The sequence below is a fragment of the Andrena cerasifolii genome, chromosome 1 (genome assembly GCF_050908995.1).
Source record: "Andrena cerasifolii isolate SP2316 chromosome 1, iyAndCera1_principal, whole genome shotgun sequence".
Lineage (NCBI taxonomy): Eukaryota > Metazoa > Arthropoda > Insecta > Hymenoptera > Andrenidae > Andrena > Andrena cerasifolii.
In genome coordinates, this window is record NC_135118.1 from 1,979,924 (window position 1) to 2,083,497 (window position 103,574).

The 103,574-nt window shown below is 37.5% G+C and overlaps 1 protein-coding gene and 1 long non-coding RNA gene across 3 annotated transcripts; one reads left to right on the forward strand and one right to left on the reverse strand.

The window, feature by feature from the left end:
• Positions 1–3,689: 3,689 nt before the first annotated feature.
• On the forward strand, positions 3,690–96,356 carry Mnb (minibrain). 2 transcript variants are annotated; one of them, XR_013085379.1, is made up of 9 exons: positions 3,690–3,864; positions 59,651–59,916; positions 86,442–86,610; positions 87,613–87,780; positions 87,872–88,158; positions 88,231–88,377; positions 88,893–89,325; positions 94,023–94,568; positions 95,100–96,356. XR_013085379.1 is itself a non-coding variant. In XM_076813055.1 (8 exons), the coding sequence occupies exons 1-8, from the start codon at positions 3,705–3,707 to the stop codon at positions 94,478–94,480; spliced, it is 2,088 nt and encodes a 695-aa protein (XP_076669170.1). In that variant the 5' UTR covers positions 3,690–3,704; the 3' UTR covers positions 94,481–96,356. The 2 variants fall into 2 exon arrangements, 1 of the variants encoding a protein (XP_076669170.1); XM_076813055.1 differs by having other exon boundaries at positions 94,023–96,356.
• LOC143374826 (uncharacterized) lies at positions 96,273–97,231 on the reverse strand. The gene is made up of 2 exons (XR_013086760.1): positions 96,543–97,231; positions 96,273–96,502 (listed from the first exon to the last, which is right to left on the reverse strand). It is a non-coding gene; the product is annotated as an uncharacterized LOC143374826 (long non-coding RNA).
• Positions 97,232–103,574: the final 6,343 nt, after the last annotated feature.

A 103,574-nucleotide genomic window follows, 5' to 3' on the forward strand; every position in this document is an offset into this window, starting at 1 on the left:
AAATTTAATATTAACTATGAAATAAAAGTTTACCTTAAATTTACAAAAATTATGTTCTAAATAAACTGTATAGCTGATTTAAATCTTATATTTATAAATTACGTTGTAAAATTAGTTACCATAAAATATTCGATTCTAATTATACCGAATTACAATTATTATAAAGTTATTTTTAAATTTATATATTAAAAATAAAATCAAAACTGATAAAATTGAAATATAATTTAAAAGTATAATATTCAAATCAGCTATGCAGTTTATTTAAAACATAAATTTTGTAAATGTAAAGTAAATTTTTTATTTTACAGCTAATATTAAATTTGTAAAAAAATAATTTTTAATATCTTTAATTTGTATAATTTATGTTTTTATGTTATGTTGCGCTAAATAGTGTTCTCTATAAATCAGACCAACAGATATGGGTTTTATTGCAGTGCTCCGTTATTGCTGAATCCTTTACGAGTATTTAAAAAAAAAATTATTGAAATCGGTCAAGATTTGCACTGTCGAGCGACTTTTGTCCAAAATCTCACACCATCTAGACTGTGCGGGTTTAGGACCCGGTTGTTCGGTGCTTCGGTAGTACCTGCCGCACGGACGAGACCGACTGTCGACCAGATGACCAGACTTTTACCCATTGTCTAACGCTTAGGTGTCGAAAATATTCGAATGCTAGAAAATGGAAGCTATAAGGCGAAACGCGTACACGGCTGTAGAAGATAAAATCACAAAAAATAGAAGATAATAATAATTATAAAATAAAAAAAGATGTGAAATCAAAATGAGCTGCCCGTACATAAAGGTAATGATAAATACAAATAAATATTTTAATACGAATAAACATTTTATTCAAAATACTTGGCGCTGCGAAATAGAAAAAATGTTAATTGTCCTCGTATTAATAATTTGCAATAACTCCCTTACAATCTAAAATACATAAACATATACTTATACATATACATATTAGAAACGCAGTCAGATTTATTCTACATATATTTAATTCTAATGTCATACGTACCAATTCGGGATGCAGGCGCCAAGTATTTTGGAGAAAATGTTTGTTCGTATTAAAATATTTATTTGTATTTATCATAACCTTTTGTACGTGCAGCTCACTTTGATTTCACATCTTTTTTTATTTTATAATTATTATTATCTTCTATTTTTGTGATTTATTTGCTTTCATGTACTTGGCGTAATTTTTTTACTTTTCTCAAGTTTTTTATGGAGATCTCACTTCTTTTTACAAAGATAATTTACATAGAGAATGACTTCAGATAATTTTCAATTTTATAAATTATTATTATATTATGAATAGATGACTGGATAATTTTTTCATCCTCTCGGGTTTTTTTTTTAAAATATATTGTATTGTCATCCAAACTACGCACGCCTGCAAAGCTTCAAGACAATTGGATTGGTGGAATTGGTTTAAATTGGTTTTTATCATTTAAATTAAAAAGAAATTCATTTATGCATATATTTGTAAAAACACGTTTATAACTTGACGGTAAGCTGTGAAAATTTGGAGTAGATTGCATAGCGAAGATAGCGATTGACGAACGAAACGTGTGATAGTTCCGTTTTAGCTGAAGGTGTGCGTGTGACGCGTATACGTATTATGTCGACAAAATATCTCGGTTATCCGCGGACCGATTTTATTGAAATTGGTCTTATTCGAAAGCTTATATGCGGTTTACATAAGAAAAATGCCTTTAAAATTTAGAAAATATTGCAGGCATGATGAGATATTAAGGAAATAAGTTTCAGGTTAGGTTGGAATAGCCCGGCGACGAGTAAATGATAGCTGTAGCGACAGTCGACATATACAGGGTGTCTTTCCTGTACTTGGCGTCGTGACGCTTCCGCGTCTCTAGATTGATGCTAACAGGTATTGGTGTTGAGTAATTCTTGAAGTTTAAGAAATAAAGTATAAATTCCGTTTCTAACAACCCTCTAAAATTAATCAAACCTGCATGGATTATATACTCGTATATTTTAAACATTGTGTATTCATTTGATCTGAATTTGTATTGCCTGTAGATTCACATATCACTGACTTGCCGTAAATGACTGTCTAGTCCAGGCTAGACTGTCTTATTCTACTAGTAACCCGCTCGTAGCGGGTTAACCCGGTTACTTCGGTTCTTTCTAGAATTTAAGAACCGTTCCCTCGCGGTTAGTATGGGTTACAGAAACCTTCCTTGATTAACCAGGTAAGGGTTAGGGTTACGAATCGGTTCGGATCCCTGCTTCCAGGGATTAAACAGACCGTTTGCCATTAAAAACCTAACAGAAATAATTTTAATCGCCGTCCGAGTACAATCTCTCTTATTACAGTTTTTTGGTCTTCTCTTGAAGTTTAAAGAAATCAGTATTTCGTTTGGTTTTAGAAGATAGGTTTGCAGGACAAATGCCATACAGGTAGAAGTAAGAATGATTAGTAATAGCAATGTTGGGATCATATGAGAAATGTGTATTTCTGTTGTTTTGATTGCAGACACCAGTGTCGAGGATCATGGATGTTGAGTGTGAAATCGAATGAGAGATCCTTCTTTTGAGAAGAGGAATTCGCAAAAGTTGGAAGAGCAGCGAACTTTCGTAGGTATAGAAACAGAGGAGGGGGAAAGGGAGTCGGACGCATCGCCGTCGCGGAAGCTAGTAAAGTTACGCGAACGGGCGAGAAGGAACATACGAGCGAGAGGAATCGGACGGGGGAGGAATAGCCAGGAGCGACCGCACGCATCCGTGGATTGCGTAATAAGAGGGGAGAGAGAGAGAGTGAAAAAGAAAAATACTCGGCAAAGTGTCTGTAAATAAGAGTTATTTTTCGTATGAAAGAAAAGGAGATACATCCACGTCGGAACGAGGGAAAACGAGCAGGAAGACATTTAGAAGTCCTTGAACGGAAGAAGGTTCTGAGGGCTTTCTCTCTCTCTCCCTCTTTCCCTCTCTCCCTCCCTCCCTCTCCCCCCTCTTTCTTTCTCTCTCTCTCTCTCCCTTAGATGGACATACGGAGAGGGTAGAAGATCGGTGACAGAAGAAGAGAAAGAAGCGAAAGAAGCGAGAGGAGCGAAAGAAGAAGGAGGAGATACGGTATCGCAATTAACGAGTCTCGTTTCTACGTTCTTTATCCAAAATCGATTTGTGTTTCTTCCGCTTGTAGTGCAATCTCATTCGCGGTGTGCGATTAGCTTAGATTCGACGGGGCAAAAATCTTCGCGGAAAGAGAGCGTGTGGGTGAGCGAATGAGTGAGTGAATGAGCGAGTGAGTGAGTGTGAGAGAGAGAGAGCGGGGGTGACAAACACCCCCGTGCATATATATATACATACACATATATATTGTATATGCATATATATATGTATAGATATTTATATAAAAGAGGGGGAATTGGTGGAAGAAGCTAAAGAAACGAGGGTGTTTTGATTGAGAGAAGAAAGGGGGAAGAAAGAGACCGTGAAAAAGAACACCTGGGAAAGACGGACCGAAGAGGAAGAACGAAGGGAAAAAAAGGAAGAGGAAAAGAGGAAGTGTGCGGCGAAGAAGGGGAAGAAGGAAAAAGAGAAGGAGGGAGAGGGAGCGAGGGTGCGCGCTGTGAAGCGGTATTGAGAGGGCTGGCGTGCCCCATGTTGTGAGTGTCTGAAGCCTGCCGGGGGCAGAAGTGAAAGGGTGGGAGGGAGGGAAGGGTAAGGGTGCCGCTGGTATGGAGTATGGAAGCGGCGGGGGCGGAGGCGGTGGGGGCCGTGGGGGTGTCCAACCACCCTCCGCAGCTGCGAGAGGTATGACGGGGACAGATACTACGGATGCTGCATGGCACAAACACGAACAAATGATCCTTATGGAATCCAGGCATAAGCAACAATGTGAGTATACCACCCCACAATCATGCTTTTCGGCTTCGATTTACTGCGATGCACTTACCTTACGACCCAACCCAGGCCACCTTACGTCCTCCTCCCCCACCCTCCAACCCCTTATTTTTGGTTCAACTGGTAATTTCACCCTCCCCCTGCGTTCCCTTCCATTTCGTTTATTCCTTGAATAGGTATCTCTCTACATTTCGCCAAGCAGTCGTAAAAACGCAATTGAATCGCCTTTTTAAAAGTCACTTCGAGCACACATAAGCGCCGCGGCCAGGCAGGAGTCAAAGCAGTACCAAAGTCACATCTTCCGGTCTTGAGGAGTTTCTCACTCCCTGTAACTAGGGAATCCACTAGGTTCTCCATAGCCGGTACTTCGTGCTACGACGATTGCATTAAACATATTGAGTCTAGCAATGCATAGGTGCTAATGCTTATAAGTAGATGAACATGTTATTACCTACTTCTCAATAACGGGCCTCAGCTATAAGTATCGTCGTGAACCTCCTTTTAAGGCTTGTAAGATTCGGTTACTAAAAACTCCCCGATAACGACACTGGAGGAAACGGTATGCGAATGGAATTAGGGGAAAGCGGGGTAATTCCGGCCACATAAGCAGTAAATGCTATAAAATTTGAACAAGTCACGCATTTGTTAGTTTTTTATATTAATTGATAGTTCGAAGTGTCTAAGGTCAAAACCAGATGTATTAGCCGGTGAGTTTCGTGAGGGGAATTCTCCCACCACACCGTTTGCCTGCCTCGGTGCTCCTTTTCTCAACGTTTTCTCACTCGCTCTCGCGGAACAAGAGTGAGCCGGAAGTGGTGGGGATAGTGCCAAGCTTCTGGCGTGTAGGTCAAACCGAGCTGTTAGCGTAGAGATACACGCATCAGAATAGGTGTGCGTTAGCTCCGAAAAAATTCAGGAGCTTTATCGGTCAGAACATTGATTCCTTCTCGATAGCTTCATCTCGTATTGGTCTATGCATAGCTTCGTAACGCACGCAACTATTACGCTAAGAATAAATAACAACCAAACGGCTAGATTCAGGCGGGGCCGAGCAGCGTTCCCGTTATCCCACCATACCCTGCGAGAGCCACGCCACTCCAACTGACAAATCCAGGATCGTCAGGTGGTGGTGGTTGATTTCTCCTCGATTGCTGCTCGCGAAAACGAATTCACCGGCCAATATATCTGGCTTCCACCTTAGTTTGTATTACTATGACCTAGAAAGCATAAATTTACGTTGTAACAAAATTGGGAGCAATAACACAAAAACAGTCGATTACCCCACTAGTGGGGTAATTCCGGCCATGATTTTTATTTATAAAAGAGATAGGAACACTGTTAAATTAATAAAATATTGTATTATTTTTTATTTTAAAATTAATTGGTACATATATCACAAGTGTATTCTTCGGGGGTATCCCATCCTGAACATTCTTCATGTGCCCATTGACCACGTACTGTGCACCGGAACCACATTTCACCACCTTTTCCGAATTCTTTGCAAAAGGAGCAAATATCGTGCTCTACTTTTTCGTCACAAATATCTGAATTGTCCGATTGAAAATTCAGTTTCTTTTTCCTCAGGTTTAGTTTACCTCCCCAACAATTACGCTGCCTTACGTATGGACATTTTATTCTTACTAATTACCTCCACGGCCTTCGATAAATTTTCCTGGTTCCATTCTGCCTTCTTCGAAATTCTTTTATATGTACGTGGCATCCACGCCAAAAAAAAGCAATGTTAAAAGCTGGCTGGAATTACCTCTTACTTTTGGCCGGTATTACCCCACACCTCATGTTCAGATATTTGAAGGTAATACACTGAATTGAGTTTACATATCACCAAAAACCAAATGTTAGTTTGAAACTAGAAACATTCCTCTATTTAATGAGATTAATATTAATAATTCGTATCTATTCCATGTACTAACTTACCTTGCTTAAAAATAGACCACTGTTATAAGCTTACGTTGCGAAATGAACATTTACGGATTTGTTTACAAGAAAAGACTGCTATAGTCATGGAAACGACGAATATTAGCTAGCCAGATTATTAACAAGTGTTACCATACAGTGTTAAGTTACGCGTTTTTGGTTTTTTCAGAAATAAAAATGAACAGAATTACCCACTGGACGAAATTGCCTCGCTTTCCCCTATGTAGCGTCTTGTTCTAGTGCAGGAGTGTCGAACTTCCCCACTCCGAGAGCCGCGCGAGTCGGGCCCCCGGTCTGCCGGGTCCCCCACTTATTTTTCTCCAGGCGTTGCACGAGCCCCGGCAGGGGGGGAATGCGGCACCCGGAGGAGAAATTCGTCAGAGCGAAGTAGGTGTGGAGGGGGCCGTTCTCCTACGGCTCTACGGAGCAGGCGAAGAGGAGAGGGAGCCACTGCGGCTCGCGAGCCGCTAGTTCGACACCCCTGTTCTAGTGCTTCCTCAAGTCGTTTTTCTAGATCATACTGTTGTCAAGCAACGTTACCCTTTTTGTAAATTTTTTTAATGAATCAATAATTCGATCACAAAAAGCATTCAGGGAAGTGGAGTTAAAATTTGTAAGCAGTTCACACTACACTTTCCCGCTTCGATGACATTATACATAAGCATGAATAGTATTTATCTGTTTCGATAATAAAGGACATAGGTGGAATAGAAGGAAATGAAGAGTCATTTGTGGAGTGCTTGCAAATTTAAATGAATGGCACATTCAGTTTTCTCTACAACTAAGGGTGGTATTTTACATGTCAGTTGCATCTAACAAGGGAAGATCCCGAATCCAAAAATTCAAAAAATTCTAAAACTTTGTGAATACGTAGGGGATTTCCTTCTGATTACAACGCAATTTTTGTTTGCTGCCCAAATTCACTCGAAGGGGGTGAAATTAGCCCCTCACCATTCGGCTATTTTGTGTTATAACTCGGGAACTGTAAGAGATAGAAAAAAAGTTTCAAGACAAAAGTTACTTCTTTTAATTAGATCTATCATTTGGTAAAAAAATTATTTTACAGTTCACGAGTTATAACACAAAATCGGGAAATAACCGCATTTTCAGGGGTCAATTACACCCCCTTAGAGTGAATTTGGGCAGCAAACAAAAATTCCCTTGTAATCAGGAGGAAATTCCCTACATATTCACAAAGTTTCAGAATTTTGGGATGTTTCCTTGCAAGCCACAAAAAAGCACTGTGAAAAGTTGGCTGGAATTACCCCTGAATTTTGGCCGGTCTTATCCCACAACACATGTTCAGGTAATTGAGGTACTAGGTACACTGAATTGAATTTACATATCACCAAAAACCAAATGTGAGTTTGAAAGTAGAAACATTTCCCTATTTAATGAGATTAATATTAATAATTTATATCTATTCCAAGCAATAAATTGTCTCGCTTAAAGATAGACCACTGTTATAAGATTGCGGCGCGAAATGAACACTCCCGGATTTGTTTGAAACAAAAGACTGCTATCCTCATGGAAAGCATGAATATTAGCTCGCCGCATCATTAACAGGTGGCAGTACCATACAGAGTCAAGCTACGCGGTTTTTATTTAAAGAAATAAAAGTGGCGGGAATTACCCCGCTTTCCCCTACACGGTTCCAAAGATATCGTACGTTCAAGGAATTCAAAATTCTCCCGTTAGAAGAAGTATATTTTGCGCATTAATTTCCAGTGGAGAAGGGTTGTTAAATTCATATGTTGTGGCGCGCGATACTGTATTCATTGTACGTATGAAATACGATATGGGCCATGGTTTAGATGTGCATTTATTAATTAAATTCTTCCATAATTTCTGCTAGTGGGATAATTTTACTTTACGCTTGAATCCACGCCAACGCAATGCGTATAGGTAACTGGAATATGACGAAAGTTGTGTAAGTCTCAAGAGTTATTGAAAGATTTACGCTCGCATATCCAACACATACACATTGGCGTAACTAGTTAGGGGGCCGCCTGGGCCTTACCCCCCCCCTCCAAAACGCGGAATGGCCCATCCCTAGAAACTATCGAAATAAGTAAAAAACATTCGTCTGTTCGTAAAAGCCTATCTTAAATAAAACAAATATTTGGGCCGAAATGATATATGCAGTGAAAATAAATAAAAAAATACAATAATGTTTTTATTAGGTTAAATTATGAATTAAAACTGTTGGAATTTAGCTGCTAAATGTAGGTATATGTAGGTAAATCTATCTGTATAAAAAAGACAGAACGAGAGAGAGAGACGTGGGGGGTGGGATCTAACCCCCCCCCCCACAAAATTCCTAGTTACGCCAATGAACATACATCATGAATCATGTATTATAGTGCATAATTTTTCGGAATGCATGTCGTCACCGTTTGCATTTAAATATTTATCTAGTCTTGACTGGCATTGCGCGAACGAGAAAAGAGCACAGTTGAACAATATTAATTCCCTTGCTATTAAAATTGATTAGGATCGTTTCGTGCTTCGTCGACGTTTTATAATCTACCTAACGTCTGCCATGCAAGACGCATGCATTTGGAGTCACTGTAATAACTCAATTAGATTACTTCAATAAATGTTTGTTTATTAAGAACGTCAAGATTAAATAAGAATTTCGGCGGAAACTAATAACCACACGGTAAAATTCGTGGACCTAACTTTTTCAGTAATCGAATGATCATAATTTATCTTAAACGTTAATAATTTATTTAAAAAATTTTGTAGCTATATAGGTAGGCGTGTGCGTATGCCAATACATGGCACACCCTTCGTCATTGTTAGGGTAATAATCATGTCAATTGTCATGAAGTATTCCATACGTATTACGAATTTTGCAATCCACAATATTTACACCGAATGTGTATTCGTTTGAATTTAAAATCGACGAAACTCATGGCAAGAAAAAATGAATCATAATGACTTGTTTGATATTGATAATCGCTGTTTCCTGTGTCGCTTATTTGCCCAAGCAAAATAATCTTGGAGTGCGTTAGGTAAGATCAAACGGTTCGCGTGACTCTTATCGAGCAAGACTTTCTACTGATAATACTACCTCGTTGTAATTGTGCTTCTAAAATTGAAGGTTTTCGGAAATCTTGAATGACTAGGGTGAACCAACCAGTAATTGACCATTAGGCAAGGAAATGTCAATTATAAATTTAAACATAATTATATGTTTATAAATGGAGTGTAGTTGCACATTTAATATCCTATATTTTTAGTTACGCGTATTAAGCAAACATTAATAAGTACAATTCTTATTAAAAGTATGTGGTCATTTACTGGGCTTCTAAAGGTTTTGCATTTTATAATTATTTTTTTTTAAATTACGATAAGAATGAGTAATTATTTTTATAGAAATTTCAAGAAAAATAAATTTAAATGCAATTTCAACAGTTGTTTTGTTGTTACACATAAATATATTCAAGTATTAATCTCAAAGATCCATAGATTCAACAATTCGGTCATTCACTGGTTGGTTTACCCTATGCGCTTTTTCTATTATTATTATTGGGAGGGATGACTTAAACGTGTATGTTTTCTTTTAGTGATTTTATCAAATTTTCGCAATACGTACGTTGAAAGGAGATCAGTAAATAAATGTAAACAGCACACTCACAAGGAAACATATCGAACCCGAAAATTCGGAGTATGTAAGAAACGATTTTTTTTTCTGCGGAAAAACACTCTGGAGGGGGTGAAATCAGCCCCCATATTTTCAGCGATTTTTCGTTTTTCGAGTATAACTTTGTAACGGTGCGAGTTAGAAGAAAACGTTCAGTGTTTGATGCCGTATAACGCGCTGCAAAAGAAATGTTTGTATGTCCAACAATTTATAAATAAAAAAGAATCCTCGATTGTCAAGTGGCAGATGGTAGTAATATGGACAAAGGCGGAAAATTTTTGTAAACAAATAAACAAATGAACCAAAATTTTTTCCTTTTACATTTTAGTAAACCATTGCGAATTATAACTTTTACACGGAAAAAGATCGTCCCCAACCCTCGCGGTTAGAAATTATATGTAAAATAAGGAAAATTTTAATTTATTTATAAATTGTTGGACGTACAAAGATTTCTTTCGCAGCGCGTTATACGGCATCAAACACTGAACATTTTGTCCATTTACGGTTTTCTTCTACCTCGCACCGTTACAAAGTTATACTCGAAAAACGAAAAATCGCTGAAAATTTGGGGGCTGATTTCACCCCCTCGGAGTGTTTTTCCGCAGAAAAAAATCGTTTCTTACATACTCCGATATGTTCTACAATCGTACGGAGTTTCATTGCGATCAGAATTTTCGGGTTCGATATGTTTCCTTGTCAGTCTCAGAAGCACATAAATATGTTATAATTAAATAAAGCTTATGTTCCTGTCACCAGCTTCTTATGCATGTTATTTGATAATAACAATGCATTTTTCGTGATTACAGGCTAATAATACAGTTTAGCGATTGCTTAACGGTTTCTTTATTCTATAACAGTGACCATTGAAAGACTGACAAGGGAACCCAAAAATTTCAAAAAATTCTGAAACTTTGTGAATACGTAGGGGATTTCCTCCTGATTACAACGCAATTTTTGTTTGCTGCCCAAATTCATTGGAGGGGGGTGAAATCAACCCCTGAAAATTCGGCTATTTTCCCATTGTTGTGTTATAACTTGAGAACTGTAAGAGATAGAAAAAAAGTTTCAAGACAAAAGTTACTTCTTTTAATTAGATCCATCATTTGGTAAACAAATTATTTTACAGCTCACGGGTTATAACACAAAATCGGAAAATAGCCGAATTTTCAGGGGTCAATTACACCCCCCTATAGTGAATTTGGGCAGCAAACAAAAATTGCGTTGTAATTAAGCGGAAATTCCTTTCATATTCGCAGTTTCAGAATTTTTTGAATTTCCGGGTTCGAGATGTTCCCTTGTGAGTTTGCACCATGCTTTCAGTAAAGTGATTTTAGTCGTTCGATAATGTATTAATATTTTGTCTATAAACCTTTCGATTTTAAAACATTGTTAACACATCTTGGTTTATGTTTTCTTACAATTAATGATAGTCTTGAAGAATTCCATCCTATTGTTCTTGCACTCCGCTGTATAATTTAGCAATGGAGAATGGTAGAGAGCTATGCGAACCATACATTCATCTCTTCAGCAATCCCCATAGACCTTCGATGGGGGTGGAGATTCTTTCTTTACGCTGGCCACACCAGAACAGAAAACTTAAGTACTCCACCTACTTTGCACGCTTTTGACTGTGCATTTAGGATACCTTACTCATCTTAAAAAAATAACCATTATAACTTTTATACTAAATATTTTTATCACCAACTAACAAATCTTTGTGGAATACAGTTATACAAGTAGGGGAGACCACCGGGGCTAGTTGACTAATTTTTAACATTTCGAATTTTGATAAACAGACCATTGGTATTTTGTTGACTTGTTGCACACCAAAAGTTTACAAATTTCATTAGGTATTCAGGCTTAATTTTTAAGATTGTTTTAATTAAGTCTAGGTCGTAGTTTTTATTATATTTAGAGTAGTGAGACGAATTAGTCAACAAACCCTAGCTGTGGGGTTAGTTGACAAATATGATGGGGTTAGATGACGTGACATTTACTTTTCAGTTTTAACCCTTTGCCTGCGATATATACGAAAGGCGTATATATACGCAGTCAATTCCATCAATATAGTATACGAAAGGCGTGCATACATATCCTACGACCAAAAAAATTTTTTTTTTTCATTCGTTAACACTGTTATTTTTTTTATTAATCATCGTGGTTTTAGATACTGTAATTATTTTCTACTTGTTTGTTATGGGCTATTTGGAAGGCCTGAGAGTTTGAAGGGAGGATAGGGTGTAAAACTGGTAGGGATGAGTTTGGAGGGATTTGTGGTGGGGGAAGTGGATTTGAGCACCTAAACCAGGGGTGTCGAACTAGCGGCTCCTGAGCCGCAGTGGCTCCTTCTCCTCTTCGCCTGCTCCGTAGAGCCGTAGGGGAACGGTCCCCTCCACACCTACTTCGCTCTGATGAATTTCTCCTCCGGGTGCCGCACTCTCTCCCTGCCGGGTCTCGTGCAACGCCTGGGGAAAAATAAATGGGGGAACCGGCTGACCCGGGGCCCGATTCGTGCGGCTCTCGGAGTGGGGAAGTTCGACACTCCTGACCTAAACTCTTTGCCTCGACTGCATCTTGAGGATAAAAAGCGCAATTTTTAGTGGTTTTCCTATGCTTAGTCAAGTAACCCCGTCCGACATTGTCAACATGTTAAGGGTCGTACGTTCAAAACCTCCGCGCACCGGATAAAATAAAATACCCTAAATTATAGTCAATGTTTCCACAAAATATTCATGAAAAAACATTAAGAAATACTTAGTGGATAAAAATTCATAAATAGTCGAAACAAAAATATTTACTTCCCGCCGACCTTCTTAGATTTTTCAATCTCACTGATAGAACACCCAAGTTTTTGTCACGGTGACACATTAAATGGCAAGCTGGTCATTCATATGCTTCAATATCGCGAACCGCAGCATAATTTATAACATAATACAACAATTGAAGGGAATTAGTCAACTAACCATGCCAGTCAACTATCCCCGGTCTCTCCCCTAATGATTCATCGTTGCTTTCATTTGATGTAACGAACCGACACCAAACGCAATAATTATGCACATCTATACCTGATATTCTTATACAGGATTCTCGAAAATGGTAAGTATTTGAAAAAAACTGAAGGAGGAAAACTCTTACTGTTTTTCATATCCAACATAATACGGTATCTGAATTTTTGGTGTGCGCAATATTTTCCTTGAAACGAAGGTGACCTTTTGTTTTTTAAATGGAATATTATATATTTGATTACCCAGGCCACACAAGGTTAGGAATGAAGTACATATATTGAACTATCTATCTAGTAGATAGGGTTTCTTTCTTTCATTCCTAACCTTGTGTGGCCTTCAAGGTCATAGTATACCATATGGTTGAATTTGTCTTGACAGTCGCTTTCATATTGGGTAATCAAATATATAACACTCTATTTAAAAAATTAAAGGTCACCCTCGTTTCAAGGAAAATATTGCGAACACCAAAAATTCAGATACCCTATTATGTTGGATATGAAAAACAGTAAGAGTTTTTCTCCTTCAGTTTTTTTTTCAAATACTTACCATTTTCGAGAATGCTGTATAAGAATATCAGGTATAGCCACTTGGCCGCTGCGAGTACCGCGGTGCTGGGCGACGCAGAGTCGACTTTCGACAATTTTTACAAGGCCAATTTTAAAATGCCCATATTTTTGACAATTAGACCATGAAGGGGAAGGATAGAACTATATTCTGTTTTTTTCCAGATTTTTAAAATTGCGCCCGTTAAAAAACTGCATTTGTTTAAAATAATTGCACAAAAGTGGTAAAAAAAATTTGTTCCTGAAACTGAAATAATTTTTTCTTAAAACTTCAATGTCTTTTCTATAAATCGCCGTAAAGCTAATCTCCATCCGTTTATTACTTCCATAGCTATAATCTATTGAAAAAAAGTTAGCACTTAACTTCAAACACCTGTAAAATCGACATTTTTCAAAATTTTGAAAAATCCTTTGAGGTACGTTTAAATATTACTAAAGGCTACAAAATATTCAAAATTCAGCAATCTACGACAACTTACTCCGAAATCTGTCCGAGTTCGCATGGAATGTCCCTATACATACTTACATACTACAGGGTCAGCATTTTATCTTGCAACCCGCGCTCGCGCGAACATGTAAAATGGCAACAGCGCCTCACGGACGCATTCCACTACAACCATGCACCGGCCCGGCGTTCGGAGAACTGCTAGCGACCACTGGACAGCAGTGATGCCCGAGCTTCGCGAATTTTAGGATGGTCTTTTTCAAATTAACGTCAGAAAGAGCTATTGGGAATTTGCCGGCCCAGGTAACCGAGCCGCGCGTTCCGCTTTTATGATCGGTTTACCACTAGCACCCCAGATCACTGTAATGAGGTTTGAAAACAATGTCGACTGGTCTCGTACCCGGCTCAATTTCAAAATTTTTACCTACGACAGGGTTGACCACGGCGATGTACCACTGTACGGAGAGATTTTTCGCCACCTGCGTGTAAAAGCCACAATAATGGCCCATCGTTCCAAAAAATGACATTAACTGAAGCCGGTATAGGCGTGGCGTTGAGTAGCTAAAACATTCAGACACAAAAATTCTAGAAAAAAATTCAAACACTGCTACAATCAAAGACACGTCCCATTAGTTACCCCTTAAATTAAATTTAAATAGATTAAATCACAAAAAAGAAAACCAGAACAATAGATTCTGAGGTCTGCAGAACTAACACATAATTGTATAAAAATTTAATTTCTCAATTTATGAAAGTAATGATACAGAAACAACTAGCCTATTGTATATCAACACCATGAATTTTAAAAAGAGCATTAAATACAGTATCAAATAAATGGTTTGCAAAAGCTTTTCGCAACAATTATGGTTAAAAAATTGGTAAAACAAAAATTAAGTAAACGTAAAATATGTTAAATTATCTATCCTTAAGAGAGAGTAATTTCTCCTCATTTTTCGGCGCAAATTGCATTCCGATATCTTTTATAGTTCAAAACTTATACGAAAAGGGCCCCAAATTCTTCAACCCTGGCCGGGAAATTCCCAATAGCTCTTTGCGACGTTGCACAGTGGGGAAATTTTGCGATTTTATGGCCAAAACTACGGAAATGAAATTTTTGAATTTTACAAATTTAATACAAATATCAATTGAGGAACTATATCCATTTTCGTGGCCGAAACCTCAAAACTTATTTTTAAAATATAAAATTCGACACATTTACGTTCTAATATATGAGAAACTAAATTATCCGAAAAACAGCACTTACAAAAATTACGAACGATAAAGATTTTTTTTTTAATATATTTTTACACTTTTTTCTTTGTTAGAGCATGTCTCTGCTACAGTGCAGCAGGGCATAGCAGGAGGGTTATCGCTTCTGACGACAAACAAACATACATAATACAAACAATCAAACAGAGGATCGAAGCTGAATAAAATCGTTTAAAAACAAATAAAAAGGTTCGTAATGTGTAACATGTGAACCAGTCTGGGTCACAGTTATTTCGTATGTTAGACAAGACACACTGCATAGTGTTTAAAAAAATGCATATAATTACAAGATTAGCAACTATTAGCAATTAATAATTGCATTTATAGAATCAAAATAGTCCAACGTAAAATAGGAATGAAAATCATTGCAGGATATTATGGAATTGATAACTATTTTATGTATTGAAAATTGATTCTTATATGAAAAGGTTATTTCTAAAACACTACTTTATAAATTATATAAATTACTTATTAAAAACCGAAACACAATTATTTTAAGGACAAAAAGATATCTTACGCACCACCAGGAATTCAATCCATGCCTTGAAATTATTTTCAGATCTTTGGATAACACAATATAATTGTTTGAAGCAACTTGAAAATCTGGATTAATTCTTTGCGATCGGTCTAACCTCACACGAGCACAAACATTCGCGAGTCTATACTCCCTGTCATTTAAGAAGGAACCCGTTTCGCGCATGTAGAATGAGCTCATTGGCTCCGAAAAAGCGTTGGTGGGGGTACAGCCAATAGTGGCTCCTCCCGGCACCAATGAGCGTCGACCTGCGCAGAACCGGTCTAAACTCGTCGGTCGGCAGGTTCCTTCTTAACTGACATGGAGTATATACGAGCTTTGTATTAAAACATTTAACAGTAAAATTGATGGCATTTGATACTCCTATTAGTTCCTCAATCGACATTTGCATTTATTTTGTCGAATTAAAAAATTTATTTTTCTAGTTTTGGCCATAAAATCGCGAAATTTCCCCACTGTGCGTTAATTTCAAAGAGACTATCCTAAAATTTTCGAAGCTCAGGCATCATTACTGTCCAGTGGTTGCTGGCAGCTCTCCGAGCGCCAGGCCGGTGGATGGTTGTAGTGGAATGCGTCCGTGAAGCGCTGTTGCCATTTTACCTGTTCGCGCGAGCGCGAGTTGCAAGGTAAAAGCTGACCCTGTATATAGGTACATTTGCATGCGTTGGTTCAGCGCTTAGAGCGAGTGCCCCTCCCATAAACGGTCAGCAACTACTTAGAAGAGTCCCGCACGTGGCGTACGCTGAGCGTTCGAATTGTTAGCACCTAAAGGGTTCATCTTGGTATCGTCACACTAAATAATTTCTTTTCATTTAGAAACTGAACACTTCGGACACTTTTGAAGAAGTGCTGAACAAAGTTTAGCATTTGAGGATAGCATTGTTTTCTTTCGTCCCAGGAGTTTTAAAGTTAGCGTTTTTAATACCAGTCTCACCGACCCTTGAAACCTTCAACTTTCTCGTCGAATGCTTGTAATAAATAAATCCTTGGGTCTGCAAGCTTCTGCATAATATTATCGATATTAGGAATATTTTAGTGAACGCTAGCGGATGCAACACATGGGAGAACAGCAAAGCAGTCAACGTATTAAGAGTTCCTCGAGCCGTCCGTTTATGTATTTGTTTGTGTGAATGTTACATTTCTGTATAACGTATTAATAGTTCTGCAGCCATGCTTGCAGACGCTGCTTCATCAGTTCTATTGTAACACGCCACTATTCGTTTGTCCTGTAACGATCTTTTTGGTGCTACTCCTACTGCAGGTAACAGGTCTCTGCAATACATTCCTCGTAAACGTTAAATCGTCATTTGCCTTACAAAATGTGTTTAAGAAATTTACCAGTAATCTCATACTTCTGAAGTATTATCAAATACGAATGATTCATTTAATAGTATTGTCGGATATTAATTCCGCTCTAAATTTCTATTACTCTTGCGCTGTCTGACTTGAATAGCAATAATAAAACTAAATACTAACACGATTGATTTTCCTACATAAACAATCAAAGTTACTACGTGTAAATGTTTCGCCGTAACTGCCTCTGCTATTCTATTAGTAAAAGTAACTAAAAAACAGTTAATATATTATAGAACATCTCTGGTATACAGTGGAAATCAGAAATATTTTAGTCACGTTCATTTCCTAAACAATAGTTTTTATAACGTTTGTCGTTAATGCTTCAGTTTCGTTTCTCAATGCGTAAAACACGATATTATTGAGTAGGTATATAATATTGGCCATGCCTACATAAAAATGCCGCATCTGTGGTATGTAAAGCTATACTTTCATCTCTGTTCAACAAAGAGGCGGTAAAAGTTCAAGGTCAGTGGTTGGAATTGTAGGGAGGAAGGAATCGGGATGTTTTTTAGAAACACCCGGTACTCAGTTGCGGTCATCCCTCGGGGAGCCTTTAGAGGTCCCATGAGTGAACATTGCGGAGTTAGAGGCTTGGGAGGCTTCAGAAACGACTGTGCAGTGAAAAAGTACTGGTGGTGCCTGGGGGCACCCTCAACAAACCTCGGCACTATGCGGGCGCAAATTTGCGATGCATACGTCTAACTGTTAATCATTTAGAAAGACGATAAGCAACATTCGCATAAGCAAGTATATAGAAAATCAGTTTAAATCTTACAAGCATCACACCGTTCACGTTTTGCTTATTTTCAATAATAAATTTTCGAAATAAATATGTGTAGGACATCATCAGCGGTCTGACATAAAAAAATGTATTACTTCCGACAAACAGAGCACAAATACACGTTTGGCATTTTATTAACTCCTAGATCAATATTTTTCTTTTTGGCTTAATTACACAGTTCGACAAAATTTGACTTTTTCTTGGACTTGTCACATTCAATAGCCGTATCTTATAAGCTTTCGTGCGCTGAAAACGAAACCGCAAACTGTTTGTCGCCATCGCCCTCGCCATATTTTTCAATTTATTTTCAAAACTAAGGGTCTAGGAGAAAATCTGACTACACCACGCGATGCAGCAGACATTTTTCCTTCGGAAAGCGTCAACAGAAGTGGTAAGTCACGTTTTGTTTTCGATACAGAAGCGAAATAGTTTGGCAAAACGTGCGGCGCCCAACAGTGGTAGTCAACGGCGGCGCGCGATGCACTGCCGCTCAGCGTAACACAATCGCTTAACGCGCGTGACTACCACTGTCGGCGCCGCACGTTTTGCCAAACTATTTCGCTTCTGTATTGAAAACAAAACGTGACTTACCACTTCTGTTGACGCTTTCCGAAGGAAAAATGTCCGCTGCATCGCGTGGGATGGTCAGATTTTCTCCTAGACCCTTAGTTTTGGAAATAAATTGAAATATCTGCAAAAATTGGTGCATTTTGGGTGTTATTTTCCCTCCGATCGTTGCTTAAACATATTTAAATGTTCATAATCCAATAATAACTTATATCGTTGTATTCGGAAGGGTTTATAGAATAATTGTTGTGGCCACTTTTAGGTATTTTACCAGTTTTGGCCACTTCTTAAAAAGTATAATATTTTTTCGTGCAAGCAATAAATATAACCTTATATTTCTGGCGGTATACAAAACAAAATATTTATCACGCGAAATTCTCCACATAACAATGATCTGCAAGCAGTTTAAAAATAAGATAATTATGCGCATGGCCAAAAACAGTGCAATGGCCACAAACGGTACACCCACCCTATTACTGTTTCGACACAAAAGATGTTCACAGTTGAAAATTTGCAGTTTTCTTTCAAAATCGAATTTCTCAAAAACGGAGGGTGATGGCGACAAACGGTTTGCGGATTCGTTTTCAGCGCACGAAAACCTATAAGCAGCGGCTATTGAATGTTGCAAGTCCAGATGGTTGTCGAACTGTGTTATGATGCAACATACTTATTAATTTATATTGTATTAAATTATATTATATTAAAGATAATATTCAAGGGAAATTAGTGGTTTGTCCCATTATTTTAAACGTTTAAAGACGTACATAAAAATTTCAAAAGTTAGTTTCGTTTGAGGTCTTCGACAGAAGTGGTCTGTTATTGTGTCTGTTTTATGCTTAATAAAGATGTTCAGTTAGTAGGTTCGTATAACCAAGCAACGATAAAAGGGCAATGTTTCACATAAAAATAAATATATCACGAGCGAGAGGTGAGGATGCCGGATTTATAAGCAGCGAATCAACGTTGGCAATAGCATAGACTGGGATCCATTTTTGGACTGATGCCTGATCGGCGACTCTCGAAAAATTTAAAGACTTTAGGCTAGACCGTTCGGTCGGCTACTGACTGATATGTATTTTCGACTTGGCAGTGTGTTCTTCTACCATCATCTCTTTGTCTTTCCCGTCTTACCAACTTCATTATATATCACTCTGTTAAAGAACCGACCCGGGCCGGCGTTGAACTTGTAAGCAGGAGAAACAATTGTATTCCCCCTCGAGTGGCAGTTTCAGGGATGATATTGATTTCATTTACAGAATAAATACAATTAAAATAGGTAGTTTAAATAACGGCAGGGATATTTTTTATACAGAAAGACGACGTTCGAGAATATTTCTAACCAACTCTATGGTTAATGTAAAGTGTTTGAATTTTTTATGTCAGTTTTATGATTTTAATTAGCAGAGTTGTTTTTGCAATACATTACTTACCGTTTTAATCTCGTTTTCTTTATTGAAATCGTATTTTTAACCTTTTATCAGTTTCATTTATTTGTAAATCGTAAGAATTTACATTACTTTTACTTTAGTAGCTACTTCATCACTTTTAATCCTCTATTGGGGGTTAATCGGTCGACGATATTTATGCTATGGTAATGAGATCTGCGTTCTTGCATTTCTAAGCTCGCAAGAAATGCATAAATTTTATTAAATATCGATCAGGAAAGTTTTTGGTAAAAAGATTTTTTCACAAGAAATGCAGGGAGTTGTGTATGTTACTGAATAACGCTTCAGTGTGCATCAGAAATACAGAGAGATTTACAAAATTTATTTTATTTGTGCTTGGTACGCGCTACTGTACAAGTTTTATTATCATTATTCATTGGAACTCTAAGATTAGAGCTAAAAGTTGTTATAATGGATACAGCAGATATTACTAACGTTCCTTTCGTAATAATCTAATGTAGGCTATCGTAAACTGGGGGAACATTGTCAGTACGGAGTGGTGTTCCCGATTTCTCTATTTTTTTTGTTTCTCGAGAAATCGGAAATGAGATAATATTTCTTGAGAATTCTCGAGAAATTGAAAAAAATATTGCAGAAATTATATTTTTGGAATAATGTTGATAATATTTATCAAAAACGCAAGAAAACTTTAACTAAATGATTAGTCCTGTCTAATTTATACAAAACTTGTGTAAATGAAAAAATTAATATTAAATATAATTGGTAAATTTATTTATTTAATACAAAATTTTTACAAAGCGAAACATTACTTTTTGGTTTTAAAATTTATTTTTAAATAGCACAATGCATCTAATGTAACGTCAGCGAATCTATTTCTTTTTTGTGGCAAAATCTGTTACTGTTATATTTTCACGTTTTATATATATGTTTAGCTGACCCTTTTGGAAGAAATTCTGGATCATGCAAAAATTTTATACGGGATAAAATAGTCTTATCTCCTCTTTTCTATGTTTCTTCTTTAATAGTCACAAGAAACTCATTAGGTACTTAATTCAGTACACAATTTTTCTAAATTTTTAAATAAGAATTTAAGAGCACCATCAGCAGTTAATAATATCTAATTTTCTGTACTGTGATTTTCTATTGGAATTCATGTAGGTTCTAATGTTATTAATAAGATGTATTATAAATTGTAGATGTGCTTATACGTTCGCGATTAACTAGCAATACATTCATTTACATAAATAAATGAGATTTATAATATTTTTCCTAGACTTAAGTTTCTCGAGTAATAAGAAATAAGCAATTATAAAATTTCTCGAGAAGGAACACTAGTACGGAGCAACATTGGCATGCTCGCACTTGTAGTACAATAACCAAAGATGCAATGTTATAATAAGGATACTTAAAGCAAATGCAAAAATGTTATTTTACTATATTACAAATGGTAAAAAATTTTATTTTATTATATTACAAATGCAAAAATGTTATTTTATTATATTACAATTGCAAAAATTTTATTTTATTATATTACAAATGCAAAAATGTTATTTTATTATATTACAAATGCAAAAATGTTATTTTATTATATTACAAATGCAAAAATGTTATTTTATTATATTACAAATGCAAAAATGTTATTTTACTATATTACAAATGGTAAAAAATGTTATTTTATTATATTACAAATGCAAAAATGTTATTTTATTATATTACAAAATGCAAAAATGTTATTTTATTATATTACAAATGCAAAAATGTTATTTTATTATATTACAAATTGCAAAAATGTTATTTTATTATATTACAAATGCAAAAATCTTATTTTATTATATTACATAACAGAATGTTCCAAAAGCATGCCGATGTCCCCCCAGTTTACGGTACTATTATATCGAATAATGATTAATCCTAAAGGAATGAGTTAGTTTGTGCCGCATGGTAGTGGAGTCTTGAACAATTACTTTATTCTGGCTAGTAGTACCCACCAAAGTGACTGGTTTAACATAGTCAACGTTCAGCTTGTAAAATAATTCCGTTGTATCGAATTGAGCAACGCGCAGCTGAGTCATTTCAGGATCACTGCTCGAGTTTCACCTGAATAACTGTCCTGAATAGAATTATTAGGGGGGAAAATCGCTCCAAACGTGTTGCAATCGAGCTCAATCCGTGGCGTTGCGTTCGTTCTCTACATAGAAATAGATTAAATGTAGAATTCCATTATGCAAGCTTATCATTTGTCTTGGTTTTCTTCTCTGAGAAATATTCTCCATCATTGTTACGCGTTCTGAAAGGCATGATTCTCATTTTGCACTACTTAGTCGGAGGGAGCAAAATAAACGGTAACTTGTAAAAGTTGTGCATTTGACAGAGGGCTCAAAGGACGGAATACTCTCGTTACAGAAACAGTTCCTTTCTCTGTCTTGAGGCGTACTCTAGATTGTTCTTTAAAGAAAAAAAAAATGCAACTACCCAAGTGCTTATTCTCTTTAGGCGACTGAAATTCCCAAAGTTGCACCGCGAATTATTTATAACGAGCCTTTTAGGTGCAGAATCATCGTTCTTTCGTGGAGAAACTGTTGTTATTGACAATTGAAAGTCCAACGGAACTGTACGGTACATATCCTAACAAAAACGTGCCTGTAAAAAAGGCCAAGTTCGAGTGACTGCTTGGCCGTCAAAAGCAGTGAGATGAGATCTAATGTGCGGCCAAGTTCAAGATCCCACGTTATAACGTGCCACAGCTAGGCACGGAAAATGACTTCGTCTAACTTGTTTATGATGCATTCTAACCCTGGATCAACTCCTTCAGTATTCCTATACGAATAGTGGTTATGCGCGTTAAAACATGCAAGTGCGAAGTGCAAATGTTCATATTTGTGTACGAATATTTGGCATTTGTACATGTTGACGAATATTGTCCCGACTCAAGTCGGTAGGGGCATTATGGCCAAGTTGCGCGAAGCCATTTTCTGTGCCTAGCTGTGGCACGTTATAGTGGGATATTGAACTTGGCCGCACATTAGATCTCATCTCACTGCTTTTGACGGCCAAGCAGTCACTCGAACTTGGCCTTTTACACAGGCATGTTTTTTTGGGGGGATTTCACTTCTTTTACCTATTTTTTTTTAGAGTTTGCCCCTGCTGCCATCAGTTCACAGCTTGACCCGTATGTAACCACCTTCAGCATAGCATGTGAATAGGCCTCTCTACTCAAGTAAGGCAAACCATGCTCATCGCAAGTGGAAACTTGCATTTTATCGCAATGGTCAACCACATAGGCAACAATTTCAGACTTGACATTGTACGTATCACTTAAGAAGGAACCCGTTTCGCGCATGTAGAATGAGCTCATTGGCTCCGAAAACGCGTTGGTGGGGGTACAGCCAATAGTGGCTTCTCCCGGCACCAATGAGCGTCGACCTGCGCAGAACCGGTCTAAACTCGTCGATCGGCAGGTTCCTTCTTAAGGGGAGGTTCTGATCTAAATGTCGATTTTTTTTTATTTCATTTTTCGAATGTTCATCCTTTTAGGAAAACGTATTTAAAAGGATTTGTTGAAATTCGTAAAATTCCCGAAGTTATAGGCATTTGAGTCGCGGCAAATGCATGGGTCACAACCGGCCACTCGGCGCTCACGTAAAACTTTAAACGCGTTTTTCTCGAAACAGTGTTCTCAAAACGGTGGGACCTGTATCTCCAAAAGTTATTATCCGATTCGACTGAAACTTTTTTTATTTTGAAGAATATAATTCTGGCTAGGGGGAATACCAGAAAAAATACAAAAATTGAAAATTTGTAATTTTCAAAGGCGATGAAAAGACGAAAAATACAGGGAAAAGTGATTTCAAACTTGAAGTGTCGTTATTTTCTAAAAAAAAATGTAATTTTTGTAATTTTTTTTTAGTTCCCCCCCCCCCTAGAAAAAAGAATAATCTTCAAAATAAAAAAGGTTTCAGTCGAATCGGATAATAACTTTTAGAGATACAGGTCCCACCGATTTGGATCAATTTTTTGACGCCTTAACTTTAACGACTCCCCAGGGCTGTTTGCACTGATTAATTATAAAACAAAAAATATATTTCTATAACATAAGACATCCTTAATACAATGCAACAAGTCCCATTAAATTATATATAGTAGTTTTCCTTTAATTAATTCCTAAATATCACCTATTTTTTTGGGCTCTAGACCAGAACCTCCCCTTAAATGACAGGGAGTATAGACTCCGTGGTCCCATACACAACAAACATGAACCGTCACCAGGCATGCGAACTATGCTTTGGCGCCAGGACATACCATCACTTAAGTGTGAAGACTCCGTTTGCGAATCGTCGCTAATTAAATTAGCCATTTTAACATATACTGCGTTCCACATTAGAGCGTACTCGTTTCGCGCAGGGATACACTGTTGATTGGTAGTAAACCGGCAGGGAAAGTGCTACGACCAATCGCGTGTCAGATCCGTGAGAGCTGCGCAGATCGGCCGCAAATCGGCAGGGGCGTTGGTACCTGTGATGCCAGATCGGGGACGGGTTCCCTCGAGAATTTCCCCCACCTCGCGCACACTACGCCGGAGCTGCGTGTCCGTGAGTTGGACTCCGAAGCGCCGAGCTCATGGACACGCTGCTCCGGCGTGGTATGCGCGAGGTGGGGGAAATTCTCGAGGGAACCCGTCCCCGATCTGGCATCACAGGTTGGTATGCTCTTATATGGAACGCAGCGTGCACATGTTATTTGGCCGCTTTTTTGTAACGCAACGATGTCACGAAATCATGCAACGCGTACCACTTCAAACCATACCGCTTGCAGCAAACTTCACGCTCGTCAAAATCGCTTTCGGAAATTGAGTTTGCGTGTCAAAAATAAAAAAATTTATGTTAAACGATTTTATTAAAAATCTAGTAAAAACTAAATTAAAAGCACTAAAAACTAAAGAATAATTCTTTTCTTGTACTTCAATTTTGATGGTGTTAATATCACTTTAAATAAAATCGTGGGGCACGATATTTCATAACAGGAGATGAATCACTTTAATACTTCAACTTCTGGTTGCACATGGCGCCTCACGATTTTATTTAAAGTGATATTAACACCATTAAAATTGAAGTACAAGAAAAGAATTATTTTTTAATTTTTAGTGCACTTTAATTTAGTTTTTACTATATTTTTAATAAAATCGTTTAACATAAATTTTGTTTTATATATTTTCGCGAGTGGCTGACTTCAACTCGTTTGGATTTGTGGTTATAGGTTATACCTATTTATTAATGACTGGGTAATTTTTTCACCCGCTCGGAGTTAATTTTTTTTTTTAATATTGTATCGTCATCCAAACTACGCAGGCCTGCAAAGTTTCAAGACAATTGGATAGTTGGAAGCGGGTTAAATTTGAGTTGCCAGATTTGAACCATACAAACAGAGGATCGAAGCTGAATAAAATCGTTTAATTAAAAACAACCATTTTCATGCAGGGGTTGAAAAAGATATCGACGAGCGTGAAGTTTCATCACACGAGAAGACTGCCAATACGTACAGGTTACAAAATGTTTCCCCCGACTTTAAGGGTTGAAAGAGGGAAAATGTTAGTTTTCAGATTTTTTCCTTTGTTTGTGTCTCTAACCCTACCACCGTGCCAAGTTTCAGCATTCTAGGACACCCAGAAGTACCTTAGAATTTTTATGATCAGTGAGCGAGTGAGTGAGTGAGTGAGTCAGTGACAAAATCAGCGATTTTTGGAATCGCGCAAGAGATAGAAGCGTGTAATTGTGAGGTCAGTTTTAGCTTGCAAACTTCTAACACAGAAAATAAATTGAGCCATCTAACTTTCTTCAGTGCAAAGTTATGAGGAGGTCAAAAGTACGCTGAGTTGTTTCCAGTAAAGGGTGCTATGGCTGTTGGCTTGGCTCGAACTTGACGGTGATATTTATTTTGGTCGCTTCCGTATGTTTCTACTGCATTCAAACTAATTATGCAATTAATGGACGCATTGCTCGTAATATAATCAGCCACTTCTTCGTTCATGCAACTATTCTGGTATTGGTGTTAGGACGCAGAATATAAAAGTATATATTTTACTATTCATGACATTCCACGCGAAATCGGACACTTTTTGGAGTAACATTTCGGATGTGGCTGAAATTTGAATATGTTGTAGTATATAGGGATATATAAACATATCTCGAAGGATTTTTGACAATTTTGAAAAATGTCGATTTTACAGCTGTTTGAAGGTAAGTGCTAACTTTTTTTCAATAAATTATAACTATGGAAGTAGTAAACGGATGGAGATGAGGTTTACGGCGATTTGTAGAAAAGACATTGAAGTTTTAAGAAAAAATTATTTCAGTTTCAGGAACAAATTTTTTTAACCATTTTTGTGCAATTATTTTAAACAAATGCAGGTTTTTAACAATGGGCGCGATTTTAAAAATCTGAAAAAAAAACAGAATATAGGTCTATCGCTTCCCTTCATGGCCTAATTGTCAAAATATGGGCATTTTAAAATTGGCCTTGTAAAAATTGTCGAAAGTTGACGCTGCGTCGCCCAGCACCGGTGGTACTCGCAGCGGCCAAGTGGCTATTTCTGATATTCTTATACAGGATTCTCGAAATTGGTAAGTATTTGGAAAAAACTGAAGGAGGAAAACTCTTACTGTTTTTTATATCCAACATAATACGGTATCTGAATTTTTGGTGTTCGCGATATTTTCCTTGAAACGAGGGTGACTTTCAGTTTTTGAAATGGAATGCTATATATTTGATTACCCAATATGAAAGCGACTGTCAAGACAAATTCAACCACATGGTATACTATGACCTTCAAGGTCACACAAGGTTGGAAATGAAAGAAAGAAACCCTATCTGCTAGATAGATCCTTACTAATATATAAAAGTGAAACGTTGTGTGTTTGTTTGTCCTGCTTTCACGCCTAAATGGTTGAACGAATTTCAATTAAATTTTGAATAAGCATTAAATACGCCCGAGATTAGATTATAGGCTATTTATAAATATGCTATGTAAAATAATAAATAATAATAATAATAATATTACCCGGGTGAAACTGGATAACGGGTCAGCTAATAGTTCAATATATGTACTTCATTGCTAACCTTGTGTGGCCTTCAAGGTCATAGTATACCATATGGTTGAATTTGTCTTGACAGTCGCTTTCATATTGGGTAATCAAATATATAACATTCCATTTAAAAAACTAAAAGTCGCCCTGGTTTCAAGAAAAATATTGCGAACACCAAAAATTCAGATACCGTATTATGTTGGATATAAAAAACAGTAAGAGTTTTCCTCCACCAGTTTTTTTTCAAATAGTTACCAATTTCGAGAATCCTGTATAGCCGCTTTGCCGCTGCGAGTACCGCGGTGCTGGGTGACGCATTGTCAACTTTCGACATTTTTTACAAGGCCAATTTTAAAATGCCCATATTTTTTACAATTAGACCATGAAGGGGAAGGATAGAACTATATTCTGTTTTTTTTTAGATTTTTAAAATCGCGCCCGCTGTCAAAAAACTGCATTTGTTTAAAATAATTACACAACAATGGTTCAAATTCTTTTTTTTAAACTGAAATAATTTTTTCTAAAAAATTTAATCTCTTCTCTATAAGCATGGCAAAGCTCATCTCTATCCGTTTACTACTTCCATAGTTATAATTCATTGAAAAAAAGTTAGCACTTACCTTCGAACAGCTGTAAAATCGACATTTTTCAAAATTTTGAAAAATCCTTCGAGATATATTTATACATCCCTAAAGACTACAACATATTCAAATTTCAGCCACATCCGAAATGTTACTCCAAAAAGTGTCCGACCTCGCGTGGAATGTCCCAGGGGGTGATACACTTCTGAAGTTCGAAACGCAATGCCAGTTTTGTTAGTGCTATGTTAGTAGTGAGGGATATGGCGGTCGCATCGATGTTGCACCATCTCTTTAATGTTTATAACAATTACAACTCACGAAACTACATAAAATATACAGTAACGACTTCACATTCGAAGGGTGCATGATATATTTTAATTATATTCAATAGCAATTTGGGGCAGACTTGTAGACTTTATATGAAACAGGATAGTAATGGGTCTTGTACGTTTCACTTATAGCCGAAGTCTGTTTTCAAGTGGTGCTTAAGTCTTTTGTGATCGCGAATTACATAATATATTTGAGTTATAATTTGATGTACGTAAAAAACTGACAAGGGGAGGACACCATGTGGTAGACACCGATTTTGATGAGCTTTGGCACGATGGATCTATGTCGAAAATAATTAAATGGGTGTCCGAGCGTTTCAGCCAATAGGTCTTAATAACAGAGATATTTACATGTAAATTATTAAAAATTTCATAGTGGCCGTGAGGTTTTAGTGGGTAAAAATCCCACACTACCCTGGCGCCCGCGGGAGATTCCCTTCCGGAGGCGTCAGGGTGCCTTTTGATAATGTCTCCACGTTAAAAAAAACTTTATAAATTTTTTTTTATGAATTATTTTTTTTATAATTTTTTTTTTATTTTGGGAAATCTTCAAAAGGCACCCCGACTCCTTCAGAGGGGAATCCCCCGAGGGTGCCAGGGTAGTGTAGTATTTTTACCCATTAAAACCCCACGGCCACTATGAAATTTTTAATAATTTACATTAAATGTCTCTAGTATTAAGGCGCATTGGCTGAAACGCTCGGACACCTATTTACTTATTTTCGACATAAATCCAACGTGCCAAGGCTCATCAAAATCGGTGTCTACCACGTGGTGTCCTCCCCTTGTGAGTATTGTACATTCAGGATAGCCTTTACCTAGATACATAGTGAATAAAAAAGGAGTAATTTGGTGTACGAAAGAATCATGTATTAAAGTAATCTGTCCACCGGCGCGCCGTGAAAAATATGAGTTCAGTGGAACGTTTTCGGTATAATACAAATTACAACTGAAAAACCATCGTATGATATTATGGAATAATAAAATTGAAAGTAAATATGAAATTGTGCGAAGGGAAAAATCAAATCTCTATTGGTATCTTTTATAAGAAACATGGGGGAAATGTAGAATGGATCGATTCCAAATTAATCGAATCACACTGTACTAACTCCATACGTAGAATGGAATCCTACGATTTACAATAATTGGAAATTTAACTAAAATTGGTGTTGAACGAATCTTCTATTCTGCTTAGATCCCATCATATCGTTTGAGCCTCGGATGGCGGATGCAGGGTCCATTTTGACTCGTCCTAAATATCAAAATCCACACGAGTCACTTATTATTAGCAATATCCCTTGAAGGTAGGAATTTTAAATCAGGACCAGATCAGAATCTGTAGAGATAGCTTATTCCGCGGTGTGCGTCCAAAATAAAGTTTTGGAGTAAAATGGACCCTGAATCCGACCACCAGAAAACTATCCGCCGTGCAAGGGTTAAAACCAGTGATTATGGTTAATACTTAATTATTCAAAATACATTACTATATATAACCGCAATAATAGGAAATTTCAGAAAAATTTAAAGCTGTGATACAATTTTTATAATGATACTGTACATTAAATTATTCTAATTTCTTTCAGTTATATTAATTCTAAACATTATGAAATTGTACATTAGACAATTGCAAATCGATTAATATTAAACCATGTATAGTAATATTCATGTAGGTACAGTAATAATAATGAAGGCGGTGATTGCAGTCATAGGAATAATATTTTAAGAAGGACGCTGTTGTTATTATTATTGTTATTTATATTATTGTTATTGTTTTCACTATTATTATCACTGTTATTTTTGTTATTGCTATTATTATTATCATCATCATCATTATCATATATCAGTGTAATAATTCAGTAATTATGATACGCTGAACATATTAATATTATTATATCTATATTCTCGCGTAGTTTGGGAATATTGTAGGACAACTGAGGTGTATACTTCAGCATCGCTCACCTACCAACTTGGAATTCTTCAATTTACGTATAAACTTAATACTACATTCTGAGTGATCATTCTAAAATTCAACTTCAAATAAACGTCAAATAATATACACGAATGATATGTCCTAATGAGACCGCAAATATAACTCTAAGACCACCTTACGATTGACCTTGCATTATGGAAAAGTGGTTGGTACCCAGCAACTACCTGTGTAGTTGGTACTTATGTAGTACTACAAAAGGAAACTTTCCTTGGAGAATTTCAGAGTTGACATTGCGTACGGGCAAGGAACAGTATACTCTAACTAAATAGAAAAATACGGAAATGTATAAGTCCTTAAGATAAATTAGTTGGTAGAAATTTTTTGGTTCCAAGGGAATGCTGCGAAATAAGGATTATTTAACGCAAGATTTGTTTGGCAATACTCGGTACAGTGCTTTGAACTTATTCTTTCAACACAGAAATAACAAAACATTTAAGGTACTTTTTGTTCCAATTTTTCATCAAAATCCGATTTTTCATATTTCAGAAAGATCCGTTGCGAAGTTGCGACGCGATTGAGTAGCAAACATCCAAACACACTTTCGTATTTATTATATTAGTAGGATGTAAATATTTACGTATAGGACCAGGAATAAGATTTAAGCTACTTTTTATTCCGATTTTTCATAAAATCTGGACATCCCACCCCTCCCCCCTTGTTTCTCCCGCCAGACACTCCGTGATAATCGTAGTTTTACCCGGGCAACGGCGGGTACTTTAACCTTCAGAGGGCCGGGCTGGCCACTGTAGTGGCCACCTAAGAATTTGGATACTTTGCAGGCCATTTTAGTGGTATATATGCAGAAATTTTAAGTAAATAAAATTTACAATTTCAATGAAAAATTCCCGGCCCTCTAACGGTTAAGCTGGTGTGCGATAAAATTGTCTTCGGTACACACAGGTATACCTTTTTTAAGGCATACAACGATGGTAAGAATTGTGAAAAGTGAAAGTAAGTTTGTTCATGATTGGTGTTTTTAAAAGTATAGATATTAATTCATTTGTACTACGCTTCCTTAAGGAGTCATTCTGGTTAGACGTTTTGAAAAAATCGATTTTTAAAAACATTTTTCGAAAGTACATATCCTCAAGAGTGTACTGTTAAAGTTTCATTGAAAAATTCAACAAAAAAAAGCGCAAAGACTGGGCCTCTATTGATGAAAACTTTAAACGCGTTTTTCTCGAAACGTCATTTTTTCACACGTTGCCGCTAAAATCTGAAAATCTATCGAACCGATTGCTTTATAAATTGAACTGCTTATTCCACACACCTATGCCTCTGGCCGGTGCTACAACCAAGTATTTCTGTTGAGTCTAACCTACTTTTAAAATCGAAAACAGCACAGAAAGCACAGCCGAAATACATTGATTCTTATACTTTGCCCCTCATTTTGTTAATTTTAAGGATAAATCATTTATTCTAGTTCGGGCCATAGCGACAGTCATAACGATCAAGAATCTGTTTGTATCTTTGGATTCAGATAAGTCCAACTGCTGAAATCAGCTGCACGAGCGAGGCATGAGTTTTTAAACATCTCGTCAAAATCGCCTGCAAAACCATTTTAAAAACCATACTTTTATTACTTTTATATTTTTTATTTATCGTAGAAACGTAGTTGAATCGATAGAAAAAAGTTTTATTCCATTACCGTAATTCCTGTCTTGGCAATAAATTCTTGAAAATCGCCGAATGTTTCGGCGCGCTAACCAGAACGATCCCTTAAGGGGGTATACCCGTTTGAACCATCGGAAAATGTATACATTTTGTGGATTTTTTTACAAGTCAACGGTTTGATGCAGATTTCCCGTTTTTTAACTATGTTTACATAGTATTATGAACTACTTATAAAAAAAGTTTCAGTTAAAAAACTATTGTTTTTCGGAAGTTACGGATACATGTCCGAAAGTCTCTCGATTTTAGACAGCTAAACGGTGGCCCTAAAAACTCGCGCTACGTTCAACCAATTTACTTCAAATTTTGCACGCAGAATCATAATAAGATTCCACATCGTCCAACGAAGGCGATTTTGAAAATTTTGAAAAATAAAGAAATGGTGAGAGATCAAAGGTAAAGTTAAATTTTTCTAAGAGAAAAATCCACCTTTTTCCTTTATAAATAATAAACGGGGAATCGAAATAAAAAAAGCCTTCGTTGGACGATGCGGAATCTTATTATGATTCTGCATGCAAAATTTGAAGTAAATTGGTTGAACGTAGCGCGAGTTTTTAGGGCCACCGTTTAGCCGTCTAAAATCGAGAGACTTTCGGACATGTATCCGTAACTTCCGAAAAACAATAGTTTTTTAACTGAAACTTTTTTTATAAGTAGTTCATAATACTATGTAAACATAGTTAAAAAACGGGAAATCTGCATCAAACCGTTGACTTGTAAAAAAATCCACAAAATGTATACATTTTCCGAGGGTTCAAACGGGTATACCCCCTTAAGAGACTATTACGATAGGGAATTCCCGTTCGACTTTGCCGTTCTCTAAAACAGACAATTACCGCTAAGGAATTGTTTAACTAAATCGAACAAAAGCATCTGCTTTTATTACTGCACCTTACGGATTATAACGAACGATATCTAAAATAGACAAATGTTGGGAAAGAAGAAGGCGCAAACCTACCAGCTTGCAGCGTTGTCTCTCAACACTGTAAGCAACGTTGCTCTTCCCTTGATCAGGACCCAGCAGCATCGTGCGCTAAAACAGCTTCCCTTACTCCAAAAATATTAACGACTTTCCGCTTGGTGACGAATCACGATTGAGAACATAATCCTCAATTACCACGCATTAATTGCGCGTAAATTCAAACAAATAAAGCTCGAAGAAAGCTACGAGCACCTGGGAAGCGTGCAAGCCTGACCAAGCGACGTCAAGGTGAGAGGCGTAACGTCCATACAAATTTCCTGAAAGTTGAGTCGAAGAAGCATCGAACTTCCCGAGGTTGATGATCCAACCAAAGTCGTTCTCCTCCGCGTAAGGGTTGTCGATTCAAAGAAAGGGCCGAGGGGGGTGTTTGGTGGGAGAGCCTTTTGATATTTCGATGTGTACTCGAATAATCGCTTCTGTTCTCGCTTGTTCTGACTAGAAAAAAGCTAAGAGACTATACCGTGACTGGTCTAAGTCGCGGTCAGCCGATTTCAAGGCAAACGCACCGTCTTCCCGCGGTCGTCCTCGATACTTTCTATTACACGTAGCCTATGGTGTTGATATACAGGCCCTGTCCTCGAAGGGCTACTCTCTCCTTTCGTATTTCCCCTCTCATTCTCTCGACGCAGCTCGCGCCGGTATAGAAGACGGGACCAGCCAGTCGGTCGGCGGTTGCTCCACCCCCGTGCGACACGATCAATACGCGACTCTCCTCTTTTGCTATCACGCTCACCCCCTATCTCATTCACATGCCCACACACACACACACACACATTTCTCCCTCTCTCTCTATGTACGCACGCACGCACTGTGTTTATATATACACAGATGCGTACACACATTTAAAAGTATGGGCGGACGCGTGCGCGCACATCCAACTTTCTCGTTTCCCTCGCCCACTCCTTTCCTCTTCCCATGCACGTCGTACAGAGCCGGGGCCCCCGTAGTCAGTAACGGTAACAGCAAGAGCGAGCAACACCACCGGCAACAGCACCAGAAGCGCTCAACTGTTCGTTTTGAAGCTGTCTTTCTGTTGCTATGCTGGCTCATGGCTGCCCTTATCCTCTTTTCTGTTTCCCCCGCTCTCCCATCTCCGTGTCTTCCTCTTCTGTCGGCCTCGTTCTCGTGCGGTACTGTCGTCCTGCGGGATAGATCCTGCGTCGCTTCGCTTCGCGTTATTTTTTTCCTTCCCCTCCTCGCCTCCCACCCCCCACGCACACACCCACCGGTCGCTCGTTACCAAACGATTAACCGAAATCATTTCTTTTCCCCTCTCCCCCCCCCCGTTGCACATGCTTATCTTCCCTCGCGCGCTTTCGTTTCTCTGTGTCGTCTTGCCCTCTTCTTTTTCCAACCCCCTTTTCCCCCCGTTAGATATTACGTTGTTAAGCGGAGACCTGCCTCTTGATTGCCGCCTTTGAGGAGCCTTCGAGAATCGGCAAACTTTGCCCAACTTCCTTTCGCTTGTGTATCCTCCTTGCTCTGCCTCTGCACCCACCCTCGCTTGCCTGTGTCGTTTATTTGCTAATACGGAAGCCACCCTTTTTTCGTAGTTCCTGTAGTTTTTACACCGCATCCAGTTCGTCCTCCATCCCCCTCCGGCTTATGGTTGTATTAGGCGTGTCGGTCTTCATGCTGGTAATCTGTCGAAATATATACACAGTGTCCCAGAAGAAAGACAATGGCGGTCAGTGGCGGTGGGAGTATTTCACTCTCGCGGTTTATGTTTAAGCGGTAAATATACTTCCGTGGGAACTGACTAGTTTTATTGTGCAGAGTGAACTTATAACTTAGATTCAAACGCACTGTATGACGTATCGTTGGGGTAGGTCAGCTTGCTCGCAAATTTTTGTTCCTCGCAGCACTAAGATTATAGTAGTTTCTCTGCATTTCACGTACACTTAAGCTTAAATGTTACTTCCGGGTGGACGACAATCGATGGTTATCCATTGGGGTGGAGCGATAAAAATTCGCAATGCGAAAATTATTTTTTGCATTTTTAATAGGAAGAGGAACCTGCAGACATGAATATTTTTCCAAAATTTTTTTACACTTGTGTTCGGTTAATCAAAAGAAAACTACCCCTCACCCAGGCCAACTGAAAATTTAAATTTAAATTTTCGCCAACATAGTAGCGCTCTGCCCTATTATCCATTTTCATTCAAATATTACCTTTAGCATATATATTCTTCTATTTATTATTTCCACTGTGCTTACAAGGGATGATCCCGAACCCGAAAATTCAAAAAATTATAACACCTTGCGTATATGCAGGGGATTTCCTCCTGATTACAATGCAATTTTTTTGCTGCCCGAATTCGTTCGAAGCGGGTGAAACTAACCCCTGAAAATTTAGGTGTTTTCCGATTTTCCGTTATAACTCGCCAACTGTAAGACATAGAAAAAAAGTTTCAAGACAAAAGTTACTTCTTTTAATTAGATCTAGCATTTGGCGAAAAAAAATATTTGACAAGTTATAACACAAAATTGGAAACTAACCGAATTTTCAAGGGTTAATTTCACCCCCTTCGAGTGAATTTGGGCATCGAACAAAAATTGCGTTGTAATTAAGACAAAATTTCCTACATAATCACAAAATTTCAGAATTTTTTTTAAATCCCTAATTCAGGATCTTCCCTTGTTAGTTACGAACCATTTTTTTTATGAAAGCCGAAAATCAAAACACTTAAACGGTTACATGAAGGTTAAGGATGAACTTCAGTGACAATCTTAGCCAGAAGTTAATCCATTTCTATGATATTAATAAGGCTTTTTCCTGCGATGAAAACCAGTCAGAAATGGCAATGGTGTATTTTTATCGCAAGTTCAGTTGAATTCGCTCTTATTTTTTTATCTTATTTTGCCAATTTATTGAATATTCGATGATTTATCATTAACTTGTTTGATTGGAATGTAATAATTTTCCTTTTTACTTATATGAAAAGCAGTGAAAACTGTGCCAGTGTGTTGTATTTGGTGAGTGTTGATCCTATATATCTTAATTATATTAATAAAACTCTTATAATCTTCATGAGTCGAAAATTCCTTGCGATCGTGGCAACGCTGCTCAATGAGAAAATATTCTCGTGCAGCAGTTGGTAGCACTCGCATAACCTACAATTTTTGTTGGCATTTTACGCGATACACAATGTTCAAAGCACAATCAGCTAAATAAATATAAATATAAATAAAATACTATTAATGAAAATATTGTTATATCGATTTTTTTAATTTCTCCCACAGGAATTTGCCCGTTTCATAATATTATCTTTACTCCTTTTTTTATTATCATATAAAATTCATAATTCATAAATTTGTTGAAGTTTGTTTAACTCTCTAAGGCCTAGACCCTGGAACCCTTATTTCAAAAGTTAAAGATAAACAGGTGATCAAATTTTACGCACTTTTAAAATGAGCATTTTCTAGCGCAACTCTGGGAGTTAGAAGGTTAAAAATAAATTGTGCTTCATTTTTTCCCACGAATACACTGTTGCCATTTCATCTGGATTATATATATTGCAAGAAAATTTTCTACTTTTCGACAAAAGATCATTATGAAAATTATATTCACATGACTATATACTGATAATTACGCATTTTCATTAAAAATCGTAGACACTGCCACGAATATGGAACAAAACGCAGTAATGTGTTTCAAATATTCCCGCCTCTAGAGCTGATGGCGGCGTTGCCGTACTTTCACAGTAACTCAGCTGACAATACAAGAGAAACAAGTTTTCCGTGTCATTTTCTTTCATTTATTCGAAAACCATCGAATCAATTTTCCGGAATTTTTGTGACAATTTTGTTCAGTGTTCGATCTTTCCGTACACAAGATTTAAAAAACTTGGGCCTATTATTTCACTCTTAATTTTGTTGTTATATTCTCAATATTGCATTTTCCCATAAGAATACATGTTAAATTGAAAGTTAAATAATTTGAAAACTACCGAATCAATTTTTCTTAAATTTTGCGGAGGGTTTTACTATTGCATAAAGATTGATGCCTCCAATTTTCAAAGATATTTAGATCGCTTATTTTGAATGTTACTGAAGTTCATCCTTAACCCTTAATATCACAAATAATGAAGTTGGAATTACGACTGTGAAATTATTTAAAAAATTAAAACATATGATTTCGGCGCACAGTTTCGGTGAATTAAAAGAATGAAAGCTAATTTGCAAATATAAGAAGTATCATCTTCCGACGTTTCGGTCAATATTCAGACCTTTATCAAGGAAAGTTTGAATAACTAAATACTGCGTATGCTTATATGTATATGGTTGAACAATGACTGACCTTAGTATCACAGTGTAACACCCGTGTTACACGAATTGATAAAATCGTGCGCGCTATTTGGGGGCTTTTTCGTGAACTTTAAAGCGATACTTTACTATTACCACACGCAACAACTGTCCTTAGGGCAGAAATACACCCGTAGAAATTCTACCGTGATACACCGCCTCGTATCGTTGATTACAAATTTTCGTTTCGCCAGGACCGCTGGAAATACCAGGGAAATGCTAATTTTCTCTCTCAATTATTTCGGATTCACTTTGTGAATAAATTTGATGTCGGACATTATAATGTACGTAACGCTAGTATAACATTCGAGCATTCGCTTAACATTATAATACACAGGTAGCTTTATGCATGGTTTAACACTGGCTTATATCCATGTTTTTTCATTTAACTAAAAAATTGTTAAACCAGGAATTTTTTGCTTATTTTTCCGATGAAATGTGGGGAGAAATGGACCGAAGAGAATTTTTCTGAATAAAATAAAAAAATCATAATACTAAGGGTTGAACCTGAGAAAATGCGGTTCGAATAGTTCAAAGTTCTACACGTGTGCGCAATGTTTAACCGTATAATGTCAGCTAGAGTTGCTGTTGATTCGCAACCTGCGCAAATTCAACTGTTTATAGAAAAATGTGTCCTTCCTTGAAGGCTGCGCGTGGGGAAACGGTGCGCTAATGATGCAATTATCTGTGCAGCAGCACCGTTTCTTCGATACGTTCCGATACAGGAAACTTATTTGTTGCTTGCGATAGTACTACAGTATGATTTATAACTACTGCGCTGACTGTAATACTACGCACTGCGATTCAATACCCTGCGACCGTACATACTGTGCCAATCACGTTACGTCGATATTACTTGGATATTGATGGATTATTGAAATCATAAACAACTTGGCGAGGCATCGGCAATATTTCCTCGGAACATTTAACCCAAATAAATAAGCTATTAAAGTCGTACTGCGATTATAAAATGCACTACATTAAGCACGCTTTTACGCGTTCCTCTTTAGTTTTCACCATTCGTAACACTAATAATACGTTATTTTTTAAATGAAAAATTAACCCGATCGTAGGGCAATGCATATGCAACATCTTTTGTCCAAGAATTTTCGTATAAATGGCCTTATAAACTTTACTTTTACGATATTATAGACGCAGGTGTATTTTTCGTATCGACGTTCTCTTAACACCACTTTGTTAATAATAATTAACTAGATATGTTCTCGATTAAAATTTCCATAAACGTATAAGAAACTGCGCCTTGTCTGGTGAAATATTTTTTACTGCAAACTTATCAGAAATTGATGGTGAAGGAAATTCGTTATCAAATAATAGTTACTGTAGTAACGTTGATTAGTCAGCAAAAACGTGTTTAACTCAATATACAATGTCTTGGAATTAAATTTCTCTGGACTTCCTAAATACAATGTACTGTAACTTGACACAGAAATTTACCAGATTATAAGATCAGCGCTTCTGGCTTAAGGGGAAACACCACTGTGACGGCCAGAAAAGTAAGCTATTTTTAAGAATTTTTTTTTCAGGAATAATTTACAGTTTTCATAGAAAATTTTTATTACCTACTTTTAGTACGTTGTCTTAAGAGACTATATAAAAAAAAATAAATAGAAAAACATCCATAAATTTTAATATATTAATTAATCTTCCAAACCCCCCCCACGCGAGCTGATCGAAGGTGTAACTATCGACCAGCAGGTCCGAAATCAAATTTAATTTTTTTTTTATAAACTATATGAGTGTAGTTCCTGTTGTACGTACGGATTCTTTGATTGAGAGCAAATTTTTTGAAATACACTCGAAAAACTGTCCATCTTATTCGCGGATTTTCGAAACTTTTCTTCTAAAGCGCACCATTTTTACAAAATAATTTGTTTAAGAAATCGGTACGTACAACGGAAACTACACTCATATAGTTTATAAAAAAAAAATCAAATTTGATTTCGGACCTGCTGTTCCATAGTTACACCTTCCACCAGCTAGCGTGGGGAGGCGTAGAAGATTAATTAATATATTATAATTTATGGGTGTTTTCCTATTTATTTTTTTATATAGTCTCTTAAGACAACGTACTAAAAGTAGGTAATAAAAATTTTCTTTGAAAACTGTAAATTATTTCTGAAAAAAATTCTTAAAAATGGCTTACTTTTCCGGCCGCCACAGTGGTTTCCCCTTAAGGATGTACAATGTTAGACAAAAATAAATGAAATTTGAAATGCTTGAATATCTACGTCTTACGCATAGTAAATCTAGATGTAAGGAACTCTTGGAGTCTTATTTTTCCTCCTATAAAGGTATTTCTCCCTTAACAAATGCAAATTTGTCGAACTTTTGGCAGTGGAAATTCCTTGAATTCAATTCTCTCAAGTTATAATTTATTTCTTTAAAACGGTGTAGTGAAAACAATTGAAACTCAGCAGATATTTTAATCTATCCACACGCTACATGTACAAAAAAATTAAAAACCTTGCTACCATTTCTTCAACATTTTTTCAGCTGTTTTATCCGTCAAGATCGTCTTTTTCCATAAGAGCACGTGTAAAATCAGTGAAAATTAAAATCGTTATAACTCAGCAACCCTTTAGCGAATTCGTTTGCAATTTTCGGAGCACATCAGGAAGATTAGAAAGAACAATCTCACAAATTTTCATCAACTTGGTACCATTTTGAAGATAGTTCCGATACGTCCTTAAAATTTGTATATTTATTATTACCGTAAGCGCAAGCAGTCGTTAAAGAACAGATATCATTCGCCAAACGTCGACAGCCGATTCATTTTTATGACTCACTTTGCATACCGGGCTTAGAAGATCAATTTTAAGCGGTTCAATTCTAGGACAGTTGAAAACAGTTGAAGTGTCTGAGTTAGGAAAACAAGTTAAATGTATGCATAGAAATTAAATAAGTAAGTAGATATAGTACACGTGCAAGTTTCAATGCATTTAACCCCGCGGGAGGCGCACCCCGTATTGTCAAAAACACCCAAATTGGAAAACGTAAAAAACCACGGTTTCAGAATATTTATTTTAACTTTCTAATTTTTATATTAAAGTACAGTGTTTTAAGAACCAAACAAAATTTATGAAATACCTTAAAATCTTTATTAAAGTTCTTTAAAAAATTGTAACAAAAACTCGGTCTTCATATTTTCGCAACTGGCGCCTCTGGTAAATTTTACCAAGGGAAGATCCCAAACCCTAAAATTCAAAAAATTCTGAAACTTTGTGAATACGTAGGGGATTTCCTCCTGGTTACAACGCAACTTTAGTTTGCTGCCCAAATTCATTCTAAGAGGATAAAATTAACCCCCGAAAATTCGGCTATTTTCTGATTTTATTTTGTAACTCGCAATCTGTAAGAGATAAAAAAAAAGTTTCAAGACAAAAGTAACTTCTTTCAGTTAGGACTATCATTTGGTAACTTGCAGATCTTAAAGTTCGCCAGTTATAACAGAAAAATAGCCAGGGTCAATTTCACCCCCTTAGAGTGAATTTGGGCGGCAAACAAAAATCGCGTTGTAATCAGGAGGAAATTCCCTACATACTCACAAAGTCTCAGAATTTTTTGAATATCCAGGTTCGGGATCTTCCCTTGCCAGTGGCGCCTCCCGCCGAGTTAACAGGTACCTAAACTTCGTATAGTGCCTCTACGAGCTATAGTGACTTAGGTGTGAGGTACCCAGCGGGGTCTTACCCGATATCCTGTTGGGTATGGGCCGCTAAACGTGGCCCCCTACTACCTCTTGCAGGTCTGTGTTTAGGGAGGACAAAACCGGGGCCCTATAGGTTAAGTGTTACAACTTCAATTTTAATAAAATAAAACAGAAATTGAAGGTACTGTTTATCATTATTAAAAGACACCAATTAAGCTTTGCTACTGGCCATTAAAAATTGTCTCATTGTCAGCACATATTAAGTACAAATCCATTTCAGTAAGGTATTGTTGAATTAATTACTTTCTATAGAGTCGTGGAAATGGAATAAAAGGGTGCACTGTACTTATATAACAAATATATTATGAAATAAATGTATGTAAGATATAATGTAAGGTTCTATACGTCTACTATTCATGGCTGTGTCTCTTCAACTACTTTCTTGGCCTGTTACCACTAGCGCCCTCACTTTTGCTATGTGCAAGATTGCAGTATTTAGTGATATTCTAACAGGTATATGTACCTACTGCATTAGAACAGTTGCAATATAAATTATTTTATATCAATAACTTATTTTACCCTTTAGGGCCCAGGTTTTGTCCTGGTCTTCCCTAAACACAGTCCTGCAAAAGGTAGTAGTGGGGGCGGGTTTAGCGGCCCGTACCCAGCAGGGTATCGGTTAAGACCCCGCTGGGTACCTGACACCTAAGTCACTATAGCTCGTAGAGGCACTATACCTCCCACATTTGCCACAGACTGAAACGGGAAGCTTCTTTTGACGACCTGGAGTATTGATAAAACTATAGCTTGCACCTATTAACTTATCACACTAGACCGTCCACCTGCAATAAGTCCCGCATTCAGATACAGTGACCGAATAAACAGGCGATGCCTGCTCGACACACAAGTGTCACGTCCACGAAAACGCGCACGTTAACCGAATGGGCGTCCAATGAACACGGATTCTTATAGTCTCTCGACAACACTACTGTGTACGTAATATCGAATAGCTTGTACGTACATACGACGTCAGGTAATAACTTCAAACGCAAAGGACGTTGCCTGGAACATCGTTGGAAATTTCGATCTCGGGAATTAATTCCACTCGAAATTTGCCGGGACGTAGAATCAGAAAAAGAAATAGAAACGATGCAACAAGTGCGAAGAAAATGGGGCAGGGAACGGAGAGGAATATTTTCAGCCGCATTAAATTGTCGCTATGCCTTTCAAGATGATCTTTGGGAAATTGGCAATCACGTGCGCGTAGAATGCTTGCGTCTTGAACAGAAATTGTTGGAGAATTAGGGAGGAGATAATCTAGCAGCTTTGTTGTTATACAGCGGCAGAATTGGTCCCCATCACGATTGCGCTTCGAACGTATATTTTATTAATATTTGAGCACGTTCGAAGGAGAGGATCGAGTTTGAAATCGAGCCGCTTCCAGGACGATAATAGTGTAAGAAGTTCAATGTTTTGAAAACGTCACGATGATATTAGAATCGAAGTAGATTAAAGGTAGCACGTGCTCTCTTGACACTGGTATAAGTATGCTCTAACCGCCGGTAACACAACCTTGGTTCGACCCTCGCCCAGAGGTTCTCAACCTGTGGAACCGTGGTAGAGTTCCATGGTTCGATTCAGATCAATTAACAATTCCCCGGATAATTATATCGATTACTTCTTCGCTCTTTATACTGTTCCAAATTGAACATGTAAGATTAAGTGACAAGTTTAACCAGTGAATATTAGTAAGTATCTAACCCACTTGCAGAAAAATTCACTTAAGGGGTTATACCTACCCTAGTCGGGCGGCCGAAAAGAGGCGAATGTTTGTGAATTTTTTTTGAAGAAACGGAAGCGTATATTCTTACAGAACATTTTGCGCTTAAAAGAGCAATATTTAAAGAACATTTGGTAATTTTTTCGTGGAAAAATATTTACGTTTATAATAAAGTTACACCGGGCATCCAAGAAGCATTTTTAACAATTTGCTTTTGTGGTGAGCACTGCTATTCGGAACCAGATTATCTAAAATCAAAAAACATAACAGATTTCGTTAGTATATTAGTGTATCCTTAGGTTGACGGAGAGAATTTTCCGAAAAATTAATTTAAAACAAAATGGCGGCCATTTAAAGTTGAAATCCTTTTCGCGTGATTTTTGCACGAAAAAATCAGGATTTCAACTTTAAATAGCCGCCATTCTGTTTTAAATTAATTTTCCGGAAAATTCTCTCCGTTAACCTGAGGATACATTAACATACTAACGAAATCTTTTTTGTTTTTTAATTTTAGATGATCTGGTTCCGAATGGCAGTGCTCACCGCAAAACCAAATTTTTAAAAAGGCTTCTTGGATGTCTGTTGTTACTTTATTATAAACGTAAATATTTTTCTACGAAAAAATTACCAAATGTTCTTTAAATGTTGCTCTTTTAAGCGCAAAAAGTTTTGTAAAAATATACGCTTCCGCTTCTTCAAAAAAAAAAAAATTCACAAATATTCGCCTCTCTTCGGCCGCCTGACTAAGTATATAACAAACCTTTATAACAAACGTTTAGAATAAACTTAAATATTTTTCTACGAAAAAATTACCAATTGTTCTTTAAATGTTGCTCTTTTAAGCGCAAAAAGTTTTATAAAATTATACGCTTCCGCTTCTTCAAAAAAAATTCACAAATATTCGCCTCTCTTCGGCCGCCTGACTAAGTATATAACAAACCTTTATAACAAACGTTTAGAATAAACTTAAATATTTTTCTACGAAAAAATTACCAATTGTTCTTTAAATGTTGCTCTTTTAAGCGCAAAAAGTTTTATAAAATTATACGCTTCCGCTTCTTCAAAAAAAATTCACAAATATTCGCCTCTCTTCGGCCGCCTGACTAAGTATATAACAAACCTTTATAACAAACGTTTATAATAAACTTGAATATTTTTCTACGAAAAAATTACCAAATGTTCTTTAAATGTTGCTCTTTTAAGCGCAAAAAGTTTTGTAAAAATATACGCTACCGCTTCTTCAAAAAAAATTCACAAATATTCGGCTTTTTTCGGCCGCCTGACTAGGTATAACCCCTTAAGTTTTGTTAAATTAAATTTTTTGGAAATTGCTGAATTTCTAAAGAATTTCAAAACTTAGCAACAACTGAAATAGCTTATAACCTGACAGTGTGAAAGATACCCGATGTTACATCCCAACCAAAATTATGGATTCTATTTTGAGTCGTCATTGCTGAATATGATCGAGTATTGTCGTGATGGAAAGGAATTTCCCTTATGTGAGGGTGCAAGTCTTTCGTCTGCGACTGTGTAGTAGGGTGGTCCTCCCTAGCCTTAGCTACATATACCTAGGAGTCAAAATTGTTTTTCAGTATGTTTGTTTTACCCCTCTAAATTATTCCACGTGGTGAGAAAATGATATGTGCAAAATTTCAAAGTGATTAGACAACGGGAGTCTCTGTCGCATTTAAGGTTTTGAAATTTTAGTGATCGCCCGTCAATTTCGAGCATAATTGTGTTCGGCTATTTCGGAAGTATCAGTGAATATTTTTTAATAAAAGTACAATTTCTTGGGTGTATAAGGGTATGTATCATTTGCGCGTGAATTCAAACAGCATACCTACTTAAAATCTTTGAATTGTACCATTAAAATTAGCGGATAACGCCGCGTCTGATTGCGAGCCACTGTGCGCGATTACGCAAGTAGAAATTATAATATTTTCTATGTATAAAAATTTGACTATTTCTTATTTGCTAATAATCATACAAGTAACTACATATTAATAAAAAAATATAATTATTTACGTAGTTATGAACAAAAAGACAGTCCTAATCGATTTCGATAACCTTGGAATAGGTTGTCGAGGGCATGATGCTGAACAACTTTTTTCTATAGGTAGGTATCTACATGTTGCCGTCGCTTGGCTCTAGTTTTCTAGATATTCGCAAAAAACTGTGATTAGTAGTTGGTTTTGGGTTAAAACTTTTGGGAGATTTAAGATAAAAATTGTGTAACTTGTGTGTGTGAAATAAAAAATAAGGACCAAGTTGTGGATGATACTTTTCAGAATTCTCGGTTTCACTTTTCATTAAAAGTTCGCAGTACACTGAGCCCCTTCTGTTCCACCATATACAGAGCATGACTTTCCAATACAGCTCAGATTTTGCAGTGTTGGTATCGATAGTCCCGAGACATCCTTTCCCCTCATATATTATTGCACGGTATTGTTTTTATCCCCTGTAATCAATCTATCGAAAAGCGGTTCGGTGTTATGGCGACTATGAAGAGATGAACTATTTAGTTCTTATTCGGGCTACTGGCTTTCTAATAAATCATTTAATTTGATCTAATATTGTTACATGATATATTTTAAAACCTTTATTAATAACAACAGATGATTAATTTACTCTTCCAATATTTTCTATAAAAAGTTCTGGGAAACCTGTGATGATCGTTCACAACGTGGTTTATATTCGAAACATAAATCTTCAGATTGAATGTTCACTGATTTTTGACCGACTTCAGAAGGGGGATGTTCTCAATTCGTCACGTATATGTATGTACATATTTAAATTCTGATTTTATAAAAAAAATATTTTTAAAATAATAATTTTCCAGATGAATGTGACTATTTTCACAAAAAAATAATAATTTTTTTTATTTTATTTTTTTGTGAAAATAGTCACGTTCATCTGGAAAATTATTATTTTAAAAATATTTTTTTTTATAAAATCAGAATTTTTTTATAAAATCAAAAAAAAAAAATTATTTTTAAAATAATAATTTTTTTATTTTATTTTTTGTGAAAATAGTCACATTCATCTGGATTGGCTAGACATAATGAGCTGGGACACATTTCGTGACCCCAGAGTATGTATACCGTTCGAAAGTTTTTAGGCAACAAACACTTTCTGCTTTACAGTTTATATATTAAGTTCGCGCATAACTTTGCAACGCGTGGACCGATTTGGATGATTCTTTCGTTGTTATGTAGAATATCGTCCCCAAAATTGGTACCATGATAAATGGTTTTTTAACCGACTTCAAAAAGGAGGATGTTTCTCCGCTTATAACACCCAGGGGGCTACCATTCTCATGTGCGATTTTGGAACAGCGCTTCAACTGCCACCTAGGCAGTTCCAATTTTTTCGAACTAAAATTCAATATGGCGGTGATCACGTGTTCATGAGTCATCTGTACTATGTACGGTACGCCATTGATATGCATTGCATGGCATTTAAGAATTGTTGATTGATGCGAGCTAGTACCGTACGAAACCCAAACAGTTCTATCGAAAAATAAGTTTTATAAAAAACAGTTTGACAGTAACAGGTATGTACATAGTTGAATATATATTTTTAATGTAGTATATGTAAAAAATCTTTTTAAATTATAATGTTTTTTATAGAGCTATGTCACGACATATACTAAATTAAAAATATATATTTAACTATATACATACCTGTTACTGTCAAACTGATTTTATAAAACTGATTTTTCGATAGGATTGTTGATAGGATTGATGTGCCTGTTCCAGCCTTTAGTACAGATGAATCATGAACACGTGATCACGGCCATATTGAATTTTAGTTCGAAAAAAATGGAACTGCCTAGGTGGCAGTTGAAACGCTGTTCCAAAATCCCCCTGATAACTCCTCAGCATATGGAGCGATTCTGATGTTTTTTTTTTATTCGAATAAGGGCGATGCCTCGGTGGTCCCATTCAATACTGCATTAATATTGGCCCAATACTTTGCCAGCATTGGTTAATACTAACGAATTTGAGATAACCTTATTCCCACTTTTCAAGTCGCTTATTCTGGGAATTTCCGTTTCTAGCAAATGGTTCTTTTTTTCTTTTAAATAAGTGTACTTATATAACTTAATTAACTAAAAAGTAAAAAATAAATAAATTTTCACGGAAATTAAAACCGACTTCAAAAGCATAGAAATCGATTAAAAAGTAAAAAAAATATTTTTTTCCTTATTTGATCTACGATTCTCCATTTTTTATGTCGGCGCCAGATTTACACAGTACACGTGATAATCAGATTATAATAGGAGTTACAAAAAAAGTATGTGAGCTGTTTACTATAAGTTTGAATAAAAATAATGATTGACTCAAAGAATAACTAACGAGGGAACACCGCGAACCCGGACTCACCAATTGGAACGCAACTTTGTGGGTTCTTAGAGTGACTCAAAACAAGCACAACGGCGTGTTTCATTTGGGCCATATCGCTCTTTAAGCGGGTGAAAACTAACCTCAAAGTCAGATTAGCACTTCCACTTTTTCGCGTATAACTCTCAAAGTACAACAGACAGAAAAAAATGTTTCAAACAAAAGTTTAATGGTGCAACAAGTGCTACAAACTTCCATTAATAAAATTTTGAAAAGAGTTAAAAAAATATATATAACTGACGAAAAAAAAACTCTTTTCAAAATTTTGTTAATGCAAGTTTGTAGCACTTGTTGCACAATTAAACTTTTGTTTGAAACATTTTTTTCTGTCTGTTGTACTTTGAGAGTTATACGCGAAAAAGTGGAAGTGCCAATTTAACTTTGAGGTTAGTTTTCACCCCCTTAAAGGGCGATAGGGCCCAAATGAAAGACACCGTTGTTCCTGTTTTCAATCGGTGAGTCCGGGTTCTCGGTGTTCCCTTGTAAGACACAAAGAGAACTGAGAAGAAAACAATTTCTCAACATTTGTATGCAAGATAAACGGTCTTAGCCAGCTGGCTATAACTATACACTACAATTCTCGTTTACTTTCGAGTAATGTATCGCATATAAAACACAGCTGCTTTATGTTCGCCCTCTAGCGGATATAGATTCAACTAGACAGCATAATGTATAAGGATTTAATCGATGAAAGGTGATTTCAGAGTATTTTTCACTATCACGTTAGGCCCTTTACCGAAAACATAAAAAATATAATCATAGACAGTAAATATAAATGCAGTTTGTTAATATTTGCATTTTTTTTTAAATTTGCATACAATGTCAATAATTTGATTTTTAAATTGAATCTGGCGCCGAATTAAAAAATTGAAGGGTCGTAGATTAAATAAGGGGAAAGAAATATTTTTTACTTTTTAATGCATTTTTATTTTTTTGAAGTCGGTTATAATTTTTGTAAAAAAAATTTTTCTTTGATATGTAGGGACTGTTACGATATTTTTTCTGACAACATTATTCTGGTTTCCCCCCATAGCCAGAAGTATATTCTTCAAAATAAAAAAAGTTTCAGTCGAATCGGATAATAACTTTTAGGGATACAGGTCCCACCGATTTGAATCAATTTTTTGACGCCTTGACTTTAACGCCTCCCCAGTGCCGTCTGTAATGATTAATTATAAAACAAAAAATATATTTCTATAATTTAAGACATCCTTCATACAATGCAAAAAGTCCCATTAAATGATATATAGTAGTTTTCCTTTAATTAATTCCTAAAGATCGCCTATTTTGGGGGGCTCTAGACCGGAACCTCCCCTTAAGGGGACATTCTACTCTCCCGGCCGAAAAATCGGCCACTATCCGGTGATGGTTTTTATAATGAAATAAACACTTAACGTTTTCGAATTTCTACCACTCTTGAAATACAAGAAAAAATCTTTGTTGTTTGTTTATTTCATTTGTTTACATAAATATTTCTCAGTGAAGTTGGCGGTTTCAGAATTGCTGGCGGTTGAAATTTCGGACGACTGGATCATCGGAAATAAAAAAACCAAATATGCTTCTAATTCGCAGGAGTATGGTTATCTCGCTTTCCACGAAAGAACAATTTTCAACCAAAATTATTAAAATGGCGGTCGATGAAAGTTGAAAGTACCGAAAAGGGCATTTCTTTTCTGTTTAAGGGGTTATGCCTACCTGCATGGTTTGAAAACTCAAGTATTTTCGGGATTTTTTTTTAAATTTAAAGAAGTTTTTAAATAAACGGTTGTATATTCGAAAGTATATATTTTAAAGTTCTTGTAGTTTTTTTTTTGCAATGCGATATGTAAATAAATAATGGAATTATAAGCGATCTTCCAGCAGCGTTTTTTTTATTATGGTGATCACTGTAGCTTTGACCTGGTTCAACAGAAATAAAACATTCGACCAAGGTTAGTTAGTGTATTAGATTATCTTGTCCTTAATCGTGGCTTTTTCGTTTCCGTTGCGTAGTTTTTATTTTACAGATGAAAAATGATGAAACATGAGCGCGATTCTGTAGTGAAAATCGATACTTTTGCTATGAGAAGCCGCTATTTTGTATCAAATTAATATTTTGGGATAGTGAACGATCAAGGACAAGATAATCCAATACACTAACTAAATTCCCGCGAATTCTTTATTTCAGATGAACTATGTTAGAATTAGAGTGGTCACCGCAAACTACTGAAAAAAAATCGCTGCCGGGAGATCGCTGATATTTTTTTTATTTATTTATATTTTCCATCGGAAAAATTACCACAAGTAGTTTAACATGTACACTTTCGAATACATACAAGTTTATTTAAATAACTCTTCAAGTTTGTTAAAAAAAAATCCCGAAAATACTTGTGTTTTCAGACCTTGCAGGTAGGCATAACCCCTTAATAGATATAAAATGTGGGAAAATATTAAAAAATCTTAAGATATTTGTGGTTAGCGAGATAGCCATACTCTTGCAAATTAAAAATACGTTTGGTTTTTTTGTTTCCGATGATCCAGTCGTCCGAAATTTCAACCGCCAGCAATTCTGAAAACGCCAGCTTCACTGCGATATATTTAAGTAAACAAGTAAAATAAACAAACAACAAAGATTGTTTCTTGTATTTCAAGAGGGGTACAATATACCCCCCGAAATTCGAAAACGTTAAGTGTGTATTTCATTATAAAAACCATCGCCGAAAAGTGGCGGATTTTTCGACCGAGAGTGTAGAATGTTCCTTTAAGATCAATGACATTTAAGTATGTTATGCATTATTCGAATATTTTCAACGAAATTTCTTAATTCCATTGTGAGTTATCATTTCCTGGTGTAAACTGGAGAAACGCAGCAGATGCCACTATTTTTTGATTTCGAAAACAAGGTCCAAAAAATTTTCTATGGATACGTCTTCGAGATATCGACAGGTGAACTTTTTACCTGTCTGTCAAAAAGGTAGTTCCACTGAATTGCGAATATCTCGTGTTGCGAATGTCGGATTTGGTCGAAAATTATATCAAATTAAAGATAATTGAATCACCAACAAATGTACCTGACGAAATTTTCAAATCAGTTCATTAGCTCGGGTGAAATCGATGAAAAAAATATGTGAAAAAACTCATTTTTCTCGACCGAAGTTGAGATCGACAATTCATTTAATCATCTGGGAAAAATCGAAATCGCAAAAATTGTCCGAGTTTCTCATTTCTTACGTTGAGACTGCACTTTTACAAAGAAAACAAGCTGCTACTGAAGAAATCTATGGATAAATACCGAAGCTAGAGACAATTGTGTGAAAACACTAAAATTTCATTTTTTCTTGGTTTTCGTGTGTTTTTTTTTTTCAATTTTATTGTGCGATTTCAATTTTAATTCGATCTGTACATTTTTTCAAGTATTTTGTTAACATGTGTGTTTTAGAAATAATAAAAATGCACTAAAAAACAATTATTTTCTTGTACTAAAATTTCGATGGTGTTTTTTCACTTTAAATAAAATCGTTTAACATAACTTTTTTTTTTATATATTTCTACTCGTAGTTCATTTTCTATTGTATGGCTTTCATTTTTTTTTTTATTTTCCAACAGGCGTAAATATGTTCCTGAAGATACATTTCTTATTTTCTCACTTGATTTTTTTCCCGGAAAATCCTAGTGACGTAAGTAAATCACGAACACGGAGAGAGATTCCATCAGAATATGAAGGGTATTGAGCGATAGTATCATGGATTTTGGGACGAGACTGTGATGGGAGAATTATATTTGGATCCTCATAAGAGAAACGAATCCTAAAACGAACAAAAGACAAGAGAAGAGCCAGAACTATTTCTAAAACACACATATGTACATTAACAAAATACTTGAACAAATGTACAGAATGAATTACAATTGGAATAACACAATAAAATATATATATAAAAAAAAGACCAAAACCAAGTGAAAATGAAATTTTAGTGTTTTGCACAGAATTACCTCTAGCTTCTTTATTTATCCATAGATTTCCTTCAATAGCAGCTTGTTTCCTTCGTAAAAGTGCAGCCTCAACGTAAGAAATGAGAAACTCGACCCACCTTTGCGATTTCGATTTTTCCCAGATGATGAAATGAATTGTCGATCTCAATTTCGGTTGAAAAAAAAGACTACACATTTTCCCATCGATTTCGCCCCAACTACTGAACCGATTTGAAAATTTTGTCAGGAAAATTTGTTGGCGATTCAATTATCTTTAATTCGATATAATTTTCGACCATATCGGTCATTCGCAACACGAGATATCCGCAAGTAGGGTAGACCGGGGGCGGTTGTAACACTTTGGCTTTGGCATACGATTACGCAAAAACTATTACAGTTACAACAACAGTTTTTTTTTAATGAAAATGTTACTTAACTGGCATTATTTGAACCATAACAGTTTTGCTATATGTTAAGTAATATTCCGGTTATAAATAAAAAATGAGAAGCGGAGAAAGTGTTACAACCGTCCCTGACCCCGGGTCAAAATTAAAATATTTATTGATTTTAATTATAATAATAAATGAAAAAAGTAAAATTTATAACCAATTATGCGGTGTCGCCATTGTGCCAGAAGTAGAAAATGTTTTGGCTGGTGCATTCTTCGTGTGATCAATCCTTACATTCGGTACACTGCACCTATTTTTTATTTAGTTTGCTTGTACTGTGCTATAGAATTCCACTCAAACAAGACAGTATTATTAATAATATTTATAGATTAATCTTCTTTGACACTATTCGGTTCTGTCGCGGCACAACCGACCCCGACTCTGCCGATGTTACAATCGCCTCCGACCAGGCTTTTGAACTTAAATTATAAATTTTTATTAACCAGATATTTAAAAGTGATAAGTAACGATCAGTATTACTTTAAAAATGGCCAGATATTAGATATTAAAAAATAGAAAAAACACGTACTTGCAAAGGAAGTATTTATATTACAATTTTAAATCAGTAAGGAAAAGTTACTTTAGGGTATCCAAAAGTTATTTTCTTCACTATCCATGTCCATTGTGTATCTATACTGCTGGGATATGGATGTGTGTATTCCAAATGTAATTCTTCATCATATATCCAAAATTTGTGTTAATGTCTATCATATGTTTTGAGATATTTAACGTGTTACCCTAAGTGGGACCACTTTTTTAACAGATAGCTAAAAATTTCACCTGTCGATATCTCGAAATCGTATCCATAGAAGTTTTTTAAGACCTTACTTTCGGAATCAACGGGCCATTTTACACAATAAAAAATAGTGGCATCTGTCGTGCAAAATTATTTTTTATTTTGTAAACTAGTGTAATTATACTATTCAAGTTTGAATACCCCACCAATAGCATTCTACACCTACATACATCTACATATATATATAAACCAAAAGTAGTAAATAAATTTTTAACGATCTAATGAAAAACTTCTCATTTACGCGTATTCTTTTTACGGAACACAATTAACACGTGTGCTATACCTATTACTCCCACTAGCCTTCGCTTTTGATGAAACTCTGACCTATTCACGAAGAAAAATCGGTATAGGTACCTATGTACTTACAATAGGAAGCGTATGGCCCAATAAAAGAAGCAATTTTTCACGCAATAAATATCAGGGCAAAACACATTTGGCCTGCAGAGACACCTGCTTGCGGCTACTTGAGAAAGACTAGGCGGTATGGATTTACAAATACTCTCTGGGGGCAGTTTTAGAGAATGATTGGATATGGGTGAAAGTCAGACTATATCAAGAAACATGAATGAAGCGGAATGCGTGCTGGTTATCGCACGACCTGTGTTAGTCTTCGTGACCTCGTTGCGTGGATTCTCAGTCACATGCACCGTAACATCGGGCATACGTGCTGCGTACACCGAGGCTAAACCCACCTTCAAGCGTACCTGCACTTCCTACCGTCGGTTGGCTAATTAACATTTCAACGATCTAAATCGCACGAGATCTACAGATCCAAATTAATTGTAGCTAACCCCTGAGGAGGAGAGAGTGGATCTATCCGCCGCAACAAGTTATTTGTTCGGCGTAGCGGAGTGGATGGCACCCGTCGTTGTAGCTTATCTGTGTTTCACTTAGGAATTGCGATTATAGCAGCTAGCAATTCTAAACACAGTGTATTTGTCAGCGCTTAGAAGAGTTCTTCGGAGCGTGTTGTGGCCAAAATGTCGACTTGTTCCTTGGAGGTTGTAAGACTCCGACGACACAATGTCACACTCCTTGCGGTTTTTTTCCACCGCAAGAGTTCACTAATTGAACGGTGATTGAGGTATGTGGAAGGATAGTGGTGAAATCAAACCGACATTGTAGCGCGTAACAACATAACACTTAAAATATATTCTGACAAAACTGACTGAAAATACTTGTACACTTGAATTTCGGTAAAGTTATAATGTGCGCTGGTAGTGTCTCAGAATGCTGAATGCAATTCTGTCGATGATGATAGTACAGAGGTTCTGTTCGATCTGGTTTTCCAAGTTGCATTCAGGCTCTACCAAGCCTTTGAAAGCCCTTGCAGGGGTGTGTCTTAAAAATAAGAGGTGGTAGACTATTGCCTATTGGCTGTAAATGATTGTGGCATTGGGCGACGAAACGCACCGGAAAGGGAAGCTGAGTTCCACGAAATCGCATCGAACGGCGCGACTCCGTTTGTTTATGTCGTCTAGAGATACGCGGTCTTGACTCGGCCCAATAGCCCATATTTCACGGCACCGCTGGTAAATAGTTACGTCCCAAGATTTTAGGCCCGGACGGTCGGCTCAAGTGTTTGCCACGTGCGGATTGACGAAGCACAGGCCCAGGAAACGCTTCGAATTCAGTAATTGTATTTTTCACGCTCAACAGAGCGAACCAGCTGAGAACTGGTTCCCCAGTTGAGAGACTCAATGAAAGAGGGTAGTTGTGCCTTCCTTGCTGAAGTTAGCGAAACTTAAGGAACTAGGGGGTACCTCACGAAAATGGGGCGGCGTGTAGGTACCTTTGAAATGGTGGGAAATTAAATACTTCTTTGAGATTATGTTCCTATATTATACAGTTATGTGACCGCGTGCAGTTGCAAAGTGTAGTTGCCTTTGAAAGATACTGAAGGCTTAAGTTTGTGATGTAATCACTTGTGTTTATCAATGTAATTACACGTACTATTCTACGTGAACGTCCTTACTCTTGTGTATAAATGTTTTTATCATGTCTGTAAACATCAATCAGGTTTGAAAGTCCAGGAATCTTGAGACACTGCGCGTATACTCTGATTCGGTTGTTCGCGCAGTATGAAAGTATGGTGGTCATCGGCGTAAAATTTGTTGTGTCCACACTGCCCGCGACATTGAAGAGCCTCTGGTGCCAGAGGCATCTATAGTCGCAGGGACGTAAATGAATGACGAAATTAAGGATATGGGGTGGAACAATGCACGCGATTTATCCGCAAGCGGAGCGGCAACGGAATATCCGCAGCGACAGCGGAATCCGCGTGTGTGCTCATACCGGAGCGGGTATTTCCCTGCCGCTGTGAATATTTGACGTTGATCTGGGGGTTCCCCGATGTGTTTGTCTATTTTCGTGAAAATGGGTTGTACTTAATTATTTATACCTCGAGAACTATTTGTCGGATTTAGTTGGTTCCTTCTTTATTTTAATCTAGAAGGATCGGCCTTCCTGAATATTTTTTTTTCCTGATGAAAAGTCATTTTTATTTCTTTTTAATCCTTGTTTTGCCAATTTTGGCTCGTGGGTCCCGATTTTAAAAATCCGAAAAAATTCTACCATATTCCCTTAAGCGTTTTCGGCTGTACTTCCGAATGACCCCAGTGGCCGATCGACACGAGGTTTTAGGGGAGGGGTGGGGAGGGTGTGTGGACCCTAAATCTGAAATTGTTGCTTCGGGAATTTATTAGTTTCCGAGATATTAATAACAAACTTTTAGTATTTTCTGCTGACTTATTCCATCACAACGCATTCCACTTTCCAACTTGTTCCGGATATTAGTATTGGTTGGGGCCAGATTAGTGCGCGGGGCGCGTAAAGCACGGTAGCGAACCGATGTGAGTTTGTAGATTTGAACCAGGAACTTACGGATGCGACCCCTTATTATACAGGGTGGATACCTATTAGTCTATTGATAGTCAATGCTCTAGAGGGGTAATAATTCCACAGGCCAAAATAAGACGAAAATATAGAATACAATTTTTTAATATCGCTTTTCGTTTTCGAGAAAATTGGCTTTGAATTTCAGCTAAATATGCGTGCCATTTAGGGACCTGAGGGGCACGCGGAGGTAAGGGGCGTGCGTCCCACTGTCCGTAGAACAAATTGGGGTGTTGGGGGGGGGGGGGGTCCCTGTTAGGGCTAGGTGTACGCGCTGAAAAAAATAATTTCTAAAAAAAATTAACAATAATTTTTTATTAATATTTCGGAAACTAATAAATACCCGAAGCTACAATTTTAGATTAGGGTCCACACCCCCTCCCCACTCCTCTCCTCGAACCCCGTGCTGATCGGCCACTGAGGCCATTCGGAAGTATATCCGTGTTTTCTATAAAGTAAGCCCCTCTATTGGTGGTAATTTGCGCATTCAATGTTATGCTGTTAAAAACAGCGGTGCTCCCCATTTCAGGTAAGCGAGCCAATGATCGTACCAATCGCAGCGCATATTACACCAATGAGGTCTAAGGCCCGTTACGCACTTGCGACCAGTCGCCAGCAGCTTGGTCGCCGAGAGACCAGAAATTGGGCAACCAAATGAAGCGACCAGACCGAGCAACTCGATACCTATCCGTTTTGTAGAGAGCGCCAAACAGAATGGACGTCGTGGAGATTGTTCTAATCGTGAAGTGCATTGAAAAAAAAAAATAAAAAGAAGAGGCAACATTCGGTGCATCCTTTGGTTGTCTCAGTCCCAACTAAATGCATCATTTCTTCTTATTGTTCTTTTTTTTTTTAATGTTACGATTGGAGTATTCATTATACGACAAGTCCCAAATTGCCTTTCGAGATTGAATTCGCAAAATAAATTTCTGCGTATCGAAAACTCATTTCGCTGCTTGCAGGTGTCTGGTCGCCAACAAAGGTCGCTTGTGTGAACGTGTGCATTGAAATCACGTCACCTTGTTGGTCGCCAAGTGCATGTGAACTCATATGTCCCCATGTACCTCGTGGTCGTCGACAATTTGTCGCAAGTGCGTAAAGCCGCGTATTCACCCCAAATGTGCATTCGGCGCGCACCGATTTTTTGCCCGTTCGGAACTCAGCGCGCGTTCGGGGTTGAGTGAAATTTGCGGCGTCCATTTCATGGTAGTGTTCGGACCAGGGCCGGCTTTGGGGGGGGGGGGGGCAGGGCGACCGCCCGGGGCGCTAAATCTGTAGGGGCGCCGCTGTATGCGTTTATTCATTTATATCCGTTTTGCTAATTGATTTTCGTGCCCTTGGAGGGGCGCCATAATAATCTTGCCCGGGGTGCTAAGTATGCTAAAGCCACCCCTGGTTCGGACCCGAATGCACGCTTTCATGGACCGCCAGCAAGCGGATCGGCCCGAATGCGCGCCGAGCGCACGCTGAGCACCGAACGAGCAAAAAATCGGTGCGCGCCGAATACACATTCCGGGCTAATGCTCAGGTGAATTCGCGGCTGAACGGGTTTAAAACCTCTAAAACAAAGCGAGCTTCTACGCTAGCAGCATGTATTAGCTGTCTGTTCATTCTGATTTACGTAATCGAAAGTACTACAGGGCGATTCTCTCCTTAGACTACTGAAAGGCAATGCCGCCGACAAGATCGCGCATCGCTGAGATTCGGGGCCTTCGACACTTGAGACTGTGGGGACCATACCGACGTGCGTTACGAAAAGTAGCACGTTTCATTTCTCTTACGAAAATAGCACGTTATCAGTTTGCCACGTAAAGGAGCACATTCCATCGTTTCTGACGAATATTAGCACGTTTGGTCTTCCGCCGCGAAAGCTAACATATTTGCCTGTTTAGCCACGAAGAATAGCACATTTCGTACTTTGCGGAGAAAACTAGTACATTATCCTGTTTCGCCACGAATAATAGCATGTTTTGGGTTCTACTGCAGAAACTATCACGTTGAATTGCATTTTACATCGAAGAATTTCACTTTTCAATATATTGTTTAATAAATAATAACTCCATCTAATCTCCAAAAGGAAACACGTATGAAAATTTTAATCTACATAATTTACGGTATTTTAAAGTTTAATAAATTACCGACTAAGTCAGCGCTGTCCAAGGTCGCTCCCGCGGGAGCTTGTGGTTCTCCCACTCTCGTCCGCATTGTCAGGGATACCGCGCGACGCTAAAGAGGCGACCATGACAGACCAGCCGCTAGCCCGGCTAGCCCGTCATGGCAGCCTTCGTAGCGTCGCGCGATCTCCTTGAAAACGGAAGGCACGCTGCGCCAGAGGGAGATCGGAAGGGGAAGCAGGCGCATGGGGGGCCCCTACGCTCAGAGTTAGGAGCGATGGGGCCGCAGTGATGGAGGGGGGAAACACATACAGGAGCGGTGGTAATGTGTGCGCGAACTGACGCCAGCGCCAAGCCATCCAAGTGGCGCCAACGCGAAGCTATCCACGGCCAACCAGCGTCGCCGGGAAACAGATTGTCGACGCTGGTTGGCCGTGGTTAGCTTCGCGTTGGGGCCACTCGGCTGGCCTGGCGCTGGCATCAGTTCGCGCACACATTACCACCGCTCCTGTAGGTGTTTCCCCCTCCATCACTGCGGCCCCATCGCTCCAAACTCTACTCACGCTGGACAGTGCTGATTTAAGTTGACGCGCTCGATGTTTCGTAGCCAACCATCCCAATGTGCTGCTTTTCGTAGCTACAAACGGAACATGCTACTTTTCGTGGCAAACCGCTCAAACATGCTAGTTTTCGCAGCGAAAACCGAAACGTGCTACTTTTCGTAACGCACGTCGATACAATTTTGCGCACTAAGCAAGTGACGAATGTCAGGTTCTACAGTTCTCATCAGATCTTTGCGAAAGTAACGCCAATCAATTCCTTATGTTCTCCCGATGAAAATAATCTCAAAGTGACATAATTCGGGCCATAATTAGAGCAGTGAGCGGTTGCCACATGGATAGACTATACATGGCAATCAAGACAAGCCCGATATTGTACGTACAATTGGCAGTGAAAAATTTCTTGGAGAGCGGAAAAATTTCACCGCGGAATAAACGCCTTGGAGAGCGAATCGATATCGCCCTGGAAAAAACGTTGCGGATCCGCAGTCGTAGCGAAAACGTTCCGCGTTGGTCTGAACAGCCCCATAAGCCGCCACGTATAGTAAATTGCCGCGAATCCAACGCGGCAAAATATACGCGTGCCGCCGCGGAAAAAAACCGCTAAGAATTCGCAGCCGCAGCGAAAACGTTCCGCGTTGGTCTGAACAGCCCCATAAGCCGTGACGCATAGTAAACTACCGCGGGTCCATCGCGGCAAAGTATCCGCTGCTGTCATGAATAAGGCTCCCCCCAAACCGACGCGAATATTCGCTCCGCGCTGCGGATCAGATAAGGCAGCAGTGTTTTATACGTGGCGGCTCATGGGCAGTGTTTTCTGATTCGCGGCGGATCCGCTCTGCACCGCGGATTAGATAAGGCAGCTATTTTTTTATACGCGGCGGCTTATGCGCAGTGTTATTAGGGAGCCTTTCTACGTGGCGGCGTATGGACAGCCTTAAGGCTCCCCCAAACCAACGCGAATTTCGCGGCGCGGAGCGGATCCGGCGCGGATCAGATAAGGCTGCCCATAAGCCACCACGTGTAAAAAACTGCTGCCTTATCTTATCCGCGACGCGGAGTCGATATTCGCGTTGGTTTGGGGTAGGGCTCTTACTTTTCGCGGGTTTCCGGTTACCCGGGTACCCGGTGAATCGGGCCCTACCCGGTGAACCGGGTCCTACCCAATGAACCGGGTCCTACCCAATGAACCGGGTCCTACACGGTTACCCGGGTCCTACCCGGTTGCCCGGGTCCTACCCGGTTGCCCGGGTGCTAGCCGGTTACCCGGGTCCTACCAGGTTGCCCGGGTGCTAGCCGGTTACCCGGGTCCTACCCGGTTGCTCGGGTGCTACCCGGTTGCTCGGGTGCTACCCGGTTGCTCGGGTGCTACCCGGGTTTGCGGGTAATACGGTTACAAGTATCCGATACTCGTGTTATACGGGTAATCAACTTAGCCTACCTTATCCTTCTACGCCGCTTCTCGCAACCTTAAGACTAGCCACGCTTCATTGTCTTCTTTCTCGTAAATTTCTTTTTAAATCCTTTCTTATATGGATAACCAAGTAATAGTACATTGCGTGACAAGGGTGAGAAGAAAGCGAGTTCGACCAGCGTGAAGTTTGCTGCCTGAAATGGCTGTCGAACTGTGTTACCCGTATCATACGAGTATCGAGTACCCGTAACCGTATTACCCGCAGACCCGGGTAGCGCCCGGGTAACCGGGTATCACCCGGTTAACCGAGTACCCGGGTCGCCGGGTATCAAGAGCCCTAGTTCGGGGGAGCCTTTTATCTGATCCGCGTCGGATCCGCTCCGTGCCGCGAATATTCGCGTCAGTCTGTAGGAGCCATAATTGCGTTGGTCTGGGGGAGCCTTAATTTTGATTCGAAAATTTCCTCTAATTCCTGTGTCAATAGAAAGAAGCATAGTGAATTGGTCATGTATTTACAGGCTTCACGTTGTTACATGCAACATACCTTCTATTGCTAGGTATTAGTAGAAGCTACACGGTGCTTACTGACATGGAACAAGTTTTTGTAAATATACATAATAACGCCCACGTAATAGAGAACGCGTAATTATTTTTGCGGTTAAAATTAAAAGAGCTGCTAATACTTTCTTGCAGATAATACAACACCATATCGGTTAGTGTACCAAAAAGTATGAGTCCATTATGAAGAAAATGCAATTATGCACATACGTGCTTAATAGCAATTAAATAGTATCGTAGTTAATCAGATCCTCATACCTTTCCTTTGTCTTGAACCGTTTGCTATGAAGCATAGGGACGATTCTTCAGGAAACAAACACGCAAAGAAATAGAGCAAATTGTTTCATCCGATTAAATAATTTCTGAATGTAAAATTCTGGTACAATAGGTGTCCTTAAATAAGTTCAGTAGTGCAGAAATAAGTCTGCTTAGTTGAAAAATAAGTATACTCCGGCGCGACAACGTATGTAGCTAGTAACATTAAAAATTCAAAACTCTAACGTTCTGATCGTTCTTCCTAGCAGCCGCGCGATCAAGCAAATTTATTCTACATTTTTGTACATGTTTCACGACGAATCATGCTCTGATGAGTTGCACCGCCATTTTCAGGACGCGGTTCAGTTATTCGGGGCTGACTTGAATGGTGATTGGTAACTTCCGATATAGAATGTAGACCAACGAAACACCGTGTTCGTGCAACAGATCTTAGCGGTATACGACTAATCTTATGGTGTTTGATTTTCAGTGAGCGGGAGGGCGGGAGCGGGTGGAGGCGGCGGTGGTGGCGGTGGCGCACCCCTTTACGGTCGCCTGGTAGCTGAGGAGCCCCTGCCCCCCACAGTATGCGGAGGTGCCGGTGTCGGTGGTGGTGCCGGTGGGGTGCCCCAAGAAACTCCCGCGGATATCCACGCCATGCAAGCAAGGATACCCCACAGGTTTCGTGATCCAGCTACAGCCCCCCTTAGGAAACTCAGTGTCGATCTCATCAAAACTTACAAGCACATCAATGAGGTAAAAGATCGTTTTTCATTTCACGAATCGTTCGTACTGTAATTCTACTTACTCCCTCTGGTACATTTCACTCATTCGCGATCGCACTATGCACTAACAACGCACGCATTCGGGGCCACTTCTTTATACCAGCAAATTGTACGCTGATGGCCGGAGTCTTGTATGCATAAGAAGATGACAAGAAATATAGCATACGATAAAATAATAGTTTCTACAAAGGAGAAAATATATCACTAAGCTGTATACACTGGTTGCTATTGTTAAAAGGCTTTACTTCGCGTCTAATCACTACCGAATATACATGGTAAAGTAAAGAAGGAACTTTTCTGGTCGAGACACGGCCGCGGTCAGGTGTGGGCAAAAAATTATTTCAAATAAAAAATTGATTTCGAATAAAAGATAAAAAATTTATTCGAAACTCATCAAATAAAAATAACCCAGAGTTATTTTTTATTTAAAGCGCCAACAAATAATTTTTTTATTCGACGGGAATTCATCCGACAGCCACAGATAATTTTTTCATTCGACGGGAATTCATCCGAAGCTTCGAATAATTTTTTTACTTTCATTTGTATTTGAATTCTATATATACCTATATAAGGGCAAAGCGTCTACTAAGCCGTGTGTTAGTTTGTAATAACTCTAAATAGGAAATTCTACTGACAAAAATATTGTTAAAGATATTTAAATTTTTGGTCTAACTAATTTTTGATAACAGTGGAGCTAAAGTTATTTAAATAATTTTGAAAATGAGTATTCAATGTAGTTCAATAACAATAATGGTTTATTTTATATAACCAGTTCTTTCTTGTAATTTCAATACAGTGCTTAGTTCAATATTTTGATTGGCCTGTGCATAATAGTTAATAATGCGAAAGCACAACTCGGGTAATTGTAGTAGCGAGTGTCTGCGTATCAAATTATGGCCTTAATGTAGAGTTTAAGACCATAATGAAATTCTTGAAAAATTAATATTCTGCTTTGAATTCAAAGTCGGAATACTTTATTTTGTTCGCTGCTTATGGCGATGTTTCTTTCATGTTGATGTACGTTTCAAAAAGTAGTAAATGAGATTACTACACTGCAGTCCACTTTAGATCGGACTCGTTCCGCGCAGGGATATACTGTTGATTGGTAGGAAACCGGCGGGGAAAGTGCTACGACCAATCGCGTGCGTCAGATCCGTGGGAGCTGCGCAGATCGGTCGTAAATTGGTAGGTGCACGGGTCCGTTCTTATATGAAATGGAGTGTAGAGGGGGATAGAGGGCGAGAGAGGGAGAGAGACTGAATGCAGGTGTCGCCCACGCGCAGACACGACGTGACGAAAAGCGACATCATGCATATCCCCGCCAGTTTTAGGCCCAATTTTTCCAGTATATAAAGGGGTACGTATCTATGCTCCGGGGCTCGTGTCTACTTAGTCTAAAGTTCGTAGATGATAGAAGCATTAGCAACATCAGGTTTTATTCCCCTTGAAGCAGATTATACATCATTCCGGACAGGTGAATTACCTAAAACACAAAGCAAAAGCGTTTTTAAACGATTTATATTAGCTTCGATCCTCTGTATGTTTGAGGAGGTATATTTGATGTACCGTAAACTGGGGTGACTTTTCCCACTTTTGAACTTGAAATAACTTTTTTTAGCACTCCTAGTGCGCTAATTTTTTTTTTGAAAAATACTATTATAGGGTAGATGGCGTGTAGATTTAAATAGGCTTTTAAAAAAAAATTTTACTTAAACGTACGCTTTTAAAATGCCAAAAACATGGTGGGCAAATTGACCCACTCAGTTGGGGTGTCTTTGTCCACGTCAAATTTTTCAGTGAAAACGTGCCTAAAACTCATTATTCAGTTATGATTGAGCAATCGTTCTTATTCTAATGGATACATAAGACTAGTATTATCAAAACATATGTTTTTAAAAAAAAATTATTTAAAAAAAACACTGAAGTGTTCGTTGCTGAATGTATGTTTGTTTCTTCTTACTATTGGCTTCTCCTCCGACGCCGAAATACATGTCTGTGCCCCCCATTTTTTGACGAATAAACCCCTGAACTTATTGTCGAGGGTTTTCCGGGGAATCTTATAAACTTCGACGGCTTTTCTCCCCGACAAACCTTGTTCCGTCATTGCTTTTAACGCCAGCTCTAATTTTTCGTCGGAATAATTTCGGTACGATCGACTTCCAAGCTTAGGTTTATAAACTCTGGGCATCTCCTACAAAAAAAGGATAAAATATGTGGATCATATAAAATATTTAGCATCGTGTAACAATTTTGTACGAGATTTTAAGGTTTATTTTCTCTCAACAACACAAAGTTCGGAGATCACAAAATTCACGTGGAAAAAAAATTTTGTTTGTGTAATTTTTTACTCTGACTGAAAAATTACCATATGATTGAATTCGCTATTGTTTTTTTTTCGTTTGACCTTGAAGAATTTATTGCTTATGATTACAAAACACCATATGTTCTAATTATTTCACAATAAAATAAAGTAAAGTTTTTCCGAAAAGTGGGCAATGTCACCCCGCCGGGCAAAGTCATCCCAGTTTACGGTATGTTTAGTTTATGCTTGGTTTATGTTTGGTTCAAATCTGTCAACTCCATTTTCACCCGCTTCCACCAATTCAATCGCCTTGAAAAAAAGTAAAAAATATATAAAAACTGTTTACTAAAATTACCCAGTCATAAATAAATATAACTCATAACCAAAACTCTAAACGACTTGAAATCAGCCTATACACCCAAATAAAACTTGGACACTAAAAAGTAGGAAATAAAGAATATATAGAAAAACTTTTTACATTAAACGATTTAAAACGCACTAAAAACTAAAAAATAATTTTTTTCTTGTGCTACAATTTCGATAGTGTTTTTTCACTTTAAATAAAATCGTGGCGTGGGATATTTCATACCAGAATGTGAATCAATTTAATACAGCACCACGATTTTATTTAAAGTAAGAAGGCAACATTGAAATTGTAGTACAAGAAAATAATTATTTTATAGTTTTTAATGCATTTTAAATCGTTTAACTTAAATTTTTTTTATATATTTTTTTATAATGTGTAAGACAGTCTCTATCTTGTGTCGGAGGCAAAATTTTGATAAAAAATTACTACAATTTTTATGTTGCTATATACGATTTTTTCTTGTTTTCTGTAGGAAAAATATATTTTATCTTTTTTTAAGAATTTCTGTTAAAAAGGCGCTCCCGACACATTGTGGGGAATAGTTTTCGAGATTTTATGTTCACGGTTGTGGAAAACGTAGGTTGGTTATGGAAAATAGGTAGGTAGCTTATGGAAAATCGCGTTTAAAGTTGGACATACAGTTTTATTGTACTTTACGCATTAAGGGAGTATTCTAGTCTAGATAATACTCATTTTTGAAGGTGATATTTGGTAATTAATTCTGGAAAACCTATCGCACCTACAGCGCAGGCGTTTCGCACACATATTTAGTAGTGTTTGAACTATCAACACAAATTTTTGGAATGCTTTATATTGAAATTTGTACAAGTTACACGTCGAAGCGCAGGTCATGTCATCAAAAACCGGCCCTCTTGGGCGCACGAATTGCGGCCGTCCTAGTCATCTGAAACGAAAGTACCAAAGATGTTTTTAATCTATATGAGTGTAGTTATCGCCCAAAGTAGATGTAACCAATTCCGGACATTGTTACCGAAATCGCAGCTGCTTAAAAATTGATATTTGATTTTTTCGACGTTTCTTGAGCTAAAACCAGGTGTGGGGGAGGTTGTATTAAAACTATTAATATAATTCTAGTTCAGGCTATAGGTACACATTCACTTTGAACGTGTGTAAAATTTTAGCTCAATCGGTCCATTAGTTTTGAGAAAAATGTGCGCCCGATCTAAAAAAATTGTTTCGAGAAAAACGCGTTTAAAGTTACTGCAGATAAGAACTAATTTCTGTAACTTATCTCTAATCTGGCACACCAGGACCGTAGAGGAAGCCTTCCCCAACTTAAAAAAAATCATGTTGGGTAGCTGTCTGTTCTCTGCTGGCAGTCATAGCCTCTTTAGAGCCACGCTGCAGCCTTAAGCCCCTATAACTCTGGGAGTTTTTCGAATTTCGCCTAAATATTTTATGTACATATTTTCGAAACCCTAAACTATTAGATAATCAAAAAAAAAAGAAAAAGAAAATCGAATTTTTGGGTAGAATACCCCCTTAATAATTGCTACTTACGGGTTTCAATCGATGCCTGGTCCATACATTACATGTTTCTCCAATAGATTAAGGACTTCTATGACATAGAATCTATGTCCTCTCTTTTCCTTCTCATTTAAAGTCTGCCTTCTTTCGTCGCAAGTCAGGCACGGCGATCAGCGGAAGTTATGCGGATATTGTTTGAAGTTTGGCTCCATTCCAGAGCGATTGGAGCAATACCTACACATTTTGAGAAAATCCTCCGAGACATCTTTCGAGGAGTTCTGCATTACGAGGCATAGCTAACATATCCCGCGACTCCCTGACTTCGCATCAGGTTCATCCGCACCCCTAACTAACAAGCTGATAAACCATATTCCTTGGGAAACGTCCCTCTCGCCGGCCTCTAGCGTTGCTGCGGCCCTGGCTCACCAATACCAATGAACTTGTGTTTCAAAACCTTCTTTGATCTTCAACTATGACAACCAACTCAATCATCGTAGCGACCGATAAGAATTCCTTCTCTCAAAAAGTGGAGTCAGTTTCCTTTTCGTTCTTCCAAATTGGCCTTCAAATCCACTCTCTTTTCAAACATGCTGTCTTTCTACTGGAGCGGATGATGGCAGCGGAGTATTCTACTTTAAGAATACTTTGTTGATAATTGTATATTTGTTTAAAATGTTAAACTCTGTATCTTCCTCGTCGAAATAGTGTAATACCTGTAAGTAAAATGTCAACACGTTAGGAATAGGGGAGATCGGGTATGGTTGTCTCATCTTCTAGTTTTAATTTTTTTGTGGGTTATGACTGCGGGGAAGTTCAGTCAAACTTAGATTAATATAAACTACCTACGTCCGGCTTTATAAAAAAAATTGGTCCTGTGGATTTTGTCAACCAGATTAGGAGCTAGCTAATTCATATTATTTGCAGGAACTATTTTGTGGCAACATACCCCGAGGTCGGATTGGTAGTCAGAGTATCTGGATAGCTAACAAGGGAACATCCTGCATCCGGAATTTCCAAAAATTCTGAAACTTTGTGAATTTGTAGAGAATTTGCCCACGATTAGAACGCAATTTTTGTTTCCTGCCCAAATTCACTCTAAGGCGGTGTAATTGATCCCTGAAAAATCCGGTTATTTTCCGATTTTGTGTTATAACTCGTGAACTGTAAAATATTTTTTTTTACCAAATGATAGATTTAATTAAACGAAGTAACTTTTGTCTTGAAACTTTTTTTCTTTCTCTTACAGTTCACGAGTTATAACAGAAAATCGGAAAATAGCCGAATTTTCAGGGGTTGATTTCACCCCCTTAGAGTGTATTTTGGCAGCAAACAAAAATTGCGTTGTAATCAGGAGGAAATCCCCTGCATATTCACAAAGTTTCAGAATTTTTTGAATTTTCGGCTTCGGGATTTTCCCTTGTAAGTTTATGAATAAAAATTCAATTAAGAAAGTAATATAATTTTTTATTGTATTTCTCACAATATCGCGCTAGAGTGCGGTAATTTATATTATAACCCTTTGCAATCCCTCTTATTGTGTAATTGCCCTTTATACCCTCTCTTGCCGCACGTAAAATTAATTCCGGGGGCACCTCACCTCTTCTTCCTATAAGTTTGCGGCACTATTATTGAGAACTGTCGCCAAACAAACAAGAAAATAATATCACATGGCAGATACAGCAAGTTACACCGGGATTAGTTGTCACATGCGGCAAACACCTAATCCCAAATGTTCTGTGACAACTTGCCCCAAACTGTCAAACAATTTCATCTCCCTAAAAAAAATTAAAAAAAAAATCATTACAGTAAGTTAGAAAAAAACTCTAAACTACGAGAATAATGCAACAATGTTATAGTCAATACTAAGAAACAACTTATACAGTAATCGCCCGTTATGAGTCCGTCAAACGGGGCTGGCGGCGGACTCATAGTGGGTTGCGGACACGGTTCCGCGCGGCCAGTGGCTGTTTCCTCTCGCTGGTTGTCCGGTTCTCCCACTCTCGTCCGCAGGCTTCCAAGAAACGGTGGGGATAGTCGCCGGACTCTCAACGAACGGAAAAAACGAACTCATAACGAGCGATTACTGTACTTACTTGATAGAAAATAGGCGGAATTTAGTTCGAGCGCAGGAAAACAAACAATGACACATTGTGTCTCCGTGCGACTCCACAACCACTTATATGATGGGGGAGGAGACGGCGCACAGTGGGACGAATCGACGTTTAGGTAGGCATTCAGTTCATTTCTTACATATTTCATCATTTAATGAATATAATCTAAGATTACAGGTAATGTATTGTACAATAAATACAATAATCATTTTTTTTCTCGTCGCTCTTTTTAATAATGGGACTTGAAGAATCCCTTCATGTTGATTTCCATATATATGGATCGGGGCTTATTAATAAATTATTTAGAACATCTTGATTTGTCATTTTTCGGCTGCTCTTTTTGCGTATAATTCGCAGTAGTTTTTAAAATCATTATTTCGGGCGTTCTGGGCTTCCTCGGTTAAATATTCTAAACAAAATTTTAGATTTCCATTTTTAGAAAATGATCAGCTTTTACACATTGGAATAGTTTTAGTTAGTCTTTTTCTTGTAATGAAAAATATAAACACTTATATTCTATTGCCAACTTAAGATTTTTTGTTACCATTTTCGTATTTTTTAACTTTAAATTACACTAATTGAGTAATGTTCAAATATAATAATAATGAATAATATATGTTGGAAGTGAATTTATTAATAAGCCCCGATCCATATATATGGATGTATATATATGGAAATCAACATGAAGGGACTCTTGAAGTCCCATTGTTAAAAAGAGCGACGAGAAAAAAAATGATTATTGTATTTATTATACAATATATTACCTGTAATCTTAGATTATAATCATTAAATGATGAAATATGTAAGAAATGAACTGAATGGCTACCTAAACGTCGATCCGTCCCACTGTGCGGCGCACAGTGGGGCAGATCGGGTCGAAACGCGGCACGAAACATTTTCTGACTGAAATCATATATTTATCGTTAATTTTTTCACTTCATTTAGTTAGGACGTATACTGGTGGTCCTATTGACAAAGAAAAATTAATGAAATTTGTTTATTTAAGGTGGAATAGTACTTTTTTTCCGAAAATTAAGCAATCTTTATGAATTTTTTTCTATATGAAATTGAAAAGCTAGAAAGATGGGGATTGTTGCAAATGAAAGAGCACTGTTTGAGAGTATTAAAAGAATTTTTATTAAAAAAATTGCACCCTCCCTCCCTTCGCTATAATCGCTCAAAGTTGGTCATTTGCGGTGCCGTAAATTCCGCCTTCTATGGTTATCTGGAACATAAAAACAAATCCAGACATTAAACTTTATTACATTTTGTTTTGTTGACCGAGCCGATTCTTAAATTTCGCATTTAAAACAACATGGCGGACTGTCAAACTGTAGGTATCGATTTTCGGCACTGAAAGTGTAGGTTTGACAGTCCGCTATTTTGTTTTAAATGCGAAATTTAAGAATCGGCTTGGTCAACAAAACAAAATGTAATAAAGTTTAATGTCTTGCTTTGATTTCATGTTTCAGATAACTAAAAGGCGGAATTTATGACATCGCAATTTTACTCATTCCGCGAGGGACCACATTTGAGCGATTCTAGCGAGGGGGGGGGGGGCTTTGTTTAATAGAATTCTTTTTAATACTTTCAATCAGTGATCATTCATTTGCAACAAACCCGATCTTTCTAGCTTTTCAATTTCATAAAGATTGATTTTAAAAAAATTCATAAAGATTAATTTTCGGACAAAAAAGTACTATGTCCCTTAACTGTATTTGTAAATATAATAAAATTGGGAAATTCAGTAAGGTATAATTCCAAAAATATCAGAGATATCGAAATCAAATTTGGCACACTTCAGATACATACCTCACCACTTAATCCCACAAAAAATTAGTCGAATTAAACAAGCAACAAGACTATAAATAACAATACTATTTCTGAAGAGTTTCCAGGTTGTGCTCTTCAGAACCGTGTAGTCGCGTTAAAAATTAACGAATGTGAAAAACAATCATGCTAATTATGACCCAAATGTGCAATTAACTACCTGTAAAAAAAATTTGCAGTATGGCGATATTTTTGTAAAAGGACTTAGTGCCGCGTTTCGACCCGATCTGCCGCACTGTGCGGCGATATGCTTACGCATCGCCATGGTTTGTTAGTACTATTGCGAGATGAGAAGAAGCGCGACTACCCGCAAGCTAAAATGTCACAGGGGCAAGGGGAATCGCCCGCTCGCTCCACCCAATTCCTTGCAACAAAGTCCGCCGCGTAACGCAGAACGCGAACGAAACAAACCACAGCAGCCCGCGGATATGGACAATCGCTAAGGCCCGAAAAGTAGGACTTCTTGTGAGGGGATAGGGTGGAGCTATCGCGATAGTCGCCAATCGACCACCCCCTTCCCCTCCATTAGACGAATGGGATTCCCTTGTACGGACCCAGCGAGATGGGTCCGGTCGGAAATTCGACTATTCAGTAAAAGAAAGCCACATTCCAAGTGTCGCCAAGATAGTTACCCCTCCGGACAATACATCCCTTTAAGGGGAGGTTCTGGTCTAAATGTCGATTTTTTTTTATTTCATTTTTCGAATGTTCAACCTTTTAGGAAAACGTGTTTAAAAGGATTAGTTGAAATTCGTAAAATTCCCGAAGTTATAGGCATTTGAATCGCGGCAAATGCATGGGTCACAACCGGCCACTCGACGCTTACGTAAAACTTTAAGGGGAGGTTTTGGTCTAAGTGTCGATTTTTTTTATTTCATTTTTCGAATGTTCAATCTTTTAGGAATACGTGTTTAAAAGGATTTGTTGAAATTCGTAAAATTCCCCAAGTTATAGGCATTTGAGTAGCGGCAAATGCATGGGCAACAACTGTCCACTCCGGCGCTCACGTAAAACTTCAAATGCGTTTTTCTCGAAACAGTGTTCTCAAAACGGTGGGACCTGTATCTTCAAAAGTTATTATCCGATTCGACTGAAACTTTTTTTATTTTGGAGATTATTCTTTTGGCTAGGGGGGGGGACTAAAAAAATTACAAAAAGTTGAAAATTTATAATTTTCAAAGGCGATGAAAGGACGAAAAATACAGGGAAAAGTGATTTCAAACTTGAAGTGTCGTTATTTTCTCAAAAAATTGTAGTTTTTGTAATTTTTTTAGTTCCCCCCCCCCCTAGCCAAAAGAATAATCTTCAAAATAAACAAGGTTTCAGTAGAATCGGATAATAACTTTTGGAGATAGAGGTCCCACCGATTTGGATCAATTTTTTGACCCCATGATTTTAACGACTCCCCAGTGCCGTCTGCAATGATTAATTATAAAACAAAAAATATATTTCTATAATCTAAGACATCCTTAATACAGTGCAACAAGTCCCATTCAATTATATATAGTAGTTTTCCTTTAATTAATTCCTAAATATCACCTATTTTTTTGGGCTCTAGACCAGAACCACCTCCCCTTAAACAATATCCTGATTTCCAGAACAGTCCCTTTTTCCAAATTCCGAGTGTCGCCAAGATGACTCCTCCTGATATCACCTTTCCCAAACACCCCCTTTCTGCCAAATTCCTCAGGCTCGCCTAGCTCACCTCCCATTCCTTCCAATAACCAAGTTAAATACCGGTCCCAAACGAAGGGACAGGTCATTCGTAAACCTAAGACTAGTCAAGTCACAACGCCGTTCCGAATCGACACTGTAAAACTTCTAAATTGTACCAGTTATAATAATAAAGAACCAGCAGTTATTAAATCGGAGTTACCTCGACGACAGAGCGAGCGGGCGATTCCCCTTGCTCCTGTGACAATTCAGCTTGTGGCTAGTCGGTCCTCTTCTCATCTCGCAGTAGTACATTCCTCTTGTATATAGTTTCTTTGATATAGCGGTTGTGACAACCTACTCGTGTCACAACCATACCCGGTCCCCCTACGTATATTCCACTATATATTCACTAAATGCAAGAAAGTACTAGCTTGAAGTGCCGCTTTAGACGCATGTTCCGCAGCTGCTACCGCACGCGCAAAGAAACTGTGGCGATTAGACGATGAAGATGGCTGATTGTGACTGCTTACGCATTCGCTATTAGCTTTCGTTTCATCAACTGTTGCGCGTTTAAGGAGCTTCTCCAGTTTGTCTTGCTCATCCTCGGAAATGCACGGGAACCGCGTACTTTCAAATTCCGGATGCGTTAAAGCGGCCGGGGCGGAATTGCGTGACTCCGGTGTGGTGAAATTCAAATACACTGCGAGTCTTGACTCAACGAAGCGCTAAGACGCGTACTTATGGGTTTGCAATATTTCCACTCCCTTTCCGCCAGTTTCGTCAATTTTCGACGTAAAGAAACCAAACAGGGCAAAAGTAGAAGCGCCATAGAAAATATTGTCGCCCTGTAGAATATCAATCACCTCCGCAATTGGCGCTGTACACTCTAGGTGTTCTTCTAAATATTGGTAATCACTTTCCTCCAACACAGTTTTTATCCCTAAAAGTCTTGTTACCTCCGCCATGTTGTCCTGAAATTTTACAATTTGTCGGGGGATAGTCATACGAAGAATGTATGTAGGATTCTTTTTGCAATTTGAGCTAACTCACAGGGATCGCAAGATAAAAACCAGTTTATTAATAGGATGGACAAAAATATAATAGAATAAAGTAAAATATGCACAATGGTTTATGCTTCGGTTCACGCCACCGTCGACGCCGATCGCCTCTTGTCGCCGTTGCGATCTTCTTTTCCTTTCACCATGGGCTTCTCGACTCACTCATCTCAATCTCTCGATCCTTCATGTATGAGCAATTGTTTCTTGTATCAATTCGGCGGATTTTGGCCTTACCGCTGCTTTCCACAACGTGTTGCATTTCTCCATGACGTCCCTATGACTGGCAGATAGCACTGCGTCGTCATTAATTGTGCGTACCATATTTGCTGTAATGCACAAATTGAGGGTATACGCGGAACAGCGAATATGGCGAGGCAGTAAATGAAGCGTATTAACTGCGCCCAGTTGCGTAGTGTCTTCGTCGCTGGAGGAAGAACTCGAACAATCCCCTTCATCTTCCACGGCAATGAGAGCTAGACCAGGGATCCGAACCGCCGCGTAACCCTTAGCCGGTTAACCAAGGAAGGTTTCTGTAACCCATACTAACCGCGAGGGAACGGTTCTTAAATTCTAGAAAGAACCGAAGTAACCGGGTTAACCCGCTACGAGCGGGTTACTAGTGAAATAAGACAGTCTAGCCTGGACTAGACAGTCATTTACGGCAAGTCAGTGATATGTGCATCTACAGGCAATACATGTTCAGATCAAATGAATATACAGTGTTTAAAATATACGAGTATATAATCCATGCAGGATCGATTAATTTTAGGGGGTTGTTAGAAACGGAATTTATACTTCATTTCATAAACTTCAAGAATTACTCAACATCAGTATCTTTTAGCATCGATATCTTCTACAGCCGTGTCGTGTACGCGTTTCGACTTATAGCTTCCATTTTCTAGCATTCGAATATTTTCGACACCTAAACCTTAGACAGTAGGCAAAGGTCCCGTGATCTGGTCGACAGTCGGTCTCGTCCGTGCGGCAGGTACTACCGAAGCACCGAACAACCGGGTCCTAAACCCGCACAGTGTATCCCAGGCCTTCCCAAGTAGGGGAAAACCACTCCTGAAACACATGTTTCGGTTCTCCCTCCACCGCTACGCCTTCAGCTACGGTGGGATGATTTCTACTACCCTTTCTCCGAGGAGACAGTAACGTGTTGGGGCGCTTTAGGGTGAAAGTACTAAACGTGTCAAGTTTTTATAGGAAGTTTCATAATGACTTAAAACTAGTAGGAACAATTAAAATTTAAACTAGCATTTCTAAATGACGTAGAAAGAATTAAAAAAAAATTATTTTTTTAATTCTTTCTACGTCATTTAGAAAATTATTTTTTTAATTCTTTCTACGTCATTTTGAAAAAAAAAAATTTTTTTTTTAAATTTTTTACGTCATTTTGAAATGCTAGTTTAAATTTTAATTTTTCCTACTATTTTTAAGTCATAATAATAATAATTTTTTAATTCTTTCTACGTCATTTTGAAAAAAAAAAAAAATTTAAATTGTTTTACGTCATTTTGAAATGCTAGTTTAAATTTTAATTTTTCCTACTATTTTTAAGTCATAATAATAATAATAATAATTTTTTAATTCTTTCTACGTCATTTTGAAGAAAAAAATTTTTTTTTAAATTTTTTTACGTCATTTTGAAATGCTAGTTTAAATTTTAATTTTTCCTACTATTTTTAAGTGATTATGAAATTTCCTATAAAAACTTGACACATTTGGTACTTTCGCCCTAAAGCGCCCCAACATGCTTCCTAGCGGCGTTACTGTCTCCCCGGAGAAAGGGTAGTAGGAATCGTCCCACCTTGGCTGAAGGCGTAGCGTTGGAGGGAGAACCGAAACATGTGTTTCAGGAGTGGTTTTCCGCTACTTGGGAAGGCCTGGTCCAGACGGTGTGCGATTTTAGACCAAAATCGGCTGACAGCACAAATCGTGACCGATTTCAATTTTTTTTTTTTTTTAAATACTCGTAAAGGACACAGCAATAACGGAGCACTGCAATAAAAACCATATCTGTTGGTCTAATTTATAGAAAACACTATTTAGCATAACAGATTAAAGATATTAAAAATTATTTTTTTACAAATTTAATATTAGCTGTAAAATAAAAAATTTTCTTTACATTTACAAAATTTATGTTTAAAATAAACTGCATAGCTGATTTAAATATTGTATTTTTAAATTACATTTCAATTTGATTATTTTTGATTTTATTTTTAATATATAAATTTAAAAATAACTTTTTAATAATTGTAATTCGGAGTAATTAGAATCGAATATTTTATGGTAACTAATTTTATAATATAATTAAATCAGCTACACAGTTTATTTAGAACATAACTTATGCGAATTTAAAGTAAACTTTTATTTTATAGTTAATTTTAAATTTACAAAAAATTAATTTTTAATATCTTTAATCTGCAAAATTTAGTTATTTATGCTTTTATGTTATGTTATGCTAAATAGTATTTTCTATAGATTAGACCAACAGATACTGGTTTTATTGCAATGCACTGTTATTGCTGAATCCTTTAAGATTATTTAAAAAAAAAATTATTGAAATCGGTCAAGATTTGCGCTGTCGAGCGACTTTTATCCAAAATCCTACACTGTGTGCCAAGTTATTCTTTGACCTCGTATATTTATTACTATCAGGTGCATGCATCACCCTACCAGGGAGTCTCCGATATTAAAATAAAATTCATCTGTATTTGGAAACCTGGTTACAACTATGTTTTTCACCGTAACACTGTAACCGCATTAACCCGGTTAACCGGATTACTCGGGTTACAGATGAATTCTGTTACCCGGTTAGGCGGGTTAGTCGACGATACGGCGTACCGAACCGGGTACGGGTTAGGGTTCGGTTCCCTGGGCTAGACAGTCTTCGGACGAACGCCAAACGTTTTGAAAGCCTTCGCAAAGTTACTGGCATTATCTGTGATCGTTGCCACAATTTTGCCCCTAACAAAGAACACTATTTGATTGATGATGGAATGGCGCAGATTTTTTTATATAGATCGAAAGTATATGTCACAAAGGTCAGAAAAATGTAAACTAAAGATGCTCCCAAAAGCTGGTCTGATCTTGAAAAATCGACAAAGGTGGGACCGGGGAAAGAAGAAAAATGAGGGAAAGAGAATGACAAATCTCTGTGTTCAAATTTAAATATCTCTATTATATGAAAATACATTATAGTAAATGAATGATAATAGATTAATGATAGATAGTAATTAGAAAAAATTAATGATAATAAATAATAATACTACTGATGTCGCACAGTATATGTGTGATCTGTCGATCAGTCTTCGCAGTGACACGTTTAGACTGTCTCGTTGATCAAGGTACGAAAGAAACAGTGTTCGCTCGTTGCAGTCATTGTGAAATTTATTATTGCTTCAATCACTTTTTCAATGCAATGGTTAATATTACCCACTGTTGTGATTTCATTAGTATTATCATTTATTATCATTAATTTTTCTAATTATTATCTATCATTAATGAATTATCATTCATTTACTATAATGTATTTTCATATAATAGAGATATATATATAAATTTCAACAGACAGATTTGTCATTCTCTTTCCCTCATTTTTCTTTTCCCCTGTTCCACCTTTGTTGATTTTTCAAGTTCAGACCAGCTGTTGGGAGCATCTTTAATTTACATTTTTGTGATCTTTGTGACAAATACTTTCCATCGATATAAAGAAATCTGCGCGATTCCATCATCAATTGAATAGTGTTCCTTGTAAGAGTTAAACCGAATTCTGCATGAATACTGTGCAGCAAGTCAGTGATTGTAGCAAACGTATGTTCACCGGCAAAGCGGCGGCACGCTAGAGTCACTGATCTCCTCATAACTTGTTGAAATCCAGTGTGCTGTTACCCCAAAAAAGACTTCGTCGTCTTCCTGACCAACTGTCTTCAGTTGTGCAGACAAATGCAACAGAACATTTTATCGACGTTTCTTCCCAGTTTGTGGCGACTAACTGCATTAATCTTTCCACCAAGGCTTAGATCATCGAATATTTCCCGCAGGGATTCATCCTCCACCGCCTTCAATGGAATCATTGTACGAACGGCGAACTTGGCGACATTCATTTCGAACCGATATCGTGTCACAATCCTCGTTTCTTCGTTAGTTCGCAGAACTCGCTGATGCTCCTTGCTTGTTTCTTCCCGATTCCAAAGAATATGCTTCAAACGCGGTAGAATGTTTTCGCTTCAAATGCGGGAGAAAATTCGACGTCGATGTTATCCGTCCTTGGATTTCAGTTTTTTCGGCAAAATTGGCATTGTCCGGTAATGCGTGTGTTATTGCATTTTCCTGAGCAACTGACAAGGGAAGATCCCCAACCCGGAAATTCAAAAAATTCTGAAACTTGCGAGTATGTTGGGAATTTCCTCCCGATTACAATGCAATTTTTGTTTGCTGCATAAATTCACTCTAAGGGGTGTAATTGACCCCCGAAAATTCGGTTATTTCCCAATTTTGTGTCAACTTGTGAATTGTCAAATATATTTTTATTTACCAAATGCTAGAACTAATTAAAAGAAGCAACTTTTGTCCTGAAACTTTTTTTCTATCTCTTACAGTTTTCGAGTTATAACGCAAAATCGGAAAATAGCCGAATTTTCAGGGGTTGATTTCACCCCCTTCGAGTGAATTTGGGCAGCAAACAAAAATTGCGTTGTAATCAGGAGGAAATCCCCTACGTATTCACAATGTTTCAGAATTTTTTGAATTTTCCGGTTCGGGATCTTCCCTTGTGAGGAATATTTCCCGTTTAAAATACTAGGCATGCGCTGCTGGTCCAGAACTCCACTTGCAGTCTATGTCGACGCGTGGAATGGATCGGCGATGGAAATGTTTTGCACTTCGCGCTCACTGTCGCTCGTTTTAATAAAGTTTATATGCACTCCACTTGATTAATAAAGTTTAGGTAATTATTTACAAGTTTTCCATTCCACCCTCACCGATTTCAATGATTTTTGGATATGTTGTCGGGGACACGATTCTGAACAACTTTTTCCAATATATGTTACCGCCGATCGGCCTTCGTTTCCGAGATATTCGGGAAAAACTGCTGCTACTACTACAATGTATTCTGCCGTATATATGTAACGAAAGTATACTTTCGTTAATCCGAATCTTGCCGCGCTCCTCATGCTTCGCGCGCCTTTTAATGGACGACCGCTAGATGGAACGAGGGGAGATGGGTATTACGTAATAGAGCACATGTACAAAGTATACAAAAGGATATTATAGATCGAGTAAAATAAATAGAGAAGCGAGAGTTGTAAACTTTAATTGTCGTTTCTTTGTTTACAGGTAGGAGTGTAAATAATGTAAATAATTGTTGTAAATTAGCGAATAAAATTTTAACCTTTGTGTTTACAGAGAAACATATTTCAGTTTATTTATTCATCGCTAGCGATAATAATTAAGGAGCCTTATATATGTCGGAGAATAAAAAAAAATAATGAATAAATTTAATTAAGATGTATCGTTTATTTCGTTACAATGTTTACACAGGGTTGAGCAAATAGATAGTCGAACTTTACAATATATTACTAATGCTATTACTAATGACGACATGAAGTCATGAATGATTGAATTGCGAAATTATTTTGGCGCCAATCGAAAACGCAAGCGTCAGACTGTTGGTGGGCGCTTGAATGTAGTCTCGGAAGGGAAACGGAAGTGGTAGTTTAGCAACCGGAAAAGGTTGATAATTTGAATGTGAAATTTAAAAAAGGAAAAAAGGGATGTCATTCCGAAAGAGTTCGTCAGCAAAGACAGTTCAATTTTCCCATCCCGAGAATTCATTAGTTTTCGTTTTAAATAGTGTCATAGTTCATAATTTTGTTAAAAGTAATTTTCTTGAAAGTACATTGTAATAACATTTTCAATTCTTGTTAAAAATCGAATAAAAATCAGACGCTTTTCGAGGAGAAGGGCCAACGTAGACCCCCAATCGCCCTCGGAGGTTTCATCTTTTCCCCCATTTCCGACATATATATACCTACCTGCAGTACGCGTCCGTGGCAGCGTATGCGCCAGCATGGGACAACACAAATGACGAAGCTGACCTTCGTTTCCGAGATATTTGCGAAAAACTTCTGTTGATTTATTCCGGGCACAACGCATTCCACTTTCCAACTTGCCCCGGGTATTAGTATTGGTTGGGGCCAGATCAGCGCGGGGGGCGCGCGCGCCCGTTCGCGGGCGCGTGAAGCATGGTGGCGAGCCGATATGAGTCGGGGTGTTGACGGACATCCGCAAGTTTCTGATTCAAATCTCTAAAGTCACATCAGTTCACTATTGTGCTTTACGCGCCCCCCGCACTAATCTAGCCCCAACCAGTACTAATAAGGTAAATGTCCCAATACCTGGACATTTAAGGTACGGCGGACACGCGATTGAGAATTTTGCAGTTATACAAGTCTGTAGCGTGCGTAGCATCGAATTTTCGAGCGGAGTAGAAGGCGACCAGGTATGGAGGTACCTGATAAAGTTCAACTGAAGGTTTCGTGACTGTTGGATTTGCCTGGCGACGAAACCTCCCTTGTTCTCAGGGCCCGGGGTTTTCCCAAATTTGTGCACGCGGTGCGCGTTTCCTGCGATTCTGGAAGGAACGCGACCCTGGTGGCATTCGGTTAGAAGGACTCGTGTAGAGCGGTTGTTTCTTCGCCCGCTCGATATTTTCCCCAAAATAGTTTTTGGGGTTAAAATAAACCATATTTCTTTGTTGAGTTTATTAGGAAGTGTAATTTATTACCACCCTCGCGTCTCCCACCTCAAGTCGATTTATATAAAAACGATTTTGCAATTGCATGGGGCACTGCGTGTACTTCATGATTAAAAAAAAAACAACTTGTTATTGAATTGAATAATTTTGTAAAATATTGAAAATTCATAATCCTTACAATGGCCCAATACCTGGACAGCTTAACTAGTGTGTCTCGGTGTCCCGATTTTACTGTCCCATTACCTGGACACATGATGAAACAACAGCAGTTTGGATATTTTCTAGGGAAATTAAAAAAAAAATTAACACAATAGTTTTTCCTATTGGCATATTTTTTTCTGTATAAATAATTTATTCGAATCAGTAAAAAAACTTGAGTAAAAACAATGTATTATTGAATCACTAATTTTAAGGCTATTTGTATTCGTGTGTGACACGCGAATTTTACACATAAATATTGAATTGTATATTATCATTAAAACAAGATAACAAGAATACAAAGTAATAGTTGCTAAGGTGTTAAATAATGATTTTAATATTGTGTCAAGAATAACACGTGCTTATTTCACAGTTTGCACACATGGTCAGGTTTAGGGCCGTATCCGAGATTTCACTGTACCAGTAGATAGACACGAGAATAAAAAACTTATAAGAACTTTAATTTTAATCTGCTAATCAAAAAAGAATACTACGAGGTACCATTTTTCTAAATATGTATTAGTTGTATACCAATATACTAAATATTAGTTGTATACTAATATACTAAACATTATTAATAATATTCGCTTAAGAAAAAGTAGAGGCTGTGTAGCAAATCAGATAAGAGCAATACTGAAATAGTGTAAACTGGAGAGTTGAAGAAAATTTATTTTTATTACGAGTGTTACGAGTTTACTAAAAAAAAATATGTACATGAATATATTTTATTAAATATCTGAATAATTGAATAAAATAGTTATTTTATGGATACAGCGAATATTAAATATAATAATCAGTATTATTTACACTAGTGTCCAGGTACTGGGACGTGTCCAGGTATTAGGACATTTACCTTACCCGGGACAAGTTGGAAAGTGGAATGCGTTGCGTCGGAATAAATCAGCAGAAGTTTCTCGCAAATATCTCGAAAACGAAGATCGCGCGGCGGTAATACGTACAGGAAAAAGTTGTTCAGAGTCTTGATCTTGACAACATATCCAAAAATCATTGAAATCGCTGAGGATGGAATGGAAAACTTCTAAATAATTACCCACTTATTTAATATTCTTAGATAAATATCTTATTTAATAGAATATTCTAAAGATGTTCTAAATATGAAATAATACTTCACTACTTATAAGTAACTTATACTAAACTAATTATAAAGTGTAATATTAAAAAGTTTTGAAACGGTTTGACAACTCTGTTTGGACCGTCACTACTGTAGGTGTTCCCCCTCCACTATGCGTAGGAAAAAGGGCCCCTCTGTGAGGGTAGCTCAATTTCCCCCAAACTGCTAAAATATTTACAACGCGAGTGCAAAGTAGCGCAATATACGTGGCTTCTGACTGTTAGTGCCGCGCGAGATTCATATATATATAGCCATATATTCTGCAATTATTTATTAAGGGGCTATACATACACCTAGGAGGCGAAAAAGTAGGACGGATTTGAATAATGTTGCTTTCGGTGGAGAAATGTTTTTTTTTTCAAAGAAACATTATGTACATTAGAAACGTCATAATTTTGTCTACAAAACGTGAAATTTTCATTAAAAATTTCGGAGAAGAAGCTGCGTGGTAGCTGTTTCCGTACAACAGTCGATTTTTTTAATTTCAATTTGTCGCAAGAGGGTGAGCATTTGAACATAGAAATCGACTTTATGACTGAATACATATTGATACATATGCACGCCATTTTAATAATAATGTGGGAGTGCGAAGACTGTCTGATTGACAAAGTATGTTTGGGCCAGAGCGATTGGGATCGAGAGCGGATGTTTATAGTAGGATATCGAATGCGTCAGGGGTGTGAGGTTTGAATGGTTTCGTCGAATGCATGCGGAGAGTTTGGGTGACCCGAGTGCGTGTCAAGAGTGTGTGTGTTGTAAGTGTGAATCTCGGGGAGCGCAAGATAAGAATGGATGAAGTCAGTCCTGCAGAGTCCGTCGAACGAGAGGCATCATCGCCTGAACCTATTCTTTATAATAAATTAGCCTTTTTTACTTTTCCACGAGTGTGCAGTTTACTCCTGCCCTGATCACCTAACATCCCTACAATAATTTTTCCTTTTTTGATTCGGATGAAAAACAGTGGTTTGGTTGAACTGGTTACCGCAGACGCCTTTTCTGAAAAAACCGTTGTACGGAATCAGCTACCGTAAACTGGGGGAACATTGGCAGGTTTCTGAAACATTTTGTGATATAATATGGGCAAATTCCACTTACGTCCAAATCGTCCGTGATTTTCATTAAGCTAGGTTTTCCTGTGCGCGACTGAACGCATCGTCACCAATTTCAAAGTCGATTTTCTCGAAAATGAAGCGCGATGTTAAAAAATTGTATTCTATATTTTCGTCTTATTTTGGCCTGTGGAATTATTACCCCTCTAGAGCATTGACTATCAAGAGACTAATAGGTATCCACCCTGTATAATAAGGGGTCGCATCCGTAAGTTCCTGGTTCACATCTCCAAACTAACATCGGTTCGCTACCATGCTTTACGCCCCCTCCCCCGAAATAATCTAGTCCCAGCCAATACTAATATCCAGAACAAGTTGGAAAGTGGAATGCGTTGAGTCAGAAGAAGTCAGCAGAAATGCTAAAAGTTTTTTTTTTATTAATATCTCGGAAACTAATAAATTCCCGAAGTAACAATTTTAGATTTGGGGTCCGCACACCCTTGGGGTCCCGCCCCGCAAACTTCGTATCGATCGGCCACTGTAACCATTCGGAAGTACAGCCAAAACTATTATCACATTATAAGGCACTGCTTTCAAAAAGTTTCATGCAGCCACGAAACTGTATTTTACAGACGTATATTTGCGCAACGCTTTTTATCCGTTTTATGAGCTTAATCGTAAGTTAAGTTCGTACCTATAATTTTGTAATAATTCAGAAGCTTATTCTGAAAGCTGGTTAGGTCTAACAAATATGAAGCTGAGGTCACCTGTTTTTTTTTTTAAATCACTTAAAATATACCTTTACTGTAAATCACCATACTTAATTACTAAAATCTGGGCTTTATAGTAAGAATGTGGGTATGTAAATAAACAGGTATGCTTTGACCGTTGCAGGTAGATAAGACGCACCGAAAATAAATTATCGGACACTGGAATGATTGAAACATAATATTCACAGTATTAATTTTATGATTCTGATTTAAAAAAATAAATGAAACCTCAGTCGACATGCGTCGCCCTTGTCCATTTTTCTGCTACATTAAGATGTTCCTTATGAAATGTCTCCATCAATTTAAAGTGAGATAATCACACAATATGTAGAAATAGGTGTACTGTGCGGTAGGGTGTGTCAATTTTGTGGGTAAATTTTAAATTTTTGAAAAATATAGAATAACTAGTGACAAATTAATGCTGTTTTTATTTCTGAATCTGAAACTATCTTCAGAAATTAATTTGAGTGAGGTTTAGCTGCTTGAAATCACAATTGAAAAAAAAGTGAAAATTAAGTAAGATTTAACTACAAACTACATATTCATATACTGTTTAAGTCTTGCTTACATAAAAGCATGAAAATGAAAATGAAAATATGTGGAAATTAGTGTTTATTACATTCGCATGAAAATGAATGCAAGTGTGTATTTATTACATTATATTAAATGAAAATATATGTAACTTTAGCAACAGACCTAGCCACATGTCATTTATGTAGTAAATTTAATGCTATTTAACAAAGTCCACCAAAGAAGCGACATCTTGTTTACCTCTGCGATTCATAAGCTCAACTATTAATTTTTTTAAAAATAATTTTCGTATAATTTCAAATGAAATCCCAACTGGGTAAATAATGTATTACACAAAATTTAAAGGTAGTGGTTAATTTTAAACCTGACATTGTACCGTTTTCTTAATAGTCGTTTTTAAAATTAAAACATTCAAAAAATTGGCACACCCTATTGTGCAGGTAACCAAGCCTCGGGTCGGGTTGGGAAATTTGCAACCACATAAATATGTTCGAATAGGTACTCGCGCTTAGTGCGGGATGCGCCGTTTACAAATCGACGTGCGTTACGAAAAGTAGCACGTTTCAATTTTCTTACGAAAAACAGCACGTTTGCCTTCGTTGTTAGAAAACTATCACGTTTCGGTTTTCGCTGCAAAAACTAGCATGTTCCGTTTGGAGCGATGAAAAGCAGCACATTTGGATGGTTGGCATCGATCGCGTCAACTTAAATACCTGCCGACGCGATTTTTATTTAGTACTAGGTCGGAAATTTATTAAACATTAAAGTACCGTACTTAAATTATGCAGATTAAAATTTCCATACGTGTTTCCTTTTGGAGATTAGAGGGAGTTATTATTTATTAAACAATATTTTCAAAAGATGAATTCTTCGATGCGAAATGCACTTGAACGATTTAAGGGGTGATGCTCAGTCAGGAGGCCGAAACAGGGTGGTCTTTGGAAATTTTTTACTCAAAAGCTATAACACATTTCTCAAAAAATCTTTTTTCCTTTTAAGGATTGCATCTGGTACCGTGCATCGTAATTTTTTTATTTAAAAATATTTATTAGTAACTAAGTTATTGTCCATCACTCGAAGGTTCTCTAAAAGAAAGGCTTCTGCGGTGACCGCTGCTGCTCGAAAGTCTGCTGAAATAAAAAATTCAAAAGAATTTACTTATTATATTATATTATCTAGTATTTGAACGAAGGATTTTTCGAAATATTGATTTGGGAAAAAATGGCTGATGTTTAAAGTAAAAGTTTCAATTTTTATCATAAATCATGCCTGATTTTCATTAATTAAAAGAAAACTAAGCATCGGATAAAAAAATCCTTCGTTCAAATACTAGATAATATAATATAATAAGTAAATTCTTTTGAATTTTTTATTTCAGATCGACTTTCGAGCAGCAGTGGTCACCGCAGAGAGCCTTCGAGTGATGAACAATAACTTAGTTATTGATAAATATTTTTAAATGAAAAAATTACGATGCACGGTGCTAGATGCAACCCTTAAAAGGAAAAAAGATTTTTTGAGAAACGTGCTATAGCTTTTGGGTAAAAAATTTCCAAAGACCACCCTTTTTTCCGGCCTCTTGACTAAACATGACCCCTTAAAATAACCACGCGTCGAAGCGTGAAAGTTTCTGCAGTAGAACCCCAAACGTGCGAAACAGGGTAATGTCCTAGTTTTCGCCGCAAAGTACGAAATGTGCTATTCTTCGTGGCTAAGCAGTCAAATATGTTAATTTTCGCGGCGGAAGACCAAACGAGCTAATATTCGTGAGAAACGATGGAATTCCTTATTCTTTACGTGGCAAACTGAAACGTGCTGTTTTTCGTAAGAAAAATGAAACGTGCTACTTTTCGTAACGCACGTCGAAATAGTGTCGGCATACCTATGCGACGTATCATCGTATCCAGTACCTAGTCTGAAAGATGTTGTAGAGAGAAGTTACGTTTTCTTCATTCAAATTTAAAATAAAATAAAATATTCTTTCGGTGTGGTAATCTATTATGTAATGTTCTCCTTATTTTTAGACTTTTACATCTGATTACACCGTAGAATATGCAGAGACTTCTATACTTAAGGGGTGACCCCACCCTGAAGCTACTAACAAAAGACTAAGTTAGGGATTTTTTGTTCGTGTAAATAAAAATATAGGGCTTGTATTTTTTTTATATAGTTTGGAAGCAATCTTTATTTTGTTAGAAGACAATTTTTTTATCAAAAATTGAAAATGGCTTTCCGGAGCACTGCAAAAAAAAAATAGCTCACACTCCCGGAAATGACTGGATGATCTGAGAAGGAAATACAAAAAGCAGGGATCGAAAAAGTTCTGTAACTCTCGGTTTTAAAACAAATTCTGTTAGAACTTATATGTTTCGTTTAACGGAGGTCACTCACAAGGGCAGATCCCGAACCCGAAATTTAAAAAATTCTGAAACTTTGCGGATATGTAGGAAATTTCCTCCTGCTTACAACGGAATTTTTGTTTGCTGCCCAAATTCACTCAAAGGGGTGAAATTGACCCCTGAAAATACGGTTATTTTCCGATTTTCTGTTATAACTCGTGAACTGTAAAATAATTTGTTTAATAAATAAAATGATAGATCTAATTGAGAGAAGTAACTTTTGTCTTGAAACTTTTTTTTTGTCTCTTACAGTTCGCGAGTTATAACACACAATCGGAAAGTAGCCGAATCTTCAGGGGTTAATTTCACCCCTTTCGAGTGAATTTGGACAGCAAACAAAAATTACGTAGTAATCAGGAGGAAATCCCCTACACTTTCACAAAGTTTCAGAACTTTTTGAATTTTCGGGTTCAGGATCTTTCCTTGTCAGGTGCAAATGAACTACCAATTGTTTTGCAGACAACACTTTAAAAATATATATTTCTATATTATTTTTTACGCTGAACTGAATTATGTAAGAATTAATACATTGACAATTTTTTTTCAAAATTTAAACAAAAATCGAAAAAATTGTTGGATTGTAAAGTCCATACCCTTATCTCTTTATTGTCGTATACAATGCAGGGTCAGCGTTTTATCTTGCAACCCGCGCTCGCGCGAACTTGTAAAATGGCAACAGCGCCTCACGGACGCATCCCACTACAACCATGCTCCGTTTCGGCGGGCGTTCGGAGAGCTGCCAGCGACCGCTGGACAGCAGTGATGCCCGAGCTTCGAGAATTTTGGGATGGTCTCTTTCAAATTAACGTCGCACAGAGCTATTCAGAATTTCCCGGCCCGGGTTGAAAATTTTGGGGCCTTTTTCGTATAACTTTTGAACTATAAAAAATACTGGAATGCAATTTGCGCTGAAAATGAGAAACAATTATTTCCTCTTAATGACTGATAATTTAACATATTTTACGTTTACTTAATTTTTTAACCATATTTGTTGTAAAAAGCTTTTGCAAACTGTTTATTTGATACTGTATTTAATGCTGTTCTTAAAATTCGTGGGGTTGATAAACAATAGGCTAGTTGTTTCTGTATCATTACTTTCAGAAATTGAGAAATTAAATTTTTATTCAATTATGTGTTAGTTCTGCAGACCTCACAATCTATTGTCCTGGTTTTCTTTTTTGTGATTTAATCTATTTAAATTTAATTTAAGGGGTAACTAATGGGACGTGTCTTTGATTGTAGCGGTGTTTGAATTTTTTTCTAGAATTTTTGTGTCTGAATGTCTTAGCTACTCAACGCCACGCCTATATCAGTCTCCGTTAATGTCATTTTTTGGAACAATGCGCCATTATTGTGACATTTTCACGCAGGTGACGAGAAATCTCTCCGTACAAGTCGACATTATTTTCAAACCTCATTAGAGTAATCTGGGGTGCGAGTGGTAAACCGATCATAAAAGCGCGCGGCTCGATTACCTGGGCGGGGAAATTCCCAATAGCTATTTGCGACGTTAATTTGAAAGAGACCATCCTAAAATTTTCGGAGCTCGGGCATCACTGCTGTCCAGCGGTCGCCGGCAGCTCTCCGCTGGGCCGGTGCATGATTGCAGTGGGTTACGTCCGTGAGGCGCTGTTGCCATTTTACAAGTTCGCGCGAGCGCGGGTTGCAGGATAAAACGCTGACCCTGTGTACAAACTGCAGAACAATTTCAGCTGGAAACCGACCCGACCCGACATGTAATTTCGGGTACTCGGACACCCCTATGTAGGAATAATAAATTCATCGTTTGAAGACAGTTATTTACGCTACTGTAAGCAATGTCTGGCGTTGATTTTTAAAATGCATAAGAAAATACATACATCTCATTTGCAATTGGGCCTATAAGGTTTATTTTAAAATTTTAGCCTGCGTAAATTCTAGCTTTTGTGCAATTGGAACGAGAAAAGGGATAAAGTCATAAAAAAATCACAGAAATTATTGCTATCTTAAATTTAACAAACATACACATTTTTGGTAAAAAACTTTAATGAAAAAACATGCCCAAATCTAATGCTTACAAGCATTTGGCTGATGTTGTTTTGTTCTTATTCTTTGTCACGTTTCACCTTCCTTCCCTCTCGTCTTCTTTACATTCTCACGTGCTTTTAGCTTAAGCTTGTCTCCTCCATACTCTTCTTTTTTTTTACATTATTATTAGAGATATACTGATTAGTGGAGCCGAGTATCCGGTCACTTTTGTAGTCGGCGACTAGTTGACTTATCGGGGTCCGATTAATCGGCTAGTCGGCCTAATCGGTACATCTTTATTTATTTATTATAATTTTTCCTACAGTTTATTCCATATCTGTTCGTTACATTTTTCTACCTATTGTATTGGGATCTTTTGGACTGTATTATTCCTCTTCTAAGGTTTGTGTCGTTTTCTCCGTTTCCTGTTGCTTTTTGCTCAACTGACATACCTAATTCCTTTCGCAAACGGTTGTTACTTGATTAAAAAAAAAAAGGAATATATATATATATACATACACTAGAAACATTCTTCGAAAATGTGTCAAATAATTCGAAAAACGATACACAAAATGACATACTCAGACGTACATAAAAAAATTTCCTTTAATTTACTTTTCTTGTCGCTTTCTTTCATCTGATGTAAGAAAAAGATACATACGTGTAATATGCAATAGTGTTGAAAGTGATGTTTGTGTATTAATCTCTATTTAATTGAAGAATGTAAAGTGTAAGACAGACAAATGTATATTCGACACTTTTTTTAAATAAAATTTCCTAAATTATATATGTATCTATTTATTTTACAAATTTTACTTATACTAATCATTTACAGGTTTATTATGCTAAGAAGAAGAGGAGGGCGCAACAGATGCAAGGAGAAGATGGTTCCCATAAAAAGGAAAGAAAATTGTACAACGATGGCTGGGATGACGATAATCATGATTATATTATCAAGAATGGGGAAAAGTTCCTCGATCGCTATGAGATCGATTCGTTAATAGGTAAGATATTATTTATCACTACATTTGTTATTGAAATGGCTACTCTCCATTAACATTAGAATATTATTTTTTATTTCCCTTAATCTATTAAAATTTCTAAGAGATTGTTTGTGACAATAAATAAATTCTATACACTTTTTATTAATAATAATAACAACAACAACAGCAGCAACAACAACAATAATACTAATAATACTAATAATACTAATAATACTAATAATACTAATAATACTAATAATACTAATACTAATAATACTAATAATACTAATAATACTAATAATACTAATAATACTAATACTAATAATACTAATACTAATAATACTAATACTAATACTAATACTAATACTAATACTAATACTAATACTAATACTAATACTAATACTAATACTAATACTAATACTAATACTAATACTAATACTAATACTAATACTAATACTAATACTAATACTAATACTAATACTAATACTAATACTAATACTAATACTAATACTAATACTAATACTAATACTAATACTAATACTAATAATACTAATAATACTAATAATACTAATAATACTAATAATACTAATAATACTAATAATACTAATAATACTAATACTAATAATACTAATAATACTAATAATACTAATAATACTAATACTAATAATACTAATAATACTAATAATACCAATGCTAATAATACCAATGCTAATAATACCAATGCTAATAATACTAATACTAATAATACCAATGCTAATAATACTAATACTAATAATACTAATAATAGTAACAATAATAATAGTAACAGTAGTAATAATAGTAATAATAGTAATAATTATAATTATACATCTCTTCTAATATTCATACAATTGGAATCAATATATATATTTATCATAGATATGTAAACCTATTTAATAAATGCTGTTGAATGAGTATTCGATTCAATTAGTTTTAGTACAATTCTTAATGGGAAATTTAATAATTATAAGAATTCACATTGCTTCATTTGTACTCGATTTATAGGTAAAGGCAGTTTCGGCCAAGTAGTAAAAGCGTTTGATCACGAAGAGCAAACGCAAGTGGCAATAAAAATTATCAAGAACAAAAAACCTTTTCTAAATCAAGCGCAAATCGAAGTGAGGCTATTGGAAATGATGAACAGGGCGGATACCGAGAACAAATATTATATAGGTTTGTTTCGTGTAATTTCAGTCGTTTCGAAACTAACGATATTGTCTCGTGACTTGGACGATACTATGCAAGGAAATTTTTCAATTTACAGTTAAGCTAAAGAGGCATTTTATGTGGCGAAATCACTTATGTCTGGTATTCGAACTGTTATCGTATAATCTGTATGATCTACTTAGAAATACGAATTTTCGAGGAGTGTCGTTGAACTTAACAAGGAAGTTTGCACAGCAACTGTGCACTGCCCTTTTGTTCCTGTCTACACCGGAATTGAACATCATTCACTGTGATCTGAAACCCGAAAACATACTTTTGTGCAATCCCAAACGAAGCGCGATAAAAATAGTGGACTTCGGTAGTTCGTGCCAGCTTGGGCAAAGGGTAAGTGTGAAACGGCATCCAGCAATCTGTTAACGCTCACACGACTAGCTCTAATATTTCCTTTATTTCCAGATATACCAGTATATTCAGTCCAGGTTTTACCGATCACCCGAAGTCCTATTAGGAATACCTTACGACCTTGCGATAGACATGTGGAGTCTAGGATGTATTTTAGTTGAAATGCATACGGGAGAACCTCTGTTCAGTGGGGCCAATGAGGTAACGAACACTATGCTCCGCTTAAAAAATTCCTGGACGTATTCTTTCCTAACGTATCTTTCACCTATAATTTCTAATATATCCAATAACGTTGCACAAGTTGTAATTACTAAACGAAAAGTGTGGCAATGTGTCAAGATTTCTTTTCACATTTAATATTTTATAATATTCTACCTACTTTTCGTGACACACTTAACACTATTCCTACCACGACCGGTCGAATGACCGTTTTTAAAATTTCGATTAGAATTTCCTACGTAATTGAATCGCCTTTAAACTTCACGACTTTTCCTCAAATATACGTATGCACATGACATACTTCTGAATAAAAGAAACTATATTTTTATACCGTCAAATTGGCTGTTATCTTCATTCTATATTAAAAAATATAAGTCGTGCTAAAGAAGTGTCGGTAGGAATAGTGTTAACTATATGTGCACTACGTTAATACACGCGTTGATCCCGTGTAAGAATAATCCAGATCCACCTGTGATTCGGTCGAATTTTTGCCGCAGGTCGATCAAATGAATAAAATCGTAGAAGTACTAGGAATGCCACCGAAACATATATTGGACCAAGCGCACAAGGCGCGGAAATACTTTGACAAAGTCTCCACGGATGGCTCGTATGTGCTGAAGAAATCCAAGGATGGTAAAAAGTACAAACCTCCTGGTACGAGGCGCTTGCACGATATCTTGGGCGTCGAAAGCGGAGGACCCGGTGGTAGAAGGATAAGTGAACCTGGTCATTCAATTTCTGATTACCTCAAATTCAAAGACTTGATACTGCGGATGCTGGACTTTGATCCGAAAACAAGGGTGACGCCGTATTACGCACTTCAGCACAATTTCTTTAAGCGAACAGCCGACGAGGGGACCAACACGAATATCGCTGCAGCCAACAGCGCTAACACGAGCCCGGCAGTGGTATCGATGAACCAGGATCACGGTAAGTTACCGGGGACTTTCGTCTGTGACGCATACCTTTAATTAATCAATCATTTTATAAACGTAGCAGGACGATAGTGCTATACTTTAAATCTGGGACTTGGACCTATTGCTGTTGGTTCTTATTCGTAATTTACACGTTTCGAACATACGAGGGTTGTATAATCCCCAGGAATAGTTTTCGTCGTAGAATTCCTTTAGTAAATATATTCTTGGATATAGCATTGGATGATGCATCAGATATATTAAACAGAGAAGTCAAACTTTTTATACAAACGCAATTCAATTAAAATGTGTGCTAACCATGCAACTGAAGACTGAGAATAAAGTCAGGTCTTTAAAAGTTATGCTACGTGTCGCTTGGGTTTATTCGTTATGGATTATATTGATCTTATACACGAGTATTATGGCAGCGAAGATCACGCCGGGCCATTTGGGAGCCTGGTCTCCATGATGTTTACCACAGCCGCGCGGAAGGGTAGGTCAAAAGCCAATGGTAACGTGGGCGCATCACGGGTAGGGAAAGCTATAGTAGCGTGCGGTACAGCCTCATACCCGCACGATAGGCTGGAATGACTGGGAATCTTTGGGGCCCCAGTGATCGCTGCCACTTGGGCTCCTAAAAGGCTCAGTTGTTTCAGCCTAGGGGTACGAGCCTGCACCGCACGCTCTACTACTTAAGGGGAGGTTCTGGTCTAAATGTCGATTTTTCTTTTATTTCATTTTTCGAATGTTCAACCTTTTAGGAAAACGGGTTTGAAAGGATTTGTTGAAATTCGTAAAATTCCCGAAGTTATAGGCATTTGAGTCGCGGCAAATACATGGGTCACAACCGGCTACTCGGCGCTCACGTAAAACTTTAAGGGGAAGTTCTGGTCTAAATGTCGATTTTTTTATATCATTTTTCGAATGTTCAATCTTTTAGGAATACGGGTTTAAAAGGATTTGTTGAAATTCGTAAAATTCCCCAAGTTGTAGGCATTTGAGTCGCGGCAAATACATGGGTCACAACCGGCTACTCGGCGCTCACGTAAAACTTCAAATGCGTTTTTCTCGAAACAGTGTTTTCAAAACGGTGGGACCTGTATCTTCAAAAGTTATTATCCGATTCGAGTGAAACTTGTTTTATTTTGAAGATTATTCTTTTGGCTAGGGGGGGGGGGCTAAAAAAATTACAAAAAGTTGAAAATTTATAATTTTTAAAGGCGTTGAAAGGACGAAAAATACAGGGAAAAGTGATTTCAAACGTGAAGTGTCGTTATTTTCTAAAAAAAATGTAATTTTTGTAATTTTTTAGTCCCCCCCCCCCCCCCCCCCTAGAAAAAAGAATAATCTTCAAAATAAAAAAGGTTTCAGTCGAATCGGATAATAACTTTTAGAGATACAGGTCCCACCGATTTGGATCAATTTTTTGACGCCTTAACTTTTACGACTCCCCAGGGCTGTTTGCACTGATTAATTATAAAACAAAAAATATATTTCTATAACATAAGACATCCTTAATACAATGCAACAAGTCCCATTAAATTATATGTAGTAGTTTTCCTTTAATTAATTCCTAAATATCACCTATTTTTGGGGGCTCTAGACCAGAACCTCCCCTTAACTCTTACAGTTTTCCCTATCCGTGACGCGCCCATGTTACCATTGGCTTTCGAGCTCCCCTTCCGCGCGGCTATGGTAAACATCATGGGGACCGGGCTGGCCCAAATGGCCCGATGTGGCCTTCGCTGTATTATGGTATGGTCTCAGTTCACATCTCACATTTGTAACTGTTAGGCAGTGATTTCAATGCATAAGAGATGTATATAAATTTGTTGAATCTTATTGATGGTAGGCCTCGATCAGAGGCTTAAGTGAGTTCCAGAAAAGTTAATGATTATTTTTGTCACCTGTTTTCACATGGCTTATTGAAACTTTCTTGTCTCACGCAGCTGGATTTCTTTTTTGTATAACATTTTCAGTCAGTCGTAGTAAATGGTTTTTCACTCAAATTCTGCGATTCAATAGGAATTCGAATCGACTACCAAGAAGGTTTTCAAAGGACTGTTCCATTGTGTTGAAGAATTTAGGCAGGCTTTAATTTGTGCAGAAAATAAGACTTTCTTTTATTACAACTTGCTGAAGAAAAAAGGACCGTGTAACAGAATAGACAGAAGATTGGCAATCGTTCACATTCAGAAAAGCCGAACAGCTGTACTTACAAATTACTTTCTCGGTTTTAAAGCACTATAAGCGCAAGGACTATTTCGCTAACCGTATCTGACCTCTAACGAAATAATTACGTAATTTTAGTAGCGTCGCTGTGAAGTATAGCTTTTATTGATATCTTTTATTTTCTGCGCAAACTAAACAATACTTGTTGTTGCCCGTAGATATGATGGGGGGACAGTACGTGGCTCGATGACTGTCGTATCCGCGGGGCGGCGACGACCTGTCCTAGGCCCCAACCCTAATCTTACTTACTAACATAAGTAAGTTCTGTCTAACAATCCTACAAGCTAAAAAACTAACAATGTCCCTGATAATCATATCCTGGCCTCGGATGTAACATGCGAAGCCTTGCTTGCTTGACCAAAAACATACTCGCACTTCCGACTCTTGAAACGAGACACGGATTCACGTTGATTGCCCGTGCCTCTGTACTTCGATACAATATTCCCCTACAATTACTACATCTGTTATAAGATTACTACTCTAGCTACTTAAGAATGCCCTTGTCGATATGACGTACTATATGTATTAGAAATTAAAAGTCGTAAACATTAAATATCGTCGCTGGAATATGTTCTTTTCTACCTTTGTGTTTTTGCATTACAAAAGATACAACTAAAGGTGATAGGTGTTGCATTGCGCATTTAATCGTGTGCATGTATGTACGTGTGGATGGGTGGATAGATGGATGGATGGATGGTATGTTTCACGTTACTTGATCCCCTTAAAGAACCTATTCCAGCAGTATTTGAATTGCATATCTGTGTTAATTTCTTTATTCTGTAGAGCGATTACTTCATTGTCTTGCTATTTATTTCATGCATGCCTTAACTGCTTGCATACAGCACGTTTAGGAGTGCATCTTCGTCATATACATATGCGAGACATTTAGATTTTGCAGTTATCTGCAGTGAACATTCCGCGTCGGTTCATAGTATGCACATTTGTCACTTTATTTCTCTCTCCTCGTATAATTTTCTTTTACCTTGTATATTCTTATTTAGGAATAACAAAGAACAGAAAATGATGAAGTATGCAATTATGATTCTGTATACACATGTATGCAAGGTGTGCTAAAATGTACGATGCTTTCGCACAGTGAGAAATCTCGAAATGCGAAACAAGACGATTTTGGAGAGTAGTTTAGAATAACTTTAGAAGTTATCGTTATTTTATAGTTAAAGGTCATTTCCAGCTACTCGTAGGATTTCTTTGAATTTCTAATAACTATTCTATTCAGAGTGCGATTCTAACATTTCAATAATGTAAATTAAATTTTGTATACCTTGTTGACGAATAAGCTTTAGCTACTTGTTCTTAAAAAGATTACGCACGTACAGTATTGTATGAATTATTGGAGGTGCTGTACATTTTAAATCAGCTATACTAGGGTCTAATACAGGACTGCAAGTATGATAAGTAAATTGAGAATTCAACATTTGAAATTGTTGTATTGGAAGGCCCAACAATTCGTTGGTATTAAAAGCCAATTATTGTTCAAGCATTTTTATATGAACAGGCTATAGATATACAGGATGTTCGGCAACAGGTGTCAGAAACTTTAAGGAGTGATTCTACATGCCAAAATAAGACAAAATTGTGTTTCAGGCTTCGTTGTCGAGTTATGAATTGTTGAAAATCCGCATAAAATGCATCTGACGCGGCTGGGGGACTGTAAGGGAATCTCTGACCCTTGTAATAAATAATATTGTACAGATCACTAAAGCCGGATTAATATTAGTATGTCTACATTTTTCTGCATTGCCTGCCTACTCATAGAAAAGATAATATACAATATCAGTTCACAAAACTTATTAGGTTTCGTAAATTAATATAAGAATATAAGGCTAATGTAACATATTTCTCAAATGTAATTTTAACACAGAAAATTTTTCTAATATGATGCAAATAGAATGCATTTGTATTCTATATAAATATTTTTGAAATTCGATAAGGTGTACAATTAGTTGACACACAAAGAAACCAGTAATATACATGTAACGATACTAGGTCCATATCTCCATATCCCGTGGAGATTGCTGAATATACTCTTCAAAATCATCTTCTAAATTTAATAAAAACTATGCACGAAGTATGAATTTAATAAACTGTACCATCCCATACATAAGGATAGCATTTATTTGCCCTTCGAGTTATTGAAAGACAAAGACGAATAACTAATCGTTACTAATGTACTAATAATATATCACCAATATTCCACATGATTTCCAAAGAAAAGGGAAACAAGTAACAGCGTAAGTCGGTCACCGACTGAATTTAAAATAAAGTAAGAATGAAGCATTAAGTTGAATGCCTGGAATGTGTCCCTGTAGTTCTTTTGAGATATTTTTATTTATTTCCAACTCTCTCATAGTGATGTTCTATCGTAAGAGCTAGTAATTCATTGGATGATCTTTGAATTAGTGTGAAGATTCTGCGTAGTGGTTCTATGATCTCTAAGGTTGTTCTTTCTTAATGTCCCAGGACTGGTAACGCTGTCAGGACAGGGAAGCAGCAACAGTGGCAATCCGATGCAAGGATCAAGTCTCCCTGGTGGCTATCAGCCGATGGAGTGCGAGTCTTCGCCGCGGCACTTGGCTAGTCGACGCGTGGTAACAACAAGCTATCCGTCAACCTCCGCCACTGGGGTGTCTGCATCCGGGCCAATGTCCATGCAATCTGTAGACAGCTCCCTGATACAAAGCTCTCTTGGATCGTATAATAGCCTAATTCTCCCTGGAATTCCGCATCTGCCCGCGATGATGACATCCCCGATGATTCAGCAGCAGAACTTCTACAATTACGGTTACCCAACGACGGATGCGCACGGAATAGTCAGGCAACCGTCGACAGTCTCGACCGGCAAGCAGAGAGATCCGGAAAGGGAGGACAGCCCTATGGTTGGAGTGTGCGTCCAGCAGAGTCCAGTTGCTATTCACTGAACGAAAATGAGGAGCAGAAGAAACTACGACGACGGTCGACGATACGATGTACTGTCGCCGCGATCGCGGTACCGTCAAAATATGTTAGGTGATTATACATACTGTATATACAATGTTCACGACGATACCGCAAGAACTTATCGTACTGTTTATGAAAAGAAAAGAGAAAAAAAGGAAGGAGGGCAATGAGAACGGGCAGTAGGAACTGTAAGGTCCTTCCCCGTTGCGTTGCTTTGCATTTCGTCGTTTTGCCAGCCGCGAACAATACCTCGGAGTAATGACATTGCGAGTGTGAAAAGTAATAGTACTGATGTTGTTAACGGTATACCGCTTCGATTTCGAATGAAACGAACGAATGGCAGAAGCGAGCGAGACAGCTAGATGTACGAAAATTTCTTTGTTCGTTTATACAAAAAAAAAAAAGAAAGAGGCTTTTAAAAGATACGGGCCAGCTTCGAATACGGGAAAGGGAGAAAGAAAGGGAGGTGAAGGAATATGTGAGCGAGAAAATCAATTTGAATGAATATTACGAGGGAATGCAAAGGAAGACACGAGGGAAGTCTCCTGATTTCCGTTAGTTTTTCTTTCCCTTCTTGGTTTTTTGTTTGTTTATCTTAAGAAGCCGACTGGTCTTACATTCGGCACGGATACGCTGCGTCCGGCACAGAAGCTTATGATACTTGGCTTATCAGCACGGACAGACAAATATGGTCTAGTGAGGATGAACCCAGCTGGCCTCTCGGGTCCTGCCCGATTCTGCAGAACACTCCGAATGCTTTAGTCGCGTGCAACGTCGTTAACAAATTTTGGCACCCAAACTGTGTGGCCTAGAGAGCGAAAAAGTGATAATTACTATTATAAAAAGCATAAAACTGAAGAGAAAATGTAAGGATTACCAGTGTAAGCATATACTCCAATAGAGTTTTATACACAATGTCACGAATGTAAACGGTTTAGCAAGTAATTGCTAGTAAACAGTCGCGTCAAATGCTAGTTATTTGTACAATATACATAAATTAATGGTAAGAGTGCAGCTTTAGGATTTAGCTTTTAAGTGTGAGAAGAGGACACTGGCATTGTAAACTCGAGTCTTTTATTTACTTTGGATGAATAGAGAAGAGGACGTTGCAAACGTCAGTTTGTTGCTGATAAAGGACTTTAAACAAACGAGGTTTGCAAGAATTAACAACAATACATATTTATACAGAAAAAAAAAACAGTAATAAGAAAGTTAAAAAGCAGTATACACGTAAGATCGATCAAGAATGATATAATCATACAAAACTCTAGATACATTATAATAAACGATACGCGCGTACTCATATACATATGTTTCCAATGGCAGTCGTAATTGATTTTTGCCGTTTCACTTCGATAATTGTAGCGTTATTTGTATATTATATTGTTACATCTTCGGCGAAAGTTCATTAATCGTTTTCTGGCATTCCCAATTTTGTTTTTCAAATTCCTCATAATCATCCACTAGCTAGCAGGGCTGCTACTTTTAAAAGTTCTCTTTTGTTTTACATTTTCGACCCTCCCCCCCCCCCTTTTATTTACGTTACGAGATACATGGAACTTGATGCATAAATCTTAATTCCAGAATGCGAGCATTAGATACGAATGAATTATGTTGATAATAATATGGTAATATGAAGACGTGGAACAATGAATGATCTAAATTTGCGATACTTATTGACAACATACTGCAAAAAAGTAATCATCCTTCGAGGTATTTTGCAGGTTTCTATTCTTTGTTGTGACGCATGTAGGAAAACAAGTTGATCTTATAAAATTATTTTATGATATTTTATTGACCGTTTTGTATTATTTTATATGAAACGAAATATTACAATATATATGTATTCGAATGATACTGAAACGGTTTATTGTATACAATATGTCAACATAACGTCGGCTTACTAGGAAGCATGCGATAGTATAATTTTAGCATCGATTAAATTTTTAATATTTTACTTTTAATGGTGTCAATTTTCGATTATTTCATTCGCAATGTTACAGCTTATATTGGAAGTGTTCACGAATTAAAGGATGCAAGAACCATTATAAAAATATTTTTTGCGGATCACTTTCTTGAGGCAAGTTTCCGCTCGGCACCTGAAGGAAGCTCCAAACTTGTATTAATCGTCTTATTTTTAATTATACGAATCACGAATGAGAATGGAATATGGGAGTTACAGAAGGATTTGTTTTCCTAGATAGATTTCTTAGAGTTTTTGCATTTCTTTTTTCTTTTATATTTGCAATACGAAGATTCGCCGATAGACTTAAACAACTCGTGATGCGACATTCGTTCGAATTCAATACCGGACTCTTGAATAACGATACACTTTCGTTGTTAATAGTTTTACGTCGCCTTAAATGTATGGCGAGCATTGCTTGTGGCACTTTGGAAAGGCATAAACAAGTTTTTGGTTGAATTTAAATAAATGAGAAGTGACAGATGCAATTGTGTAAATTCGATCTGTAGACACGATCACTGATATAATCGCTAAATTATTAAAATCCTACGTTAAAGGAACATTTTACTTCGACTACCTCTCTCAATAAATTCAGAGAGCACATAACATAACTTAAGGGACATATGGAAATTCTGACATTTCGATGATCCTGTTGAACGGCAAAAATCAGTACACGCACTATAAACGTAGACAACTGTGTGATGACTCACACGTGCCCTCTTCCGAATTCACGTTAATCACGCGTTGTTCTCATTAGTCCGTCGATGAACTGCAATTTTTTACTTCTTTTCTTTTCTTACTTGTATATTTTGGTACGAGAAATTTCGCTTTTTGATAAGATTGTAGAGCGAGGAACTAACCAGAGAAGACATCGTCTTTTAAATCTTCCATTCGGCGAAAGCGAACGACAGAGGATTTAGAAGACCGACTTTTGGGCGCAACGCGGCCTTTTTCAACGCATCATCGAAACATTTTCTCATCTGACGATTGTTGATTTTAACGGAGCGATTATGTTTACATTACATATACGTAGCGAAACGATTCATTGATATCGTGGAATTTTTAACGAATTTAATAACAGTCGCCGCTTAAAGGGGAAAAAAACGATCGTTCAAAGAAATTTCTTGAAATATCGACAGCAGGAAATGTAAGGAAGCATGTTTAAACGCAGTTCAAGCAATTATCACGGTAAAGATCTTGAAGAATACTAAAGAGCGACCGGCGGTCGATTGGGGGGGAGGAGTGGCGACTAAAGAAACGGAACATAATGTCAGATAAGAAAAGAGATTGGAAAATTGTCCAATTAGAAAGTGGAATTCATAATTATACAGCAATGGATTGATTTCAAACGCGCCAATTAATTTGTCATATAAGAACTTTCTGCAGAGACTACGTTTTAACATATTTTCATATTTCTCCATTCGTAACGCATGCGTTTCTTATAGCTTTTGTACCCCGGGAAAATTTGTCCACTCAACAATTGTCGCAAAATGCAGAGTATTTATGCCAATTAGCAAACAACAGAGATGTATACATTTAAATAGTGTAAGAACCGATCGCGACCTGTGTTCCAATCAATTTACTTTTGTGTTGACATTTTTAATAAAGTGTGAAAATCTGTCGATGATACGTCACTAAAACATTCGTATGTATTTTTTATGATTTTAAAGGTACAGCAAGGGACTCCATCGGGGATATACTCTGAACAACTTGTCACTCTGAAATAATTTATGAAAGATTTCTTTACACAGCATCTTTAGTGTTCAAAACAGTTGGAAGCATTGAAATCATTTGTAAGTCAATGAACAAAAGATTATTATTTGTACGTATATTATGACTGGAATTCTTTGGAACACATCGTGGCCGGAGTAAAATAACATAAGTTTCCTAACGTCATGTGTAAAAACATTGTGTTCAGAAAATATACTATAATACGACTGATGTATGCCTGTTATATGAGATGCGAGCGTCTTTCGAGAATGAACGGTGAAAGAGGAGTCGTCATCCTCGGCGCCTCGTTTGACGATCGCATACGCTGACCGACATGAAAAATATAAGGAATGAATACAGAGAAACAAACTGAATTAAGAAAACCGATTTATTAAGATGAAAATACTTAACAAACCTCCATACAAGATGAAGAAGAAGTTGTATGTAACCTGTAAACATTTTCATATTATTATATTATATTATTATTGCTACTACTACTATTATGATTATTGTTATTATTATTAGCATTATTATTTTTATTATTATTCCTCCTACTATTACTTCTATTGTTATTTTACTATTATTAAGATTATAATTAATACTTTTATTATAATTATTACCATTATTCTTATTGGTATTACCACTACTACTACTACTACTACCACTACTACTACTACAACTACTACTACTACTACTACTATTACTATTACTACTACTACTACTACTGCTACTACTACTACTACAACTACTACTACTACTACTGCTGCTGCTGCTACTACTACTACTGCTACTACTACTACTACTACTACTACTACTACTACTACTACTACTGCTACTACTACCACCACCACCATCACTACTACTACTACCACCACCGCCGCCACCACTACCACTACTACTACTACTCCACACCACTACCACTACTATTACTACTACTACTACTACTACTACTACTACTACAACTACTACTACTACTACTACTACTACTACCACCACTACTTCTACTACTACAATTATTATTACTACTACTACTACTACTAATACTACTACTACTACTACTACTACTACTACTACTACTACTATTACTACTACTACTACAACTACTATTATTATTACTACAATTATAATTATTACGGTTATTATTATTTTTATTTTTATTTTTATTTTTATTATATATAATAATGTAATTGAAAATTTGAAACGATATTACATAAGGTTAATAATAAACAAACGCATCTTCATTTTTGTGGTTACATTTTTGTTAGCCTCCTGAAGTCCTACTTTGAACAAGCACTCAAAATGCTACTAAGCTTCGGTTGCATTTACGAAGAGAACTGTATTGATAATATATCGATTTGACATTTGTTACACATTTGTGAATGCATTTATTGTTTATGAAAACTGGCTACTGAAAATATTGTAAGTACTATAAATTAAATTTGATTACATTCTAGTGAAAACAGCCGTGTCCTACTTTCCTTATTCCATAGAACAGGGTTGACTACCTGGTGGCTCGCGGGCCACCGGGGGCACCTCCGTCTTGCTGCTACGCTGAACGGCCCCCTCCATACCTACCAGACTTTGGAGATCGCAGTCGAAAAGAGAAGGAAAGAAGGAGAAATCCACTGCGATCTTCAGAGTCTTGAAGGTATGAAGGGGGGGGGGGGGCTGTTCAGCGTAGCAGCAAAGCCGAGGAGCCCCCGGTAGCTCGCGAGCCACCAGTTAGTCAACCCTGCCATAAAACATTTTTGCAATGTTTTGTTTGATAGTTATTACTTCTTATTAGAAGGCATTGCTAACATAATTTACAGCATTTAATATTTCATAGTAGTTCAATTATTTTGCTTTTATTTCGTACTGTAATTTGTACAGAGAAAATATAACTGACGTGTACGGTACATATAACCACTTTCGAAATATGAAAACTATTTAAAAATTATTTTAATACAGAAAAACAGAATAAGTACAATGCAGCTTCAGGTGAATTTTTTATAAAAAAATTCTGAATTAGGTGCAATTTTGTGGCAGCACGTAGAGTTTGTTCGTATCGAATTTTCGCGCCACATAGGGTGCTTTGAAAGGTTTGCCGAGCAACATTTTCCTGAGCAAACTTATTAGGGAGGGGGAACACCTACAGCAGTGGTGGTAATGTGTGCGTGAGACACTACAATAGGAGATAAATCAACGCCACGAACTAAATCCACGGCCATCCAGCGTCGCCAAGAAATATGTTGCCGACGCTGGTTGGCTGTGGCGTCAGTCGCTCGGCGCTGGCGTCGGTTCGTCTCCCATCGTAGCTAGAACACTATTTGTATTTGTATTTGTATTTTTTGTTTTCCTGTGTGTTAGAAACAAACAGGATGGCGTTTCAAGCATGTCGCTTATATTGCCCAACGAACGATAGTCATTTTTCCTTTTTCCCTCCTCTCTCCTTCGGGTCCCAGCAGCAGCGACGCACCGGGAGACAGGTGATGGTCACCCATCTTTCCCCAGTACGCCGCCCCGTGATGTTTAAATTCGGTGATCTTACGGGAACCGGTGTTTCCATCACGGCCATGGCCGCTGGTAGCTAGAACACTAAAGAGGTGAGTATGCGCATCCGCCATATTGGATCCTCATGAGAGAGAAGATTATTGAGTACCCGCCTTTTTGGGTATTATCAGATTCACTTTATAAACAAAATATGCGTTGTTGATATTGATGCATAGTAGCACGACACACTATTAGAGTATTTTATTACATTTAAGTTTATATTTGGTTTATTAAGCGAATTTAATAATACTCAAAAAGGCACCCAGTAAACAAACTGACCGCAGTATGCCAGCAGATTGGCAACAAATTCCAGTAGATCCTGCGTCAGATTCAGGGCCTACTACGTCCGCATTTAAGGGGCCTAGGCAGTCGTTTTTAGTGAGAAAAAGACTCTGTTCTTAATTTATTTGTAAAAAAAAAAATGAAAGCAAATCCAAATGTATCCTTTTACAAAATTTGTAAGAAATATATATATATGCTTTAAAAATGGCGCTGCAGCCGGGTAAACATTTAAACGTTTTTCCGCCGTTTTGCCTTAATATCGAGAAAAAAATACTCGAGAAAAACGCATTTAAAGTTTTTGGGCAAAGGCGACGCTATAGGTTGCCGCTTAACGTTTTTAGCTGCCAAATCTACAATTTTGCGAATTTTACTATAAACTAACCGGCATTTTATTCAGAAAAGACAATACTTTCGGAAAATGCAATAAAAAATCGATTTTTCGACTGCCTAGTCCCCTTAACTATGGTTCTGCGGTCAGATCCTGATGTCAGGATCTGACAACAGATTGGCGGCAGATACCGAGCAGATCCTGCTGCCTATCTGCTCCCAAATCGCGTTGCACGGAATCTGATCGATTCCTGCCATTAAATTGTATCAGCAGACCCTTCCGCCAAGTTGCTCGCAGGTTAAGGCAGCACAATCTGTTGGCTTTCTGCTGTCAGTCTGCTTTCATCATCGAATATAACAAATCCTGTATCAAATCTCTAGTTTTTCTGTCACAAACATTTGTACTCAGACGTTGCGCAAAATCTGCAAAACGGACGTGGCTGACTGGGTTATGGCCTCCAGGACCTCGCTCGTCGCCCTCCTTCTGTGTTTTGCCACATATCTGTTGAATATTAGCTGACACCTATTATCTATATCCATTATTCCCGCCTCTACCATCATAACATGTATAGGGGTTGACATCCGATATCCCATGGCTGCCCTTATACCTGCATTCTGGAGTTTCCTCATCATTTTCATTAAATTACCATTATCCGTGTGGCAAATGGATATTCTGTATTCCATGAGTGATATTATTAAGGTTTTAGGACTTCCGTTTCCGGTCGACTTGTGTGTCAGTTGCGTGCGAGTGAATAGTGATAGCGGGTGAAGGAAAGTGTGGTAAGGTCATAAACATATATAGACGGAGCAGAAGCTGGGACTATCGGCGAGAGGAACGGTAGGTTTGGAGGGGAAAAGGCAGAAGTCAGATACAGGCACGTCGGCCCGACGTCGGGTTAGCTTCGGAAGCATTCGGCATGCATATCCACTGCGTTACCCGATTTGCCTGTATCGCTCCCCTTACCGCGAATCTTACACCCCCCTCAGCTTACGCTCCGTCTATATATGTCTATGGGTAAGGTAGTGAAAGAGAGTGGAGAGGGTGTGTGTGGAAGGTGAGGGGGAGGAGTAGTAGCGAGAGGGTGGAGGGGTTGCAGGACAGATATTTGAGATGGGTGCTGGGGGTGGTGTGGTGTGCGCCGGGGTATATGGTTAAGGAGTTGCAGCGGGAAATGTTGAAGGGAAGGGCGGGGATGAGGGCGTGCGAGTATGAGTGGAAGTTGCAGGAGGGGCAAGGTGGGGTTGGCAAGGATGTGTTGGGAGGAGATACAGGGGCGGGCGAGGAGAGGGGTGGCTCTGGGGAGGTGGGAAGAGGAAAGGAAAGGGTTTTATGAGGAAAGGGGATAGACAATAGAGGAGGTGGAAAGGATGAGGGGCGGAGGGGGGAGGAGCTGGTAAGTAGGGAAAGGAAGTTGCAGGAGGGGGAAAGATGGGAAAGGATTAGGGAATCAAGGTACAACAGATGGTATGGGTCGGTAAAGGTGGAGGTGCCGGGATACTTAAAGAAGGGATGGTGGGAAAGCAGATGGAAAAGGGTGGTTAGGTTTAGGTTGGGGAGTGAGATGAGGGGGAGGAAGATGCTGGGAGGAGGAGGAGAAAAGGAGATGCAGGGTATGCGGTTGGGGGGAGGAGACATGGGAACATGTGTGGGAGGAGTGTACGGGTTGGGAGGAGGGAAGGGGTTGGCAGGATGTGGTGGGGGAGGTGATGGGAGACGAGAGAGAGGGGGGAGAGTGGATGAGGAGGGTGGAGGAGTGGAGAGGGGAATGAGGTGGAGGTGAATGGGTAAGGAATGGGAGTGATAGGCGGCGAGCGGAAGCGGGGGGGTCAAGCAGCGGGAAGAGAGCGCGGGGTGAGCGGATGAGGCGGTGGCGAGCGAGCGGGCGAATTAGTATGTAAGAGTAGGATAAGTAGGATAAGTAGTTTTTTGTATAAGCGAGATAAGTGAAGAGAGGAAATGTAAAGATTGTAATCCCAAAGGGGACACAATAAAGTCAATATATATATATGTATTAAGATTTTAAATAGAACGATCATAGTCTCCGGATTGACCCCTTTCCTCACGTATCCTATATATCTTAACATGTTCAGTTTCTTCCTTGTCTTCTGTAGTATATATTCTATGTGTTTTTCGAAACGAAGTCTCCTGTCCAGTGTTACCCCTAAGAATCTCGTACTCTCTTCTTCCGTAATCGTCCTGTTTTTTATCTCCAATGTTACCTTTTGTCTTCTAATTGTACTGTACTTCTAAATGAAGTTAA

What these genes read in the sequence shown, in the direction of transcription:
- Mnb (XM_076813055.1), top strand. Translation starts at nt 3,705, where the DNA reads ATGGAGTATGGAAGCGGCGGGGGCGGAGGCGGTGGGGGCCGTGGGGGT. An exon ending in CGAGAACAAATATTATATAG is followed by an intron (nt 87,781 to 87,871) that starts GTTTGTTTCGTG and finishes TTCAATTTACAG; the next exon opens with TTAAGCTAAAGAGGCATTTT. An exon ending in TGTTCAGTGGGGCCAATGAG is followed by an intron (nt 88,378 to 88,892) that starts GTAACGAACACT and finishes TTTTTGCCGCAG; the next exon opens with GTCGATCAAATGAATAAAAT.